We start from the raw sequence: 144,179 nt of genomic DNA, 5'->3' as shown, positions 1-144,179 counted from the left end.
TACCATAGATAGATAATTCCATAAAAATAATGCAGCGCTTTTGTAAGTTATTCCATGATCACTGTAAACTTACTGGATTTTATCTGACTTTAATGTATATGCTTATATATTTATATCTTTCTTATATATATATATATATATATATATGTATAGCTTTATTGTATTTTCATTTTTGTGGATGAATATCATACCATTTGCGTTCGAAACCATTTGTAAATCAGAAAAATTAATGATCAGTAACTTAGGTCTTGTTTTATTGTAAGTAGACACAGCTTTTTGTCTTTGTATTTACTTGTTGATTATACATGAACATTTAACTAATTCTAATAAATTTTAATGCTACCACACTTTACTTGCCATTTTTACTTAAGATTACTGGAATAAGGGTCCAAACAGAAACTGATATACTAAAGAGTTTTCAGTATTTTCAAGCACCAAAGTGAGATTTTCTCACATTTTGTCCCAAAAGTGTACATTATAATCTCCAAAAAATTGTTGCATGATTCAGTCAAGTGTGTGTATGTGTGTGTGTGTGTATGTGTGAGGGTGGACAACATGGACATGCCGCTGACTGGCTACAGGTGCTAAAGGAAAACCCTACGCTGGCCACTTGCGATATTTTAAATATCTGGTATTTTTACATGAATTGTTATGGCTGTATTTATTTTCAAAAAAACAAAAATGCGGTGGGTCCACCAGACCACTGAGTAACAAAAACATCAACACCACACAAGAGTTAATGTCAACGTATTTTAGTTTGTGAATTCAATAATCCTGTTAGTTCCATTTTTTTAAGTGTATCTTTAAGCGTATTTTTTAAGTCACTGTTCACAAAAGCTTTCATAAATACTCAAAATAAATAATGTATCACAATAAAGACAAGATAACATTTAACCCTTATAACCCTAGAATTCTGGGAGATTACAATTGCAATTATGAAGTATTTACATGAGACAGTCACACATGCCGTATGTTGTTATTTTCAGGAGATTGTGGGCTACTCAGCTATGCCATTATTTGACATGTAAATGCTAACATTTGATATCTTAATGAATTTGGGTAGGTTTTAAACAAAAATTTACGTAGCTCCTGCAAAGCTTTGTCATTTTTTGCTTACAGAGATCTCAGTTACCTCAGATAGCTTTTCAGAAATTGTTAGTCTAGAGTGTCTGCGAGCTGAAATTTAATGGTGATTCATTCTATGGGTTATTATGAGTGAAAATAAACAATTAGCATAAGGCGTCCATGTTTTTTATTGATTTTCTGTCCTCTTGGATTCATGCTGAGTGCTAAAACTCAGACTTTTTTTAGATGTATATTTAATATCAAATATGTCAATGTATTTTATCTATCTATCTATCTATCTATCTATCTATCTATCTATCTATCTATCTAATATCAGATATGTTTAATACTCAAAATCAATGTAAACTGAGAGACAGAGCTAAATATTATTAATTTGTTAATAATATTCATCATATTTATTGTTATTTGTCTGTTAAAAAGTGTTTTAGCGCCTGTTTCTGTGATTTTGAGGGAAAGAGGGAAAGTAATAGCAGGCTTTACAGTGATCTGTCTGTGTATTTGTGCTGTATTTCTGGGTTGTGTGATGTTAGAGCTTGTTTCTCTGACTCTGGTTAGTGAGGGAGAGGTGGCCGATGGTGGTGCTATGATGTGCTGCTAGTTAACCGAGCTTAATAGCCACTGTCCAGAGCCACTGCTTTACTCATAGGAGCTGTTTCTGTGCAGCAGGTGCCACTGGTGAGTGCCACTAACCTGAGCGGCAAGTGCCATTCATTACCAGTTATTGATGGCAGGTGCATTCGCTAAGTGGCACATGCCAATATGTGCCATTTCCTGCTGCCAGATGCCAATCAGGGACTGAAACCTTGTTGTAGTGAGAGCAAGGTTTGATGAGTGTTCTGGTGTGTGAATCATGTCACTATTTTAACCCTTTATATTTGTAATATGAAGGCCAACACACAATAATATCAGGGTGTTGGGTGATGTTCCGAGTTGAATTACTCACTGATCCCGACATCATGCTAGTTTAGGTAGTTTGGGTCTGCTGAATGGTCTGGTATGTTTATCATGTCTGTAGATTAAACTGTTTTGAAGTTATGAAGGCTAGAAGTTACCTACATGTTTGTAGTGGGTTCTAAGGGTTAACTTCACATTTTATAACTCTTATAACAACTTCCAAACACCAACACCAACAAATTCTAATGACATTTGAATGTGCTGTTCAATTTTTTTTTCTTTCTCAGCTGTAGAGTTTTTAACAGGAGTGAAAAAGTGACTTAAAACATGTATCATTAGCTTGGCTAGGTGGCCCCTTTTTTATTTCAAGGTTCTTCTAAAATCTCAGCATCTGCAGCTGCCTTTTGCAGTTTCAGTTTGTCTTTCCATGCTGTAAGACAAAAAAACAGCTAAAGTAGGTAGAGCTGAAACAACCAATTAGTGATGGATATTTCATGTCTTTAAGCCAGATCATTAGTCACATGACTGTTGTGATGTAATGCTGGATAGACGGTTTAGACACTCGCAGATACAAAATAGACCAGTAGGTTTATTTACAAAAGGATTGTTACAAAGAACCAGGTTAACACCAGGCCAGATTAAAATCCGACAGAGGATGGATAGAGAGTCGAAACCTAGAGATCTAATGAACATGTAAATAAAGCCAATAGGGGAGAATCCGACAGATGAAAAACAGAAACAAAGCAAAGTCAAACATGGGATAGGTGGCAAACAGGAAAACGGCTCGGCATGCGCTGAACAAACAGGGGCAATACTTCACAAAGAAACAATGAAACATAATGTTTAGAACACATTTTTCAATGAAGCCCATTTTTATGCATTATAGATGCACTTATAACTTTTTGTAACTTGTTAACAATGCTTTCTAAGTATATTTATAAACTCCTTGATAATAATGAACTATAATTCATTCTTTGGTGACCTTTAAACATGTAGTAACACAAGTGTAACTATTCATTACAATGCCTTTAAATGGATAATGACCTGTGCATAATTACAAAGCAACCATAAAACATATTTGCATATTCATATAAAATGCCATCACTGACTACTTTAAGTAAACTGACTGTTATTCTTTGTTAATTATAAGGTACTATAAACTTGTGAAATAAAAACACGTAGTTCTAAACAGATTACAAAAGCACAGACGCATTATTGTGATGCATTAAATGTAGGAACTCTTTTTCAGTGTAATCAAAAGACATATTTGGTTTATGAACTGAGGATTGGTTCATGCAAAATTGGGCAACGTTTTTGCATACTTTTACACACTAGAAACGAGTGAGGAAGTGATTTATGATAGGGAAGGCCCTGCATATTTCAGCAAGACAATGCCAAACCACATTCTGCATGCATTACAACAGCATGGCTCTGTAGCAAAAGGGTCCGAGTGCTAAACTGGACTGCCTGCAGCACAGACCTGTCACCCATTGAAAACATTTGGCACATTATAAAAGGAGAAATATGACAAAAGACCCTGAACTGCTGAGCACCTGAAATCCTATATCAAGCAAGAATTGAAAAACATTTCACTTCAAAAACTGCAATAGTTAGTCTCCTCAGTTCCCAAATACTTACCATGCACCTGTCCCAACTTTTTTGAAACGCATTGCTGGCAACAATTCCAAGTGGGCATATATGTTACAAAAATCATTTGGTATGTTGTCTTTGTACTACTTCCAATTAAACATAGGGTTTAAATGATTTGCACATCATTGCATTCTGGTTTTATTTACATTTTTCACAGCATCCCAGCGTTTTTGGAAACAGGGTCATGTATTCAACCTGCAGTTGACCACAAGGACTGACACATTATCCTCCTTTATTAATATGTAGTCATTCTGGAATACAAATTGTCCACCCACCACAATTGTCCTTCATAAGAATTCATCCACCCCACTGGTGTTCATCCCTCTTTTGCAGACAACTGAACAAGATCAAAGCTCCGTCCAGGTCTGAACAATTTATCTTACATTCATTTAGTTACTTGCTTGGTTAGTTTGTTATTTTAATGAATTTACATGTTAGGGCTTGTGCTGCTGCATATTTTAATATTCAAAACTGTAATGGTGAATTTAATATTCTGGAGTCAGAATAATTCATTCATTTTATCCAAGCATTAAACCTACTTTACCATTATTTCCATTGTTGGTTTAAGTAAGAAGAACAAACCATCTATAGTATACATATCAGGAGAACCACAGACATTTTTATACATAATCCTCACATTTATGAGAAGCAGAATTAGACAGTGGGCTGCACAATTGTTTATTAGACAACTGTGTCTCACTGCATCATTAGTTAATATACCAGAGAGCAGGAAAAACATCTAGAGTTGATTCTAGACTTGTTACTTTTCTACATCATTTGAACATGCCTGCGCTTTATATTGTGTGACAATTTCAGGATGAATGGACCAATAAAAATGCTTCAAAACTGCATGGAATAAAATCTCTTTACATTGACTTACATTGAAAGTAAAGGATGTTTTGCACTCTTCTGTAAATTTACTACATTTGCCTCAAGAACAGAAAGCCTAGGTGACAGTTTGGTAAACACATGAAACAGGTTGTACATTTTAGTCTGAAATTCATAACTTAAAGTTAACATTCTGTATTTACACTCATCATTGTTACATTTTAAATGGAGTATAAAGCTAAAATGCCAAAATAAGCTTTTCTATGGAGATTATAAACTAATTAGTTGGGCTGTCTACAAACTCTTAAGCATGTAGAGTATTTTACACTGCCTACGGACAAAATTCTCAAAATTTCAGTATTTTATGTTAGCGCACATAGAAGAATTTCAGAACAATTGCACTAAAGAGTTATTACAATTGTTTAACTGTAAAAAAAAAGAATATTTACTCAATGAATTTTATATCCTTTTTAAAATTTCCTCCATTTTATCGTCCTTAGCAGTGTGGTGAAACTGATCAGAGAGACAGTTATGAACTCTTCAGTGACTCTCCCAACCAATTATAATGGAACTGACTTTCTGCCCTACAACTCCTTCCTCTACCTCAACATAATACTCCTCATCTTTGGTCTACCACTCAACTCGTATGTTGTGAGGCTGATCACAACTGGTGCAGGAAGTGGAGTAGCGTCAGAGTACTTTGCTCTCAACCTCTCTGTGTGTGAGATCATAGTTTGTTTAGGTGCTGTACCTGCTGCATTGTATGTTTTAATTTATAGAAACAACATAACGGGTCCTTTGCATTATATTGTTGGTGTTTTATCAACATTACTTGGCTTCGGCCGGCCTGTCTTCCAGTGCTGTGTCTGTGTGGAGCGTTATCTGGCAGTCATCCATCCCGTCACCTTCCTGAAGTACAGGCCTCTAAGATACCGAGTGATATTTTCAGCTGTCGCCTGGTTAATAGTGCTTGGAGTCTGTTCATGTTCTCCATTACTACCAGTGAGATTCATGTATTGTTGTATTCTGCTGCCTCACTACTTACTTATGCTTTCTGTTAAAGTTTTCTGTTCTGTAGCAGTGCTTAAGGCTTTGAGGCGGCCTGGGCCTGGAGAGAAATGGAGTGCAAGAGAAGCAGAAGCCAATCGCATGAAGAAAAAAGCTTTCTGGGTGATTATGATCATCCTAGTGTCCATGGTCATTACATACGGCCCAATGGTCATCTTTATATTCATGTATGATTCTTTATCTGACTCCCAGAGGTGGCATGGCATGTCCATGAACTCCTACTTACTAATGTTTTCTGGGCTTGTGCAGCCTTTACTGTATCTTCACAGGGCTGGAAAACTTCCTCTCATCCAGTGCTTTTAACATTGTTCCAGTTACTGTCTATTAAACCCTCTCATCTCATTATGTTAATTTCTTAAGGATTTATCAAAAACATTCAAAGTTAAAATAATGTATAGGGAATATACGTTGCAGGGGACTATTATATGTCATTATATAGAGTATGACTTTTTGAATTTTGGTGAGTCTTAGTTGAAAGCACAAATGCTTTGCTTCCATCACACTTTGCACAGTAAAATTCCCCCAATTATAATCACACAAATGAACACTGGTGATTTCCCACATGATATTGGCAGGTAGGAGATAATGTTTGACTATGCAGATTTCCCACTAGAGAACACAGAGGAGTGCAGTCCAGTTTGATTAAACTTTGCTTATTTTCATTTCAGTGTAAAGGCTCCACAAATAAATGGCTCCATCTACAACTTAATTTTCATGGTTCACTATTCTAGGTAATACAACCCTGATTCCAAAAAAGTTGAGACGCTGTGCAAAATGTAAGTAAAAACAGAATGCAAGCCAGCATCCGAGATCATGTAGGTGTGCTTTAGTGCACATGGCATGAGTGACTTGCACACCTGTGAAGACACCATTAATACTGTATGACATATACATGTTGTATCCAACCAATGTCTTTTTCAGGGAAGGCTTTGCTTATTTCAGCAAGACAAATCAAACCACATTCTGCACATAATATAACAACAAGGCTCTATAGTAAAAGAGTCCAGGTGCTAAATTGGCCTGGCTGCAGTCCAGACCTGTCACCCATATAAAACATTATGAAAAGGAGACATCGAACTGTTGAGCAGCTGAAATTCCTTATTAAGCAAGAATGGGGAAACATTTCACTTTCAGAACTACAGCAACTAGAACTACTGAGAACCGTGAAATTGCACTCCCAGAAAAAGTGCCATTCTGTTAAAAATGGACTGCTCACTTTATATTACACTTTATGAACAAACATTGTTTTCATATGTAAGGACTATTTAAATCAACCTGATATTTAAATCAAATGTTGTACATAGTTGAACATCCCTTCAAGTGTATGTATTTGTGTTTATTGGTTGAGACTTTTTATTGAGCTTCGTTGAATGATGCATTTCTTTCTGATTTTGGCAGAAGTAATCTTTCTCATACATACAGTGCTCTGTTTCACAAACCCCTGTCTATGTCTTATATTTTTGTTTTAAAATGTGAGATGTTGTCTTATTTCTTTTTAACATTTTTTTTTAATTATTATTATTCAACACTTATGAATTACAATGTAAGCCTGTCTGGGGTGCCTTTAAATGGAGTCTGAATGGGGGTTCATTGATCATTGTCTTCAGACTGCTTTATCTAAACTAATGAAATTAAAGTGAATAATATTACTCTTTCACTCAATCTATTGTTCCATTTCAGAGATTCCCTTTTCATAGGTCCACCTTGCTGGTTAGAGACTGAAGCCCATCTTTGTGACAACCAAACTGCTTATGGCTGTTAGTTCACTGTATTGAGAATGGTCCACCACCCAAACAGTGGTCCCATCATCAGAAACTGACCAATTATGAATGGGAAGGAGGGTGGCTGACAAATCATGCATGACATCACATGGCCTCCTATATGTAATTGTACATCGAGCTACGAGTAAACTGATCTCACAAAGTGGCCAGTAAGTGAAAGTAAAATGTGGATGTATATAATAAATGGGGTTGCATGTCCTTTAAAATGGGTTCAATATAAAAATTTCAGAAAGTAATTTCTTTAATTCCTTAATACTTCACTTAAAATTCAGTCTTACACAAAGCCACGTTTTATGTTAGAAGACTGTACAGCTGATGAAAGTGGTTGTCATTTGTTTTACTGTTATAGTGGAAACTAAAACATGTAGCAAAAGATATATACATTGTTCTTCTCCCACTGTTTCTGCAGAGTGACTGTAATAACCTCTATCCTAGTGAAATAAAGTCATTATGGCACCAACCTAAAAAATGTTGCTTAATATTATTAGACTCTGATTGCATATTCATATGCTCTGATTGAGTATGCTTATGCTGTTATTGTGGAAGGCTACTCAGGAATATTCAGGAATGTTCGGTTGAGCAAAAATATGGTAATTGGTGTTTGGTTTACATCACTCAAGGCCCGAATCAAAAATCGTCTCTATATAAGAATGAGGATGATAACTGCTCAGCCAACTCCTCCGAGGAAGTATGCTTTCATTATACTTTGCATGCCTCATGTTCTTAATTTACTTCTGAGTTTTGCTAGTCATCTGTATCTAACCTCCATTACATCCATCTCCCTTTAGGATTCCTACGTCGTTAGATCTGGATTTACCTCGATAAAGAAGAGCATGTAGAACACAGCCATCCGCTTTTCATAATCGTACAATTCATCTATTCGACTTAAAAATGCTCACTGTCTATATGCGTCAAAGCTCAGTTATTTAGAGCAGCCTACAAATCCCTAGCTTCCAGTCTACCAACTTTGCAAGTCAGTCTCTGACTTATCTAAGCTGTTAATTTAGGAACAAATAAAAGATTTGCATAATTACAGTGCTCACATGTGCTTCAGATGTTTCTTAGCTGAGAAAGATTCTGATTATTAAGATTATATCCATTGATAAAAATGTCATTAACAAAAGTGTATGGTGATAAATAAGGATCTGCTTCTCCTTTAGTCAGCTGTGGTAAGCGGAGTAGGTATGTACAGAAAGGCCAAACAGCAGAACAACACCTTCCACAACATGTTGTACATGTTGTGACAATATGCTATGAATATGGCTCCAAAATATGGCTATTATCTTTGTAAACCCTACAACACTGGCATGTGTTTGAATCCACTTTAAAAAGCCTTTGTAACAGCAGCCAGTATAGATACCAGAAGAAGAGACAAAGACAAAATCAATGCAAAAATCTCTAGAATAATAAACCTAATCCTCCAACACACTGGAATGCGTAAAGCTAATTAAGCTGCAAATACAAAGGACTATGAAGTCAAGTAAGCCTTTGTATTTCACACACAACAACCTCATCTGAAGCTCTTCTATATTTAATGCTGACCAAATGTTGCATTTTGTTTACAACTAACACTGCTGGGATCATTGAATTATCTGGCTGTGTTGAGTTTAGACCGGCTCTTTGAGAGTTTTATTGCAATTACTTAATTTACAAACCTCAGTTCCAAGAAAAGTCAAGACAGTATCTGAAATGCAAGAAAAACAGTTTTGTAAATCCACTTTTACCTGTTTTAAACAAAAACAGTACACAAATAAGGTATTTAATGTGTTAAAATATCTTGTTGCAATCATGGTTGGGTATAAGTCCTTTATGAACATGCTTCTGTGTGGATGGGAATACCTTGACAAACTATTGTCATTAACCCTCTGGAGCCGGTGCGTCAAATTAAATGTTTCTTGGTGTTTCTTTTAATATCTTTGAGATGATACAGTGCAGAAACATGGTTTAAACAGTTCCTGGATTATGTAAGATATGAAACGCATGGTTTCCTTTTTTGTGATTTCTTTTGTTCTTTTAGTTAACAATCATATAGTGGTTGAGTTACTCATAATGAACAATACCTAGGTACTATATGAAGTGCATGCTTATATGTCTTTTAATATGTGTGTTGGTTCCCTATAACATGGTGTTCAAACTGTCTGTCATTAAACCTAACTAAATGTTCTGTTTTGTTTTGTTTCCCTTGGTTACGCAAGTTTCAAGAGAATGATTCTAACTGTTATGGCACAGCAATGGACAGATCAATTTACTTTTATCTCATCATTTTCACAGCCAAGGGTCTGAACATTTATAAGTATCTCTAATATTGTCTACACTATTGCCCTAATAACTGTCTGTAATCTAACTTCTTCAAAAAGAATTAAAAGAATCAGAGAATATGAACAAAAATGAAATAAAGGATAAAAAGGAATGAAAAAAGACTTTAGCTGCTGAGTTCTTGTGGAAGGAAGGAAAAGGCCTTTGCTTTATTGAGCATCAAATGGCAAGATGGTTTCCAGACAACCACAATGCAAACATCTTCTTGAAACATCCCTTTTTATCGCCCTCTGGGGGGATGAGGTAATCACCCCACCCCTTTTTACATAATTTCATACCATTTCAGTCCCCATCATATCCAAACTTTACACCTTTTACAGTTTATAGGTAGTGTCATGCCGCCTCAAAATTTGAGCGTACATGGAACCATCGCCCTGTTGAGTCTCAAAAGTCCAGTCTGGTCCAAAGAACTTCGGGACTGCACTTGCCGTGCTGCCACCCAACCAGCTGCTTTGCCCACTCACAAACTAGCTGTCAGTAGTAGGCCCATCACCTGTGAAGTGTTGAAGCCTTCCTCCCTGGGCTGCCATAAAATACAGTCAGCTGATCAGCTGTGGCCACTGCAAACATCTGCCTACCCCGCTGCTGCAGCAAAGCTACTCCTGATGATGCAGAGTGCACCCACAGCTCAAGAGTGTTTGAGGATCCATTCTACACTACCGGGGGAGGTCCAGCTCAGCTTCTTGATTCAAAGTAAGGACATGGTGTTGATGCTGTTTGGTTTAGACCCCTTTTAGCTGAGCTGAGATTGTTCTGAACATTGTGATATATAACATATGGATTTCATGTCGTATGCAAGTGCCTTTAAAGGCACATTTAAACATAAAAATCAAGAAAATGCCCTTAGACCCCAGAGGGTTAAACACCATCCATCGCCGCATCCACTTATGCAAGTTAAGACTGTATCACACACAGAGGAAGCTATATGTCAACTTTACAGAAACACCACCGATTTCTCTGGGCTTGAGCTCATCTGACATGGTCTGATGCACAGTGGAAACATGTACTATGCTCTGACAAATCAACCTTTCAGATTGTTTATTGAAATAATGGATGTTGTGTTCTCCAGGCCAAAGAACAAAAGGACTGTCTAGATTGTTACCAGTGTAAACTTCAAAAGCAAGGGTCTGTCATGGTGGTGTATTAGTGTCCATGGCATGGGTCACGTTTGTGAAGGCACTGTAAGATTACACTGAAAGATTTTGGAAGAACATATGCTGCCTTATAGATGACATCTCTTTCAAGGATGTCCATGCTTATTTCAACATGACATCAAGCAACATTCTGCACTGTTACAACAGCATGGCTACATAATCAGAGCATATGGGTGCTGCATTGGCCTGCCTGAAGTCCAAACCTGTCTCCCATTGAAACGCTAAATGATAAAGTGTTTAAAGGAAAAACATGTAATTCACTTGTAAATCTCCATTTGGTTGCTCCAACCTTCCCACTGTTGCATAATGTTGTGCATGAAGTGCATGAAATGGCCAAAACACACACTGGGAGTTCACAAAGATCCCATTATGCTGTAGTACTATGTGTGACAGGGTCAGTGCACAGAGCCTAAATGAAACACTCTTTAGCAGCAATAGAGAGCTATTTAAACATGTTTTAGAACAACTCAATTTATGATCTTCCTTATACATGTGATATCCAGCCTTCATTTGTGCCTAGGTGAGTTGGAGAAACACACCATCAGGTCTGGCATTTTTCTGGTAAAATGTGCTTTATTCATTTGAATCTCAGCTACCAGTAGAGTTTATATTTATTTGAAATACATTGAAATTCAAGTCACTTAAATTGAATTTAAAATGTCACTGTTGCATTATTGATTTTTCTTGATTGCTCTCCATAGCTATCGAGCAATACAGCTGTTTCTGTTACTCGTTCTCAGAGTATGTGGGACAGGACGAGTAGCTTAAAGACATTGTTATTTACTCAGTGCTGGCAGTAGTTAGCAAATTGTACATTGTAAAGCTGCAGTAAGTTTAAGCTTTAGATTTAAACCCTATATTTAACGTAATTCAGAATTTTTAAATGTTTTATAAAAAATATCTGTCAATTTTGAATTTGATGCCAGCAACATGTCTCAAAAAATTGGAACAGGGCCATGTTTACCACTGTGTTGCATCACCTTTTCTTTAAACAACAATCTGTTAGTGTTTGAGAACTGAGGAGACCAATTACTGTAGTATTGAAAGTGAAATGTTTTTCCATTCTTACTTGCAATTGGATTTCAGCTGCTCAATAGTTCAGGGTTTCCTTTGTTGTATTTTTCATTTCATAATGTTCCAAATGTTTTCAATAGTTAACAGGTTTTGCACATGGACTCTTTTACTATGGAGCCATGCTGTTGTCATATGTGAAGAATGTGGTTTGACATTGTCTTGCTGAAATAAGCAAAGCCTTCCCTGAAAAAGACGTCATCTGGATGGCAGCATATGTTCCTCCAAAATCTGTATATATTGTTCAACATTAATGGTGCCATCACAGATGTAAAAGTCACCCATGCTATGTGCACTAATGCACTTCAATATCATTATGGATGCTGGATGCGTGCTGATAACAAGCCGGAAGTCCTTCAATGCTTTAGCCTGGGGGATGCACCGTCCATGATTTCCAAAAACAATATTAAATTTTAATTCATCAGACCACAGGACACTTTTCCACTTCACCTCAGTCCATTTTAAATGAGCTTGGGCCCAGAGAAGGTTGCACCGTTTCTGGATCCTGTTTGTATTTGGTTTCTTCTTTGCATGTTAGAGTTTTAAGTTGCATTTGTGGAGGCAGTGATGAACTGTGTTCACAGACAGTGGTTTTCAAAAGTGTTCCTGAGCTCATGCAGTGACTTCCACTGCAGAATCGTGATGTAATGCAGTGCTGCCCGAGGACCCGAAGATCACGACCATCCATTACTGGCCTTGTCCCTTACATATAGAGATTTCTTTGGATTCTCTAATCTTTTAATGACTCAGCCTCTCTGGGATGTTCTTTTTATACCCAATCATGTTACTGACCTGTTGCTGATTAACCACCATTTTTTTTTTTTAGCATTACACAACTTTTCCAGTCTTTTGTTGCCCCTGTCCCAATTTTTTTTTAAATATGTTGCTGGCATCAAATTCAAAATGGGCACATATTTAAAAAAAAACAATAAAATGTTTCAACATTTAATATGCTTTCTTTGTAATATTTTCAATGAAATATAGGGTTTAAATGATTTGCACATTATTGCATTTTGTTTTTATTTACATTTTGCACAACGTCCCAACTGAATTTACATTCTGTATTTACAATTTGTCTGCACCTATGGCTATTTTATGTCTATTAAGATGTAAAGTAATGACAAAAACAAGGCAAAATGAAGAGGATGTTTCTCTTTCCGCAAAACAAGACTGTAAACGCGGCAATAACTTTTCATCAAATCCAGATCATAATAATCTCCTCTTCTACTTAAAAACACAAATTAAAGTTTAGTATTTGCACAGAATTTCTGGACTTGTTTCAATGAGATGCGAGTGAGAACAGTTCATATAAAATTACAACTTGATTTTGTTTTCTTAAACGCAAGCAATGTCCTCTATTGATAATATATTAGAATGTTGAATTTTACTTGATCACTTCTTTTGATCTTTTTATATTAGCTTCTCCAATATGGCAGCAGCAACAGTGACCACAGAGACAGCTGTTAATTCTTCTTTTACACCAATGTCCATCCATTTTGAAGATTATACTGTCAGCTTTCAGTCACGTGTTGTGGTCAGTTTCTATATAATCAACATCGTCCTGGGCCTACCGTCCAACTCATACATTGTGTGGCTGATCACAGCGGGTGCAAGAAGTGGAGTCGTATCCGAGTTCTTCTCTCTCTGTGTGTGCGAGATTGTTGTCGGCTTCAGTTCACTGCCTACTGTATTCTGCATTATAAACTATGATGCTTGTATAAACTGTTTCATGCATTATGTTGTTATATTTTTATTCATTTTACTTTGCATGGGTTGCCCCCTCTTTCAGTGCTGTGTCTTCGGCATTATGTGGCAGTGGTCCATCCTGTCCTCTTCTTGAAGTACAAACCTCTAAGATACCGAGTGGCACTCTCAGCTGTCATCTGGTTGATTGTGCTTGGACTCTACATAAGCAATATGTTGTTATTATCAGATAGCTGGACGTATTATATGTTATTGCCATACTATGTACTTTTGTTTTCCATTTAAGCGTTTTGCTCTCTGGCAGTGCTTAGAATCTTAAAGCAGCCCAGTCCAGGATACAGTGCGAGAGAGGTAGAGGTCAACTACATGAAGAAAAAAGCATTTTGGGTCATGGTGGTCTTTTTGATCTCTATGGGTATGCATTTGTGCCCAGCAGTGTTTTTCATATTTGTGTATGGTGTCTTATCTGAAGCTCAGAAATGGAAGGGAGCAACTTTTGTCCTCTCTGCAATGGTACTGACTGGATTTGTGCATCCATTTATGTTCCTTTACAAGTCTGGAAAGCTCCCTTTTATCCATTGCTTATAACTCTGTCCAAGCGATTGAATCTTCCATCCCAAGACTGAACAGTGAGCAGTGACTGGTTCTCAGCTGACCTCAGAACAGCTGTGCCATAGCCATAGACTTAACTACCCACTACATATGTATATCTCTGCATGAGAGGGATAACGCTAACTAGAGTGACTCAGATTTCTTGAGATGTACAGATAGGCAGCATACTATGGGCTAACACATAACTAGGAGAGAAATGTGAGCGTTTATGAGGGTAAATAACAGATTATGCTTGTAAAATGTATGTCATAGTGTGATATTTGTTGATTGTTGAGATTGTGATAACATCAAAACAAATACACTCCTGCCTTCAGAAGCTCTGCCTCCCCCACCCCACTCCCCAAATTCATGGACATGCTTTGCCAAGACAAATGACACTGGGGAAGTAAACTTGTTTTTTTTAGATGTTTGTGGCCATAAAACTCTTCATAAACATTGTTCGCATAAATACCATTATAACGTTAGAGCGGACAACAACACAGCAAGTAAACTGTCGCTACACTTGCTGCTACAAAGCTAATGAGCTGCTATCACAAACAGCAAACGGGACAAAACAATACTGACCTATTGGCTCTGTGAAACAGTACAAACCTGTCAAGCAAAAAAAGAGCAACCTCTTCATCATTTTTCATGCCTTTCAACTCTAGATGAAGCTGGTCGAATTTTCTCATTCCACCTTAAATAATGCAGTTATTACATTCTGATGCCTCAGAATGTGAAAATGCAAATAGGAAACCAACTTTGGCTTTATTGACTCTCTGAGGTCTCTCCACGGTTTAAACACCTCACTGTCAACCTATCAGAGGTCTCTCCACTGCTGAAACACCCCTGCCTGATCTAAGAACTTCTTTCTCAATCTTTGGTCTTCAGATTTTCTTCTCTTTGGCTGTTTCGCAGCTATCTCTCCTTCTTGACAATGTATGGAGTTAAGCATGTAGCCCCTCCCCTTCCCCCTGTCCTGTGCACAAGCATGAACGCCCCCCGTTGCTGATTGGCTGGAATAATGTTGTGTGACTCGGCCCAAGACACTGTGTTTACTTAGAGCCAGGGTTGTGTACAAACACCCAGTTTTTTTCCAGCATGCACACAGAACGGGCAGCTAGCGGACCGTAAGGAGATATTTGCCGAATTTGACAAAAAGTGTATTGGATTAAAATCATATACTGTGCCTTTAATGAGAGTTCAAAGTTTTCGGAGTGTGCGATCTACTCCTAACATACTACAATGAGCATAGAGACTATGTATAATGTACATTTATTTACATACTAAGTGTGTTTAGTGTGTATGTTTCAACATTATTTTCAACTGAAAAGAAATTGGTAAATGAAGAATTAAACAATGAACTACATAAAATTAAACAGGTTAACTGGAATCAAATTTAGTCAAATCAACTGTAATGGTAGTTTATCGAAGAATGGAGGGATGGGAAATGAACAAATAAAAAAAATGTAAATAAACATTATAGACAGTTAAGGGAGTGAAAAATTGGTGACTAAAGATGAATATTTGGCTATTAGTTTATTAACGATGTGATGTAGGTCCCTTTTATGTGAAAAAATTTTAATCCTTGTTATGGACTTATGTAACATTTAGAGCCATTCTTTTTCTTATTGTTTTATTCTGCTTGTTATGCATATAGTTTTTTTAAGATTGAAAATCTGTTTGAATTTGTTGTGTGATTTTTTTGTCTTCTAGGACAAGTAAAAGCATATACTGTGTCCACTCATAGGTAACCTATTAAAATATCATTTTGAACTATGGAATCTTGTAATTTTTTATTTCCACAAGCAGGTTTTCTGAGATATTTACTGCAAGCCAATGTTAAACCATAAGTGGAGCCCCAATTCTGATGCAGCATCCAGAGTCCAAGTTCTTTCAATGGCGATAGAAGACACGGTCATTCTTAGTTTTACTACATATTTTTATGTTAGTTAGTCAGATGGTGGAGCTAGCCAAATAGAGTAATATTTTTTGCTCCTTAATTTGGACACAAGGCTTGAATTTATGTGCAGGAGCAGCTCCACCAACTGTGTTGTGCTGTTATTAATATTGACGGACATACAGCAATTTGATATATTTGAATCTTCATGTGTTGCCATCTAGCAATGGCAACACTACTAAATTCTTCAGATGTTATACATTTTGCGCTGTTTTCTCACTTGTGCTTGAAATAAGGTGAACTACATACTCACATATGTTTTGGTCCTGCCCCATAATTGCCTCTTCTGGAATAGGATCAAATTAAAGCTTGAAAGGATATTCAGTTGCACCATAGAGAGCGACCCCTGGTTTTTTGTACTAGGTATGGGTAAGGATGAGATTAAACTTACATCTTGTCAAATCCAGCTTACTTACAAATTATTGTTCATTGCTTGTAAGTGTATCTTAATTAAGTGGCTAGATGACCGACCACCCACAATTAACCTTTGGCATAATGAAATTATGAAAATTCTTCCCTTTGAGCGCTTATATGCTAGAATTAAAAGTAATGATACAGAATTTGAGCGCACTTGGTCTCCCTTCCATTCCAGTCTTCCACATCATATATGTGAAACTGTTGAATGTGCTCAGGTTTGGCCGAGATGCTGTACTTGACAAGGTTATTAAGGCGGATGGCTAAGTTTATTTGTATGTGTTTGTTTTTTAATGGAATGTCTAGAATGTCCACCATTATATCTAGCAAACTGTCTCTTGTTAGTGGGATGGTGTAGGGGGGGTGGTTCTGTAGTTTCTTACCCTCCTCTGTTTTTGATTTTTATTTTGGGTTTTTTTTTTCCCTCTTTTCTATGATTGAAAGTTAAATAAAAATTTTTATTGTAAGAAAGAAGGTGAACTGGAGGTGAACTTTTTCATGCTTGTGTTATTCATGCTTAGACTAATGTCACTTATTATTTTTACCAGATCACCTAACAAGACAAGCGTAAGCAAGAACTAGAATGGCGATACATTACATGTGGCATATAACCTAAAATCAGGTCAGCTAAAAAAACACCAGAAACTATACTCATGCTTGAAAACTTTACCTTCAGTTTAGGGTGGGTTTCACAAATTAAAATTTAGGGCATTCTGGATGGACCAGCTCACAAGAGGCTGTGCATGAGGGCATAAAACTATGATTTGATTGGGCATGACATCAATTGACAGTTGTCTTTTTGTTTTGCCTGTCATAGTATGATACTTTTGGTGGTGCAAATATTTCCCTCCGTTCCCCTTTCCATGCTCCATTCACACCTCTTGAAGCTCTATGTTTCAATATGTTTCTATGTTTCCACACATTTAAAGCATAAATAAACATGTGTTCTGAGTTTGTCACACAATTTTCAAACACAAATGTGAGTGTTTGAAAATTAGGCGTGTATTAAATTGAAAATCATGGAAACACAAGCCATATTCTCTGCTCTGAAACGCTGGGGGTTTGTCCACTGAAGGCACTGAAACCACGCCCAATTGCAGAAAAGACGCACCTTCTCTTCAGTCTAATGTTTGACAGAATGTAAATGCTGCACCATTTAAACTGGAAGAAGAAGCTGGCGAATAGAAAGCTGACCTGGTACTAACATTAGCATGTCCGCTGTCTCGCTAGGTTGGGCAGCAAAAACTCTGAGCCACCAGAGCCAGAATCCAATCCGGAGTAAGAGGACACTGACCTGAGAATCAACCTCGTTCCTTTCAGTCTGCAACACAATGGTCATTTTTTTTTCTCCCATTTATGCAAGTTAGCAACAGGTATTACTGACTAGCATAACCTAGCCAAGTAAAGTTAAGCTATCAATAAATAACATAAAACAAAACATATTTTGCGACTGATCAGGAAAAGCACTGATGCTATGCTAATTGCTGATGTTTTCAGCAATTATTTTAAAGTGTAACATGTATAAAGTGTTCAAAACAAATCTCTGAATTTACTTTACGCAGACTTTAAGTGAATTCTCTAAGTCAGTAAGGCTACTCTCAAAAATGTATATTAGGTATGCCAGTCAGGTGGTCTGCTCACAACAAGAAGGGCCCGGGTTTGATTCCCCGGCTGGGCAACCAGAGTCCTTTTCGTGTGGAGTTTGCATGTTCTCCCTGCATCTGTGTGGGTTTCCTCCCACTGTCCAGAGACATGCAGCCAGGCCCATTGGAGGTACTAAATTGCTCTTACTTCTGAATATATATGTATTTGTGTCTGCCCTGTGATGGACTGACAACCCGTCCAGTTTCCTGCCTTCCACCCAATGAGCACTGGGATAGGCTCCAGCACTATGCAGCCCAGGAGGATCAGCGGTTTAGATGATGATGAAGTGTGCCAGTCTAATATAAAGTAAAATTATTGGTAATCTATTTATTGTCCATTTAAAACATCATCCAATGACACACAATTTTTATTTTATTTTTTTTTTTACTGAATTTGCAAATGCCCTTTCAAAAGTGTTAACATTTCATGATAAATGGAGCAATAGAAATGCTCCAAAATTCTTGAAAATAAATTTTGTTCCTTTCACCTCCATCCATTTTCCCTTATGCTGTAAAATGAGGATTTTGGAGACATGAGGTTTTGTCATGACAGCAACAACATGTTCATTACTGGCACATCTTACAGTGACCGGGCTAAGAATATAACATGGCGTTTAGAATTCAGGAATGACACAAGGGGCATGTTGATAGTAAATTTCTCACTGCAAGTTAAGTCAAATGTGTAGATTTTGACTATACAATCAACTGTAAAGATTTTGTATAGAATTTCTCAGATGGGCCCCCTAGTGGCTTTGTGCAATGGTTACTTGGTCATAAAACCCATGGGATGGTCTGGGTCTGATATTGTGTAATATAATAGTAATTGAATAGTTGTCTGTCATGTAGCCCAACCCCTACAGATCTACACCCTCAGTCTCTCCCTCTTTGTCTTTCTCTTAGATAGATATGTTCATAATAAAGTATGCAGCAGACATAAAGGGAAACTCATTTATCAACAGACAGGTCAGAATTAATTTCTTTCATTTTTAATAATCATGAATTCCTACCTAATTCTAATACCAGTGATTACACAGAGATATTAAATACTATTTTTTTCTTTGAGATTAGGTATATGAATTTATGTTTGAGCTTAACTCATCTTGTTGTTTGCACAGTAATAACAGATAGCACAGAAAATATAATATCTAATCTAGACATTAGGCCTCATTCACCAACCATTCTTAAGAAGAAATGTCTTCTTAAAACCCACTTCTGACAAGATTGTGACATTCACCAATGTTTTCTTATTTGGGATTTGTCCTTAGATAAGAACAGAATCTACGCACATGCAAGAATGCAAACAATTCTGCAGTTTAAGAAAACGTCATGAATCTGACGTAGACTTTTTCTCAGGACCTTTCTCAAGAACAAATTTAAGAGAAAACTTTGGAAGATATTGGTGAATAAGGCCTATTGTTTTTACTTAGACAGATCAATTTCTTTTCATTACAGTCTCATGATCACTCCCTCTAACATTCATGAGCAATATTAGGGTCTATCACAGTTTCTTTGCCTAGCTTATGTTCCTGAGTGATATAAGCTTGGCATACGGTAGACACTGGAACACAACTCAAAATTTTCAGTCACACTCATGTTTTAAAAGGCATAAACACAGAATTTGATTGGGTTTGCAAAGAGGCACCACTGTTTTGCAAGGTTTAACATTGTTTTCACTGTCATGAAAATGATCAACACCTGATCCCAGGCCCACGCACAGACATTTTGAGTGGCAGGGGCTAAAACATTCAATCTGTACATAAAATAAACTTAATGGCCCTCATTCACTAACTGTTTATGTTTTCACAAAGGTTCTGTCATTTACCAGTGTTTTCTTATTTTGGATTTCTTCTTAAGTAAGAACAGAATGCACATACACTCAAAAGGACAAAGGTATAATTCTGCAGTTTAAAACCACGTCATGATTCTGACATAGACTTTTTCCGAGGACCTTTCTCAAGAACACATTTAAGAAAAAACTTAGATACAAGATTGGTGAATGAGGCCCAATGAGTGTAATTTACACATATTACAGACGTTCTTGCCAAGGAAAACAGTCTAATCATATTTCGAAGGAAAGCAAGCATAGTGTAGTTTTTCCCAAGGTGTTACTGCCTGAGCAAGGCTTTCAACACACAAGGCTGTAAAGTTATCCACTATACTATATACTATGAACCAGTGAGTTAGAACTCAACTGAAGCTCTACAGAGCCTGTTTTTTACACAATATAAACTTACAAGATATTAATGCTCCCTTGTGTGAACATTGTTATTTTACACACACTGTGACATTATCAATTTCATTGGTGGGATCACTTCTAGCACTGTGATGATGCATGACAGGTCGGAGTTACTGAGAGTGGGTATTCACCAGAGGGGGTGCTCAAGAGCAATGAAGCACCCAAGCCAATCTCCATTCTATATTCTATGTCTAATCTCAATTCAGGAGTTAAACAAGCACATAGCCATGCGATTTCCTTAGACAACAATTGGCGGTAGAATAGATTGTACTGAAGAGATTAGTGACTTTAAACGTGGCACTGTCATAGGATACCTAGGATACATAGTCAGTTCATGAAATTTCTGACCTGCTAGATCTTCCCCGGTCAACTGTACACCATGCAAACTCACTTAGAGTTCCAAACTGCCTCTGGAAGCAACATCAGCCCAAGAACTGTACACTGGGAGTTCATAAAATGGGTTTCCAAGGCCGAGCAGCTGCACACAAGCCTAAGATCACTATGTGCAGTGCCAAGCATTGGCTGGAGTGGTGTAAAGCATGCTGCCACTCTGGATTGATGAATCACATTTCACTATCTGGATGAATCTGGGTTTGGCATATGCCAAGAGAACACTTCCTACTGAAATTTATAGTACCAACAGTAAAGTTTGGTGGAGGAGGGATAATGGTCTGGGGCTGTTTTTCAGGCATTAGGATTGGTCCTTTAGTTCCAGTGAAGGGTAATGTTAATACTACAGCGTGCAAACAAGTTTTAAATAATTACATGCTTCCAACTTACTGGCAATAGTTTAAGGAAGGCTCTTTTCTGTGCAAGCATTGCTGCACACCTGTGCATAAAGAGATGTCCAAAAAGACATGGTTTGACGAGTTCGGTGTGGAAGAACTCCAGTGGCCTGGTTCTAATTGCGAGCCAGGTTCCTTTCATCCAACATCAGTGCCTGACCTCACAGATGCCCTTTTGACTGAATGGTCACAAATTCCCACAAACGCACTCAAAAATCTTGTAGAAAGTGTTTTTAGAAGTGTGGGGACTGTTATAGCTATAGAATATAAATGGCCATGGTTTTGGAAGGAGATGTCCAACAGGCTCATATAGGTGTGATGGTCAGGTGTCCACACGTATGTAGGCTTCATTAGATTCCACTGCATTCATTTCAACTGTGAAACAGAAGCAGATCCACTGCTCCACACCATTCTATCTGTCTAAATAAAAGGAGAGCACATGCCAGGAGGACACTAAAGCACTAAACTACACGTATCTTAAGCAGTTAGTGCATCAGACCTCACTGTACAATATGTAATCATATATTAAAATGAAAACCTAGATGATCTGCAGCAAGCATTTTGTGAGCTAACTCAGTTGAAAGGTTTGTCTGATGTATTTCACAGATTTTGTATGTTTTTTTTATCTGTTTCTCAGACCAGAGGTCTGGTCTTTAGTTTATGGGAGGTGCACCTTTAGTTTAGAATGTGTTTCAAAAGTTAATAAAATTCAGGACCTTCCTGATGATTTATAAGCTGTGCATGAGTTTTTGTTTGTTTGTTTGTTTTGATATAAGTGGTCTTGCATGTGGGGTCCTGCCCAGTACAAGTACTTATAATAACAGAAATATGGTGATTTAATTTTTATTAGTAATTTAAAGGTAAGCAATTCTGTCTGTGTCATTTAGCACAACCCCTACAGACCTACAGACTCTCTCTCCCTCTTTTGCGCTCTCTCTCTCTCTCTCTCTCTCTCTCTCTCTCTCTCTCTCTTTCAGATACACCTGTTTATATTATAGTATATGCCATGAATACAAACAAACTACTTAATCAACAGACAAGTCAGAATTACATTTTTTCATTTTCCATAATTTTGTGAATAATATTTGTTTTTTGAGCTTTAATGTATGCCGATATCTAATTTAAAGTTTCTTGTACCAGGATATATAGAGAATACAAAAAATGTAATATGTAATCTATTCATTTCTTTTCATATCACATACTGAACAGTGTCCTTATTTACAGTCCCATTATCACTACATCTAACATTGATTAACAATGTGAGCATCAGTCATAGTTTCTTTATCTGCCTTATATACTTCTATGGTAGAACCTAGGAATATTATGAATTCAACTTAATCATAACATTTTATATCTTAGTGATTCATAATAAAAGAATGACTTTGTTTTCTATTTGTGTTGCCTAATATGGGAATGCAGAATTTGACTGAACCATGCAAAGAGGTACCACTGCTTTGCATGGGTTAACATTGTTTTTACTGTTTTGAACACCGAGTTGGAAAATGGATGGCACCTTGACGCAGTGACAGCACAGCCAAACCTGCTGTCTATATATATATATATATATATATATATATATATATATACATGTATGTATTAATACATATATTACTGTGATGAAGTCAGAGACCAACTTTCATTTATAGAATATCCAGTCAAAATGATCATTAAGTACACAGTATTCATGTTTCAGCATCAAAAAGCAGGAATTTAACAGGAAATCACACAGAAGCCTCAACAACTAAATTAATATGATTTTTTCAGTATTTAGTATATCCAACAGAGAAACTTTGCCTTTATCACAGCTTCCATTCTTTTCAAGAGGTTTGCTTTCAGTTTTTCAAAGAAATCTGCAGGGATATTTTTCCACACCTACAAAGTTCAGTCTTAGAAGTTGGTTGCATTTTCTGCTTTTAATGATCCAAGTCATGCTAAACACATTCAGTGATGTTGAAGTCTTGACTCTGGGGTAGTCAGTCCATTGTTCAGAGAACACCAGCAGCTTCTTTGTTTGATTAGCAAAGGTTTTTCTTTTTTGTCTTTTTCCTGTTCTCAGCAAGGGCTTCTTGACCGCTAAACATCCTTTCAGACCCATAGTGTTGAGTTGAAGCATAAGTGGAGCTTGATTTTCTCCTCTCTCTCAAAGATGATTTTATCTCATGGTGGTCTACCACGTCTTGCGTGGTTGTTAAGTGTCTCCTTCAGCTTCAGCTCCATCTTGGCTTTCCCCTTCGGCAAGTCAATGAATGGACTCTGCCATTTTGTAGTGGCTCATTTGCATTGGAGATATTTCACAAGGCAGAATTTTTCAGTAAGCTTGATAAGCCAAATATTGAGGATTGTCCCCTATTAGACAGACTTGTTTTCCAGCTTACTAAGAAATACTGCTTTGTGAAATGCCCAGCAGCACCACAAATACTATTACAATACCGAACAGATTACAAATATGACAAGGTATTTTTATATTGAAGTCAATTCTAATAGAAAAATTATAACAGATGTGTGCACATTAAGCTTCTTTCACAAATAGCGTCCATTCTGTTGCTTTACCACAATGAGGTCACACTAAACATGCGATCACTCCTTGTCAGAGGATTGCAAAATGTATGAGACTGGTGCTCAAACAAATAAAAGTAACTTTTATTTATCAAATTCTCAAAATATAATTCACATGGCATCAATATCAGCTAGCTCACTGGTTAGCTCCCAGGATGCCACGTTAATATAACATTGACTGCCGTCTTCTACAGCCGTGATTTGGACCGTGACACTTAAACAAACGGGACATCATTAAAGACGTTTCAGCCAAGAAAAGAAGAGGAAACTGATAATGGTAAGCTGTGTTTGTTTATAGTTCCATTGGAACGGTTTTGCAGTGTTTTAATAGGGAAAAGGGATCATTACTCATGTGTTTTACACTGATCAAATGATAGCTTGTTTTAGACCTTGGTTGTTGTGGTGATGTTAATGGTTTCACTGCATAAACTCTACTGTAGACTGGTGGAGAAGCGCTGCAGCATCACATGGCAAATTGGACAGAGCACAGCTAAACTGTGAGATCAACTTTACATTCAGGATAAGTTTATATATTAAATCAAATTGACTGCCTCATCCAGGAAGCTTAATCAGTTGAATCAGTTGAACACTCATTCAAATCAACACAAAAATGGTTCACTGACCACAGAATCAAGGTTTTGCCATTGCCACCCCAGTCCCCTGACCTGAACCTCATAGAAAACCTGTAGGAGGAGCTGAAGAGGAGAGTCCACAGTGTGGACCTCAGAATCTGAAAGATCTGGAGAGGTTCTGTATGGAGAAACAGTCTCAGATCCCTTACCAAGTGTTCTCCAGTCTCATTAGACATGAGAGGAGAAGACTCAGAGCTGTTATCTTTGCAAAGGGAGGCACACAATATTAAATGAAGGGATGCCAACTATATAGTTTTAATGGAATAAAACTTTTTAAAGCATGTACCTCATAAATAACTACAAGACTTGGATATGAAGTTTACAGTTCGTGAGTGCAGTCTTGTGTTTGTGTGTAGGAGCTAAGCAGGACTGGATGTGGGCGCTTTCATAAATGGAATCTCTCTCTCTCTCTCTCTCTCTCTCTCTCTCTCTCTCTCTTTTTCTCTCTCTCTCTCTCTTGTTTTCTCTGTCTCTCCCAGAGACAGATGTTCATAACATATTGTGCACCAGCGATACAAGGAAATCACCTTGACAAGTGACAGGTAAGAATTACACTTTTTCATTTTTCATGATGATGTATTCCTACCTAATTCTATGGTTCACCAGAGATGAGAACCACCGGACAACCATCGTTTTTCATATAGGTGTACATGGATATCAGCTTTTAAAAAACGTTCCTTATACAGTGATCATCAGTACAAGGGCCACTGACTAAACTTTTGTTTTTTATGATTCAAAACCCACAACTTTTTAAAGTTCCCCTTAATGAAATATATTTGAAGTAGAAAATGACTTGAAGCCACCAAGTACAATTTCTAAATTAAAAGTTTTTAAGAAATTGTTTAGGCTTTAAATGAAATGTCTAGGTGGTACTTTCAATTTGTTGTTTTTCCAGCACAGTGGTGTGAAAACAATTGCAAAAAGTGTCTGCTACACGACTTTGCCAAAATGAAGTCTGAGCAACTTGCCATTGTAGTTGCTCTATATGTTTGATAAGTGATTTGACTCCAACAGATATGCCCCCCCTTCAGTCTTACTGTTCACTTAAATTATTTTGTAGAGTATGAAAGTATATTTACAGGAATGTAGCACTGGGTTATATCACTAAAATAATTCATTTTATCATGCATTTTGGACAGCTTCCCATCGATTGTGTTTTTAAATATCTAAACATTACAGTAAAAAATAAAAAAGTTATTTTCACTGTTAAACTGTTAAACTGTTAAATGTTGTGCTTGGTTTGCAATGGTTGAATTCATTGTCTAATGCTTTGAGTGTTAATAACACTCAACTGTCAAGTGGGGTAACTTCACTGCTTTGTCAGTTGGTATAACCAGAAAATCATTTTAGAATAAAACTTCAGACTCTAATGTAATGTAATCACATAGCTTTGTATATTTTCAAAATATTCCTCTCTCTTTAAACAGAAAAGTCCCCACTGGTATTTACAAAACTCACAAAAAACATTTGTGCAGATAAACAAACCAGAATTCACTCAGTGCCATTTGTTCTATCCAAATTATCATGCGTACTTGCAAATACATTCAGTTGAATGAAAAGTATATTATTGTTTGTTTGTTGTTCACTTGACATTTTAAGACTTAAGTCAAAACTGATCTTGAAAATACTTATACAAATATTCAGAAAAAATATGGAAACAACATAAATGGAGTGATTGTGAATTACCTCATGCACTTTAAATCATTTTTTTAAAAAGATTTTTGACCATCTTTACCATCCTTATTTGACCCATATACAGAACATGTGATTGACAGTCCTTCTACTGTGACAGAAGTATTTCTTTTCATTTCATATGTTGATTTGCAATCTTGTTTACTGTTTCATTATCACTTCCACCAGTATTCATAAGTAAAATGAGGGTCTGTCACAGTTTTTACCCAGCTGATCTTCCTGAGTGACTTTTACAGTAGACTTGCTATAGTTGTAAATTATATAGTATCTAGATAACTAATTATATAGTTACCTTATTGTACAGTAGACCTATTATAGTAGTAGTATTACAGTAGTCAATTACATTTTTATATTTTAATGACATATTATATTATATTATATTATATTATACCCCCCAAACAGCAATAATCAGTCACACTGAGGACTGATGTATTTCAAAATAAACACTGTGTGATTGTTGCTTAAATGCAACTGACAAATAAGCCTCATACTCAGCTGAAGGTTCTGCTGTGTTTTCATGTCTGTTTCTCACAGAGACGTCACTGTAAGTGTAACACTGTGTGAGGTCATGAACGACTCTTCGATCTCATCCTGCAGCTCCACAAACTCATCAAGTGGTGAAATCAGGACACCCGACGTCGTTACTGTCATACTCATCATAAATATTGTGCTTGGTCTCCCGACAAACTCCTACGCCATTTGGCTTAGTGTCAAGCAGGGGCTACAAACTGAAATCTTCTTTTTCAACCTAGCACTGATCGAGACAATCTTCTGCCTTGGCTCTGTTTTTTCTGTGCTGAAATTTTATGTTAGGTGTTTAAAGATAATAAAGACATCTCTGTTTTTCGAACGGTTTCTCCATGTAGGTCGATCACTTTTCCTGTGCTGCATCTGCATGGAGCGATATGTGGCTGTGGTCCATCCCCTCATCTTCCTGAAGTACAGAGCACTGAGATTCAGGTCTGCATGTGCAGCATTAGTCTGGATCTTAACCCTTAGCTCTAGCATAGGCTTGGCTCACCTACACGATATACACTTGGATTACTTGGCTTACCATTTACTTCTAGCACAGTACACGGTTATTTTTCCTCTGAAATTATTTAGCTGTTTGATGGTGCTTAAGGTTTTGAAGCAGAATGGGCCAAGTAAGGGAAAGAAGGACAGAAAGGTTATTCAAAAGTCTAAAGTCAAAGCTTTCAGGGTCATTTTCATGGTCCTCGTAGCTTCACTTCTCACTTATCTTCCTACAGTTTCATCTCTGGTATTCTTAAACATTTTAGAATGGGAGAAATTTCTTATAGCCTGGTCCATTTCTACATATATCGTGATAACGGCTGGGATTGCACAGTCTATCATCTATGTGTGTAAGTCTATCTCTCTTCTGTTCTGTAAGGGTTGTAAATAAATATACACTTCGGCACTTAGGTAGACCATACTTCATACTGTTCATGCTTTTAATAGTAGGGCAACATGGGTAGATGCCCCTCCCCTCCTAATTTCTCTCCATATTAAATGATACAGACAGATCTAAGCTCAACACATTAACTAAGACTTATTACTCTGGAAAAAAAAATGTTGTGGTCAGTGATCTATGTGTTTATAATGCATTCATATATAAGAAAATGTTTAGTATGCATATGTTTATGAGGGGATCAGAAAAAAGGGGAACTCCACCAATTTTGCAAAATTACTTAATCATTCAAAGGTTTAGATAGAAATAAAATCATTCAGAGTGGTTTGGTGTGAAATGCGCCTTTCTAGAGAAATTTACACAGTCAGATTTTTTAACCATTGTAGTACCAGGAACCAGACGTTGTTATGTCTACACTACGAATATCGTCATTTAATCTGCTATTCAAAATGATCGATGAACTTACATGTGTCTTATAAGTTTTTATATGTCATGCTGATATTGGTAAAATGCTGCTAAATTTAAAAAATACTTTTTCTTTGAGAACTATTTTTTCCTTACAATGTCCTGCATGTACCTCTCCGCCCTGCATGCCTTTTGTGTTGTTTGGATTGGCAGCATTGTGTCGCATGGTGTCAGCAAAACTCATAGTTTATGTGAGTAACTTTTTCATCAGAGGAGCTGCAACAGATCACAGTTGCACCTTGCTGGTCAATTGCTCAGAATGGTGGTGAACTGCGCTGTACCAGGATGCAAAAATAAATGGAGAAAATACAGTACTGTGTTTTTTTCAGTTGTTGTTACAATTACCAGAAATCCTGCTGTGGCTAATTGTTTTGAAGCTACACACAAAGACCAAAAGTTGGACAAGTTCACCGACGAACTTACTCAAGACCAGTGAAAAAATGCAAAGCGGATTTCATCAAATGCAGGCTGCTAAAGAAAACTGCTGTTCCCTTTGTCGTATTTTCCACCATGCATATGTGTTAGCCGTTAGCTTACAACAGACTGTCTAAAGTAGGCCACAATCTGCCTCACTATCCTACCTCATAAACTGGTAAGCAAAGTAACAAGTCATTTGTTGTTGACGCCACCAATTTCCATTCGCCCTGGGTTGTTCTGCTTCGGCGCCGACGGGTTTGATCTCAGTCTCTCTCAGTCTTTCTCTCTCTCTCTCTCTCAGCTCTCTCTTCTTCAAGCCGCTGCAACTCATTTGTGTGTTCTGGTTCAAATCGATATGGCTCTACGACATTTTGGAAACAGACCTCCTCGAAGTCCTCCGCATACACTGCCATCTTTCAAAATAGGTTAGAAAACCATTAAAATAAACTGTAAACAAAAGCTGCTGCTGCCGTTAGCCGTGTTGAACAGCTGCAGCTACAGGCTAGTAAAAACAAGAGCACATTAGCTCGCACGCATTGATCTTAGTTGAGAATGCAGTTTCGTAATCCTGGGGTAAAAGTTTATACTAAAAATTACGTTTTATGCCAAAACTTTATAACAAAACTATCACAAAACAATGTCTCAGTTATCAAGCAACGCATTCATAACCATTTTGCATAATGACCTTACGGGATGCAACTTTTAGAGCCATTAAATGCTTCATACGTCTGGTTCCTAGTACTATAATGGTGAACAATTCTGACTCTGTAAATTTCTCTAGGAAGGTGCATTTACACCAAACCACTCTGAATGATTTTCTTTACATCTGAACCATTGAATGAGTAATTCTGCAAAATCGGTGGAGTTCCCCTTTAACACACTTGTTTTTTTGAAAAAGGAAATCATATTTTAAAGCGAAAATGCAAAACGTTAAACATTTGGGGAAGAAGCCCCCCCAGACAAGGAATAAAAGGCCCCCTTTAGCATGTAGGGCTTGAGAATCAATGGCTGTGTTTGAATCATGATAAATGCTGCCTACTCAGACAGTATTCTGAGGCAGCAAGACATCCAGTCATGTCTGATTCTAAAGCTTGTTTAAGATGCTGCCTGACTAAAACATTTACTTGTCATGTTTAAAAAGTGAATTAAATTAAATTTGAGTGTATCTTTACCAACTCTGGAGGGATGCCAAACAATATATTGACAACATTAGCTTTTTTTGACCCCATGGGTCCATACAAACTCCCGAATAGAGTGGAGTAGTGATCTAGATAGGCTAATGTTTCCTCCTTTTCCTGACTGTTGTGTAGCTTAAAGGTGCCATGGAATGCATTTATTCAGTATTTTTAAGCGTTCTCTGATGTCTGCATCACAGTATGTGACTTAGGTCGGGGCAAAAAATACCCAGATGCAGTTTTACATGCCCATTTACAAACCTAGAATGAAACAAGCTGGACATGAAGAGAGGGTTCTCCCCCTGTTTTTCCTCATATTATTAGAAACTAGGCATTTTACAACATCATGTTATGTAGCTCATTTTATATTGAGTGTTGCTTTGTGAGAAAATAAGCCTACCATGTTTTTTGACCTTGTGATGATGGTAAGCATCATCACAGACATTAGTATGTACAAAATGTGTGTTTTGTACATAATTTAGTGGACCAGACCAGGTTAACTGACAGAACTCCACGAGAAAAGACGAAATGAATATGGAAATGAAAACAAAAATAAATTAATAAATAATTGTGAAAATGAATAAATAAAATAATAAACCATTTTATTAATAATGAACATATAATACTACTAATATATGTAATGTATAATGTTAAATAAATAATCTTTACACTCCTGTATGCTTCTAATTTTATTTTCACATTATTTGCATTGATTCTCCATTTCCTCATGTACATTGTATGGCCAAATGTATGTGGTGACCCCTCCTAAGTATTGAGTTTAGGTGTTACAGCCACACTCATTGCTAACAGGTGTACAAAATCAAGCACATAACCATGCAGTCTTCTTATACACATACTGGCAGTAGAATGGGTCATACTGAAGAGCTTAGTGACATTAAACATAGCACTGTTATAGGATGCCACCTTTGTGCCACAAGTCAGTTTGTAAAATCTCTTCCCTGCTAGATCTGCCCTTGTCAACTGTAAGTGCTATTATTGTGAAGTGGAAACATCCAGCAGCAAAAATAGTTCAGCCACAAATAAGTAGACTATGAAAACTTACAGAGCAGGACCGCTGTGTAGCATGTGAAAACTATGGCTGGAGTGAAGTACACTGCCACTGGACTCCAGAGCAGCTGAAATGTGTTCTCTGGAGTGAACAATCACACTTTACAATCTGGGAGTCTGATGGACGAGAACACCTACTGGAAGGCATATTACCAATGGTAAAGTTTGGTGGAGGAGGGATAATGGTCTGAGGCTCTTTTTCAGGGTTTGGGCCTCTTACTTCCAGTGAAACGTAATGTTAATGCTACAGCATACAAAGACATTTTAGACAATTATATGCTTTCAACTTTGTGGCAATAGTTTGGGGAAGGCCCTTTCCTGTTCCAGTAAGACTGCGCCCCTGGCCTCAAAGGGTGACCAAATGTTCCCCTTTCCAAGCACAGTCCCAGTTTTTGGTGGCCTGTCCTTGACTGGAGCTGTCCCCCACATTGTCCCCATTTTTATCTATGAACTAAAAACACACTTTTCCTAAGAAAAGTCCTGGTAGCAGAGCAGACAGGCAGACATGCTGCGTTGTGCTTGTTTTGGCCAATAGAGGGGGCTGGCTGCTGCAACCTACGAACAAGTGCTACCAGAAGCTAGCAAGTGCTGAGTCCACAACATCACCACAAATGTCAAGACACGAGGTAACCCAGGGATTAAAAACAGGGGTGGGGTTACGGGACTTGAATTGTACTACCAGGTGATAGGTAGTATCTGATTTGTATAAGTATACAATCTACTTGAATGTTCATCTACCATGCAACCTGCAAATAGTGCATCATTTTTTAAACTGCATCACTTTTTCAGCCATCAATATATGACATATGAAATATTTTGATAGCAGCCATCCCTGTCTCTCCAGAACTTGAGCTAGCCCAGAGGTGTGTCAGAGGTGTTTTTAGGGTCTGGCTATTGGGCTATAGCTACGGGTCTTTTTTTTTTGTAGCCACAGGTCTCTTTTTTATCGCATGGGCTCAGACAACCATTGAATGTTTTGTGGTAAATGTATCCCTGCCACATCCCTGTCTAAGCCACTACACTTAATGACTTCTGAAACCCTTTTCACCAAGCGACTTTCATTACTAAAAAGTGACGAGTGACAAATCTTCTGAGTGGGAAAGCAAGAAATATAAATAGGACTACTGTAATTTATTCCCATGCATGCTGCTCACTGTAACTGTGTAAATGTCAATCTCAGTCAGCAGCTCCTCTGGCAGCAGTGTCTCACTCTCTCTTGTTGCACTGTGCGTATGCGGACAGGAGTGAGTTACAATATTTATGTGCAATAGCAGCAATGATTATGTGTGGGGTGGTACTGAAATCTCATAACATATCCAACATGCTGTTTGTTTAGTAGGTGCCGAGAGCTAATGTGGTGTTTGGGGAATATGACTAGGCAAAACTACAGTGGCCTGCATAGACCCCTGACCTCAACCTTAGTGAACACCTTTGAGATTAATTGGAACATACATTGCAAACCAGGCCTTCTTATCCAACATCAGTGTCTGACCTCACAAATTCCCACAGACGCAATACAAAATCTTGCAGAAAGCCTTGTCTGAGCAGTGGAAGCTGTTATAGCCGCAAAAAGACAGTCAACTCCATATAAATGCCAATGGTTGTGGAACAGGATGTCCAACAAGCTTATGTTGGTGTGATAGTCAGCTGTCCACATACTTTTGGCCATATAGTGTCTTTCCACGTTTGTCCTAAGCGCTATTGTAAATATCACCGGTAGAGGGCGCTCACATGTTTGCTTGAAAGGCCCCCGCAGATGAACGCACTGACGTAGTATTGAAAACTGGCCAGGTAACATTGTTGCTGCAAATAGGCCAAATTTCCTCTATCGCTGGATTCTTTGTTGGAATTATTAAGGAAAACAGTATCGTTATAATGCCTGGTGAGTGAAGTAAAACAAAATCCTCTGCTATTTTGCTTGAGTGCCGCTCTACAAACGCCGTTGTGATTGGGGTCAAACAAAATAACATGCGATGCTAAATAGCCACTTAGCTAACGCTAGTTCAGTTGCAGTGGTGGCTTAGCTGTCTACGCAGTTGTCTCGATAGCTTAGTTGTGAGTTTAGCACAAATGAGCCTGACTTATGGGCTGAGTCGATGTAGCCGCAGTTAGCTTGACTGAAGAAATGTTGTTTTGTTGGTTGAAAAGAGCTTCAGTGAAGGCCTTGACTCCTGCGACGGCCTGCACGCGAGATGTAGAGATATCGCAGATCTTCAAAACATCGCTCACTGCTAACACGCATGCTGTAGTATATGTACATCACGTGTTTTTCTCTACAAAGTCTCCGTTACTTGGACACGGTCCATCATGTTAGTTTATTGATTTTGACTATTTTTGTAGTGTTGTGGTGCTTTTTTAAACGCCTAGTTAACCTCATGGTAATCATGGTAACACTGGTTAAAATGGCGAGAAGAAACGTGCCGACAAAACAACGGAAACGAGCAGAAGCTGTATTCTAACTGCCTTTTGTGCTCAAATAGGCAGCCAACCTTGGGATTATTTAACGTATTCTTTAAATTATAGAGGGGAAAAGCACACCTGCTAACTGAAACAAGCAGTTCATGCTAGCTGTAGTATAACGTTAAAGGGGAATTCCACCGATTTTTCAAATTCTGTGTAATTTTTTTTCAATGGTTTAGAGTCATTCAGAGTGATTTGGTGTGAAATGGTTTATTGTAGAGAAACTTACTGACGCAAATATAGCCATTTTATGTGCTGTTCGAAACCACCAGTGAAACTACACGTGTCTTTTGCGTTTTCCAGGTGTCGTTGTTGATGGTTAAAATAATGGTCCCTCTGAAAAGAGTAAGCTGTCTCTGGGGACTTTTTTGCTTTAGAACACGCTTCAAAACGGTGGAGTTCCCCTTTGTCTCCTAGTTAGCTTAAGTTTCTTCTGAAAGTTTTGTTTGTGGATGTGGATGAAAACCGCGAGATGAGACTATTTACATGACACTTATTACTGACACTACACACAAAAAAAAACTCAGCTAGATTTAACTGGATTTAGCTCTCTTTTATAAAAATAACTATAGGAATACCATGGATTCTTATTGGAATCCTGTAGAAATGTTTAACTTGTTTAACACGTAGTGTGTATTATCATTCAGAGGTATTCACTGTTTCTTCATTCATTGTGCATTTTAAATTAATAAAAATCTTAGGGATGTACCGATAAATAAAGTATGGGCCTGAACTGATATTCAACATTTTTAACATACATGTCTGTGCCGATACATAAAATATTTAGAAAAAATGTAGAATATTTATAAATTGTAGGAAATTGAAACCGTTTAGCATTAAAAAATACATTTATTTCTACAGGTTTCAAATGCAGAATAAAATTAATGATACAGACTTGCTTGTATTTTGCAGTTGTCTAGTGATACGGATATGATTCCGATATCATAGTTTGTCCCTAGTTTTTAGGGTTATCAGATTACATCACTAAAGTCCCTATATTGGAGCCCTTATCCATGGTCCCATTAGAGAGAGCTGTTTGGGTTCTCTTTGCTGGAGAACACAAGTTTTAGTGCCTGTGACTAAAACTCGTCATGAGTTTATAAATATGTCTCCTCTACATGTTTGGACTCCGTTTCCAGAGTTCTGTGCTTCTGAAAGTAAACGGTTTAACAGCAGTAGCATTACTGATATGTGCAGTGTTCACTGCACAACAGCAAATGTAATTTGTGGATAGTGACCTAACGTTACCTCTCAGAATTTTAAGCTGGAGAAGGTAGCCAGTGCTGTTACGCAAAGGGTGCTGAGCCTCCTCATGCATTCTCTTGCATATTTTCAACTAAGATGTGGGCGATATGGCAAAAATACGTATCACGATACTTCGACATTTTCACAGCACCCGATCACATCATGTTCATTTTGATATGTTTGGACAGACAAAGTCCCTGTTAGTGCTCAAAAAAAAAGTTATTTTTTGTTCAAAATTTCACAAACTGCACTACTATCAATGAAATAAAACTTGACTAATTGTACTCTCTTTGTAATACAACCTGCCAAAAACCAGTGTTCATTAACTACTGACAATATCCAAGCTATCCTCAGAAAATCATAGTGTGACATAATTTCGTCAAGATAAAGATAAATATTGCTCTATTTTCAGCCACGCTTTTCAGGTTTTTCCTCCCTCAGTGCTTCTCTGTATTGATATAATGTTGACATAACTGTGTATTTCTTCTTTTTTAAACATTATATTGTTGGCCTGTACAGTGCTTTACCACAGCTGTAGAGGAAGAGGTGATTTTATACACACACATATATACATACCTGAAGAATATTCATTACGCAAAGCCTAGACCAGCATTTTTTTTTTTTCTCTCCATATTATGGGTATTTTGAAATACTGATTCTTTTCTTTACTCTCAGAACCTGCAGATATTAACAGTCCTGAGGTGGCAAAGACACCAGGGGGTGGCAGTGGTTCTGGAAAAGATGACGGTGTGATGAATGGACACAAGGAAGGAGAGCCAAACCCCTTTGCAGAGTACATGTGGATGGAAAATGAGGAGGAGTACAACCGACAGGTAAGTTCGAGACTGTAACGCGGCAGTGATGTCCTTAGAAGGAAATGCCAGATCATTAGTAAGGGACGTTTTCACTCTTGTATGTGTGTGTGATTTTCTGGTTCATTTGCAGGTGGAAGAAGAGCTTTTGGAGCAAGAGTTTCTGGAGCGCTGTTTCCAGGAAATGCTGGAGGAGGAGGATCAGGATTGGTTCATTCCTGCGAGAGACCTCCCCCCTGGGGTCGGACAAATTCAGCAGCAACTCAGCGGGCTGTCGGTCAGTGACGGAAACGCGGAAGACATTGCAGTAAGTCATTTTTCCTGAAACACTGAAAAATAATAGATATTATAGATTTGAATTTGGTCAAAGCTCAGTAAGGTAGTGGAAAAAACAAGATGGCAGGCTGCAGAGTTGTGGATAAAAATAAGGAGCTTTATGATGTTAGATCTCCTCCTTTTGCGAGATCGTTTTGCCATCCAAAGATGAAGCGAAGGCAGGTTGCCTAGGAAGGCTAAATGTTGACAAATCTAAAGTAGATGCATAGCTAAGCTCACTAGTTTATTGGTGCAGTTGGATACAAGGCAGATTTAACAGCGTGTGGTTACAACGCTCAGCGTAGAGCTTCTGCAAAATACTCCTGAACGCAGCCTAATGCTTTGTCCTGACAGCAAGCAAGCAACAACCACAAAACCAACATGCATCCAATACAGCAAATGAGGTGGTGTGCACTAGCCACAAAAATGCAATATGGTTAGTGGACACACTTTTTTCCTATTTTTGTTCCACCTCAACAAAAATACTGTGGTTAAGCCAACTGCCTTTCCTCAGTACGGTTAAGCTAGCCAAAAATACCTGTGTAATGACCCTTCCTCTAATTGTTATGAGGTTATTAACTGAAAAGAGTTAATGAGTGATGGAAGTTTCAGATACTGTTGTGTTTTCTTGCTGCAACCTGCTGATATCACGTTAAAATATATTACACAAATGTAAAAACAAATGTAAAAAGACGTCTGCCGAAGTTCAATGATGTCACAAATTAATAACACACATTTATCATCGTTGTGGACAAGTCAAATGCGTTGCAGCAAGTTATGCAGTGTAGCTCTGCTTTCACAAGGTTCCCACTATACTGTCACGTTAGCCAAGTTTACATGGCTGTCTGATGATCCGTTAATAATCCGACTAATAGCTCAATCAAAATAGAATGCATCCATTTATAAAATGGATAGTTCCTGTCCTAAAATCTGATTGGCTGAGTTGCGTTCGAAGCTGTTGTAAAATCCACGATATACCGCGGCTATGACCACCTCACAACAACTGAACTCTGTATTACTGCACCACAGCATGAAAAACCCTTCTGCTGTTAATAGATTAATCTTTGACTCTAATGCTGATCGCACGGAGCACCGAGTGAACTGATGAAGTAAGAACCTGTTTTTGTTTGAACCGAGGAGCTGAAAACGTTTTTCTTTACTAGAACTAGGCTAGTCAGCTAGCCAACAGGCTGAAAGATAACTTGCTAAACATGCTAAACAACTTCAACATAATATCACAGGCTTGAACTAAAGTACTCACAATGTGACTCACTGAAAAACCGCAATATAAAACACTAAAGAATGTCACCCGAATGGATTACACGCTTCAAATGTCAGTGTTTGTCAGAAGTAGCATCAAATCCAGGCTGAATCCCAAATGGCTCCGTACTCCCTATTGTGCTGTGTAACGTTAGCATTACGTTTAGAAATTGTAGCTCCTGCTGTGAAATGGTGCACTGCTTGTCGAGTATGAATGTGGATGAATCCCAAATGACCATTTTTTTTGTGATATTTTGCGTTGTTGGGTGCATGAGTCAGTATTTAAAGTCCTATACAGTGCAGTATGTAGGAAGCAAGAGCCTTTTGAGATTCAGCCCCAGCGTGAGAAAAGTGCCGTCTTCAGACTGGCAGAAAAAGACTCGCGGTGGTAATTTGATGACCAAAAGTACTTATAAACTTAGTTTTTGCATTAAACAGTACTGTTATCATATGTTCACTGTTATACGGAAAAAGTACGGAAAAAAACACCTCAATCTAAATCTGTAATTGGGATGTATTCAATCAGATTGGCAAAAATCTTTGCATGTAACCACAGCCATTGATTCCATGCTTTATTTGTTGTTCACACACCTGTTTTAGTATTTTATTGGTCTGAACGTTTTCACAGCTAATGAACATGCTTAGGCTTGATGTTTCCGGTGTAGACATTGTGAAGACTTTGAAACGTGATGCAATACATTTGAATGTTTGCTTGCTGTTAGGATTAGATCTAAGTCACAGTCCTGGCTTTTAAAATTACGAGAATGGTAACAACCTAAATGGAGAACTACGCAGACGTTCTCATGCTAAACCAGCAGGAATCAGGTTATATACGGCTGGCTTTGTTTACTGAAGATTGTTTGAGGAACTTGCAAGTAATTGTTGTTTTCTGTTTTGTTCCAACAGCGCAAGAGCAGTTTGAACCCAGAGGCGAAGGAGTTCGTGCCAGGAGTGAAATACTAGGGACCTACTAAATATGGGTTCCCTTATAGAGACTCTATGTGACTGCTGATGGTCAGCAGTCACCCCCACTCAGGCCTCACTTAAAAGTGGGGGGTGTGTGGGGTTGGTGGGGTGGGGCTCGTGGGTGGGGGTGGGGGGTGTTGGATGCTCTTCTATAAGCTTTTTATTTTTGTCTGTCTCCATATGTAACCTGGGCAGGGTGCTGGGGAGGGCCAGGTAATCAGTGTAAAGCTGCCATTGGACCGCTTCAGAGTGTGACTAGCTATCCAGAAAGTTGTCTGTGTTTCAATCTCAGAGAGGCAATGTGATCTCCACTATTGTGATAGTGACTAGCAGTTTGTCCCTGGACATTGTTACTATTTTCTTTCTTTTTTTCCGTTCTTTCTTCTCATTTATTTCCCTTTCTGAAGGGAGTTTAGCGGGAGGAAACGTGTCGAGGGGGAGGGAAGCGGGGTGGGGTTGACGCAGCAGAGCATCGGAAGGTGGACCAGTTCAAGATGTTTGGAGCTGATGGCAGCTGACTACCTGTGAGGGATTTCCACACATTTTTTTTTTCCTCAGTTGAAGTCCTGTCACTGTGCAAGTTGCATTAACAAAAATGAAGAAAAAAAGGATATAATGAAATAAAAAGAGCAGGTTCCCTCTTTGATGTTTTTGTCTTGGTGTTTGACTCCTATAACTCAGTGCCACCTTTACATGATGTTGTAGTTTCTTTAAGTTCTTCAGGGTGGGTTATGGCAGTGTTTCTCAACCCTGGTCCTGGAGGCCCACTGCCCAGTGAACTTTAGTGCTGTTTCTGTTTTAACACACCCACTTTAACTCAAGAATGGGCTGTTGCTGAGCTGATTAGTTGTATCAGGTGTGTTGGGAGCCGGAAAAACACAAGTGCAGGACAGTGGGCCTCCACGACCAGGGTCAGGAAACACTAGTCTATGCTCTGACTGTAATCTTTGGTTAAAACCATGGTGTATTGCCTTCTTGCTGTTGCTAGCTAGATGTTTAGCCTTTGGCTAGCTAGGAAGCTAGCAAAGAAAGATAATGAAGCTTTGTCAGCTGTGGAAGAGTATTTAAAAAGACTAATGTGTCTAGCTGCAATTATTTCTGATCAGGTTCTGCTGCTGAAGATGACAATTGTGTTCAGTCTGTATTTCACCCCCTCCGAGGGCTCATCTAAAGACTTCAGTTGAGCTAAAATAGTGCTGAAACAGGCTGAACGTTGCATATACCATTAGCAAATGTTAAAAGGGGAGTTTCCACCAATTTTTCCAAAATTGTGTATAATTAAATAGATGTAAACAAAGTTATTCACTGAGAATTGTTCACTGTGGTGGTGAACCATACATGTGAAAGTTTAATGCAATCTCATAACAAAACACAGAGAGGTACATCCAGACACTGTCCAAAGAGCTGATTTTTCATATTCAGCACCATTTCACCATTATCAACATTACACATAAAAACTCAGATGTTTGTCTTGATTTATTTCCATTGTTAATATCACACTCCTGGTTCCAATCAGCACCACTATAAAGAAATCAGACTTAATAAGTTTCTCTACAATGAGCAGATTCACATCCAGCCACTCCGAATGACTTTTACATCTCAATGATTCAATTATGCAGAAATTTTGAAAAAAAATGTGGAATTCCTGAAGCTCTGATGAATAATTTGGAAATGTGCTGTAGCAGCTCTTGTAAGGCACACATAATGTTTGAAAACAGAGCTCATGAAGTCTGGTCCATCACTGGAAGTTTGCTCCGGCTGTGACAGTTTTAAAGGTCCTATAAAGGAACTTTTGTGTAAAGAATATGTAACTGTAGAGGGTGTCCAATAAGGTGTAAACTCTCTGTAATCTATATGCTGGGGAAAAGACACTTTTGGCAGAAGATAGATTCAACATGCAAGTTGCTTCCATTTCTGGGAAAATGTGATTAATGTGCAACATGCAATATGGTCATGTGTTGGCATTTTTAAAAGAACGGAATGAAAATATAAGCAATGGTATCAAATATGAATAAAAATGCAAATATTGATATCACAGTAGAGTATAGAGCACTCTATGACAGACATGGGGGTCTATGACACCCTGATTAGTGGTCAGTTGTTTCGGTGTTGTGTCTAGGTAGGGCTGGTCTGGACAGTGTTTAACAGACATGGAGAAGAGAGAAGTGGTGTTATTGTCTTTTTTTCATAATTACTTCTCTTTGACATTTAATTTTTGGGAAGGATTTAGTTATAATTATTTGGACAATGGAAAGGCTGTTTTTCTCCTCAGTACCTTTTGAATGGCTACTTGTACATTAGAGCACTGTAGCTCTATTTCATCACATGTTTTACAGCCCTTTTTTACAGGATAGAATAAAACAAGTAGTGAAATAATAGGTCTCCAGTCTTCTCTTCCTGTACCTTCTGATTGTAATTCCTCTGGTATTCAGGGCTCAGGTTCTTCTGGAATTGGCCATATGGACAGACTCTGGGCTGGGGAGGGGATAGCACCAGTGGCTCCTTTCCCAGTCCACTAGGGGGCTTCCTCTTTCTAGAAATGAAGCACACTGCACCCTTGTATTGGGAAGAGTACTCAGATAGCCTGCAAAAGGCAGAGTTGATCATTAGTTTTATACAGAATTACTTTTTATTACAATGCTTAGATTAATTTCTTAAAAACACTAATTCTCAAAATTCAAAAAGTGCAGGTCCCAAAGCAGTAAAAGCACATAGCACTATATCACCAGTACAAAAGAACCTGAAACACTCAAAACATTAAGCTCATACAGTGGGGTCCAAAGGTCTAAGCCCACTAGAGAAATTGCTTCTATTTTGCATTCTTTTCTAATTTAATACCTCATTTTCATTACAAATAATATCTGCATGAAAGTTTGAGTGAAAGTTAAGGTAATTTAAGGTCATTTTAGCATGAACTTCAGAGTTTTTTAGTGTTTGGTATGTCCTTCTTTTTCTTTAATGACAGCGTGCACTCGAGCTGACTCCACAAGTTTGTGCAAAAGCCTCTGATGAGTAGGTTAAATCCACCTAAGAGTTGTCTGAACACGAGCGTCAATGAAAATAAGGTTGCCTTAACATGGTCAATGGCACAAATTTGCATATAATGACCCATAAATAGAGTAGAATCTTGAATATTTTGTCTTCATTTTAGCTGTCATAAATTTATTTTAAATGTATAAAAATGAAAAAAATATGATTTTTGGACCCACACAGATTGATCAACCACTACACCACTGTTGTCAAATGGAGAAAGGGCTCTTTGACTGTTTAAACAGGGACATAATAAATGCAAAATACTTGCATCAAAACTAGACAGTAAAAAAAGATTGAAAAAAATGTTTATTATAGTATTCAAATAGAACATAGAAGAAAATGATAAACAATATGGCCATAATTACAGTGAAGGAAGAAGCAGAGCTGTAAGTCATTATGCATCCAGTCTCTCCTCTGTATTAAAGGCCATAAAACAGCATCACACTAAGTCATTTCTGAACTTTTGGGGCCTTTTAGTAACGTCCTATGAACCACATCTATCATAATAATTTGCATACAAGAATTAAAAAACGAAGTAATACTTCATTACTTTTAAACAGAATAAAACGTTTAAATAAAATAGAATAAATAATACAAACAAAAACATTACATAAATACAATATGCTCACGGGGCCTCTTGGTGGCTCGGGGGCCCTTACACTGCTTATGGTAAAGACATCCGCTTAAGGGGCTGGTGGTCATAAACCTTTCACCTCAACGCTGAAAATTCCACAGTGAGGTTGAGGGAGGGTAAATAGGGTGATATAAACTCCATCCACATTCAGACAGAACTTCTTCTTATATGGAAAATGGGACTGACAGCATGTGTACATGTTCGCTTTTCAGCTGCTAGAAACCGAAGTGACTCATGCTGGCCTTTTCTTCATTTTTACAAACACAGTGCTGGTTGTATGTAATATTTTGCATGCAATGATTTACACAATGAACAACTGTATCAATGCAAGTGTAATTGTACATAGTTGACAGACGAGAATGCAGTTTGTAATGTCTGACAAAGCGTGGTCAAATGGGGATTGTGTATGTGCATGTGATTACGTATTTGCTTATTTTTTGGTGAAATATGAAAAAAATGTGATGATAACGGGAAATGAAATGTCATGGTCGGTTGCATTACTGTGGTGGCGTTTTGAGAAACTGTTTTGAGAATGGGCTTAGAGTTCTGGGAAGTGGGTTTAGGCAATTGAAAAAAAAATGTATATGTCACAATATGTGACTTGGATGTGCTCTCAGTGTCAAATGTTCTTGATTTGGAACAACATCTATATCTGTGAAATCAGACTGTTTCTTAACAAAAATAGGCAACATTTGGCTCCAGGGTCTCGCTTTGATATGGGTGTGGGCAGGTGATAGAGCTGTCTGGAAAGTGATGGTAGGCTCAGTGTAGTGTCATTTATATGAAAAAAGACACTCTGATTTGTCAGTCCACTACGTGGTTGGTGGAATCAGTCTGATTCAAGATGATGACCATGCTCACATCAATAACATGGGACCAATGAACAGTTACTGAATGTGCAGCGCTCTTGTGGTAATTATTCACAATTGTTACATTTAATTAGCTCCTGTCACTCAAGGAGCAACACAGCAATTAAGTTTATTTGTCCCACTTTACCTGATGTCCCTTTCTTGATGAATTCCTACATTTTGTCATTTAAACTCTATTTCCAATTGTGTCCTGTATTTTTATGCCAATGAATGTTTTCACTCTACTCTGTGGGGCACAATTATCAAATTTCACCCTGTTTTCTTCTAGATTCTTCATTCTTCACCTTCTCTACAGCCAACAGCAGGCAGCCCGATTGCTTTTTGGTTTTTTTGTGCTCTTTGAATCCACTTTGCCTTTCTTTGTTTCCTGTGTGTCTCCTGCTGGGGCCTGTATCCTGGCTTCTCTGCACACTGCTGCAGGATTAGGTGCACATTTTTGAGTGGAGGACTATAAGAATGCAGTTAAGTGTGGTTGACTTTTAAAAGTAGATGTGCTTATCGCAAGAACCACACTCTGGATGATGCTGTCTGGCATGCATCCTTCTCTACTGTGGGTGATGGATAAAAGGAGTTCACTTTCTCACCTTTCAGCTGCCGTGCCTGATTTCCCTCACAGGAGACAAAAAAACGAGTTTCATATTCATGTTATGTTTAGGTTCTTCAAAAACACATTTAACATTGTTTTATTAGCTTGATACTTTTTTCTTAATTTAATAAGCATTGCTCATAAACTTAATAAAATGTTTTTTGTAATGAAATGTAATGTGAACCAAAAAATAATGTAGTATGTACGAATAATGTTTCATGGTTATTTTTGAATTTCAGCACCTTTCTGAAGTGCATGTACCTTCTTTGTGGCAAAAAGAAGGGTTAAAGTTGAGGTCTTTTTCTGTATACTGGTTTTAAATGGGGTCAAAAGAAAGAAAAAAAGAAAGTAAAAAGGAGTCAACTTTGAAATTTTCTTTCTAACAGCACTGGACACCAAGAAGCTCCATGGTGATCAGGCTGGCCCAGAAGGTGGGCAAGCAGGGGCACCTGATCAAGGCAGATAAAGCAACAGCATTACACCGCACAGGATGGGCAGTTGTTCAGCTTCGAAAAGAAACACACAGACAGTTAGTGACTGAGAACAATGTATAGTACTGACAGAGTGCATGCAGTGACTCCAGCAGGCCTAGGTATTACAGCCTAACGTGAGAGAGGAGAGCCAGAAGGTAGAAAAAACGTCAGTGCCCCTCCGCTCCACTGTCAACAGACCTGAGCAAGCGTGTGAGAGCAGCAGAACAACACCGACATTCTCTGTTTACTATAATACTCAGTGCCCATGAACCTCCAGATCTGCACCTTTAATCTGACAGGAAAAAGTAATTACCAAATGGCCTGACTAAACAACTAGGTTTAGTCTAGCCTTAAACACTGAGTCTGTGTCTGAGTCCTGAACACTGACAGGAAGGTTATTCCACAGCTGGGGGGCTTTGTATGAAAAGGCTCTCCCCCATGATGTAACCTTAATTGTAGGTGCTAATAGTGAGCCAGCACCTTGTAACCTAAGTAGGTGTGACGGTTCATAATAAAAGATAAGTTCACTCAGGTACTCAGGAATGAGGCCGTTTAGAGCTTTGTAAAGTTATTAAAACAATATTGGGCCACTTCAGGGCACAAACCTGGTCTACAACTCCTGCTTATGTTTTTGGAACATTCCCAGAGTGACATGCACAATTTACAACCCAAAGAGGCCAACAGTTGGTGCAGGAAATGATTCACTTTGCTCTAAAATGTGTTAACTTTAACAGTGCATGGCTACTGCAGATTTAACATATAACAAAACCTCATGTCTCCAAAATGGTAACTTTACAGGAGAAGGAAAAAACACATTTTAATTTTAATGTAAGTCAATGGAACCAGATGTTTTTCCAAGTAATTCTGAGGCTTTTCTTTTGGTCCATTCTTCATTAAATTTACAAACAATATAAAGGGTAACAGGCATTTTCAAATTATGTCAAAAATGGAGATATGAGGTTTTGTTCCAACAGCAACGATATATAAATACAAAATACAAAGCAAAAATACAAACTCCACCCTACAAAAAGTATCGGTTTTCCTCTGGTGTTCCATTTGCTTTTTCACTCACTTCTCCACATTGCTGTTGTTCAGTGGGGTGTGAGTATGTCTCTTATTCCTTCCGCCTGGACCATCTTTAAATGTTCTTGAGTCAAACTAAACTGCCCCAGGCAATTTTCCTGCTGTGATGTAAACATAGTTTCCAGGGTTATAATTTTTTTGAAATTTAAATTGGTTTCCTTTCACGTAAGTGCTACTGATGCCAGGTAGCTTGAGATGAAAATTTGACAGAATAGCAATGGTAAGGAGGTGGGGTCATCATGTAACAACATGGAAAAGTCCATTACAACCATAACTTGGGGCTTAAAGTAATAATCATTACCGAAAATTATCAAATTTGTATTTTGATGGGGCGCTCCGCTCATGGTGGTCCTAAACAACTGCTTACCCTTGCCTAGTGAAAAGACCACCCCTGCTCCCACCACGAACATTACACTTCTGCTCTTCAAGACAGAAAGTTTGGGCACCCCTCTTCTATAGTATTATACTGTATCTAAAGCAGTCTATTACAAATGTAAAAATAAAATCATATTAAGACTTCCTCTGTAATAGTCTATGAAAGGAAAACATATGAAAACATTCCCATGGATACTTTGAGTCATACAACTCAAAATGTGCACAGTCAAGCCCTCCATATGATGTGATATGATGTCATTTGTGTAATGACGTAATTTCACTAGGCGGAGAGTTCAAATATGAACTGCTGATAGGTTCTGGGTTGGGCAGAAAAAGGCAGTGGTTCAAGAAGCTCAACTTTCAGGTGGAGTCAGCGTTCACATTCACAAGCTTCAGTACTGTAAACAGGACTTTACGTGTTTCTTCAGTAAGACACTGCAGTCGTTTCTAGCCCAGCTCAAATAGGAATGGATACCCTTATGAAGCGAGGAGAAGTTTATTTACAACACCATAAACATTCCGAGGTAAGACCTAACTAAACGTTTTCTGTCTGTTTTTGATTGAGAAAGGTAATAGCTTTCCAGTACAAATAGTTTTGTTGTAAACCAATCAGAAGATGAATAAGTAGAACCACCAACTTCTCATGTAAAATCATAAGAAAGGCAGAGCCTCCTTGCAACAACAAAAAGTGCTCAGACTTATCTGCTTCTAATTGCATGTGCGTATAGCTCTCATGAAGCACATACAGATCTGTTAGCTGGAGTCTGATGTGTACTGATATGGATGTTCACTGTTCATTTCTGCCTAGACAAGACTTTGTGTTCACAGCCCCAGGTATAAAGTTATGCGCTGGTATGTGAAAGATAAAGCAGGTTCTGTTTCTACATGTCGAGGCAGAGCACACATTTCTGTGACTTTCACAATTACGCTGACGCACATTTGCACACACGCATGCTGTGGTACCTTTGCTGGAACACACTTAGACACACACACAGTTGAGAGATTTATTAACTAGTCTTGAAAAGGGAAGCTGCCACTGAAAAGGCTTTTTTGGCTTATTCTACCGAATTAGTTCAAATTTACAGTTCAAAACACATATCAGACTTTTAACTGACTTAGGTTTTAGGCTAAAGTTCTCGTTTTGAGTGACCCTATACCTTAAATATGTTTATTTTATTAAAACAAATGGTTGAACATTCCATTTTATCACTACCTAAATAGTCATAACACTACCTAAACTTTTTCGCTAACGTCTGTTTCGGAAGTGACAATTTTTGCTAATTGTGAACTCAAAAACACTACATGACTGGCAAGCACAGCTTTGAACAGCTGTACACACACAAAATCATAATATTCTTCAGTAAAACACAAAAGAATTTGCTTAAGTGCAGAAAATATGTGTTTCGGTAGTGACAAATCTTAATGTTCCACACTGATTTTCAGACTTCAGGACACATTTACTTCAAAACAATGGAATCGAACTGCTCACCATGTGGCCATGAGGCACAGGGATGCAGTCTCACTTACTGCTCTACAGTGCAGGGGTGTGGCTAAAATAAGGCTTAGCCTACAAACTTTGTGTTTTTGTAGTAATATGAAAACGTGGGACCAGCATTTTTTAAATATATATATTTTTTTATTTAGAAATTAAACTCATGATAAATCTATATCTAAATCTTTCAACATCACTAGAATTTAGAAAGTACCCTATAAATGATAATTTTGTATATATTTTGCTTATTACTATCTCAGTTAATACATTGGGTTTAAATAGATCATAACATAATCCTTGTAAATATATAGGACGTCAATGGGCAAGTATAAATTAATAAAAAATGAAATTAATAACAACTCTAAATTATAATCTTCATATCTTTGATGTCCAGTGCTGTATAATCAATAGATAGATCCTTAGGGTGTATGATCATATGAGGATTATATACAAGTAGCCTTGTCCTGCAAGCCCCCTACTGGCCAGTCTGCAGCAGGAAAGGAAATTGTCTTATTTTTAGCTAAAAAAATCAAATATATTTTTTTACTCTGTTATCAGATTAACTAGGACACAGTTGACTCTTTGTGTGTAATACTGTGACTGTGTTGAGCTGCTAGTGAGCAATGAAGGGCCAAAGGGGAAGGCCCCTAGCTGTGAAAAATGTCCACATCTTTCTACAAAGACGGCCATTAAGATAAACTAAGATAAACAATTGCTGCCTTCTTGATTTTAAAACTTCATGTACATCAGCCACAATAACAAATTAATAAATGTTGACTTGCTTGTTCACACAAAAAGACAAAAATCCAGTTCACTACCAGTTTGTAAATCACACACATTTCCACTGAAATGTATTATTAAAGAAAAAACAGAAGGAAATTGTATTTTATAGCTACTATGAAATTAAGTATGCCTTCATGTGTAAGGATACAATGAACAAAAGGCACTGACCAATTAGCATAATCTAATTTGCATAGTATACTTGTACACGTCTAGCTTTCTTTTGGATGAAGTAGCTCTTCCAATGCATAAGAAGAATCTTAATTAATAATTCAGTCTCAGGGTGGAGGACTGAGACATGCCAGAGCAGAGTGCAGTCTTGCTCCAACTTATGCTTTGGCCAGCAAGAAAAATCAGAATCAGATTAGTATAATTGAGCGCAATGAGTGGGATGAGATTATTATTATTAAGTATTACACACTGCTGCTAGAAGCATTGCGTTCTCAAGCCTGTTCCATCCTGCCTCTCTCCCCCCTCCGTGGCTAGAAGTGGAAGCGGTACTGGCTAAATCTTTACCCGGGTAGCCGGCATGGCGTGGCACGACTGGAGCTGACAGAGACAAGTTCAGATCGGTCGCCAGCAATGGTCAGGAGGCAGCCTGACCGCAAAGTGGTAAGGTTGTCAGACTGCATCAGCGTGGTTAGACTCCCCCCGCACGCAGAGGCCCACCCTGGGGACAACATGGCCGCCTTCTGCGTAGAGACGGACGAGAAGAGGCTGGTGTTCGCAGTAGAGAAAGAGGAATGTGGAGAATGGGTGGAGAAAATCTGTGATATTGCCTTTCAGGTGAGGATTTGCAGCTTATTGATCAAAAAACACCACATGAACATTGATTTAAAACCATGTGTCTTCACAAGTAAACACACAAAATCAAGCAAAAAATGTGTGATTACATGTTTTGTTGATCTTGTCTTCCTTGTTACTCTGTAACAGAAAGGTAGCGTTGATGTTCCAAAGCAGCTTCCACAGATGTCGGAGAATCAGATCTATGGTTCTAGAGAAGAAGGTTTGTCTATTTATTAAATGTCACTGGTCAGCTTACTTCAGCTTAAGACCAGCTCATACTGGCCCTTTATAGCCTGGTTTGAGTTTGCAGCTTTTTTAAGCATACTTACTAAGCAATGCCATAGAAGAACCACAAAATTGTGGACCATCAGAGGTGGAGCAGTTTGAGAACCAGTGTCCTAAAGAACGTTTCAATAGAAGATTTTTGTTTAAAGTAAATATTACCATTTTTTTGTCCTTCTGAACTGAAATATGCCTTTATTTCTTTGTCATAACTCATTAGCTGTGTTGAGCATTTCCACAGCACTTCATATACTCACAGAAATGCCAACTAGTACACTTAACTTCCCCCATTAACTGAACTGCTAGCCACCACAGAATTTGTTGCATAACGGGTCACCAGAATATTGCAACAGTTCAAACCACCTTAAGTTCTTCCTCTTAACCCTGAACCTCAGCTTTCCTTTCCCTGCAGTATTTGAGTTTTGGGTGACTGTGCAGCAGTTGGAGGCATCGGCGCGATGCGGCCTGAAGGGGGCGTACTGGTTGCAGGCAGGGGAAGACGCACTGATACTCAAGGACAAGGAGAGCAGGCAGAGCATAATGGAGTGGCCATACAAGCTACTGCGCCGCTACGGACGAGACAAGGTCAGTTAACAGCAACTGTGGATACTGTCCAAGCAGGGCAGCCAAAGAGGCATGGAGGGCTTTAACTTTAAAATTAGCTAAATGCAGGTTAATAAAGGTGAATGTTTATGCCGGTAATATTTCAATAAGCTCCTTGAAAAGTTTCAAGATGTAATAAAGTGCATAAGCAATGTTTCTATGTGTATCTTGACAATGCATGTACAGAAAACGTACAGCTTGACTTATATGACACAGGTTATTGTACTGCCTACCTGTCCATCACTAACTGAAGTCACCAGGTGGGATCTTGAATAGACTTGGCCACTTTTGCTTTGGTGTGAAAGTTTGATGCAGGTTTGGTTGGTTTTCTACTTAGTGTCTCATGCCTGAAACACTCAATATGCGAGGGTGAAACATCTGTTGATGTGGGGGTTTTCTGAGACACAAGTTTATGACTGATCAGCACTGGTATTTTCAATGAGACACACCCATTTCCATTTAAGTATTTGGTAACTATTGCTAGGATTGCTATGGTCAAAATGACTCATTAACTTTAGATACAGGATTTCATGTTAGTCATGGCAGACTAGCAGGCAGTTCTAGGGCTTGCCTAAGCAATTAAATGACTAAGAAAAAAAAATAGAGAAACAGACCTTAACCTTAACCTGGGGTTAACCTTAAGTTAGTCTCAGCACCTGAGGTGTACTTACACTTGTGTTTATAAACAGGTCAGGAACAGGTTATGGTCAAAGCTTGATCGTTCAGGCACCAACCAAGCTCATCAAACTAAGCCATTTACTAAATGCACATGTATCCCTGTTTCCTAGAATCCAGTGAGCTATAATGTTTCTTATTGACCGTATATGTGTGCTGGTTACCTGTGCTGTGATATGTAATATCACGTTTAATCATGCAAAACGTTCTTTGAGTGTCCTATGTAGAACCCTTAAAGAACGTTTTGCATGATTAAACGGTTCTTTGCATCATGAAAGCATTCTTCAGACTGACAGAGAATGTGCTGTAGATGGTTCTATGTAGAACCCAAAAGGGTTCTTCTATTGTTACGATGTCAGGCTTGTAACAATAGAAGAACCTTAGAAGAACCTGAAAGCCAACTGTAAAATAATCAATATACACACATATGACCTCCCCTCCTCCCCATGTGTCCTTGTATAATACTGCTACAAATGTACTCATAATGATTGCTATGATGCTCAATCCAAACAGGTCCAAAATTGCCTTTTACATACTGTCATGGTGTCCAAAATGGTAACTTTACAGAAGAAGGAAAAAAGTGTCTTAATGTTTAGTCTAAGTTCATGTAGAAATGTTCACAGAAAAATGGAGATTCAAGGTTTTGTTCTGAACGCCACACTATACTGATTCATCAATTAAGTGGACATACGTGCATAATTTGTTGACGAATCACATTTGTGACCAAACATGTCTGAAAACATAGAAAAGCTAATAAATTCACATTGGTTTCTTACCAAAAACTAACCACACATGCAAAAGAGGGTAAAGAATGGCAGTGTTACATCACAAAACACTAAAACAGGCTGGTGATCCACTTATATGAGTAAGAAAATGTGTTACTGCAATATCTCAGTGCTTTTGAACAATCAGGCCTTATATGTTCCAACCCCATATTATGAATATTCTTAGCGTTGATTTCTCTCTCTCTTCTCATTTCCTAGACAATGTTCTCAATCGAGGCAGGCAGACGTTGCTATTCTGGTCCTGGCACCTTTAACTTTGAGACAAAGCAAAGTGATGAGATTCTCCGCCTGGTGGAGCTGGCCATTCACCAGCAGAAAAGCCTGCCCATCTCTGCAGGTAGCTGCTCTCCTCGCTCCCCTTGCTCTCCCTTGCCCAGACGACCCATCAGTGCGTCCCTGCTGGACGTTCAGACCAACAGCAGTTCTGACTTCAGTGTAAACTGCGAGCACGTGCAGTTCAATCCAGCTAGTGCTCTTAGTTCAGGTCCTATTGGCCTGCCTGAGTTCACATCTGTCAAACCTACTACATATAGACTTCCTGGCGAATCCACCAGTTTGCCCGAACCTGTGTATTCAACTCCTGTTGATCTTATTGGTTTACACAAGGGTGATGACATTAGATTCCAGCAGACTGTTAAAAATGGCAGGCCTAGCCATCACCATAGCGATTATTCAGAGCCAGAGTATGCCGACCCTGCTGATGTCATCCGGCCCAACCCAAATGCTCAAACACATTCTAATCCCGCTGACACAGTCAAAATCTCCATCACCACGCCAACATCTCCCCATCACAGTCAGCCTGAACCAGTGTACTCCGAGGTGTGTCATGTCACACCAAACCAAGCACAGGAACAAGGAGCCCTTGATCAGCACAAGGAAGAACCTATCTACAGTTTACCAATCACTGCTTCTGAAACAGAAAGCAAGCAGGACACAGATAAGATGGACAAGAACATGGTCATTTACAGTAAAGTAAATAAAGCAGGAAAATCCACAAAGCCTCAAGACAAGACCACAGCTCACAGAGCGCACAACGTAATCTCTGAAAACCTTGGACTGATTTAAAAAGAACTATAAGACATTCGTATTGATTTTTAAGGACTTTCATAAAGGCTTTGTATTGTTAGTCCCAGTATTCACATAAACATGAAAGACAGTGAAAGTCTGCCAAACAGGGTCCTGACTATGCAAGAACTACCAAATAATTTTAATAACATGGAGCAAGATCAATGAAAAACATCAGTGTAGCATGTACATACACAGCAGTTCGTGATTTGGACTACATTCATTATTATTAGTTTATTATTAGTTTTGGTTATTAAACTTTTTTTTACTGAATGTAGTGTAAAAATGTTTAAATAAAAATTCAACTGTTTCATACAAAAATGTTTTGTGTATCATCTAAAAAAACAACAACAGTATCCTGCTTGCAAGTCTATGAAGACTGAAGGACAAAGCTCTAATGCCACCAAGTGGTGAAAGCTTTTAAGAGCTGCATAGACGTTTAAAGAGCTTTCACTGTCATTTGTCTTGCAAAATACTCAGGTTTTCTTTTTGGGTGTGGCAGTTAAACAGGAATTTTCCTTGATTTTTCAAAATGTCCGCACAGTTCAGTCATTGAGATGTAAATAATCACTCAGAGTGGTTTGATGAGAAATGGTTTACTGTGAGAAACTTACCAATTTCTTTACAGGGATGAAGACACTTTCCTTGAGTTCTTTTAAGGCCTTGAAAGTCTTTAAAACTTTACTTTTTTGACAAAGTATTAATCAAAGTACACGCTTAACCTTCAGAAAATGTTATTTTCCCACTTCAGGCTGTCAAATCAGAGACTATATGACCTAATTTTTTTCTAAATGTACAGCATTTTTGTAACCCTGTCATCAGTTTTTAGGGAGATGTATAAATAGCATTTAAAAGCCTGTCAATTGAAATAATGATTTTGTAGCAAGAAATACAGATATTTATAAAATGCTTTTTTAACTTTTCAAATAAATGATAAAATTCCAATGTTTTCTTGTGTTTTTCATATTTCTTACATACATTACTTCAAACCCTTTAGAGTCTTTTTCTTTCTAGACCAAAATAATGCATTTTTCTCATATTAATAAATGTAACCAATGACTCTTGTTACCAGATGGACACTTCTGGTAAAATAATCTACTAAATTAAATGTTTTTAAAGCAATTTTCACCAAAAATGACTGAATAAGAGGGTGGAAGAGAGTAACTGGGTTGAACTAGAGAGATCATATTCCACCTAAAGCTGAAATTAATGCCATAATAAAAGTATACATTATTGAGCAGAAGGAAAAGTTAACAATTTGTTTTACTCAAAATTTTTTCAATAAAATCCCTTAAAATACTTTTTTTCCCCTTTAAAATAATTTAAGGTTTAAAAAAAAATGAGCAACAGGGTTGTGAACTTAAATGTTAAGTTTAATCATTTTTAAGCTAAAGTACAGATCATTTTGCTTTTCACAGAAATCTGTTTATTGCTTTTAAATATGTAATGGGACAGAAACTGAACTTTATCATGGAAAGTGCCTTTAATAATTTTTAATAATACCATGTCATCATAATACTATACTGCCATGGATGTCAGGAATATGCCACAGTATATTATTTTACATGCACTCTTCTCTCCACTCACAGTATGCAGCACAAGAAACACTGTGGATGATGAGGAACATCCCAGTTCATGCAGAAGTTGTAGCCAGTCCAGACTTCCAATTTGAAATGTTACATCTGTTGCTGTGCGTTTGTTGTGGAATACAACTAAGGAGCCTGACAGATAATGCTGACATCAAAGAGAGCACCAACTCTGTTCCCAAGCCTGAGGCCTTTTCTAACAGACTGAGGCTCACAGATTATTCAAAAGAGGATTGTGAGAAAAGAGATGTTACTGATTTCAAGCTTTTCAGAGATCCTACTGCCAGACAGACTGGAAATGTTAGCCAAGAAGATACTGACACTGACCGGCTACTTATGCCGCCCCCTGCTGCACCAGTCAAGAGATTTAGGAAAAGAGAACGTTCCAGCCATATTTTGCTAATTAGCCTCAATGGTTCAGGCCCAGAAGAGGAAACAAGCGCGATGGACAAATAAAACTGTGACATATTTGACAAGATTACCAGGGTAATGGACTGCAAGGATCTTCTCAGGGACCAGTAGTTTTGCCTCATGTGGCCACTTATGATAAAATTCTCGTCAGCAAAAAAACACTTCTCCGATCTTTAGTGATGAAAATGTTCAGGATGGTCCTCGGACAGATGTTGTGGCACAGATTAGGAATAACAAGACCAAAAAAAACCTGGAGCTATCATATGGCCTACATATTTCTGTCTTAAGAAACACATTTCAGACTTTTCTCCTCTCTCACTCAAACTCAAGCAGGCCTCCTGCTACTGCAGCAAAGAGAACATGAACAATGGAGCTTCTTGGGCCAACACCACCAGCACAGCAGACCCAGGCAGGGAAGCCTTAATGGGTTTACAGCGATCGTGACTCAGAGCCTGAAGAACCTCAGTGCAAAAGAAACAAGCAGTACAGAAGTCACTGTAAGGCCTAGAAGGAAGAACTCACAGCTATGATTTTAAAACCACATTTCATCATCATTCTATGCAGTTCAAGTATCTATATTTTAAGTAAAATATATATGCATAGAAAACTTTGATACTATGCAGAAAATAAAAAATATCTAGATTATTCAATACAAAATCATAAACATAATTAACATCAGACAAAGGCAGACCTATTTAAATGTCTATGAAACCGTTTGCAGCGAATAACTCCTGCACAGACATCACCTCTAGTACTACCTATTAGCAGTACTCAGAATTATTGTTTTTTTTTTTTTTACATGTTAACAGAAATTTAGAAAAATCACCCTCTTTAATGCTAAACCCTCTTATCAGCTATTGAGCAAGTCCCTGGCGAGTAGTGTTGGCTGAGACATCCTACGGCCGTGGCCAGTGAGTATATATATATATATAGCTGTGTAGTGGTTTGCCAGGCCTACTGGCACACCACGTAACGCTTAACGTGACGTCCGCCACGCGCTCCGCGGTTCAGGGCGAGCTCAAGGGGTGTGGCATGAAAAGTAGCGCCGGCAAGCTCCACCCACCCCGCAACGCCCCGCCCACTTTTAAAACGGACACTTGTTGTGGTTGTTTAGTTAGCTGAAATGTGTTGACATGTGCTGGCTGTGTTAATTAGTGCGTTAATTAGTGGTTGGTGCGTTCACCGTCAGTGTGTGGTATCTGGCGTTGGCGACCTCCCCGGCTATTCTCCCAGTTAGTCAGTGGCTTCTTCTGCTTTTCTCAATGAAACAGCTTTGCCTTGAAAAATAATCTGGTTCTTCTTCTGCGCCGACACTCCAATAATATCACGGTTGCACTTTATGTGAAAACAGCAGTTTCAGGGCATAACGTCACATTTGATCACATATTAGTCAAGTAATGTTTCGTGATCACAAATGAGTCACAATATGCCACGTGATCACACATTATTCATGTCCTGTCACATGTTAACATGCGTGTTTGTGTGTTTTTGGACACTTCATATGATCACATGTGAAATACATGTGACCTTTCTGTGAGTTTTCTCAACCTTTTTGTTTTTATATTGCGCTCCACACTTTTTCATTATTATTATTACAAAGCAAGGGCTTACTTTTAAGCACTTTGTACTTATGGGCACAGTACTTACTAATAAAAATTGTTTACAAAAATCATGAAATAAATGCTTTAACAGTTTTTGTGTTAAAGGTGCTGGATTAATTTAATATAATGTTCCATCTCAACAAAAATGTGTCATTTCTAATACCTATCTATCTATCTATCTATCTATCTAGGTCTCTCTCTCTCTCTCTCTCTCTATATATATATATATAGAGAGAGAGAGAGAGAGAGAGAGAGAGAGAGAGAGAGAGAGAGAGAGTGAGAGTGTCTATGTGTGTGTGTATGTGTGTGTATCGCCCTCTACGTCACTACTCCGGGACAACCGGAAGTGCTCATGACATCAACAGCTGACGGCAACAAGACGGCTCTGTTCATTCCTCGCCATTGAATTCATTCCTTCGTCTACTTTTCCCCCCCTTTTTTATTTTATCTTCGCTCCTAAAAAGCACAAAACCTAAAAAAACAGGTCGAAACGCGAAGCTCCAGCCGCCGAGGCCTCATCAGTGAGCGCTATGTCTAACCGTCTCGCCTTCCAGACTCAGCTCGCCTCCATCATGGAGGTGCTGGCGAACGCGGCGGTGGCGGAGATCTGCAAGCTCGTAGACGACGACTACGCGGTGATGAGCCTGCAGATGTCTCAGTGCCAGCGGGAGAACAAGGCGCTGAAGAGGAAGCTGCATTTGCTGGAGCTGCGAATGGCGCGCGGCTACGCGGAGAGGAGGATCCGGGAAAGCTCGCTGAACCGCTCCAGCCGAGTGCAAGTGAGCGCGAGCCTGCCGGACAAATACAGGGAATACAGGGCTCCTGCTGGCGGTATGTATCATATCGGGCTGCCTGGTCGTTTAACCTACAATTCCAAGAAAGATAGTACTTCAGGGGTTCTCTTAGTAAAGGGAATGGATCTATTTAGAACTACGAGTTCTATACAGAACCATTTTATGCTTAAATGGTTCTTTGCATGGTGAAATGGTTCTTCAGATTGATGGAGGAAGTCTTGTATATGGCTCTATATGTTTGAAAATGACTCTATATAGCACCAAAAAGTGTTCTTCCATTGTTATTATTATAAGCTTGACATTGTAACAGCAGCAGAATCCTTATTGGTGTTACATAGAGTCATTTGTCTATATAGAACCATATATAATACGTTCTCTATGAATCTGAAGAACCATTTTAGCATGAAATGGTTCTATATGGAACTAATGAAAATAACCCTTTAAGAGTGAAGTGCTGCTAATCCACATGGATTTCACAGAGAGGTGTTTGATCACCACCTCTCATACATCTCATTGCGTTTGTCCTGTCTCTTCTAGATATTTTTCCAAGTCAGGATGAGCTCTACGGTAGGCAGCTGAATGATGATCTCTGGAGAGAGAGGGAATCGTCTGGTACAGACGTGGCGATCGGTCGTCCAGTCATCAAGGATAGCGAGAATGTGGTAAGTATCAGACTTCTTGGTTATAAGCCAGGGTTTTGTAGTCTTGCTCCTGGAGAACCGTTGCTCTGGGTCCGCAGGCCCCCTAAAAAGTTTATTGGGGCTTTAGATACTGACACAGTTGTGCCTCCATGACAACAGAAGGGTCCGATTTCTTAACAGCGTACCTCACTGGTTAGCTTCAACATCAGACGGACAGGCCTGACGTCTTGTTTACGCATGTCGTCTGTGATACCTGGTCCCTTCATAACCTGCATTATTATATATTCATTAGTTATCATTTTAAAATATTTAACATGTAATCTAATGTAAACATTTAACATTTGATGCTGGTGGGGGGCGTGGCATCCCTTGAGAGCATCAGCTTATTTGAGACATACAGTTGTATGCAAAAGTTTGAACACTCCCTGTCAAATTACATGTTTTCTTGGCGTATAACTTGAATATGGCATTTTTCTGCTAATTTTAGTGCACAGTTTTTGTTTATTTGCTGAGTTAATGATGTTGGGGGGAAAAATATAAAAATATAAAATGTGCTTTTGCACCGGCCACATTTTATTTTTTATTTTCCCTCCAATATAATAAAATAAGCAAATAAACAGTAATTGTACATTAAAATATGCAGAAGTTTGTTCTCTGTGCACTATGTGTTTTACTTATTTTCACTTCAGCAAAACATATTGTTTGACCAGGGGCACGCAAGCTTTTGCATATGAGTGTACCTTTTTTTGTTTTGTTTTTTTAAGATTCTAATTACATCACTGGTCCCAACACTTCTTACCTAGCTCATTAAGTCAGATATGTTGAGGCATAGATGAAACCAAGAACAAGGCTAAAAACCACAGTTATAAACAGTAACAAGGCCTGGGATGTATAAAGGATGGGATTGTATTGCTCTAACGCTGATGTTTAGTGTTATGTCAGTCAGCTGCAGTTAAATTCAACATTCACCTTTATTTTAACCTTATTTGTTTTTGTCCCTGGTTATCTTAAGCATTATTCGTCATACCATACCATTTAAAAGACAAAGTTCTTGTTTTCTCAGAAACTTTGATCTAAGTTTAATGATTTCTTCTTACCTAGATAACGTGCACCAGCGGGAGGGGGGAAATATTAACAAACAATGTCATGTTTCACCTTCCCTTCCCACCACCCCCACTGATCATTGAGTGAAACCATGCAGCTTGCTCCCAGACCATCTCTGTTACTGTCTTTTTCTCAGAAATACGTCACAGTATGGAAGAAAAGTGCATTATGATTTACGATTCCCTTTGACTTGTAGCCACCAGACACAAAATGTTTGTATTCTTTCCCTGAAGGCTGGAGATGCTGGCATGACTGGACCAGACGCTGTGCTTGTGAAGGCTGAGACATCTGATGAGAGCCAAAAGCGACAGGAGCTATTTATCCGAGAAGATGGTGAGTGCATGGATGAAAGTGGGCAGGGTGCTTGAAGAGGGTGTTCTTTTGAAGTCAGAACAGCTTGTCTCAGAAGACCTTATGCTCATTGTGGCCAATTTTATTGCTTAGCTCACACTTATCACCTCTCCTCCTTTTTCTCAGGAGTGGCTGAAGCGGTGTCTGAGAGTGGGGAGGCAGGTTTCAGCGCTGTTCAGGTGGAAAAAGCCGAAGGTCACCACTCCAGGACGCGCCGCCAGGCTTTGGAGGTCAGTGGATCCGAAAAAGTGCTTAAATCTGAGCCACATTGTGAGAACACTGAGGGTTTATCCCAAGAGCCCTTGGGTCAAGATTCAGAGGCAGGATTTGGTGTAAGTGGGGAGTGCGGCCCTTTGGGGGAGCTTTTTGTGCCAGGGGGTGACGATGCGGACCCACAGCATCCACCTTGCTCTTACGTGGTGACTGACGGTGCTGAAAGCCAATCTGAACACCCCCCACAGAAATCAGAGATCATAGAGGTTGAGTCTGCAGAAGAAGGGGACGACCCCTCTGTCTGGGACAGCGATAATCTAACGGGAAGACGGCAGGCTTTGCAGCGGTATCCTACTGACAGTACAGTAGAACATTTTAACAATGTTAATTTGCCTACATCCAGTGACTTTCCAGCAGTGGCATCAACCTCTTCAGCTGTACAGGACATGGACAGCTGGCATCATGCCAAAGGCCTCAGCCTGTACCAGCCACGAGCTGGGCGACCGAGAAATGAAAGAGTCCCTCACGAGAAACTTTTTAGCTGCAACTACTGTGGAAAAGCTTTTAACCGTCCTAAGAAGGTGGAGATCCACCAACGAATCCACACAGGCGAGAAACCATTCAGGTGCATGACCTGTGGGAAGTTCTTTGCAGAGGCCGGAAACCTGAAGAAGCACCAGAAGGTCCATACGGGGGAGCGGCCTTATAGCTGCACCCACTGTGGGAAGACATTTGCCTGGATACGGAACCTCAAAACCCACCAACAGAAGTACCACTCAGATGTATTCATAGCAGAGGAACTGTTGTCGCTTGGGGCAGTTAAAAACTGACCCAGGACTTCTCAAAATGACTGGATGGACGTATAGATGGATCACGCTGCATGTAGAGAAAGATTTTATAGTATGTTGTTACAAACAGAGAAACACCAGATGTGACTTTAGTCTTAGCATTTTTGGGTTCAGTTTGGGGCACCACTTGGATTCAGTGGGGTTCGGTTTTCATGATTCACAAGATCTAACGTGATCTAAGTAGAAAAATGTGGAGAGACATATGGAACCATAATCACTGTCATACCAAAGTAGTTTTTTTTCAGTGGCAGCTGTTTGCGATTGTATGACTCATAAAAATAAACATTGATTAATCAGTGCCTTTGTTTGCTCCTTTGAGAGGAAATTTTCTCTGTTCAGAATATCTGAGTCTTTGGACATTTTGTTCCGAGATTTTTTTCCCCCAACATCATTACCAGTTTCACAAACCTAGAAGTATTTCATGAAGTGGGAGATCTCAGTTGTCCAGTTGTAACCTCAACTGAAAATCAAGACTGTCCAGTAGGAGAAGAGGTAAGGAATGAGTGTTCACTGGCCTTTGTTTTGCTATCCAGCTGAGAAATCCTGCTTTGTGAAATACCTCGTAGTCAAAGTAGAACTACATTTAACCTTAAATTTCAGTTGTTCTCAGCAAAAGTTATCAAGCACACTGGCTTTAGGTGAATTCATTAAAATGTCTATTTGTATCAGAACCTGAGCACTGGAGTTTGTACAAGTTGGTTTCAAACACAAGCACAGAATATGTGCTTTGATAGAGGTGGACCTTTATTAGAGGTGTGTGTCGACTATGATGTAGAATTTCCTTAGAAATATATCAGCTCGGAGTGCCGAGAGAATAAAAAAAAATTGCTTATGTAAAAGTAATGGGAATTATACCTACCTGTATACTTGTACATAATTTCCACGACAAACAAAACCATCTGCATTAAGATAACGAAAGCCAGTAGAATTTTGCAGTAAAACTCTGTCTTCAGAGCCCCTAAACAGTCCCTATTTTTGCTTCAACCCAATTCGCAACATAGAGATTGAGGGGGAAAAAATGTGGAGGGCTCCCTGAGGACCTTTTTGAGCGTCAGTGACTTAAAGTGATTTATTAAAGCTTGTCAGAAAACCGAAATGCTGCAATAACTAACAGACTAGTGTATTAATCAGCTGTGATGGAAATTCAGCTGGAGACTGATTTCTCTTTTACAACAATTGCCAAAAAAATCAAATGCATGTAGTACTACATCACCTTTTTAAATTATGTCATGTAGGAACTCTGTTACCCTTAAGCCCTTTATAAAATGTTGATATACTTGTTGACAAGGAAAATACTCATCTTTTGAAAGCCTGTTCTTTCTGTATGAATTGGACAGAAACCTAAGCAGTACCTTTGCTCGCATACTCTAATAGATGATAATATAGTGTAGTACTACATATGAAACTGTAGGATATGAAATAAAGATCTGGAGTTTTTTCCCCTGACGATTGCTCTGTTGTTAATATTTGCATTTCAGAGACTGCTGCAGGAATTAGGTGTGCATCACCAAACCTCTATGATAATGCTCTCTTGTTTTTCTCTGCCATGCAGCCTCAAACGACAGAAGATGAAGAGCCAGATGTGCTGTTCATTAAGGAGGAGCTTTCAGAACAGGAGGGCAGAGAGAGCCGAACACATGGAGGTACAAGTGAGCAAAATGGTGAGTCAAGGCAAAAGAGAAGGAGGTGGGGAAATATGGCCACTAAAACGGGTTTGGTTTCCTTTTCTTTGGAAATCTAGTTTTCCAGAAAGCACACCTACAAAACGGAGAACCACCTTTCTGCTGCAACTGCAGTTAAATACATTTCTTACAACGAAATTCTGTTTTTATAAATCAGGGAGAAAGGAGAAAAACATGTCTAAGAGAAAAAAGAATAGTATACAGTAAAGATGGAGGTTTTACAGAGTCTTTGCAGATGTGCAGAGACTGTAGCAGAGATTTCCAGAATCTGGGTAAAAAAAACCCTGGTGTAAAGTAGCTTAACTGCCTAGGAGTTATCTTAATAGACTGGATGATTTGGAGCAGTGCTGTTGATGCTAATCCTGCCTTGCTCTAGTTACATTTGTCAGTTGCACATTACGCTTCTATCTCATTGTTGTTCACATGACAAGCCACATAGATGTGACCTGCATATTGAAACCCACCGCTGAAAATTTCTTGTCAACAAATACATAACTTTCATGAGGCTTTACATAATACTCTGTACCTGCCATCATTATACAGTGTGTATATATGCATAAGATTTAATGTACCCCTAAATTTATATTTTAAACAATTAGAAAGTAATCTATGTTGAAAAATACATTGTTCAACATCTTTATCATTATTCTCAAGAAACCACTAAATATAGAAAAGACGCTTCTCTAAACCTTTATACTCATTAAGAGTGTGAAGATGTATGAATATGTGTAAGTATGCAAATTGAAAGCACCCCCATGGCTTCCCTCTTTCCACACCTCACCCCTTCCCCCATTACCCTGCACACGGTACGCTTACCTTTGGGAAACTATGCTAAAATAAAAAGACAAAATTCAATATGGTAGACTACAACTTTATGTTTGAACAGATTGAGCAGATAAGATGTAGCAGAGCAAGTAAAAAATAAGCTGCTACTGCAAGATTATTCACCAGATAATAAACTAGTGAGATTTTCATTTCACCACCCAGTAAGTCTTAAACCATTAATCTAACAACAGTTGGTAAATGTCAGCTAATGCAGTGGAGCTGGATGCCATGCTAGACCTTAGCTAACAGCCTAACAGCTCACAAAGCCTCAGTCTTTATCAAGTCTTTTCTCAGTGGAGCTTCAGTTGCCTCAACTGAATCTGTCTTGTGGTGTGAGAAGCTGTTAGTTGAGAGTGAATGAATAGGTTAAACTTCTTTGGGCTGAATAGGCGAATATATCTATATAATTCTATACAAGTAGGAAAATTTTGTTTTTCCATGATATATGCCCTTTAAAATCCGCATTATAAGGCATTCTCGGTGTGGCACAGTGATGACTGATTCTTACGTGATGATGATTGTTTGGGTAAAGGTAACTTTGCCTTGTCTCCTCTTCAGGATTTGTGGAGTCCAGCACCGATATTTGTGGAAGCAGAGTCTCATCCTCACCTGCGCAAATCACAGTAGCCCTTGGTGCTGAAGAGGTTAGTGTAAATATATTGCACTTTAGTACCAATACACATCACTAGAGAGATTCTGGATAAGGTGAAATCCAGTGATTCACTAGTGTTATGGTTACATGTTTAACTTATGAAATGTCAGCAGGAATTGTATCAGTGATTTTTGTGGTTCCCAGTCTGACGTGTTGGACGCATCCCTTGTGAAAGAAGACAGACCAGAAAAGGAACAGAAGACACTCTCCAGTCAGTCTGCAGGAGTGCAGATTACCATACAGAGTAAGTGAGACAGCAGTAATGATGAGGGACAAAGAGTTTGGCTGAGAGAAAAAGAAACGAGCATTTAGGTGCTAAAGCTGTTTCTTCCAGAATGATTGTGTAGTTGTAAAGTTTTAAGTCTGGATGTATTAGAATTCTTACGTTAAAGCAAAAGTGCACTATGTTGATTTTAGGGAACAGCTCTGAAAGTTAGTTCTTAAAACAACTTGGTGTGTTTCAACTGAGAATAATCAGTCATTTCATTTTGATACACTGCTGATTAAAAAAAAGCTTCCCATCACTATTTTGCATAGTATAAACATTTTGCAGCAGAAACATGTATAAAATTATTCTAATATGATGCTAATGTTAAGAAGCTATGAAGAAGCAAATAGTTATTCATAGTAATTTCCAGATTTATGTGATGAATTACATATTATTATTTATCATTTACTTTTTTTTGTTTTTTTTTTTACCATTTTTCTTGTAGTTCCCAAAATACTTGTGACTAAATCATTATTTTATTTTTTGGAGTCTCGTTTATAAGATTTCCATCCGCACAGTTTGTACTGAATAACAATTATTTATGTGAGGTATTTTTGAACGGTAGTGTGTATGGTTGCTAATTTATTAGGTACACATACTTAGTACCCACTGTTCCTTATCTTGTCATAGAGTTGTGCCTTGTTGGTATCCATTTACGGACCGTAAACTAGCCTCTACCCGTGCTGTTGACACGACAGCCCGGCTAGCTCAGTCGGTAGAGCATGAGACTCTTAATCTCAGGGTCGTGGGTTCGAGCCCCACGTTGGGCGAGGAGAATTTTTTTAAGACCACACAGTCACCAGAAGTCAGTTATAAGGCTGGACCAATGCATTGATAAGGCAGGTGCAGTTACTACTTGAGCCTCTCCAAAGAAAAACACATTTTAACCTTTCTGCACTTTTTTGGATTATCAGTTATTTTATTTAATTTAAGCCTTTTATATTAAAAGGTAAAACTATGCTATATTTACATTTTAGTAAGCCCTTTATTTTAATTACAGAGTATCAAACAATGCCATATTATTCTAATATTAATTTATTTTTTGTTTTTTGTTTTTTTTTAACAAAAAATGTCATATATATTGCTTTTCATTGCAAGAGCTCACTTGACCAGATACTATTTTGGTGGTGCACAGCAGTGAAAGTGACATTCTAGTGGCATTTTATCAGACATATCAAGGTTGCTGGAGTTTTTACACACTTAGTCTGAATGTCCACTTTATTTGACACAGCACTTTTGTTACACCCTGTAGGTATATAGTTAGGGCTCATTACCTGTAATGATCAGTTCACCTTTGCGCTCTTGGGTGTGCATAGAATCTCTTCATCTCTAGGAAGACATTGGTGGATGTCAGAATCTTCATGACAACTGTGTAAAACAGATTTTAAGAAGTAATTTATTCTTAAGAACAGTTGGTGAATGAGGCCTAATGTTTTCAAGATGACCAACATTAACGTTGCATTCTTTCCGATGTCCAGGTGTGGTAGGTTCTCAGCCTACTGGCTCTCTACATTCTCGTGAGCCTGCTCTCCCACACAGAGGAGCAGCAGCACCAATAGGAGTCAAGGTGTGGGATCTGCCCAGCGCTGAGTCTCAACTGCAGGGGGCAGTCGAGAACAGTAACAACCCCCTTTCCAACCAGAGCACCCAACGAAGAAAAATGGCCATGTCGGTTGATGTGCTGGGGACGAATAATACCCTGTATGAGAGACCTGGAGAGGTAGAGAATCTCTTCACACGGTGGACTGCAAATAATTCCTCTGATAGTCAGCCATCCTGTTCTTACATTGTGGAAGCAGACCAAGACCAGGACTGCGTGCTGGTGCAGCCAACAGCTCTGTCTGTCAGGGCGATGCCGGAGGGCCTGGATGGGCTTCAAGATGCCGGAGGGCCTCTCGGAACAGAGCCAGAGTGGACCACAGCTGCCATTTCACACCAAACCCAGTCTCAGCAGTTGAGTCACTACAATAGGACAGAAGGGGTTCGATTAGAGGCAACAAACAGAGCAAATATCACTCCATCCATTCCAAAGATCACCATGAATTCCCAAATGCTGCCGAATTTCACCCAGCCCGGATTTTCTCTCGCTGCGCTACAGCTTCCCAAGCGCATGGAGAAGGGCAAGAGGAAGAGTTACATCTGTAAGTACTGTGGAAAGGCTTTCACTGGGCTGTCCAATGTGGAGGCTCACCAGCGGGTCCACACAGGAGAGAAGCCCTTCAAGTGTGAGACTTGTGGGAAGCTCTTTGCAGAGGCGGGAAACCTGAAGAAGCACCAGAGAGTTCACACAGGAGAGAAACCGTTCACGTGTACCCGCTGTGGCAAACGCTTTGCCTGGATCTGCAACCTCAGGACACATCAGCAGTCGGCTTCCTGTGGAGGAGTTTAAAGCCAAAATTTAATGAAAACTTTGGAGTAGGGCAAACGTTGTTTTATAATCTTAGTCTGAAATTTTTTGTAGTTGGTAAGAGTTGTGATACAAGTAGAGCACGTTTAAATTAGAGTGAATTTGATGATAAAACTGGGTGTGGGAGTGACCAGTCAGGGTGACCTGAGTCTTGCTGTTTTTCAAGTCAAGTGGTGCTTCTCTACGTATGAGTTTGGTGCCTTATAGTATAACTGTCCATACTTTTAATAATGCTATGAACAACCCTTCCACAACTGTACCATATACCTCACTGACCGCTCAACTGGCCGCAAACTTCAACTGTGAACCTGTTCAATCTCAGAAATGACAATTCTGTTCTACCTCCTGACCTCTTTTGTAGACAAAAACAAAGCAATATATTTGAAAGAAATGTCAGAATATTTGGTTGTGGTTAATCACACGAACATTTATATCAGTGTTATAACAGCATGTCCATTGACTGAAGACGACCTCCACACCATTCTGACCTGAATGAGGGCAAGTGTACATTGTCTCAGAGTAAAACAGTGGAATGCAAATCAGTCTAGGATTCTTTTTGGGTGGTGCTTTTGTGTTTTGAAGGGTTGTACTCAATGTTTCAAGTGCATTCTGAGTACACTCTTAAGAAAAGGTGGTTCTTTAGCAAAGGGAATGGTTCTGTTCAGAACCTTGAGATTTATATAGAGCCATTTCATGCTTAATTGGTTCTTTGCGTGGTTCTTTTATTATTACAAGCTTGACATCAAAACAATAGCAGAACCTTTTTGGTGCTATATATACATTTTCAAAAGAATATATATAAAACCATATATAAGACTTTATCAATCTGAAGAACCACTTCACCATGCAAAGAACCATTTAAGCGTGAACTGGTTCATGGTTCTTAATAGAACCTTGCTTATCTTTTTTAAGAGTGGGACATTTGCCAGTTATTTATGTGGGTTAACTGATCTTGGGCTCATGGCAAAGTGAACAATACCAACGATGGCCAGCAGAAGGCGCCCAGGAATCAGTGAAGAGCTAGTCAGTCGCATCCTTTTGAACCATGTGGTGAATTACTCGCATACAGCCCGGCTAGCTCAGTCGGTAGAGCATGAGACTCTTAATCTCAGGGTCGTGGGTTCGAGCCCCACGTTGGGCGCAAATACATTTTTGGAGTCAATACAAGTCTATTTTTAATTTACACGTTGAATGCTGATCAAGGCATTAATACGCCAGGAGCAGTTACGGTGCGACTTTGATAATCTAGGTACCACATAAGATGCATAACTGCTCAATTTCAACTCAGTTTACGGACGAGCATGTATGAAACAGGCAAACAGGACATCTGCATTCTTTGTGGTTTATTGAAAAAACGTTCAGGATGAGTAAAATTAATTGTGACTTCTGATAAGCAATTATCTATTAAAATAATGGTTCTCATATCATGTATTTAACCATTACTTTGTCTTTTTTGTTTGTTTTTAATTTGGCAAATTTGCTTTGAGAGAGTCTCGTGCATCCTCTCCACTGAATCGTACGGTAAGCATATTTGTGAAACACTTGCATTTAACGCAGATGTCCGGTAGGTGTCGTAATACGTGTGTAGAGGACACAACAGGTTTTTGGTATCTTATTTCATTGGACAAAGAAATAAAAGCCTTCCAACTACGTTTATCGTACTTGTTTGTCATTGTGGTATATGGCGGACTGGAATTACCGTGTTTAGGGAAAAGTTAGCAGAGGATGGTTTCGATCCATCGACCTCTGGGTTATGGGCCCAGCACGCTTCCGCTGCGCCACTCTGCTCTGATGGGGGTGAATCCGTATGTATAGATTAAACCTTTGAACAAATTCATAGCAGTTTACCTTTTTCGAAAGATTACATATAGAACCATATACGACACTTTCTCTATTAATCTGAAGAACCACTTTACCATGCAAAGAACCATTTAAGCGTGAACTGGTTCATGGTTCTAAATAGAACCTCACTTATCTTTTTTAAGAGTGGGACATTTGCCAGAGTGATTTGTGTGGGTTAACTGAACAACTTCATAGCAGTTTACCTTTTCAATCCAGTAACGACTTTGTAAATTTACCTACAGTCTTTCCAAACGAAGCTGTGTTTTAGCTGCTTTGTCTGCAGTGTTAAACAGCATTACTAGGTTAGTTAGTATCAGAATGTAACCGCTGCACCATTTAAGGTGGAACGGGACAGTTTGAACAAGACGCTGGCGAAGAGGAAACTGACTTCAGCTTCAACACTGGGGCTGTCACGATTACTCGATTAAAATTAGACGTGAATGGGCTTTTAGTGATGGCTTGTAGTTACAAAGATAAATGGGGAAATGGCCGAAAGTGACCCCTAGCTCCAAAAAAGGACTGTAATGTAATGGTTTCAGGTAAACTTGCGTAATTCACAAGTGATCAGTCACAATAAAAATAACTGGGTGTTATGAATAAAGTTGTGTGCAGTTATTCAGTTATTCAGTTATGTGTGCAAAGGGTTGAAATCTTACAGAATCCCACCCTGATCTCATTCTTCTCAGAGCCCTTACAAGACGAATAACAGCCTGAAAAACAACATTCAGATAACTGTATTATAAATATTACCAGAGAATTTCTAAACTGGCTCTACTAATTCAGGTCAGGGACAGTTTTTTTTTTACATTTTTTAAATTGATACAGTTATTCACTACAATTACAGCACACATCACTACAATACACACCACTGCTACACTAAATGAGCAGATTAACAGTAGCAAAATTATCTAAAATAAAACAAAGTATAATAAAATAAACAAATAAACAAAATAAATAAATAAAAAGTACATCATAATGATAACCGGACACTGAGGGATTCAAAATATGTTGCCAAGCTCCAGATATCCTCTCTTCTTATCATTTATCATTTTGAGGGACGTAATCCAATACTTCATTTCTATTTTAAACACTTTTTTATTTTGCAGATCCAACTTTCTTTTAATAAATTGCTGTTATTTTATTAAACATTTTAAATATTTTATCGCCTGAAAGTCTTACAAAAAATTAACTTACACAGAAATATTAGTGCTTCTCATACAATTTACTGATGACTTGAAAAGCTCCCACTTAAAAAGACTCGAATCATTTCTACACTGAGATAATTACCTGTCAGGGTTTTAGGGAAACCGAACAAGGCAAACTTTTTACTGTTACACTGGTAACTTTTACAGTTTATTACCAAATACTGTTTTCTTTGATTTCACTTCCTCTCCTCTGCCATACTGTCTATAGGTTCTGTTTTTATTTATTATTATTTTTTTATTATTATTATTATTTTTTTAAATTATTTTACACAGTCATATATGGGGTAACTGTACAGCTCCAATTACATCTTGGAAGAATTACACATACAAATGTTACTGAATCTATTCAAATAAAGGCCAATACATACATCCACACATAAACAACTAAGTAACAACCTTTTTGAAAATTACATAAATAAAAATTAAAACTGAAAAAAGATAAATATAAATTTTAAAAATGAATAAAAGTTTGAAGTTATTGTTATTATTATTATTATTATTAAAGTATTAATAATACATTTGAGCAATATATAAGTCATACATGTATCCGTGTTATTTAATGTAGTGTTTTAATAATTTCATTCAACAGAAAGGATGTCTTTAAGCTCTTTTGTTCTGTTGTATTTGTAATAAGGAATAAAAAAAAACAGTAACATGACTCTGGATCTGTGTATATGAAATTTGCTCAGTAAGGTTATTAGTTTCATAACCTCACTTATTCTACTTGAATTAGTATCATATGTTAGAAACAAGACCGTCTTATTTACTGGAGTAAATCTGTGTAGGCGCAGGATTGTCTGTAGGTTCAGGGCTCTTTCCTTTGGCGCTTTCAGTCCAAAATGGCGGTAGCGCTACTGCAGCACCATCTAGCGGCGGTTTTTTTTTGTTTGTTTTGAGGTTAACTGTGCTTAACACTTATTTTATTTATAAAGCATTTCATTTACCAGTTTAATTACCAAAGCAGACTGATTCATACTGAGTATAAATATGTGTTAAAATCTACTCGACTGTAAAGTTGAGTGTTTTCTGGCTAGTTAGTGAATATTAGCAAGAACAGGGCTGTCTAATCTTATCTAATCTAATCACACACATTTGATTCTACTTGTTTATTCAGCTTGTGTATTCAGTCATTCAGACACCACCACGAGTCTTATTTAGCACCAATCCAGCAGCGCCCTCTTTTCGTGGTGGGGCTGAATCTCAAATGGCTCCCTGCTCCCTACATAGTGCACAACGTAGGAATTTAAATACTGGATCCTGCAGCCCAACGGAGCAAAAAACAGCTAAAAAATAGTCATTTGGGACTCAGTCACATCCATTCTCCATAATCGATCTACTGTCTGGCTGTAGAGGCTAGAATTTCTAAACTCCCATAGTTAGCACACTATTTAGGGAGTACAGTGCCGTTTGGGATCCAGCCTGGGTTTGACGCAACTTCAGACTGAAACACGGACAGCTGAAGCGTGTAATCATAGCTGTAATCCATGCTTTAAATTTCCATGTTTAAGCACAGCAGGCCTAAGTAGTTTTAAACCCTAATTAACAGTATCATAGTAGCAGTACTCAGGCTTAATGATGCTCATACAGAATCATTTGAACTGTTTGAGCAAAATGAATCAGTTGCTTTGATCTGATGTATTGAAACCTGGATTTTGCACGTGACCCAACGTTACACAGGCTATGGTATCAGGAATGTTTAAATATTTTGTGCAAACTAACAGCCCTGTTAAAAGCTAAATACACTGAATTACACTCATGGACAATACATATGCGTAGTATCTGTGCACAGAATAGTGCCCCTTCCTAAGTTAGATGTGTGTGGATTTACAAGAGATTTAAAAAATGGTTATTCTGATAAGCTTAGCCTATTTATCCACATAATTCAGTGGCTGTTAAGAATTCTGAAAAAGTGACACCTCAATAAGGTTAAGACTAAAAAAGGGTCGTAAAGCCGGAGCTGAATCCAGTACATGGTGAAGCAGGGAATATGTATTTCCAACCATTTCAACACCCCTGCTTCGAACACAAGAGCTCCAAAAGAACTGAAACTTTCAAGAGTGTCCTACTTATTTCTTACCATCACTACTGAAGCTACAACAAAATTAAGAAGAAGTCAGTTCTGTGGATATGTAGCACAGCGCTCTGCAAGATGTAAAAAATTAAGGCTGCTTCACTCACCAAAACGTATGTTCCCTGACCGGGAATCGAACCCGGGCCGCGGCGGTGAGAGCGCCGAATCCTAACCACTAGACCACCAGGGAGTGTTGCAATAAGCTTTCACACCATCCCTCATCAACGCACACCGCGAAAACGTCCACATTAAAATCATACAGTCATAACAGGACTATGACTAATCCGCTGTGTATTGTTTATCAATAAATTACGTAGGTCACATCACAGAACAGAAATGTCTGAAATCCATCGCCTTCTCCTTACTCATTTAGGTTATCTATCTATGTTTTCTGAAAGCACTAGCTTACGTTAAGTCATCTTAAAGGCGCTGCACAATCAAGTTTAAAGATATTGTGGATAAATCTTATCTGGACATATATACTATTTTTGAAGTATTACAAAGGATATGTTCACGGAGGTTTAAAGCTGTTTAGTGTGGCCTGACAGTAACCTGACAGATCCCAGCAGTGGTGTGGTAGCCAACGGTAACGGACACCTAAACGCTGGGCTCGGCGAGACTTACTTGACGGCTGCAGCAGCTTTCTTTTGGAAACAAAATGCTAGTAGAAAGCGGGAATGCTTTCTTTAAATATTACAGATTTGCGGCTTCTGCGAACGAGTATTTGACTGAAATATCTTTGATTTTAAAACTGTAATGGTTAAAGAAAACTGTTTAGTTGAAATACAGTTTAGTTTCATGCTAAACTGTTTAGTTGCACGCAAAATCATAGGTTTAGGTTTATTTTATTTATTTGCACATATGGACGCCTTACTGTAACGTTACATACTGCACTTTCTGTACCCCCTATCGGGCACCTTGCACATTTGGACACTCCACACCTAGACACTTTATTTTAGACACTTTATTTCAGTACCAATATATGCACATATTTATTTAGTATTGTCATAATATGCCGTAACCTGCGCCTCCTTGTATAGTCATTATTGCAGTGCCATTTTCATCTTAGGTTATAGATCTTATTCCAGATTTTTGTATATTTTTCTTTGTATATATGCCCGTAGATAGGATTTTTTATATTTACCCTTCCTTTTATATTGTTTCAGCCTTATTATTATTATTACTGTCCTGTGTTGTGTGACTGCTACTGGCTGCTCAGTTTCCTTCGGGATCAATAAAGTATCCATCCGTCCGTCCGTCCGTCCGTCCATCTAAATGCAGTGGCTGTAGCCACCAGGGCGGCACTTACTGCCACTGAGTTAGCCAACTAGCTGGCTAGCTAACTTAGCTAGCTGTCTGGTTGAACACCATAGCGTCCATCTGACTGACTGCTAGCTAAAGCCAGCTTCCGCAAAATGCGCAGATATTCGAGTCTGATTTGTTTAGCAAATCTCTCTCTTGTTTGAAACTCCTTTAAACACAAGACTGCATGCGGTAGGGTCAGCACTTAGAGAAATAAGAAAATCAACCTACCTTATATTGGTGCTCTACAGGTCGGTAACGTTAACTAACTAGGTAAAAAACAACGGACCACGAAGACCAAGTTGAAGCTTCAGGTTTGAAACTGGACAAATGCATACCTGAGGTGATGAACCTGAGCACTGACCATGTTCTTTCTTTCTTTCTTTCTACACGCAAACTTAAAAAACTGTGTGAACTGTGTGCATCGTCTTATGCAGAACAAGCACGCCGATAACTATGACGTAACAGTAGATACGTTTGAGGTCAAGACAGCAACAGAGTTTAATGATACCTGTAACAGAATTTAATAATAAAAGGTGAGAGTTTTACAGATTGCTCCAGCTGTGTGACAGTATTGCACTAGTATGCAAATTAACAAATAGTTATTTGAACTTAAATTCTTATGTCAGTTGATATTCATACTGACACTGATTCATATTATGGTTTCTACATCTTGCATTAACTCATGAAAATGGTGGGCATGGTTGGGAGGGTTACTTTAAAAATGTATGATTTTTATTCCAAAATATAATGAATTTTGGTTCTAGTTCTAATTAGCACAATCCATGTTATTACCTATCCATGTTAGCCTACCTTGGATGTGTGATTAGCCAAGCTGTTAGAAATGGCAAGGTTTCTCAGGTGAGTACAAGAATGAAGGACAAATAGTGGTAGACTGAATGGTGACAGAGAGCTAAGATTGCTTAACACGAGGATCTGATACCTGTGCGAATAGCTCAGATATGCTAACTCATTTGTGCAGACACTGACCAAATGTGTCAGTTACGGGAGTCAGGGGAAACCTAGCAGCTTCTTGTTTGACTTTTCCATTGCACATTCAATGGAGGAACAGTTATGTTACTGCTGCTCCATATAAAGTGGAACAGAAAAGGGCCTTTTATTTTCAGTATTCAAAATTGCATTTTTAGGGCCTACTCTGAATGGTGAGATCACCCACTCTGTTCTGATTCATGAAAGCAGTAGCAGCATGCAAGTTCTGCCCCTGTCTTGCAGTCTGCAGACAAACCCTGCTCTTCTGAGCAGTTGTAAACACTGCTCTGGCTATTCTTACACTGGGTCGGTTCTGCTGTTACAGTTTGAGCCCAATTCTGAAAGTCAGGTAGAACAAGTTGGTAGACCTGATCCACCTTCGCAAGCTAGACTGGAGTAGGACGCTTCAGAGTGCTAAGTTTTTACTTTGTAGCTTTCTTATATTTCAGATGTAATTTTATAACTGTGTCATTTCTCTACATCGTGATAATAATTGTTCGTCCACTGACTGACTGAAATGTGCATTTTTTATTTATTATTCAATATTATTTAAGCACACTAAATAATAAACAATTCTGGAATTATTTATTATATTATAATTATAAATCTGGAAACGGTGCTTCAATACCGACTGAAGTGGAAATTTCTGCTGAAAAGAAATTTGAATGGTAGCCTCACTAATATTTCCTACATCATGTAGCTAACTGCCTGGAAACAGCAACAATAGCACAGGCCTAAGGTTATATGCTATGTTGTAAAGCATAACTCATGTAGTGAACTCCAGTAGTTGCTGTGCGTTGTGTGAAGGTGTGCCAAGCTTAGCGGGAGGCAGGCAATAAAGATTGTGTTATGAGACTGCATCATCTTGTAACAAAGGAAAAGGGCTGGAATTTCAATGAGGTGTTTTAGGCAGCAGAGAAAAGTGGTTTCTGTGGGAAAGAGTTATTTCTTCTGGCGTGAACTTTGGATTTTGTAGCTTTGCAAACTGTTAACATGCACAAAAAGCCACATAACACACCAAGGAAAAGGACAAAACCAGAAAAGCATAATAGGTCCATTTTAATAAGAAGAAATTGTAAACTGAGATGTAGCCCTGTAGTTTACATTTGTTGTTTACTTTTATACAGATCTTTCACTTTTGTTTATACTTTTTCTATTTATTTTGTGTCTTATAAGAAAATAACTTGTGCTTAAAAAACTAAAGAAAAAAAGTTTTGAGAATTACCAAAAAATAGCATTTCTTTTCTAATTCTATGTCAAAAATGTATCATATCGTGATGCAAAAATGACAGTACGTATCGTATCTTGAAATTTGCGTATGATTACACACTATGATACATGTATATTTTATGTTCTTCATAGATTTTAATCATGTTAAAATCACTACAGAAATGTCAGTAACAGGGTTAACACACTATACTGTCAAGGAAAAATATTTAGTTTTATTTTAGCAGCTGAGATCTAAAAAATCAATACATCCTTATTCTAACCAGTGTTGAAAAGATGGGAAATTTAAAAATTAATTTTAAAGATATATTATGGGTCTTTTATTAAAGACCCAATACATTGTGTAATATCACAGTGGATTTAAACTGACAAACAGATTAAACATAAACAAAAAATTTAAATCAAACAAATATAAAAACATTTTATTTACATTTTTATTTATACATCTGCTTTATGGTCTCAGGTAGCATGGAAATATATATTCAAAGCTTCGCTAGTCTTCACTTTTTCTGCAATAGTGTAGAAACTGGAGATTAAAAACATGCATTGACAATGATCCATTAAAAGTTCATGGTGCTATGTGATGAAAAAACATACACTACGTTTTCTAGTATTAAAATTTTAATAAGATATAAGACATATTCCATTTTATTCTACTTTATTTTTTGAAAAGCTGACCTCCTCTGAGGCAAACAACAAACACTCAGTGGGAAAGGTTCAAAGTATAAATGGTGTTTTTCTGAGTATTTTTTAAAAGTGTCAAACTTGTGACTTGACACAACAAGTCTCTTCGTTCTCTTCTACTCTCATAATCACAGCCTGTCTTTTCTGTAAATCCTTTCCTTCCTCATCCTGCTCCACACTACACTCCATTTCTGCCTTTATTTCTCGTTCTCTTTGTCGCTTCTTGTGTTCCCTCAATGCGCATGGCAGGCAGTTTACGAGAAACAGGAGGGATGAGAGACAGAGGAGAGAAAGAACTGCTCCAACTCCTACTTCCATCTCTCGACTGGCAGTTTTTCCTTCCGTACCCTCTTTCTCTGCCCCAGGAGAAAAATAGACCGCACTTTCCTCGTGGTTGGGGGTCAGTACCGCCCTCTCCAGGTCATTCCTGGCAACCATGCCATTGCCAGCATTGTCTTCATAGTCTTTAGAGGAGTTCAGTGATGTTTGCTCCTCTTCAGAATTTCCATACACGTCCTTTTCTGACTCTACGAGCATATCAGAAGCATCAGTCATCTCAAAGTCAGCATCTTCACTTTCTAGAGGCCATAGGTCTGTATCTAGATTCACCCTTATCCAACCAGAGCCTTTAGCCAGTCTTCGATTCCCACCACCTTCTCTGACCCCAGCCATCTCAATGTGGTTCGACATGAGCTCACAAGTGGACACCAGAAGCTCCGCTTTCACAAGAGGCCCTCCGCCATCGCCTTGTGCTAAGACACGCTGTGATGGAGCAGGCGTTACGACAACCACAGATTCAGCCAATGAGGTCAGGCGTAGAGAAAATGGGACTCCACTGAATGCAGAGACCAGTGTCGCAGTATCATCAGCAAACTGTAGCCAAACACTGACAGATGCTTCCTGGGAGACAAGGCCGAAGAATAGATGATTAGTAAATTGTAGAGTAACTGAGTGGCAGAAAATATGAACTCTCTACTTCAGAATAGTTTGTAAACACGATAATAATCAGGACTACTATAAGGAGCGCGTACCTGCCCATGGTTATAAAGGGTGTTGTGAGAAGTCACTGTTGCTGTGATGACAGAAGGATGAGAAGGGTTTAAATTGATTGACAGACCAAGCCCACCCACCAACTGCACAGAGAGGTCACCAGGGGCCACTGGTTCAGAGGTCACAAAGACATCAGCACTGCCAAGCACTCCATCCCACTGATTTGATATCACCTAAGAAAGAAGGATAAACAATAACTTCTGTCCATTTAACGTCAGAAAAATGCTTATATATAGCTCAGTCCAATTTCCCATGAAAATAAAATTTCATATCTATGTTTATTAAATATTTCTGCATTTCTGTAATATATCTAGAATTTAATCTCTCCAGATACTAACATGTAGTGAAGTAAAACCAGGTTCCAAGCCGATTAGGTGGTTTTGCTTGTCAAGAGCCGCAACACGTGGGTTGTCTATCCTCAGCCAATCACGAACCAGGTTTGTTACGTCTACAAACCAATCAGGTGATCCAAGCATGTAGGTTGGCTGGCCCCCTGGAACCACTGCTTGGGCACTGAATTGTGCAAGGATCTGTATGGTGGATCTTTGATAGACTGGATTGCATCTGAAGAAGAGAGAGAAGTCAAAGAGAGAGAGAGAGAGAGAGAGAGAGAGAGAGAGAGAGAGAGAGAAAGAGAGAGATAAGCAAAGATGATTTTGAAATCTAGGAATCTCAATGAATCAATGAAGTTCCACAGTGGTGAGGATATTCACAATGAAAGTGAATGATCAAATTAGAAACAGTACAAAACCTGTAAAAACAAGAAGGCAGCAAATCCTTCTAAATGTCACTGATGCCATTCAGCATATAATTTTCTTCCATATGGGACAGCTAGCTTGAAAAACAGTTACCTTACTAATTTTGGCTACATAATAGCCATATAACTAAAGATAAGTGTTTTTAATCAAAGGACTCGGAATCCACTGCAGTAGGATATGAGGATGGATAGTATCTGGTCAATTGCAGTGGGATGATCTGAATAATAGTCCAGGGCTACGGAATGCTTCTGCTCACTCCTATTGGCATTACCAGTACCCTGCCATCCTTGTCACCCTTCTTTTTCAACTCACCAACTACCCTATGGACATAGTCTCATACAATGCAGGGGATGGGCCCTCTACTTCATGAATTTCTTCATTGCCATGCAGTGGTCAATTGGAAATTAGGGCCAAGATATTGTTGTTCTTATCATTCTGTTTAATCCAAGCCAGTGAATCACAGCTTTCAACAAAGTGTCTTTTCTTTTCAGAGGCTGGTGAATTTTCATACCACAGGACAGGGAAAATTCCACATTGCTTACTCTTATACTCCTGCATCAGAGACCTAAAGAGCAGAACATACCCGCTGTCTGTGTAGTAGCTCCAGCCACTGATGGGGCTCAGGACAGCATCAGAGAGAGAGATACGGAGAGGAACCACTGGAGCCCACACAGCCAGGCATAAAGAGGCCTTGAGGGTGCCCAGAGAGAACTCCACTTCCACACATATACTACCTTTCCCAGATTCACTCCCATCAACAAAAAGGGCTGAGCAATCACTTGACACCTGCAACAAGACAACCCGCATATTGAGCATGTGCAGATAATTGAGAAGAAGACAATGCGCATTTTAAGGCCACAGCACACTTACCCAACAAACACCACACTAACAACAGCTCTAATGTTTTAGAACCTTTAAAAACTGATAATCCAAGCAAACCAATGTAAATGGGAAAAACATTCTAGAACAGAGTGAATTGGGAGAGAGTTATAGAACAGTGAAAACAGAGGGGAGAACATTCTGCAACAGTGTGAATTGGGGTGACAGCTGTGGAACATTCTAGAACAGCGCGAATGGAGGGGAAAACATTTTAGAACACTATGAATAAGGGAAAACATTCTAGAACAGAGCGAATAAGGGATAACATTCTAGAACAGAGGGAATAAGGGATAATGTTCTAGAACAGTGTGAATAAGTATAATGTTCTAGAGCCATGTAAATAACAGTATGAATATGGCATAACATTCTAGAACAGTGTGAATAAGGGATAACATTCTAGAACAGTGTTAATGGTGGGATGAAAATTCTAGAACTGTGAATGGAGGGGAGAACCTTGTAGAATAGTGAATGCAAAGGAGAACATTGTAGATCGATGTATATAAGGAATAACATTCTAGAACAGTGTGAGTAATGGATAACATTCTAGAACAGTGTGAATAACATTCTAGAACAGTGTGAATAACAGGGTGAAGAAGAGATAACATTTTAGAACTGTGAATAACAGATAACATTCTAGAACAGTGTGAATACGTGACAACATTCTGGAACAATGTGAATATGGGATAAAATTCTAGAACAATGTGAATAAGGGATAACATTCTAGAACAGTGTTAATGGAGGAATGAAAATTCTAGAACTGTGAATGGAGGGGAGAACCTTGTAGAATAGTGAATGCAAAGGAGAACATTGTAGAACAATGTGAATAAGGAATAACATTCTAGAACATTGTGGATAGATGAGCACGTTCTATAACAGTATGAATGGAAAGGAGAACATTCAAGAACAGTGTGAATGGAGGGGGGAACCTTGTAGAACAGTTTAAATGGGTGACAACTTTCTAAAACAGTGTAGATGGAGAAGTTTCCAGAACAGTGTGAATGAGAGGAAAATATTGTTGGAGTCTTCCAACAATCACACACAGGTGCAGTACACCAGTTCAGGTTAGTAGGTGTTTGTTGGGTTAGTGTGCTCTGGCCTTAAGATAGAAGACAATGTTGTATATAATAATCTAATATAAACAGATCTTGTGGATTAGTAGCCACACATTTCTATCCTCAGAACACACATGTAACAAGCTGAGTGGATCCCTAAATCACAACAGTCAGTTTACCTTGACGATATCTTCATTGGTTGATTGGCACTTTACTGCTGCAGTAATGTCTGATACTTTCCCATCATGCCCCACTCCCAGTACTATAACAGGGAGGGAAACAGGTTGGCTCGTCAAGATGGCCGTGTTTATTATTGTGTTGCTCTGTTAATGGAAGAAAATAAAAGAGTGAGAGTTTTCCAGTCTTTCAAAAGCAAGGTTAGCATAAACTTGAAGGGAAGTGTAACAGCCTTGTTTCACCAATCTGTTGAAAACCTAATCAGGAATTATTTCTCATGAACAGGCTTGAGTGAAACAATTATTTTGTTTTTATGACTAGGTTACATTTTCTGCAGAATTCAGTTGCTGACATGTTCCCTAAACAAAGTCATTCAGAGTGGTCTGATGTGAAATGGTGCATCATAGATACACTTACTGACTCAGAACAATAATCAATAGATCTATGATACACTGGAACTGCACTGTTTCTTCTGAAACAGTGGTAAGTGTGAAAAAAAACATTTCCTTTGGGTACTTAAAAAGATGGTTCTTCAAGGGTTCTTTAGTAAGGGCACTGGTTCTGTTTAGAACCATGAGATCTATATAGAACCATTTCAGGCTTAAATGGTTCCTCAGATTGAAAGAGAGTGTGTTGTATATGGTTCTAAATAGAACCTTTCAGAAAATGGTTCAACATAGCACCAAAAAGGGTTCTGCTATGGTTATATTCCTAAAAAAGATGGTTCCTCTATGGTTCTTTAGTAAAGAAAATGGTTCCATATAAAACCGTGAAAACGCAAAGAACCCTTTGCATGATTAAAGGTTTCTTTGCATCATGAAAGAGTTCTTCAGATTGCTGGAGAATGTGCTGTGGACAGTTCATATAGAACCTTTTTGAAAAGGGTTCTATATAGTACCCAAAAGGTTCTTCTATTGTAACGATGTCAACCTTGTAACATTAGAAGAACCCTTTTTTGGTGCTATACAGAACCATTTTCAAAAAGGTTCTATGTAGAAACATATACAACAAATTCTCAATCAATCTGAAGAACCATTTCACCATGCAAAGGAGCATTTAAGTATGAATTGATTTGAAATAGAACCATTCTCTTTACTAAAGAACCATCTTTTTTAAGTGTGTACTTTGCTGTACAACACCTGTTCACATGTACCTTTCCGACATGAATGTGTTAAAAAAAAAAGTTTTAGGCCAAAACTTTCGCATTGTATTCATAACCATTTTGGTTAATAATTGTCTGAGTGAGAGCTTTAAGAGGAAGACTGGTTCCTATTACCCCCACTGTGAATTATTCAAACTTGGGAAGTTTCTCTAGAACCAAGCATTTCATCAAACTGCTCCAAATGACTGTGTTTACATATCTTTTATCAAACTATGCAGACAATTCAAAAAACTGGTGAAATTCTCCTTCAAGTGCTGCAGGAGTGCAAACTAAGGTGCACAGCATTCACATTTGCTCTGCTCTATTTTTTGCAGACTCTGAGCTGTTGCTGGGGCAGTTGTGCTACTGTTTCAGTTACGGCCTGATTTCACTTTCAGTCTAATTAGGGCTTTGAGGAAATAAGCAGCAGCCAATTTGCACCAGCATGCAACTGAAGTGACTCACCTCTGTGATGGGGGCAATGCCCACTATGTCTCTGTCTGTAAAGGAGAGGAAGCTCATCACTGCACCATGTGGTGATACTAAGCTGTTGTGCATGGAGTCCTCCACCCACCAGCTAGCTGCAACCGTCATTGCAACTCCAAAGCTCCTGCGTAAGCCCTCCACTGAGAGACAGGCCACCTGTCGCAGAGTTTCGGTGCTAAACAAGGGAAGGAAGGAGAGAATGACAAAGGAAGGCATGAATGAGTGAGAGTTGTTTTTTGTCTACTTCAGGTTAATTTAGCTGTTTTTTTCAGCTGTAATTTCAACTATTTTTACTCAATTTAACACAGATTGTACAGAACTGAATATTAGATGGAACACACATTTAGGGGTCCAAAGGTCTGAGACCACCAGTGAAAATGCTTCTATTTTGCATTCTTTTCTCATTTAATACAATAGTTTTCATTACAAATTCTATTATCTGCATAATAATTTGAGTGCAAAGTAGAATCTTTGAAATTTTAGAAATTTCAGAATTGTCTCTATTTATGACGTGATCAGTAGATCAGTTCCACCTGAGATTTGTCTGAACACAAGCTTCAATAGAAAAAAATCCACTGATCGTAATTAAATGGTTAAGATGTAAAGAAAATCATTGAGTTGTTTGTTGTGAAATGCTTCGTACTAGAGAAACTTACAGGGTTAGAATTGATCACAGTGGTGGTAATAAGAATCAGACATCTGAAGCATTTAATGCCTCTAAAAGCTTTCTTATACAAAATGAATATGAAATGGTAACAAATGTGCTACCTAATGCCTGAGACCTTATTTAACAATAGTTTAGCAATAATAGTTTAACCTAAAACGTATTTCTTCTTTTTTCAGTTCACAAAGGGTTGGTACATGCAGAGAGTTATTAGGCAAAATAGTTTTACCATCATCAAAATTTAGACACATGTAGAATCACTAGTGGTTTTCCATGAACAATAAAATGGTTACGTTTGCACTGTAGATATGATAGAGTCAGTCGATTTCTCTACAATTAAACATTTCACATCAGACCACTCTGAATGATTCTGTGTACATCACAGACACAGAATGCAGACATGGTCAGTGTCACAAATTTGTTAATAGTGTCCTAGAAATAGTGCATATTCTTGACTATTTCTCCTTCATTTAACTTGCTGTATCTTTTCTTTGTTTCTTTCAAAATTCTAAAACTTCCTGTTGTTTATTTCCAGTTTTAAAGGGCCCATATCATGGAAAACTAATTTATCTTTACTTTTTTTAAACAAAGGAGTTTGAAGTGATATGTAAACGTCGGTTTCAAAACATACCATTCATTGTACAGTCCGTATGATCCGTAAATAGAAACCATGCTGCAAAAACAGCCTGTTTTCATTTCATTGTTTCTGTGATGTCACAAGAATCTACTCATTAACATCTATCCACCTATTCAGGCTACTCCAGTTTAGCCCCGCCCGTTCATACTGAAGATCTAAGGAGTGTTTCAGCTCTGAGTGTCTTTTGAATGAGGCACTTTACAGGACAGCCTATTAGAACAGAGCTCATTTGCATATATCAGTCTTTATACATTTAAAGTAATTTACATTTAGTCGTTTACGTATACACAGTAACAAAACCAGTCTGTTTATTTCTAAGGGATAAAGAGAGGTTGGAAAGTGGACAGTAAAAAAGAATTATGACCATTTTTGGTACATAAAACCACACTAATGGTTTAAGTGGACCTCACTTTATTTGGATAGTCCACTATAGTTCCAATAGATTATCTACAGCTGTTCAAATTGTTAAAAAACAAATATGATGAAAGGCAGTTGATTCTAAACAGTGGTGGGGTTAGGATTTGGCCAGGGTTAGGGGTAGGACAAGGGTGAGGGTATGGTTTAGAGCCAGGTTTAAACTGAAAGAAAATTCTGGTTAATTTAGAAGATATTTAGTTGAATGTAACTCGAAAGTAAATTATCTACAAAACATCTAAAGTGGACTATCCAAATAATGTGTTACAAAAAGATGTACGATATGGACCCTCTAAATTAAAAAATGCCAGATTCTCAATGTGATCGACGTGGACTTTTGGACTCCACTGTATGTTATAGGAACATTGCCCAGCTACATTATTCTAAAACAAATTTTCATCTCACCCATGTGTGTCCAGAACAGTACCAGTCCTATGACAGATTATAGAAATCGTTTCATGTTTGGAGCCTGATGTCCTCTCCACTTTAACAGTCCACAGGTCAGAGTTCATGGCAGGTTGGGCTTGCAGTGACAGTAATCCTTTCTTCACTTTAAATCTGAGCAAAAGGAAGGAAGACAGTGTCACAGACCTGACTGTGAATTTACAAAGTGTTATTGATACTTAATGGATGGCTGTAAAGAGAGTCTATCATACCTCACAATGACAGATTCACCACTAAAATTCGATCTTAGATATACTGATATTCCTACTGGTTGTCCAGCTCGCACAGGCCCTTTATTATAACACACTAGCACATCTGAATTCAGCCATAGCTCCTCCTCTTTGAGTTCGTCTGAGCAGGAAAAGCCTTGCTTTGTCTTGTTACTTTTCATTGCTTTATCCTCAAGAGTCACAGATCCAATGTAGTAGAGCTTCCTCTGCGGCTGCTGCAACCTGTCCTCCACACATCTAGGTGGCGATAACTTAAGGTTGGTCAGGGTGCCGAAGGAAGAGTAGTAGAGCTGGATCATATCTGTTAAAGTTCCAGGTTTGGCCCTGAGGCCTGCTGAGAAGTTTTGCTGTCGTCGGCTGTGGTTACGAGCTCGGATTCTGTGTGGATGACGTTGTCTGAAGGTTTGGCTGCCCTGGTGATGATGAGTAGTCGGGTCAGATTCAAACCAGTCCTTGGAAAAAGTCATGGTGACCACACACAGTCCGAGAGGAGCCTTCAAGTGGAGATGGACAGAGATCGAAAAGGAGGAAAAGAATTAGAAAAGAGCAAAATGATAGACACATAAAGGAATGCAAAACATATGAGGAGGGATAGGTTAATAAATCCTGGGCCCCTGAGTGCAGCCCCCAGCACACACAAACCGCCACTAGCCACTCCTAACTCACACAAACCATACCATACTTGTATTGTATATACCACTGGTCAAAAACCCTGTTCCTGGAGAGCAACCTTCCTGCAGACTTTAGCTCCAAACTTAATCAACCCCACCTGGTCCATCTAATTTTTGCCATCAGAAGTCCTTGATTAGCTGAAACAGTTGTATACACACACACACACACACACACACACACACATACACACACATAAATCACAGTATTCTGTGATAGCAGAGAGCGACCTGGGGAAGGCACTGCTGCTGCACTAATGCAGCGCTGCCTTTGCTGTGCTACGCTTGGCCAATCAGATCAGACCTCTGATACAAAGAGATCTTGACTAAATAGGAATTTGTGAACATATTTTTTGGCTGTTGCTACTCTAAAAGTTCATGATGAACAGATATTTTGGGAAGGCCATTTAAAAATTGTTAGAAAAAAAAATGTGTGTGTGTGTATATATATATATATATATATATATATATATATATATATATATATACTGTACTATATGTTTTCTAATTCTCTAATACAGGATTTACCAAAGTGTGGCATAACACTTTGACCCCCCAGATAAAAAAATCTGGGCACTCCTGACTGTCTGACATAGCTCCTGTCACAAAAGTTTCGGCCTTAATCAAATGGATCAAATTCTGTGACTTTACTATCATTGGCTCATGTTAGATTAACTTGCTGATGTCTAAATAGGTTGTGAGGGTTGCCTGTGACTTCTAGTGTGCTGGCCCACCTATTATAAATCTATACTGGTCGATGGCCCACTAGTGGGCCCCAATACGCCCATTCCTTCATGTTAAAACAACATGAAAGCAAACAGAAGGTTTTTGACAAATTAGTCCCTTAGGCTGATTACTTACAAATGCAGTATCACTAATATGATTCCACAGTCCATATATACTCTGGCTGTCTACTGTATGTCTTGGAATGCTGTGAAACTAGTTCTGTGGACCTAAATCCTGGACCTTTGGCAGTACCTGAGTGATGCAGGATGCTTTCTGTTCCTCAGTCTGTTTAAAAGCATGAAGAGTCACACATGTTCCTCTGTTTGCATCGCCCCTCATGTGGAACAGCACTCTGACCTTTAATCTCTCCACTCCTTCAGCTTCCCATTCTCGCACAACCGTTTTGGAAAGGAGATATGCAACAAGAGGTGTGGAGAGAGGAGCAATAGGTTCAGAAACAAGCTGAAGGAAGAGAAAAAAGGGGTAAAGTATTGTAAGACTGTAAGACTATAAGAGTCTTATGCTCAAATTGTTTTTCATGTTTCATTATCTTCAAATTTACATTTTCATTGTTTCAAGATTAAATATAGGAACATTGGATCACATAGAAAAAGGAAATAAATTATTTTTTTAAAATACAAATTCAATTCCAAAAATGTTAGGGACAGTGCAAATAAAAACAGAAAGCGATGATTTGTAAATCCACTTTAAAGTGTATTTAAACAAAAAAGGGCAAAGAAAGTATGTGAATAATAATAATAAATTATTTTTCCTATCAACTTCATCCAAATGGGCTTTGATAAATTACTTTGATAAATTGTTGTCACTTAACACCGCTCATCACTGCATCCACAAATGCAAGATATGCACAGTGGAAGTCACATTTTAACAACATTTAGAAACGCCTCTGACTTCTCTGGGCTCAAGCTCATCTAAAATAGACTGATCCACAGTGGAAACATGAACTGTGGAACTTTCAGATTGTTTATGGAAATAATAGACATTGTGTTTTTCAGGCTAAAGAAGAAAAAGGTCATACAGATTGCAACCAGTGTAAAGTTCAAAATTTCATGATGTGGGGGTGTATTAATGCCTATTGCATAGGTAACTTGCACATTTGTAAAGGCACCAGTAATGCTGAAAGATATGCACACATTTTGGAGCAACACATGCTGCCTTCTAGGTGATGTCTTTTTCAGGGACGTCCATGCTTATTTCAACATGACAACACCAAGCCACATTCTCTACATGTTACAACAGCATGGCTGCCATTAGACTGGCCTACCTCCCACTAAAAATGGCAAGAATGGCAAAAAATATCTTTGGCCCCAAAATGATTACTAAGTGCTGTTGAGAAATTTTAAAAGAAAATGTGATGTAACATGGTGGTAAACATGCTGCTGTCCCAACATCTTCGGAACGTGTTGCAGGCATCAAATTTGAAGTGGGCATATATTAAAAAAATAATAAAAAAAACAAATAAAACAAGAAATTTCACAAGGTACAACATTAAATATTGTGTTTTGTGTGGTTTTTAATTTAATACAGGTCAAACAGAATTTCTGTTTTTATCTGTATTTCATCATTTCATTCTCTTTTTTTTTTACATTAGTGGACGTGACAACTACTAAATAACTGATGTACCTGAGTGACAGAGTAAGGCCCAAATGCAGCCCGTAGGCCTGGCTTGGAGGCAGCTCCTAGAGGAGGCATGAGCAGCAGGGACTGTGTAAAGGAGAAGGGGCTGGAGTTGGTGAAAAGCAGGCCCAGGTCACCCTGAGAGAGAGGGAGAGAGTGCCATGGAGGGGAGACAGTGATTCGGGCTGGGAGAGAGAGAGAGGGCGGAGCCTGGGCGTGGGCTTCAGTTTAAGGAAATGAAGAACCAGATGAAGTATTCAGGTAAGTTAAAGACACTGTAGAATGATTTTTCTGCTAAACCAAAACTCCAATTCGAATTTTGGCTATTGCTACAATTGACATTTCAATAGAACAAGAAACCCCTTAAAATGTACAATGTAAACACTCTAGATTCTCTAGATCTTACTGATTACCGATTTAACTGATGCTTACTGAGACCATTCAAACAAAGTGTTATGCAAAGAGTAAATTCATACCAAATGACAGTATTACAGGATGAAAATGTGGGTGGGAATTGCACGAGATTAAAATGGTTCAAACTTACAGAGCATCACAGACCAGCAGAGGATTATCAGGTTTCATAGTGAAAGAGCTACATCCTGCTCCAAAGAGACTGATCACACCCATAACTTCATCCCTGAAAATGCAAAACAACACAAAAATCATCACTAAAAGCCACTAAAACTACTGCTATCCTCTTTCTAAAGAAGTATTTCATTTGTGCCTATGGACATTATAAGGCTATGTTTACAGTAAAAATGTCACAACATTAAAGGGGAATTTCACCAATAAAAAAAAAATCTGCATAATTCAATCACTGAGATGTAAACAAAGTCATTGAGAGTGCTTTGAAGTGAAATGCTTTATTGTGGAGTAACTTTTGAAACTCAGATGTCTTTACAATGGTGGTGATATGAACAAGGGGTCTCGACGTCTACAACACAATATAGCTCATGTATTTATTACGCAAAACCACCAGTTAATGCAATCTTTGTGATGGTAAAATAGTGTCAAATTCCAAAAAAATAAGTTTTCTTATGGGACTAATTTGCCTTATATCACCCTGCATGTACCCCTCCGCCATCAATGTAATTAAAAATACATTTTATGCCAAAAGCTTATTACAAAACTTCTGTTAAACAATGTTTCAGGCACCAGGCAGAATATTCATACTTTAAAAGCATCACACACTTTAGAAGTCTGGTTCCCTTCACCACCACTGTGAACAATCCTTTTTCTAAAATGGATCATTTCATATAAAACCACTCTGAATGACTTTACTTACATCTTAATGACTGCATAATGTAGAAAATGATAGAAAATGTGAAAACTGCTGGAATTCCCCTTTAACCTTTCTATGGGTTATAGAGTTTATATAAGAATTTCTAAGAATGTCTGCTTACCTTCTTTGTCTGGCTTCCCATAAAAGTCAAAGTGAAAGTAGAATGTCTTTTCCTCCCTCAGGCATCCGGATTCGTTTTATAGCATTTTCTCAGTGACATTCTCATCATTTAATCATTTAGTCTGTCTTCAGTCATTGTGAGTGAGGATTTCTGTGCTGGTTTAGGAGGAAGAACAGAGTTTGCGAATGATTTTGAAATTAGCCCTTTTCACCTCATTTCTACCAGTGCTTAAAGTTTTCATCTTTTTCATTCCCTTTGATCTGTAGCTCTTGTGGCTTGTTTGGCTGCCTCATAACACTCTCTCTCTCTCTGTCTCCCCCTCTCTCTCCCCCTCTCTCACCCTTTTTAGCCGCTGTGCCACATTCGCACAATACGGATTTATTCATTTAAAATGGTAAATAATCCTCTCTCTCTTTCCCCCACTCCCATTCGCTGGCATCCGTCCCCTCCTCTTTTCATCTCCTTTTTGTGTTTTTTGCAATCTAGCCAAGAAAATGGTGCCTCTCCAGATGGATGATACACCTAGTAAACTAGGGCTGAACCATTTACCTGCCTATGGCTCCAATATAGAGCTCTGAATCAGTATTAAGCTCACAAAATCAACAGTTAAGCTGTTAACACTTCATTTGAGTTTAGTGTATTTAGTAATGATTAGTAATGGGGGAAATGCAGAAGGCATTAGAGGCAAAATCCTGTTAGTGTTCAGTGTGAGTGCAAATGCATTTCAGATTGTCTTTATTCCTCAAAACACACATTTGAACATGTTTACTAAACTGGAAACAAAACCGAAACAGCAGCCAAGAAAAAGAGAAAGAAGAAGAAAAAGAAGAAGAAGAAGAAGAAGAGAAGAAGACCCTCTAGAGAAATCATGCGTTATCATTTGATTTAGATATAGAATATATAATTTATGTCAAATCCTTTTTTATCTTTGCTATAAGGTCTTCATCAATTTATGTGTAAGTTATGAAATAAAGACAAATTGAAGTACAACATTTGTTTTGTAAATAGAAAATATTACTTATGCTTGTTACTTTAAAAAGTTGACATGTAAATTCAATAATAATAACAAAATTATTTTTTAATAATATTATTATTATTATTATTAATAATAACAATAATAATAACAATAATACAAAGAAGAAGAAGATGTACCAGTACACTGTTAGAAATAAAGGTTCTGTGCAGGTACGTTTTTCGTTCATCAAGGTACGAACAATGTAAATGTTCCCTCAGAGGTACAACAGTGTACCTAGAATAAGTTTTTCCAGGTGAAAAGTACATATTTGTACTTTTCATAACCTAATATTTTAAAACAGAATGATAAAATAAAAAGCCTGGAGTCGAGATGGGGTGTGTGGAGTCAATACAACTTAGAATATATAATTTCAATGGATTATGGTACAGTTATGTGCCCTTGAGGATACCACCCCAGTGACAAGAGGGGTACTGTCCCAGTGACAGTTTACTACTATTTTATTCTGAAAGAGTACAAGGCAACAAAATGCAGTTTAGCACCTACCTGAAAGTACAGAGTCAGTAGTGCAAGATAACAATAAGGTGCAGATATGAAAAATAAGAATATTCATTTACGCAGCATAAGTAATGTACATAATATATGTCATGCTAATCATGCTGTACTTACTCGTGCTACACTAATTTGCACGAAAATGAAAATGCAGTCATCTTCTGATTAACTATAAAAATATGTCCTTCTTCGCTGGAAGGCAGTATCACTACATCACTGTTGTAATTCATTTTAAGAAAACATTGCATTTTGTTTTTTAAATGAATAGTTCCTGATTGACCGGAGATGATTTCAGCGTGAGAGCATAAAGAGCAGGAAGAGAATTATACAGTGCAAAGAAGCAAAAGAACGATGAGAAGTGTGTGTGTGTGTGTGTGTGTGTGTGTGTGTGTGTGTGCTCATCTTACTATCATTGTGAGGACTACATGTCCTCCTAGTGACAGGGCAACATGACAATTTGCTTGTCCCCACTTGTCCTCACGCGTGTTGTTTTCATCACAAATTACATGTTTTTTGGAAAAAATGATTTATGGATACTGAGGATAAGGTAAGGGTTTGGTTTAGGAGGAGGTGTAGTATTACTTAGCTAAGTCCTCACTAGAAATGTAAGACAAATGTGTTTTTTGTGTGTGTATGTGTGTCTGTGTGTGTTACAGAGGAAAGTCAGAATATTTCATTAAATCTGTGTTTTATCAGACATGCTCTGACACACTTCAGCACACTGATAGTTGTAATAGCAGAAGGAGCTTAGAGACAATGCCTCTGCCACAAAGAGCTTAGCATAAACCTATAGCATTAAATTGCACAAAGCATCCCAACACTAATATTACAATCACCCCCCCCACACACACACCCCTAATACAGATGCCTCCGCCTTATTTCTTTCCTCTTGTGTTCCTTTGTGTCCTTAAGATGCATATTGTCACTGTCCACAGAAAACAGGTACCTCCAAAGTTGTAATTTTACAGAAGAAGGCAAAAATTTTCATAACTTTCAGTGTAAATTAATGTAAGAAGAATTTATTCAAATTCATGTTATGGCATTTCTGTGAGTCTATTCATCATGAAATTTTCACGCAATGTAAAGGAGAGCTGTCTTGGTCAAATGATGAAAAATAAAATTGACAAAAATGTAAAATGTTTTTTGCACAGTGAAGATATGCTACATAAAAAAAACATTCTTCGATTCATCCTCTGTCACTTTATGCAGGTGGCCCTTTTGAAGTTGTGGAAGAAAAAAAATGCACTGATCTGCATTCATTCAGATTAATTACATAAGAAACTCAAGTGTAAATAGTGTATTGCTTATTTAAGTTTTAATTTGTTTTTTTGTTTTGTTTTTTAATTTTTTTTTTGTTTTCTCATACTTGCAAATGAAGTTAAGTTTAAGAAGTTATCATTATTACAACATAGCAATATTGTTAGCTGCTGAAGCTTAATAATGTGTGAATATACAAACCCCATGTCTGGAAAATTGGGACATTTTGTTAAATGCAGTATAAACTAGAATCTATAATTTATTAATGTGACAGGCAAAATAAGGTGAAAGGTTTACAGAATATTCAAGTTACACCTTTTTGAAACATTCCACAATAAGCAGGTGAATTGGTAACAGGTGAGGGTATCCTGGGTGTATATGGAGCACCCACCAAAGGCTCAGTTTTGCAAGTAAAGATGGGTTGTGGTGCATCACTTTGTGCCAAACTTTGTGAGAGAATTGTTGAACAGTTCAAAAAGAACATTTCTCAACACAAGATTGCACCATACATAATATTGGCAAGGCCAGAAACCACTGTTCAATGTGCACAACTTTCAAGCCCTCAGACAGCATTGTATGAGAAACTGTGATGTTGCTGTGTTAAATATAGCCACATGGGCTCAGGAACACTTCAGAAAAGTGTTGCCACTTAACACAGTCCGCCGCTGCATAAAGAAATGAAACTTAAACTCTGTTATGCAAGGAGAAAGCCATACATCAACACAGATATATACAGAATCTATATCTATACAGAAACGTCGCCAAGCTCTCTGGGCCCGAGCTCATCTCAGGTGGTCTGAAAGACAGAGGAAATGTATGCTGTGATCAGATGAGTCCATGTTTCAGCTTGTTTTTGGGAATAACGCACATAACATGCAACATCTATCATCGTATGGGTGACTTGCATTTGTATGAGGGTGCCATTGGCATGGAGGTGTATATTGGGATTTCAGAGAGATATTTGCTTTGCCTTCAAGATGACGTCTTTTCTTGGGAGGTCCATGGTGATTTCAGCAATGCCAGGCCTCATTCTGCACATGCTACAACAGCATGCCAGAGTGCATGAGCTTGACTGGCCTATCTGCAGTCTAGATCTGTCTCCTATTGAAAATGTGTGGCTGTTAAGCAGCTGAATGGGCAAAAATTCCAACAGTGAGTATCCTCTGTTAGTATACTCTCATTAAAAAGTGTAATTAAAAGGAAAGGTGATGTTACACAGCGGTAAACATACCTCTGTGCCAGCTTTTTTGATTGTGTTGCAGGCATCAAATTCTGAACTTGTTTATATTTACAAAATACAATTACGTTGGTCAGTGAAAAGATTAGAAAAAATCTCTCCTTTTTTTGTCAGTGAAATATATGTACAAGTGAATTAACAAATCACAGATTCTTGCTTTTATTTAATTTTGCAAAAATGTTCTAACTTTTCCGGAAGTGGGGTTTGCATTTGCCGTGTGCACGTTTACTTCATGTTTTGTAACAGTAATATCAGACCCAAATAAAGTATCAGTCTTGCAGTGGGAGACTGACAGGGCCGGATGATGGAGGGATGTGGAGGAATTTTCTCTCTCTCGCTGTGCTAATCTGTACATGTAATCTGTTGTCAGCTGTCATTGTTCTCTGCTGGAACCTCATTCAAACTACAGAGTTAATCCCTCTCTCTGACCTGAGGATGAGAACGACACTGCACTTATCCCACCACCCCCTCACTAACACATGCACACACAAAATTAATGTCATATAAGCATGTGTGGATGTCTGTGATATGCAATAATAAATTCCAAAAATGTTGAAATAGTAGGAAAAATATACATAAAAACTGGCAGCAATGGTTTGCAAATCCAATTCAACTGAAAACACAACAAAGACAAGATATTTAATGAACTAATTAACTAAGTAATATATATACTTAATATACAGGGTGTCCCAAAAAATTGACATCATTTGAGATGTGAGTATCTGAGTAACTACATGTCCTGGGCAAAAGAAATTAAATAGGCTTCATTTTGAACAATACAAGATTTATTTATCAAAATTTGAACAAGAAATTCAGAGGGATGTAGATTTTATAACCGATTTCACAGCTTCACAAATGTAATATCTTCTGATACTGGTGGTCGTCCAGATCCCTTTGCCCTGCACAGACATCCTTCCTCTTTGAATTTTTACATTTTACATTTAATGTCCAAATCTGCTTTCCAGTTTTTTTTCTCGTTTGACTGTGTTCGAGCATATTCTAGCACACAAAATGCCTTTTCATTTCTAGTGAACGCCATTCTTCAACCTGAAAAAAAAAGTTGTTTGTTATTGTTTGTTATTGAAACCACATAACATGTGGAGAGTGTGGCTTGGCACTGTCTCGCTGAAACATGCAGGGATGTCCCTAAAAAAGTCGTCTAGATGGCAGCATATGTTGCACCAAAATGTGTATGTGCCCCTCAGCATTAATGGTGTCTTCACAGATTTTCAAACTATCCAAGCCTTTGGTATTACCACACCACAACAACCACTCAACAACACATCAGTGAAGTGGCAGTAGTAAGTAGATATTGAAGTAAATATCTTGAGGATGTACTGCTGACACATTACTTGCATTACTTGTGACTTCCATTATGCATAACATAACTTTATCCAACCTTACTCAAAACCTAATCCTAACCCTGGCCCTAATCCTAACCCTAACCTTAACCTCAACCCAAAAACTAATCCTAACCCTCATATGTTTTTCACGTGTTACTGAGAGTCCATTGAGTATGTGTTTCATCTAAAAGGACCACTCAAAATAAAGTGTCTCCCAATTAAATAGTGGACAGACCACAGCACACCTTTCCACTGTTAGTCATGAGGGCACCTTTTATACCCAATCATGATGTCATGAACCTATTCACCTGTTTGCCTGTGGAAAGTTCTAAAAACGTGTTTTTGGTTGTTCTGCAAACTGACCGAATACACATACACACGCGCGCATGCTCACCCAAACCCACAAAGACATGCACGCACACACACCCACTCACATACATACACCCACTCACTCGCACACACACCCACAGACATGCATGCATGCACACGCACACCCACACCCACACATACACACAAACACACACACACATATATATATATATATATATATATATATATATATATAAACATATATAATGCTTTGTATTTTTATCTCTTGGCCATCACTCTATTCACCTCAAATCTGAAAGATGTGAGCAGAAACCTGTTGATATTATATCAACAGTAAAAAATAATAATTCATTGATTATCACTAATCAGACAAAACGAGAGAGAGAGAATGGAACAGGAACAGGAAGAAAATCTGCATAAGGAAAGGAAGGAACAGAAAGTAAGAATGAAAGGATGAATGACATTTCTGCAGGGGGGAAAGGGGCTGATGGGGATGTAGGGGCGCTGTGAACCTGCAGTATTTTTAGGGCAGGAGAGAGCATGAACGACAAAAATAACAAGCAGGAAGTGAGTCCAAACGCGACAGGAAACCACGGTGCTGCAAAGCAGTGCATTCATATCACATTCGTACCGTATTCACATCGTGCCCCCCCCCAACCCCCCACCCCCCGCCAGACTCCCACCGTCACCTGCTCTCTCACTCCCACTCTGCATCTCCCAATACAGCATTCAGTAGCAATCAGGCTCCAACACTGGAGATATTCATCAAAATTTATTTTTGTTTTTAAGAAAAGTTATTTAACACATTTCATCTACAAACTACTCTGCATATGAATTATTAAGAACAGGACAAAAAAAAAAAAAGCGTTCTCACATTATAAACAACATAAGCAACAATAAAACAGGGTTTGTAGGAATCCAGACATTTGAATTTGGGAAAAAGTTTAGAAAAGTTTAGAAACTTGTGACCTGGGGCTGTGACTGTCCAATAGGAACATCTCTGACTTCTCCTCAGATTAAACAGGCATGACTTTCTACTGAAATTATCAGGGCATCTGTGGTTACTACGTTATCGTAGTAAACTACATCGTAGGATGCTTATCTGATTATGTCATGGATATCATCGGTACTTCTAGAACACCAAACACCAGCATGGATCATAAACAAGATTTAGACTAATTAGGCTATAGAGAGCCGGTAAACAATAACATGCAGTGTATGTTAATTGTATAAACTGCATGGTAACAAATAGCTGAGCTGGATATCAACCCATTATGACATCTTATTTTAATTTTTATTTATTCACGATTAGCCTGATCTTCTGAAACCGTTTATTTTTACAAATGTTGAATAAATACATTTCAAACAAAAAAATATTATACAAATTCATCCTTTTCATAGTCTTTTTAAAATATGGTACAAGTTTTGTTGGTGCATTTTGTCTATTCTGACTTCACAAATAAGGCTAAATATCATGATTCGTATTGCATATTATGGAAATATCTTTGAGCATCATGATCTATTATTTTGCCTTATCACCCTCTTGTATGGCCTTGTATGAGACATTCTGTTTTGTGAAATATTCTCAGGTATATTCTCAGGTGAAATATTCTTATTAAACAAACAAACAAATAAATAAACAACATAGTTTACCTTGCTCACTGAGGCCTGTTTACCACTTTACATCAGCCGTCCTCATAGTACATCTGCAGAATCAAACTGCCTTAGCAAATTCTTTCAAGTCAAAAATATGACTGAACATATGAGCGTAAAGCAAAATCATAGGTATTATTTGTCAGTTCACACAAATCATATATTTTAGATTGCTTAGTTCTGTGTTGATTGCTCCTGTCTGGCTTCCACTGAACACAGTAGCATAGAGCCAAAGGTCACAAGCGGAGAGGGAAAAAACCCTTCAAATCATCATATACACAAAGTTCAGCCTACGGCGACTCCTGCACGGTGATGCCTCACGCACGGAGGTGTTCAGTTGTAGGCATAAGAGTCGTAGTCACTGTTCCTGTTTGACGAAGGCTCTCTACTGGGATTTACCGAAAGCCTCTCCAAACCTGGTGAGGAACGAAAATCAAACTGCATTAAACCTTTAAAATCCCAGGCTTATTACATACTAAGGCTTATTATTCAGTAACTACAGGGACTTTAAAGCAAAATGGCTGAGCTATTCTGAGGTTATAGAAGCGTGTAGTAAAACTTTGCGGACCCTGTCCAGGGGTTAAACTGTGTACCATCTGTGTGTGAGTGAGAAGAATGTAAGCCAAAGTGAATGAGTATATAGTGTGAGCACACTCACCAGGGTAGGACTGCCCCTTGACTGTATTGTTCTTTAGCTGACCAGCCTGGCCTCTGTGATAGGACACTAAAACAGCACAAATAGTTGAAAAGGCTGCACCATCTTCTACAAATGTCTGCAAGAATGTGCACGTGTATATGTGTGTGTGTGTGTGTGTGTGCGTGTGTGTGTGTATGTGTGTTTGTGTGTGTGTGTGTGTGTGGCAAAAGAGAGAGAGAGAAATGACTCACCGCTCTGACTCTGCGTCGGGCCGATCCAACGATTCTGCTGCTTCTGTGAAACTGCAGTAAATGAAACAGAGCCGTCAATAGCGTTAACGGCCACACATATTAATGCCGCCACAATACCAAAGCTTTTGTTAATTAGGAGAACAATAATAAAAGCGTTTTTTAGTACAAAAATGCTACATGGTATGTGCTGTTTTTCAAAATTCGTATTGTCGCTGTCCAAAAACAAAACACATGAAAAAATGCATCTCCAAAATGGTAATTTTACAGGAGAAGGCAAAAATGTGCTTAACTTAAATTAAGGAAAAGACATTTTTTGGAGCATTTCTGTTCGTCCATTCATAATGAAATATTCACAGTGTGAAAAGCAGCTGCTGTGTTCAAATCAAGTAGAATTTTAGGCACCTGAGAAAATTCGAAATAAATTTAAATATCTATTTATCTTGTCAGTGAGCAATTATTTGCTCAAAAAACACTGATTTTACAATAAATGCAAATAATATTAATACACTAAGTAGTTAACTTTACGCATAGCAGTGTGTTCATTTATCTATTTAACTTCTACTCAAGAGGTTCATTATTAGTTGTAGTTATCATCCAATTAGTTAGCTAATCAGCTCTTCATTACATTAAATCAAGCGTACTTTTGCTGAAATTTAACACATGCAATAGTGGGGGCTTCCAGGAGACACCTGGAACCAAACTTCAAACAAGCTCACAAAATATTAATTACCTTTTGAAAACAAGATATTCTTGTTACTATTTACTGTAGTCATGTTTATTCACATCCTAATGATACATGCTGTCTTTATAAGCATCTTATTGCAAAGATAAATGGATTTAAACAAGGTGCAGAGGTGTCTCAGACTAAGACCGTACTGTATTAATGATATGAATTTTGACTTTTACTGCTCTAAATGTTTAAATACCTTCGCCCCTTTAACCCCAGGCTTATTATTCAGATATTAATCTTAAAACTTTAAGACTATTCAGTAACATGTACTATGAATACTCTGAATTACTATGCATTATGAATTATTCAGTTACTACTATCAAACTAATATGTAAGTCATGTAGTTATGAGTGTGAAAAACAGAGGATCAGGGTTTAAAGCAAGTATGATGAGTATGATGTCAGTATTTATAGGATCTACGTCTGTATAATTTTATTAAAAAAAAAACGTCTTCAAACTCACATCTATTGCGGACGGCTATGTATGTCGGCCATGCAAATCGAAAGAGAATGGCAGTCAGGACCAGCACCAGCAGCAAGCCAGTGGCCACTTTATAGGCCAACAGCTCGTTGTTGTCTGCAAAAGAGAAAAAGAAGATCAGTGCTTGCAGTAAATATGCACTGCACTAAATAAGATTCTGCATTATTTCTTTGCACGATGCTCTCTTAAACATGCACGTACCACTGCAGGCGATGGACATGGTTGAGCAATGGTCAGACATCACAGATAGATTCTTAGAGATGATGTAACCGTCCTCAGCTTTGTTGAACTTGAATTCTTGGAACTTTCCGCATCTCCTCTCCTCACACAGCTCATTGCCTAAATTACTTATTTTAACACTTTGGGTACAAACAGGCTTTGGTTTTGTGAAATCGATTGAGAAGAAAATCCTGCCCTGACATGGACTTGTTTTGCCCCATTCCACCTTCACCCTGCCCAGTACATGTTGGACCTGGATTATGGTGGGCTTAGCGGTGCTAACACATGGAGTGGTTGTTGGACTAGAAGTTGTAGTAGGATCAAATAAAGTGATGTTCGGAGTTGTAGAATGAAACTCTGGAGAAGACAGCAAAAAGACGTTGGTTATTAAATATGGCAAAGAAGTTTAATAGTTAGGCACTGATCACCACATAGAGCATTAATTATGTTGTATTATTAATATAGAGAGCAATGAAGTTTGACATGGTTTTGATAAAACTTGCTTTAAAGTGCTGTAAAAAGTTAGATCTGTCATTGAAACGCATGTGAGAACTCAGAGTAAAGTCCAATCTAACTGTCTCAGTCCAGCACATACAGGAACTCTTCATGCTGAATGAATCTAAAGCACTTGTAAGAAATTAATCATTTGTCTCAGTGTTTATAACTGATGGTAGAACTTTAAATACAATCAAAATGACACAAGAATGCTTAGCTCGGCCTCCATAAAATACAGTGGCAGATCCGTTACAGTATATATAGTGGTTAACTTTTTAATTACATCAGGTTCTGTGGGAGAGAACACTTTATAGCCTTCATCAAGCCTTTGTAACGCTGTGTCACTGAGAACAAAAGACAAAAGTGATATCTGCGGCTTTTTTTCAGATGCTCCTGCGAGCTCTTGTTCTTTGTGCAGTGTACGCATAAGCACAGTCTTCTTTTCTTCTTTATTGTTTTTTTTTTCTTTTCTTTCTTTATTTATTTACTTTGCAGCACTGGGTTTTTTTAGGGTGTGGTTAAATTCTAGAGTGAACTGCAGCCATTAGCAAGCTGAAATGCCGAACTATTACACAACATATTTAGGTTTTAATAGTGAAAGTGACTAAATGCGACATAATTTCATTCTCATTTTCAAAGAAATCTGCTGAAAGTCTCTGAAAATTCCCAATTTAATAAGCAGTCGTGCTAATAAACACTGAGTTGAATTAATGCGCTTTGACACAACACTGTAAAGCGCATTTCTCTAACACATGTACCCACATTTACACTACAAGAAGCAGATTTTAACCGCTGGTAGAAAAGAAGCAAGCAAAAAAATTAATTGCGATAAATTATAATAAGATAAAGCAAGACTAGCGCATATTCACCCATTCTTGTTTGATTTTAGTGTTATAGGGAAAAACGCCACATAAGATGTTCCAAATGTTGTGAAGTGATTAACTGATTAATTAATTAATTAATTTGTCATTTTCATTCTTTCATTCACAATCAAATTAGGATTTTTTGTTATTTTGTTAAATAAGATAGGAACATCTGTATTGTTAACTTACATTCTTTTTTGATGAATCCTTTAATGCAGTGATATAATTCGCAAAACCTATGTTATGTCTGGTACTTTTATTCAGAGAGACTATGAGCTGATAAATCATCTCATCATTTCCTCTGAAATGTATCGAGAGAGCTATAACAGACGATCTCTTAGCGTAAGAATGAATCCAACACTGCAGTGAATCAGCAATTTCTGCAAAGACATGAGTGAGATCTTAAAGCACTGAAATAAAAGGCCAATTTGTCCAAAAGGCAAACAGTTTCGATTACAGCAGGAAGAGGCATTCTGCTAAAATGTGGACTGAGCACATAAACATATCTCTTAAATAAATGTCTGTAATAACTAAAATCTATTAATGCAATGCGATATAATAAGTCATTAAATAGCTAAGAATTATGCTTAAAGATAAAATACTTTAGCTTGTGTTTCATCATGTTGGGTTAGGAGTTATTAGGAGGTTAGGAGTGTTATTGCAATCACCGTCTGTCTGTTTATAACAGCACTTACCAGCGTTTTTACAAATGCAACAAAAGACAATCAGCTTATTTTAAAATAACAGCAACCACAGTGACAAATACTGGTCAATAATTACGCATGCCACTCTTCTACAGTATTTTGTGGCTTAACACCTTAAAATCCCAGGCTTACTGCATACTAAGGCTTATTATTTAGTAACTACAGGGACTTCAGTGCAAACTGGTTGAGCTATTCTCAGGTTATAGAAGTGTGTAATAAAACGTTTGGCCATTGGCAGGCCCTGGCCATTTAAGAGGGTTAATTCATGGTAGACTTGGCTCAATCCAGTTACGAAGAAACAGAGCATCATGCCTTTGAGTATAGCATTCACTGGAATATTGTAGAGCGGGACTCTTTCCAGCTGAAGGCTAATACAGGCCCACACTCTTCAAAACAGGTTCCTAAAAGGTTCTCGGCTTGGACGTACGGTTCTAGGAGCAGCCTTTATTTGATACAGAACACAATGTGGAGCTTCGTTACATTTTAAAGAAGCTGTTCACACTCGCACATCTCATTTACAAAAACAGTTCCTCAAACAACTATCCATATGGAAAGTTCTTTCAGGAACCAAAACAGCTTCTTATATGCAGTTACATAACTATTGGGTGGGGGGGCAGAAGAGCACTGGCACTGAATTTAGGCGACTGGGTCCCCTAAAATGTTTGTTGCGCCCCTCCTAAATTCTGTCACCACTGTACGCCCATGACTCACAGAAAGATCCAGCTGCTTAACAATGTACCTCACCATTTAGCTTCCATCAACAGTACACAGACAAAACTGACCACTATTTATCTCTGTCTTATTGATAATGCAGCTCATCCATGGTAACTATTTTCAAACAGATCCTTCACAACTTGCTAAATGACATTATTTATCATTTTAAAATCTTAGGTAGTCTAATGTAAACATTTAGCTTAATGTTACATGCTAGTGGGTGGAGTGGCATGCCTCGAGACAAACAACTTGTTTGAGACATAACAATAGCAAGTAAACAAGCAAATTACATGGTAATTTTTTTTTCTCTTTAAAAATAATTCTGATATTGGGGCCCATTTTTTTTTGCACTGGGGCCCATAAAACTCTAGTTAAGCCACTGCTTCTGCGCGCCCTTTTTGTCACCTTTATTTTTGAGAATGCACACCGGTTCAATGCGGAAACACACGATTAGATTTAGCTTTTTATCATAAAAAACAATTTAACATTTGTATAACATTCGTATAACAGCTAACAAGGAGCGAAACTGTGGATTCAGGCCTTCATGTGTGAAAGCCTGGGGCTGCTCAGCGTGATCCACTGAAGGATGGAGTATCTAAAGGTAACTGTTGCAGTGAAATCTGGTGGTTCATGGCGTTGCAGCCTTGTATGGATTTAATCGATTGTTTTTCTTTTAGAGCAGAGTCCATAAGGACCAGAGCAAGCATTAAAACATAGACCATGCTACAGATTTGATCAATAAAAGTTCTACTCACCAGCGAGTAGGACAACGGGCATGACCGCCAGCAGCAGAATGCGTTCCATCAGTAACTATCAGATGATAGAAAAATGTTTTTCTATCAAACTGATGTTTATTCCAGTCGAAACACTGTTTACTGTACTGTGTAAAAGTTTTAGGCATCTAAAAAAACAATTATCTCCAAAATGGTTTACAGGAGGGGGCAAAAACATTCTTTATGTTCAGTGTAAGTTCAAGTAAAGAGATTTTATTCCAAGCAGTTTTGGATTATTTCTGTTGGTCCATTCATCATGAAAATTTCACACAATGTAAAGAATATCTGCCGTGCTAAAATGATGCAGAAAAGTAAAAATCTGTTAATCTGTTTTTTTTTTTGGAGAGCAACGATGTATAAAGCCATTTGTCTGGGCGGTGACCACGAATTTGTTTAACATTAGAACAAATAGGCCTACAAATAAGCAATACATTGTGATTTGACGCATGTTAGCCATTAACCATTTCCAAATCTCTCCTTGTGGAAGCCCAGTATTTACAGTTACCATCCACAATCTAGTTTATCTAATCAATCCTTCATTACATTAACGTAAACAAATCCTTGCAGTAACTGGAGTCAGGAACCAAACCTGTGTTCTTCTAATTAAGATATCAACAACATGTTTAAAAACAAGGAACAAGATGTATTTATGCTTTGTATTTATTCTAATGTTTTAATGGTGGATTTACATGCAAAAGTACACTTACTACTGATGAAATATACAGTTTCAAACAATTTTCACGGCTACCTAAAACATTCGCACACCTGTATGTTGCACACAGAATGTATAAAGAAAGAACACAAGAGCTACCTAGAGTTAAAACATCTTAACTTACAAAGCTTGTGACCTTTGGGCCTTTTTATGTCAGCTTTGCTTTTAAAGAAGAAACCTTTCAAGAGCCTTTCGTGTATACATGCTTACAGATATAATCTTCAAACATACAGTGGTGTGATCTCCGCATAGAACGCTTCTAACCTTTTGATACAGTTTGTAACGCATCGTAGGCCCTGAGAGAGACTAGTAAAGCTAATAGTAACAGTTTTAAGTGACAACTGAAGGGTCAATCGAGGTCATGATATGGCTTAAGTTTGGCCTAAGTACAACTGCTGTGATTAAGCTATTTGTCACTTGAAAATTTGGCTGTTCCTGGTCTTTGAAGTGCATTAAAACTTTTCAGCAACATTACAGAAGAAAAACCGTCAAGTGGAAAGATTAAAAGGAAACAAATCTTCATCCTGGACTGTATAAAATTTTCCCCGCTGAAAATCCACCATTAAAAGCCGCTGATAGAGTAGCTGAGACCAGGCCCCAGGCTCAAATTGTGCCTGGCCCCAAGAGATTTTCACAAATACATCAGATCCACTTACCTTCTGTGAAAAATGCATGGAGGAGTGTGTAGAGCAAACAACAGACACGAATGAAGTGAAAGGAAACAGGCAGAGGAGTTAAAACTATCCTTTCTTCATTTCTCCTCCCCCATCTTCTCTCTCCCTCCATACAGTGCATCTCCACGGCTCTAATGCTGCTGTCTGCACACTGCACAGCTTCCTCACTTCAAAGAAACACTGAGAGAAAAAAAATCTTAAACTTCAACAAAAAACTGCAACAAGCCTGTAACAAGAGTGGGTGTTAGCACAAAGCAGGGCAGCGTAATCAGAGAGGCAGAGAGACGCTGATAAAAGTAAACTAGTGAGTAATTGTGAGTTGATTTTTAAACTTGTTCCAGCGTGAGGAGTAATTCACTCTTTACGTGATCATTACACTATCATGTTATAGGGAATCTATGTGCTGGCCTTATTTACAGAACTCGCTTTAGCGAAAAATTCTGCTAGGACATCAGATTAAGAAATGGAGCACCATCACCTCTGTGGGTAATTTTCTCTTAATGGGGGGCCGGTTGTCCCCTTTTCATTTGACCCATTTTTTGTGAATATAATGCGAGTGCAGAAAATTAACACATTTCTAATTCACACTGACTGAACAGAAAATCCTCTAGAAATGCTACATGTATGTATAATAGAATATATATATATATATATATATATATATATATATATATATAATGTCAGGACAACTGATTGTCATAACAGATGTTATAATATGTCATAACAGCTAATTAGGGTACATAGCAAAAATAGCACATAACAAACTTATGACATCAAACATCATAACGTCTATATATATATACATATACATATATATATATATATATGTATATATATATATATATATATATATATATATATATATATATGTCGGATCAAAACCATCTTTCCAATATTCAAAGAAAACTTTGAATGGAAGTCAATGGAACGACATTTCTATTGGTCCATTCATCATGAAATTTTAGCACACTGTAAAGGGCAGCAGGCATTTTCCATAAAATTCTGTAAAAAAGTACAAAATGGCAAAAATGGAGATACATTTGCTTCGACAGCTGTGACATACAGTGGTGTCCAAAAGTCTGAGACGACTGGTAAAAACGCTTCTATTTTGCATTCCTTTCTGATTTAGTAGAAAGATTTTCATTACAAATTCTAACATCAGCATAACAATTTAAATGAAAAGTACAATGTCTGAAATTTTACCATGAATTTTAGAGCTTCTTAGTTTTTGGTATGTGCTGATTTTGCTTTATTCACAGTGTGCGCTTGAGCTGACTCCACAAGTCGTGCAGAAGTCTGATCAGTAGATTAAGTCCCCCTGTAAGTCGCCTTCAGTGGAAAAGACAGGACTAAAAAGAATCTGACCTCTTCATACACAGGCCTCAACATGGTCAATTTCACAAATGTGCTTAAATTTAAATAGTGACGAAGAAGCAATGCAGAATCTTGAATACTTCTTTGTTACTTGTCACAAGTTTTTGTTAACAATTATATATATATATATATATATATATATATATATATATATATATATATATATATATCCGGGAGTTTTTATTTACTCAGGAAAACAATAATATTAGAATAAATACAAATGACATTAATACAATAAGTAGCAATTCTATGGCTAATCATGTGCTTAATCATTTTCAAAGCTCTCCTTATAACCGTCCAGTTTTGACTGATTACCCAACTCCTGGTTTGGCTGATCAGTGCTTCTTAAAATGAAGTCAGAAATCAGGTGTGCTGATGGATTTGAACAAATCCTTGTGATAGTGAGGGGCATCAAAGAGAAATGTGAAACCAAACCCCTGCTCTTTTATCATGGTGTTTGTAGGTGCCCACTTGCATAGTACTCTCTCTCTCTCATATATATATATATATATATATATATATATATATATATATATATATATACATACATACACACACACAAACGTAAACACATTTTTCCACACATTTTAGTGTACATCTCTATTTATTTTAGCAGAGTTTAACATACTAGAAAAAAATAAAACTTTTTTTCTTTATTCATTTATTTATTTTTATTTTATCAATATGTTTAACTGAGCAACTAAACAGTAATCATGTACTAAATTGTGCAGAAGTGAGTTCTCTGTAGAGGATGTCTTAATCTATTTTCTCTTAGAAAATCAACAAAACATAATTTGACGACTGTATTTGTGCCCAGACTCGTCTTGGTCTCGGCCATCGGTTTCAAATTTAGTCTCTGGCCTGAACTGAGAACTACCTTTTTAAAATGATCTACTTGTGTTTTCTTTAAGCTGTCACTAATGCATACTAAATCATACTCAGGCATCTCAAAACTCAGTCATTGCACCTGCTTTTGTTTAAACATTGACACTGGCTGGATTTATTCAGAGCGACACTGAACAGTGACGAACTCAGGACGCTGATACACAGTCGACCTCTTAAAAAAACTGAGAAAACTTCCCAACATCTGACTAAATTTAGGACTGTTATACTAAACTTTCAATTTGCACCACATTTGTGTTTGTGAGTAGGAGATATTTTATTGATATTTTATTGATATATAATTGTAGTCATGTTTTGCAGAAAGAAAACTAAACTACATTTTTGCCTCTGTTCCTTGTGACACAAACATAAATCAGGAGCGCAGACTCAAATTGATGATACAGAATACAAATGGGATGTAATTCCACCTTTTCAAAACTAATTTGTTGCATAAAAATGAAAGTAAAAACTCAACAATACTAAGCGTAAATTCTAAATCTGTAGGAGTATAACTCACTTTTACATCACTCTAAACTGACAAATCTGTGACTAAAGCAGTTAAAAACTATTCAAGGCTTGGTCTCAAACAGGACTCGATTTGGACTAGTGATCGTCTTAGACTCAAAAGGGGTGGATCACTCTCTTATTCTGTTTAAAAGCATTTATCCAAAACAATTGAGTCAGTAAAAAGTAACAAGAACATACAGTTTTCAAAAAGATATTTGATATCAGTTAGAAGATCATAGGTTTGGCTCCAGATTTCTCTTTGATGCCCCCAGTCATCTACTCGATTTGTTAAATTCCATCCGTAGAAACCTCATTTAAGCACTGATTAGCCAAACCAGGCACTCGATAATAACTAATATTACTTATTACTGAGCTGCCATTAGGAGCTCTCATATATACACGTTATGTATTAAATATTTCATTAAACACACAAAAATTTTTTAGACATATTGCTCCACTGTCCAAGTAAAAATACTAAACAGCAGAAATGACACGACTCACATTAGTAACTAATCGCAATGGATGTTCATGATGCATCTTGCCTGTGACTCTTTCTCTCAGGCACTAATACCTGTTCGCTTCTTTCGTTTCTTTCATCTCACTATTGCTAATTTGTTCTTTGCGCTTAGACTCTTTCCCTGCCGCCTCTCTCCCTCCTTCACTCTCTCAGTCTTTGTCAAGCGCCGCTGTGTTGGTTTACCATGCCGTACATGTGTTGAAAGCCCCATAAACGCTGGTTTGCCAAACAAAAAAAATCCCCACAACGCCCTCTCGAATCTCGTTTATGATTCAAGCTTTACTGAATTTGAATATTTTTGGAAAGTGAGTCAAACTACCTGTTTTGCTGCCTAATTAAAGTCCTGAAACAAAACCTTCACACCGTAAATGTACAAGCAAGCGAATAAATAAACAAACAAACAAAAAATGTATGAGACGAGCAAAGCTAGATAAACACTAAACACTGTATAACACAGTCCACACAGTTTTCATAGATCAACTTCAGTGTTTAATATTCACACCAAAAAAAGAAAAGCAATAAAAATAAAAATAATACACTTTTAACAGGCTACAGTCATCACCACCAACCCAACAGAATGTCTTTCCTCTAATGCTGCACATCACAGTGTGCGACTAAAGTATCATCCCATTTCCCCTCCTTTATTTCATGTCAGCTTTCTCCCTCGCTTCGGGTCCTGAGGACGGGCCGTAGACGACGGGGTTTTTGCTCCAAACCTGAGTCTTAATTACTGAGTTCATTAATTCATTAAAGCCACCTGAGGCTTGATTGGGGACGCCTCTGGTTTTTGGATTGCTTTTAAGTTAAAAACAATAATGACTGATAATAAAATAAAACTAAGGAGGAAAAAAAAACTGACCCCGAGCATCTGATCTAAAGCTGACGGTTCTCAGGCTCCGCCGCCAGGCCCTTCTGCCGTAGGGACAGAAGCTGTTATTGTGGAGTGCAAATGTGATTCAAAATGGTCATCCTATGAGTCAACACATAGCAGGTAAACACTCCAAAAGGTGGGGCTGTTGTATGGGACTACATAACACCTTCGTAGAGGACGCATCAAGCTTTCATCTACCCTCATATCAGGCAAACTAAGGGCATAAATACACTCACAAAAGTCCTTTCTAATGGGCATTAAAAAATGCCTTCTTTCATGCCAACTTCCTACAGCTAATATCCATGTTAATGGTCTGCATAAAGCTGACCGCTAAAACATTTTCAGTGTCTAAATGGGTACTGAATGCTGTATGAACACTCATACGGATGTTATGCAGCCCAAATTCCCTTGCATATGCGCTGTGCTGTGTTTTGTTTCCCTTGCCTCGAACGCCACGCCACAAACTGTGCTATAGCAGATAAAGATATGTCTATATTAATATCCCTTGTTTTTCTTATTTGTCATTATTATTAGTATCTGTTTATACAAATCACACAGTCTCCACTAGAGAACTTGGAAATAACTGTTCCTTCTGTTAATTGTCATTGTTCTCAGTCAATAAGCTATACATGGAGCAAGGAGGTGTGAACAGAACAAAAAAAGGAAGGAAAGAGTAAGAAACAGGATAAAAGGTTAAGAAAGTGTGAGGGGGAAGGGAGGAACGAGGAGTCAATTCAGACAAAGAAGGGGGGGGGACAAAGCGTTTGCACTCTTGCATTCACAACAGAACTGATTGCACTCTGAGACAAGTTACGGACAATATGGTCCAGGGTCAAACCCATCCAAATGAAGATGCCCTAAAAACGCAGTGAAAAACGTGGTGAAGCAGTCTGTGCCTTCAGTAAATGGTAGAGGTGTAATGCTACAATATAAAAAAGGATGCCACAGATAAGTGGCTACACAAACGTAGGAGTAGCCTGATTCTCAGAGATGCACTCGCACGTAGTGTGACACATTTTTCTTTAGCAGTTAAACAAACAAAAAAAAAAGAAGACAACATGACTTATGAACCATAGTCAAACAAGGCCAAACAGCAACACGATTCTGTTGAATGAAATTAAAAGATAACGTCAAATACAACCAACACATTATCAATGACTTGCGATCTCAGAAAACATGCTAGAATAGCCAGGAACTGAGCTGAACTAAGTCCAGAGTCAAGTGTGACGTCCGTTTTGGTCTCTGACAGGTTTTGGTGCCAGTCTTTCATTGAGTGTCGATGGGGGGAACAGGGACATGGTGAACCAAAGTCAAGTGTTCTGTGTAAGCCTTCAACAGGAAGAGAATGTGTCAGGGGTACGCAAACCACAAATCTTGGTGTCAGGAGGAGGAAGAGGAGGTAGAGGGAGGAAAAAGACAAGACAGCTGAGGGTTTGAGAGAGAGAGAGAGAGAGAGAGAGAGAAAGAGAGAGAGAGAAACAGAGAGAGAGAGACACAGAGAGAGAGAGAGACACAGAGAGAGACACACAGAGAGAGAGAGACACACTAGGGTTCAGGAGTATGGCTGCGGTACCCCAAACCCAGGCCTATAAAGCGGCCTACCTGTAGGTGATTGGGAAGGGGCCATATGGGGGCCCATGGGGTAACTATAACCCCCATAAGGGTATGGATTGGGGTATTGAGCATTAGCAGGGCCATACTGCCCAAATGGTGGACCCTGGGCAGCAGGAAATGCGGGTTGAGTGGGGTATGGGCATGTGGAGGGGCCAAAGCCAGGCCGAGGAGCAGGGTAGCCGGTGGATGGGGTAAAGGCTGTGACCTGGTTGGGGTACGGCTGAAATGCAGCAGAAGGGTTGGAGGGGCCCGCTGCAGAGGCCGAGGAGGGCTGGTTGGGAGGAGAAACAGGGTATGGGGAGTAAGGCAGGGCAGAGTTGGAGGGGTTGGTGGACACACTGGGTTTCTGTTGCGGCTGTTGCTGGGGTTGCTGCTGTTGCCACGGTGATAGTGATCCAGCGTCCGGATTGGAGCAAGATTGTGATGTCATGCCAGAGTCTCCAACTCCTTGGCTCTTCTGGCGGAGGATCTCCTGCAGCTTCTCGACGCACACTCGTCTTTTGTGAGCAAGAGAGCGGAGAGAGTGGAAGCGCTCAAGGAAGGAGTCAAGTGACAAGGAACCTTCCAGAAACTCATCAGCTAGAGCCTGAGAGTCAGAGAGAACGAGAGACAAAAAGTCAGAGAGAGAAAGAGCGAGAGAGGCTTGAAACTACACTTGGACCATGAATCTAAATGAATTTATGAGACCATGAGAACATGAATCCAGACAGACAATACACAGAACCTAGGCAACACTTAAGTTATAAGTGTTAAGCTGCAGGGTGGCAGAAAATAAAGGCTTGTGTCCTTGAGGAGCCCCTTACCTCAGACTCTGCCTCTGTGCTGGCGCCCTCTGCCTGCAGACGAGAGAATAATCCCTCAGGGGACACCTGTCCCATAATGCCATCTGGAAAAAAAGAGGGATGACGAAGAGACGTAAAGAGACAGAAAGACAGAGTGAATGAAACCACAAGAAGGTTGGGTGGAGGGGGAAGAAAGCGGAAAAGAAAGTAAAACAAAAAAACAAAAAAGTCATTAATACATAAAAGGTTTCACAGGTCATTACTTTCATAGGTAACAATAACTCACTGCATCTGGTTTGGACGATTGAACTGATGACATATGCCTTCGTCTGGACTGTTACAGCAATTACATTAAATTAAAAAAACATTAAGCACCTTTGGAATGGACTTTCAAGTGCAGTGTACACCAACACAGCCCAACAAGTCAACAGAGCAGATCGCAGTCCTAGGCACCTGCTCCAAAACATGTGCCTCAACCCAAAGGCCAGTTATCAAGTCAGGTAGAACAAGAAAAACAAAAATTACCAATATAATCTCACAGAAACAGCGAGCTGGGGGCATTGCTATGGTATGCATCTTGGTTTATAATAATTGGGAGTACTTGGTAAAATTAGCTTGAATCAATAATCTTTAGCGTAGCATTAATAATGCTGCACAAACTGGCATTACAATACTCTATAAATATCAATGAGATGAACGTGGGTAATACCAGTATAATAATATATTAATTAATCTTGAGCAATTTTGTGAAATGAGAGATTTCATGAATTTGTTAACACTGTCCACTTCAAGCATATTCACATTAGAAAGACCAGACTGAAATAAAGCATATCATATTCATACGCAGGGACTGTATACAACCATCCATTGATTAAAACAACCAGAATCAGCATGCAGTATTGGTAGATGCTGTATGTTTCATACTCCGAATCGGCTGTGTACTGCATGGTCCAAATCAACTGCAAATATTGCATGGTCCAACAACAACTGCTAGAGCAGTTATTCCAAAAAAAAGTGATTCATTACTTAAATGAGGATGCTTTACATAAGAAAAAAACATAAACTCACTATACTTCTAAGTTACTTTCTAAAACTCTTCCAAATCTGTAACAATCGGATAGTCCAAGGGAAAATATACTTTACTTAGATTCAATTTAATTAGAAAAAAAGAGCAAATAAAAAGAGTAAATATCACTGGGGACGCATGTCACCCTTCCTGCCTAGGCTCTGAACAAGACAGCCAGCTATGCTAAGTGCCTTCTTGTACTCTGAGCCAATGAAAGTAAATGGAGGAAAAAGTAAACGGAAATAAAACAGAAACGATGTGCTGATGTGCATTTTACTCAGGAAAGTAACACTGGATCTCACCTGATCACACTGAGGGTGCATTTTAGTGCAAAATGTAAATAGAATTCAGACATCCAGACATGATAACACCTGCTAATACGAGGTGTAAACAGTCTCATGCACTCTGATTAGATGCTTCGACAGACTGCTTGTGGAGTGTACAGCATGTTCACTTTCATTAGTTAGCTGTCATCCATATGTACGCATCTGAAAACTACTTACAAGTATAAGCACATAAAATACCAAAGTTAGGGATACACTAAAATTTTGGCCACCAAAATTTTCAGCTGACATGGTCTGTTTTTTCAGTCCAAAGACAAAAAAAAGGACAAAAAGACAAAAAAAACAGACTTTCCAAACAGTTTGAATGGCAATGAAAATTAAGAACAGTGATTAAAAACCCAACTTTTTTTCTCTGCTCTCTTGTGCTGCTCGAACAGTTCAAACTGTGGGAGCAGCAGCGGCTCAACAGTGAAAACGCTGACCGCATGGAACTATTTCAAGGTTTCTTCAAGTGACATTAGACTAGTAATCTATATTTACTGTTTAAGCTGAATATCAAGCGGGGGGTACAACACCCAAGAACTTGTCCATTAAAAACTTAATTTCGATACATCACCAGACAAATTGTGTGCAATTACTATAATTTGCTTAGAAACATATGAGTAGTGCAAGAAACAACTAATTAATTCTTAACTAGTTATTATTATTATTATTATTATTACTACTAATGTTATTACAAGAATTTCAACTGTAATGTTACATTACTTTATTACTGAAAAAATAATTACAGTACCATAATGTGTTGCTTTTATACTGCATTACTCTCAACACTGCCTACAACAACCAACAGGTTTTTCTTCTAACAGTAAAAAAAAAAGCATGAAGACAAAGAAGACAGCAGAACAATAAGGAAAAAGGGGAAACAGAAAGAGAAAAAGGTATCACATATTCCACACTGAACATGATGACGTAGTGTCATCTGAGAAACAAGAAAAACGAGTTTCAGGAAAGTAAAGCTCACAGAACAGAAGGCCTACTTGGATGACGTAGGAGAACAAACAGGACAGACTCGCTGAGCAACATATTCCTAGTGACTTATTAATAGCACCAACTTCCATAACATTAGTTCATACAAACTGGATTCCGAATACTACAAACTACTTGACAAAGTAAACAGCAGGTGAACTGCTCGGGACTGGTGGAAAAAGAAAGTTTCTGTAAGAACAACAAAGACAGGGAAAACATCATACATAATGCAAGAGAGAGAGTTTGTGAACATTGGTTTTGATCTTTTCACTAGCTTTCACTTCGGTTTGTCCACAAATGCAGTTCATCAACCAAAAGCAGAAACTACCCATTTGATAAATGATGACATAAGATGAGCATTTATCTTTACTAATGGAATACTTTTTGAGACAGATGTAGACAAACATATACGGAAAATTCTTTATAATATGGCAACTTAGTTTAACCAGGGATCTGACTGGGTTTTCATTCAATTATATTCAAAGTCACAGTACAACAAAGGTCTCTGAGATACCTAATTAAACCATCATCTGCCAGCACAACCTACTTCTAGTATGAAATAAAATTGTAAAGGCGTTCTCTGTTATTCAGGACAGAAGTGTAACAATAATTAACAGTAATTGCCATTTGCCATAATGTTATAAAAATAGATTTGTAAGAATAGAATCTGTTCCACTGTCTCTCCTTTGACCGCATGATTCTTTACATTTTTCAGTTCTTCTTTCACTTTCCTTTCTTTACTAATAATGATATGTTAAGGTCAGGTGCCTCTTGCATAAGACTCCAGAGAATGCAGTGTATACAGTAAGTCAAATTCACTTTGTCCATTTGCTATGTGACAGGTTCTCTGGTAACACCCATGAGTTGGATATCCATTTCTGGAGCCCTAGATGGCGGCAGGTGCCAATGGACTGACTGACGAAGAAAGTCAACGTGTCTTTACCTTACAAAAGAAAATTAGTGACAATAGATGGCAAACAGACTGTCAGCTGATCTTGAGCCATTATATCTGCTAGTGTGTTTTGTCATTGTGCTCTACTGTTGTAAAGCTATAAAATTAAACACAACAGCAGTGAAAAGCTGCTCAACATTAAAGATGTCTCTGTAAACTCGTACCATACTTTCAGAAATCCTGATGTACAGTTGTATTCACTGGCACAGAGCTGATAAACTCACAAAATTCATAGAATTTTAGTGACATTTCAGTTTTGCTTGAGTTCAAGTCAACAGCTACATGGAAACCTGGCTCTGTTAAACATTTCTTCACTGTTCCATTGTGTCAGAGGCAGTAACGTGAACATTTATTTTCTTCTGCCATTGTATTTCATAGTGGCGTATTTTGAAATTTTAAACTCTGTGAAGCTTGGCCTTCAAAATCCTTAACATTCCACATTTCCATGACATGCTGCAACCCTGTCTGTCACTGCTCATGCTTACTTTTCATTTTCATAAGTTGCGTCCCTTAAACCTACATAAATGACCTTGCTATCACCTAATAATGGCCCCCCCTGACTGTGAATCATTGTTGGCAGTGTTACACTTTTGACTGAGGCCATCTTTAATCCTCCCTCTTTTTTTTCAACTTTTACTTTCCACATGTCTCAGTACTTCTCTTTCCTTGAATGCTCAAGTAGTCTTTCAATTTGAGTTTAGTTCCTTTACCTCTGAGGGCGCAATGCTGTTTGTATCGCTCCCTCACTTCCTCCAGCTCAGCGTATTTCTCCACCAGGCGTTCTCTCTCTCGCTCTAGCCGGGGTTTCATGTCAAGGTTCTGCTCTGCCAGGCTGCGGTTGGAAGCCAGAGCCATTTCCCTTTCCAGCTGAATGTTCTGGATCTACAAGGAGAAACAGAGTCAAAGGTTACACTTGATTTCTAAGACTGAAGAGACAATATTTAGCAAGTCATGTCAAAGCTACATACAGAAAGGCCCTCACTGTCACCTCCATTTAGAGCAGGCATGTCAAACTGGGGACCTTCCGGGCCAAGGTGCTGAAGATATCAGCGTTTACCCTCTTCTAATACTCTGAATTCAGTTCATAAAGGCCTTGCTAATTAGCTGATGAGCTAAATCAGGTGTGTTTAATGAGGCAGGGTGCTGAATTCTGCAGTGTTTCGGCCTGCAAGGACTGGAGCTTGACACGTGATGTAGTGTGTGGGCAACATGACAGACCATTTTATACCATTTATTATACCAAATCCTAGAATTTATTCAACAATTCACAAACTGTACTGCACTAAACCAATTAACAGGACTAACTATGCTCTCTTTTTATTCTTTTTTGGATTCCCCCCCAATTTTCTTTGAGTCAAGTTTGTCAAAGAACACAGCTATTGATGCTTGTATTGACTGAATAATTGCAATTTTGAAATTAAATCTTCAGTGTTTTACATAAAATTATGATGCCTTAATCTATTTATATAACTGAAATGAAGTTTATATTAGTTTCCAAAAAAATATCAGTGTGAAGCCCATGTAGGTCTTGGGTATGTTCATGAGTATGTGAACCAAACTATGTAACCAAAATGTCTAGTGTTGAGTACACCATCCTGGTTATCAAAATCAGCTGGCCACTCAAACATTTAGCATGCAAATCTGACACTGACATTGATGTTTCCCAAAAGCGTTCCCAAAATACTTAATAATTGGAACCATGCAGTTGCAATGCAAGTGTTTTCCAAAACCATAGTTTGAACTATGACAGTAACTACACTGGTAACTTAAATAGTACGAACCATGTCTAGGTGACACAGTTGTTTCCCAAAACCATAGTTCGCAAACACGGTCATTGATTCATGAAGTTTGAACTGAACGAGTGAAACACACTGTAATGCTTGGGCGTTTTGTTCCTGCATTTTAGTTATATATGCAGTGCACACAGATAGCTGTTTAAATGAAATTTAGTAACAGCTATATTTCCCACCTAGTCCTACTAATTAAATAACATGGATAGGCAGGATATAATTTAGTTATAACTGCCTTTCTTTAACTGTAATACACAGAAATATGCTCATAATAATAGACTACAAGGACACCTGTGTCTGCCTTAACTTCCACCACCTTACAAGAACTGAACTGGGCTGAGCACAGTAGCTTTCAGACATGCCATTACTGGTCCTTTAAAAAAAAAAAAGCTGAACATCATTATTAGCATCAATACAAAACCAGCAAATTATCTGGCTTTACAGAGACATTAAAAACCACAAGAGGTTGGGACTGTGCCTCTACATGCTTTGCATCCTCATCTGAGGTTCTGTAACAGGTACACTTAACTGATGTTGAAACTGTTTGCCCTGGACAACTGGTGTCGCTGTCCAAAGTAATGTAGCTAACATTAAAAAAAAAGCCTGGTTTGTGAAAAACTTTCTCCCCTCAGCCATTTCAGCTCTTAACAAAGTCCTGGCTGAAACAGGTGTACCGGAATTCTTGTAAAGAAACACTACTAGTCTTCTCTGCTCTGTGTATGGGTTGTTTATACGGATGTATGTCATTTCTTATGTCCGATGGCTTTTTTTTGTATGTCTTGACAAACCTGTACATATGGCACTGACCTCAGAGATTCTCAGTGGAAAATAAAGTAACTATCTGCCAATCTATTATCAGCCAACTATCAGCAGAGAAAACAGGAACTCTGAATATTCAGGCATGCAACAGTGAGATCACACACTGACTGCATCCAACATGACACTGACAAATTAGCAAATTCAGTGAATCCCAAAACAGAGAAATCTCACCTCATCAGACTCCAGTGCCATCGACTCCACCCGCTCCGAGTTATCGAGCAAATCCTGTAACTCGGATTGGCTGAGATCCTGAAGCTTCTCCATTGATTTGCCAGGACAGCTGTCAATTACAGAGGATTTAGTGTTTTATGGATTAATCTAGTTTGACATTCAATGAGCAGAGTCTAACCCAAACATTACATACCTACAACTCACTAATTTAAACTAAAATGTATTTCACATATATTATATATTCACACACATGAATATAAGGCACATTGAGTTTCTTTTTCCCTACAGATCACAAGGCACTGAACGTGTCTTGTCAAGCCATGTAAGCTTATTTGAGCCAACCATGTTTAATCTTTAAACGACTTGTTGCTGCTTTATGAGCTAGTAAACCCTGCTGAAAAAAAATAATCAGAACCATTAGGATTAAGATCTGATGGATTTGCCTTCTAATGGAAATTGGCTTAATGGTCATCAATTGAGACCACTAGTTTACTGTAGGACACCTTTAGATGACACTAGGAAACCATCAAAATAACCGGGAATCAGTCCCAGAGCACCTGTTAAATTATTATAATCCCTTACACTGTGATATCAACTCATCAGGAAGACTCAAAATACCATTACTGACTATTGGACGCCTCCAGGAACCAACAGAAACTTTTAATAGTGTCTGATTTTATTCAGTAGGAAAAGCATCCTGGCTGAAATCACTACTGCTTCACCTTAGGCAGCACTGTTACTAGGCTAATGTTTATTGACATGTACATAAGAGCTAATATGCACTGAGAACAGGTGAGCAGCAACGATAAACGTGTTTAATGTTAGCTGGCTAACCAGTCAACAACAGTAGGCGTCACTTTTACCAGTTAATTGTGAACATAACGTTAAATACTTACACGGTGCTAGCAAATCAAATGTCTTGAGGTCGGCAGCACATCGAAAAACATCCAACTTAATTGGAGGCCAGGGACGTACAAAAATAAGCACAGAAGCGCCGTCCTCGGTTGGAAATAACCACCACACGCCTTTAACTGTCTCGGACCTGATAAACGAGCCAAAAGCGTGATGAATCTGAGAGGCCTGATCACCTAAACAGGGTAAACACGGGACTGAAAGGCACTTTCGCCGCCGCACCGTAAGCTAACTTAGACTGGAGCTCCTGTTCTCCAGTGAGCTAGCTAGCGAAAACATTAAAAGATAAAAACCCTCGAAAGAAGGAGCTCCTCGGAAAGCACACGAAAGGACGCTAACGATACGGCAAACAGGAATGTCAGAGCGACGACAACGAGCAGAAAAGAGGGCGTTTGACAAGATATAATCACTCTCTTGAGCCAAAGTTTCACTTCTTGCTGACAGATGCCGCCGCCATATTTGGGTTAATTCCACTGCCGGACTCTGCTAAGGGGAATGGAGGAAATGTTCAACGGTCTTATTTCGAAGCAAAAAAGAAAATAGCGAGCTGCTTTGTGAAACAAAAGACACAGTTCGGGTAAAATCTCGATTTTTTTAGTTCGTGATATATTTCTAATACATGTATAAAGATGGAACAGTATCAATGTGAAATTGTAAACAGCTGCTAATCGCCATGGTATCGTCTGAGGCTGAGCGGACCGATGGGAAACCCCAAAGTGACAGGAATGTTCCATTCGCTGCAGGCCAGCAGGGAGGACGCCCGGCTGAACAGGGTGATTTTTCCATTAAAACTTTAGAGCCACAAATCCTTCATTGTGTAAGAAAAACTGCACGCAGCACATTTAGACAGACATCAGAGTTTTAATATATTTTTAATTTTTAAAGCGCATTGTGTCTCTTTGTAAAAAGAAACTGCACAGAATTTTTTTCACATGTTCAGCATAATGCTACGGAGCCCCTAAGGTGACATAGTGATTTTTTTTTAAATAAGGCGAGGCCACAAATTAAGTTTCTCATAACTTGTGGTCTCAATCTGTGGCCTCTATTTAGTATTTTGTGGCCTCAATATAGTAATTTGTGGCCTCAGTATAGTAAATAATGGCCTCAATAAATTACTTTTTAGCCTCTGTTTAGTTATTCACGGCCTAAATAGTGTAATTTGTGGCCTTATTATATTTTTTGTGATCATTTTTTTTAATTTTCTGTTAATCAAGCATCTCTTTATCACAATAATCCAAAAAAACAACCCCCTTTGTCTCCCTATCCCTCCCCATCCCACTGGTCCACCCATCCCCTTTTTCTGCATATACATTTCTAACAATTCACTAAACAAGATTTAATGAAAAGAATGAGACTTAAAAAAAAAGGATGTTTATAGAATGCACATCATAACATTTGTTTCAATCTTTTCATCACATAAAAATAAACTTGTCTCCATGTCTTAAGAGTAGACGTTTTAACTAGTGCCCTCACTATATTTATTTGTGGCCACAATATATTAATTCATGGCCTCAGTATAGTAACTCACACACACACATCATCTGAACCGCTTATTGTTCTGGGTCGCGGGGGGAGCTGGAGCCTATCCCAGCTGTCATTGGGCGGAAGGCAGGATACACCCTGGACGGGTCGCCAGTCCATCGCAGGGCAGACAGAAAGACACATACATTCACACCTAGGGGCAATTTAGCATGTCCAGTTGGCCTGACTGCATGTCTTTGGACTGTGGGAGGGAACCGGAGCAGTATAGTAACTTGTAGCATCAATATATTATTTCATGGCCTCAATATAGTAACTCGTGGCCTCAGTATATAAATTTGTGGCCACACCTTATTAAAAATAATCACCATGTCGCCATATAATTCACTCTTTGAGATAAAGGAAGTAAACAAAGTCAATCAGAGTGGTTTTATGTGAACTGCCTCATTGTAGAGAATCTTACTGACTTGGATTTCTTTTGCCTTTTTACTATTTACTATCCAAAATGACCAGTGAACCTACATGTGTCTTCGGAGGCTTTAGTGTTGATAACGGAAAATCTGGGAGAAAAAAATGTTTTCTTTGGGTATTGTTTTCCCTTATAATGCCCTTCATGTATATCTCTTCTGAGTCAGTATGTTTCTCTAGAATGGTTCATTTCACATCAAACCACTCTGAATGACTTCATCATCTACGTCATCTACATGATTTAATTATGCTGAAATTTTTACAAAATATGTGAAATTCACAGTTAAGCAAGCATTTACAATAGTATTCTATACCATTCAAAAGTTTCACTGTTTTCAATTATATAAAAGCATTTCTGTTGTAGATACATGTATAAAAGCATTTCAAATTCACAGGTACCAAATAATTAGTATGAAAAGATTAAGAAATATTAGATGTGTCCACAATGACCAACAGAGCTGTAGATGATTCTAAAAAAAAATGAAAATAGCTGTTTAACATTCAGAATGAAGTTAGAACAGCCAGAAGGCTTCTATATTCTGTATTTGAAAAGTGGGGGATACATTTTGAGGCTGATAATTTGACAAGAAATTACTATAAATGGATACACATACTATTAATAACCACTTGATGTCCTCAAAAAAGAAGAAAATATTGAATAAAAAATGTAAAAAATGCTGTCTGAGGTCTAGTTTATAATACTTCAGTCTACACTGTTGAAGTTATTATTGAATAAAATGAATAACACTAATATGACAAGCGATTTCAACCTTTTGAATGGTGGTGCATATATAAACAGCACTTTTCCACTGTGAGGTTGTAATAGGGTTCTTAATGGCTTGTATATATATATAGATAGGACAGAAAAGTTATCTTCAGTTGTTTTTTCCAGCTTATAGATTACTGATTTATGTATATGTGGGTGTGTCTAACAAAGTCACAATGTAGCCACTCTGTACAGAGTATAGCTACTAGCCTACATTCATATGCTTTTTTTGAAATGAAAACTAATGAAGTCCATTGTTACAATTTGTTGCTTGTAAATATTTGATTATATGTCCTATATGCAATATAAACATGTTTATTTCAGTTTGTTTTCAGACCTTTCAAGGCTGAAAATGAAATGAAGCATTGAGGGATGAGAGCTGCAACGTCGTAGATTGAGAGCAATGCTGTAAATACCCTGAAGAAGTCCTGTAGAAAAAAAAGCCATTTATAATCATGTTAAACATTATAGTCATTAATATTCCAACATTATATTCCTAATGTAATATACTGATTGATCAAGAATAGCAGTGACTCACAACAAAGTCATCTCGTGCACAATGGCTTCTGAATGTGGAATGTTGGTCTTGGTCACAGGGTTCGAGAGACAAAATGTTGTTGAATGCATAGCTGTATACAGCAGTCGCACTCAAGCCCACAAACAGGCCACCGAGAGCAGAATACAAGCAGTTTTTCAACTGGAAAAAGAGGAAGCAATGAAACAAATTACAGCAGACATCATTTGACTGTATGTTACTTGTTTTCTCCTTTTACATCAGTCATTAGCTAAGTGACCTTGATCTGTCCAGTGTAACTTTCCACTAAATTGAACTCAGAAGTAGTCAAAGTTCATTGCTCTTCAGCTACAAGCCAAACAAATGTAAGATAAGAGATGGAACAGCTGTATGCAGATCAGGAACACAATAAAACACAGCCACAGCCCTGTGCTTTTCTAGAACGGTACAGGAAAAGATTACAAAGATGGAGATATAAGTGCAATAATAAACAGTCAATTACATTTGACCACTGATTGCTTCTTTATATTTGCATTATTTCAGATTAAAACCTCTTTTAGAGTAAACACAATATTGGCTATCTGCAAGGGAGGACATTTTTTGGGAAATCAAACTATAAGGTGTTATCTTTGAGAATCGGTATGAATGGTTAGTATACATTTGATATAAAAAAAAACGGCTTCACAAATTCTTACTTTTGGTTTTAAACATAAAATATTGCAAATAAAAAAATTAATCCTTACCAGCTGCCTGCTGGGAGATCTTTCACATACAAATGCAAATGATCCTCCAATTACATGCTGGGCAGAGACAACATCACAGAATTGTTATAGCCAGTTGACACATGAGATTATAATACGTAGTGTAATTATGTTTCGCTAATAAGACTGTCTAACTTAATTTCTACTTTTTTTAAAGTATAAATAGTGTCATAAACGTATGTCTATACAATAAGTAACATACCACTGCTCCAACAAAGACTGGGCACATATAAAGCTCACGCATGTTGACACCCAAAAAGAAAGTCGGAATTCCCAGAAGCATTTGGAACAGCCCAAATAATATTGCCAGAATCTAGAAGAGAGAGGCAGCATCACAGATTTTAATGTAGTTTGCTTGACAAAGTCATTGCTATGAAATCCTAGGTGTTTGCTAAGGTGTTGCTAAGCCATTGCTACGGTTTCCCAGGTGGTTGCTAAGGCGTTGCTAGGCAGCTGCTATGGAAAACCAAGTGGTTGCTTAGGTGTTGCTAGGCTATTGTTATGGCATCCTAAGTGGTTGCTAAAGTGTTGCCCCAGGTGGGTGCTAAGTTATTGCTAGGGCCTTACTATAGTATCCCCGCTGGGTGCAAGGTGTTACTAGGCTGTTGCTATGGTGTCCTAGGTGGTTGATAAGGAGTTAATAGACCATTGCTGTTATACCCCAGGTGGTTGCTAAGGTGTTGCGTGGCCATTGCTGTGTAATCCCAGGTGGTTACTAATATATGTGTATGTATGTGTGCCAGTATGTATGTAAGGTGTATTTGGTGTCTGGTGTAAGAGCAACAGTATGATTTGAATTCCTATGGGAAAACAATTGTGTTTGAACGGATGCGGTAAAAATGCGTGATTGGCCCCAAAAGCACAAGTGCACTATTCCTGTACAGAATTTCCTATCCTGTAAAATTTTGTGGTTCTAGCTCAAAAACTGTGACACATGAAAACAGTACAAAGAAAAGTATAAAAAATACAAATAAAAGCATAGAATATTGTCAAGCCAACTTAATAACATTTTGTCAGCAGGACACTACAGCTCAATACACATAATTAGGAGTAGCATGTTACTAAAACAACATGCTTGAGGACTTTGGAATATGACAAACAGAAATAAGGAAAAGACTGTAATTTTGTAAATGGTGTTTTGATGACCAGGTTGAAGAATTAACTCCAAAAACTAAAACCAAACCAACATAATTGTCGCATTTCTGCAAATCTAAGGGATTGAGTATAGTTCAATGACTTACCGCCACCACTTCAGGATCGTAATATCTGAAAGGCCGATGCAGCCTGGGGGGACCGATCCCTGCAGACTCTGACTGGGAGGCAGGCATCATCAGACAGTTTTTGTACACTGGAGAGAAAATGAATTAATGAGACACAATTCTTATGTAACAATAATACTTTTAGTATTTTGTGAAAATTTCCAGGAGGCTATGGTTGTGTTTAGGTAGCCAGTTTTGAATTCATGTGTTTGTTATGTCACAAAACATGTGCATTTTGCATAAACCCAGCTATTCAGCATACAGCAGTTCAGCTCCACCCAGTCACACTAAAGTTATAAGGAGTGTTTCAGCTCTGACTGCTTTTTGAACGAGGCACAATACAGGGCAGCCAATCAGAATAGAGATAATTTACAAATATCAGTTTCAAAAGACCTGTAAAAAAACAGCCTGTTTAATATTAAGGGATAAAGAGTTTGGAAAATGGCTCTCTGAAAATGGATTATGACAGCTTTTGGTGCCTAAGCTGACACAAATGTCAAATAACGTAGAAATAAAATAATATATTGTAAAATAGATAGAGGATATAGGCCCTTTAAAGCCAGGGAGGGTGTCAATACTAGCTGTGCACTTTTTAATAAAAGATGGAGGTGGCCGGATGGGGGGGGCATGATGTTATTGGTCAATATTATTTGCACAGTGACATAATCAAAATTCAAAAGACATTTTAGAGGTGGGTAAAATGGAACATTGTGAAAAAAAATGTCATTTGTCTTTTTAATTCTGTGATATAATGGCCGATGCTTAATATGACCTGGTACGTGAACCAACAAAGTAAAAAGATCACATGCTGATGTGTTTGAACAAATAATTTTAGCGGTTTTCACCTTCCACATCATCTGCTTTTTTGCTTATAAAATATATGACTAGCATGATATTAGAAATACACTAAAATACATATTTATACTATAAATTTAAAATGTATGTAGATGTAGACACAAACATCAGTAGTAAAAATTGTACAAGTTTGATAGAACCTCATTCTATGCAGTTCAATAATATATTCAGTCATCAGTTTATCTAATATCAGTCAGTCTGTTAATTTCCATATCATTCATAATTAATTATTAATTTAGTCAATTAGTTGAGTTATGGAAAACAAGTATGGAATGTAAGAGTTATAATTATTGAATACCCACTGTAGGCTTTGCTATTTGTGAAGTACAATCATATGGAAAAGTTTGAACAATACAGATGAATAACAAGTTTTGTTGATTTTCTAAGTGAAAATATGCTAACACCTTCTCTATATACATCAGGGGTGCACAACTCCAGTACTGGAGGGTGGGTGTACAGCACAGTTTGGTGATTTTCCTGCTCAATCACACCCATTAACTCATCTGTTAATTGCTGTGGTATCCCAGGTGGTTGCTAATTTGTGTGTAGGTATGTGTACTAGTATGCATGTGAGTCTGTATGTAATGTCTGTGAGGGTCAGTGTAACAGATTCCTCTGTGACACCATTTATGGCAGTTAGATTTGAAATAATTTCCACTGGGAAAAAATAGTGTTTAAATGAACGCTGTACAAAGACATGTGATCAGTCCCAAAAGCACAAGCACACTATTATCGTATAGCATCTACCATCCTGTAAAGTTTTATGGTGTTAGCTAGAAAACTGCAACCCATGAAAACAGTACAAAGGAAAGTGTAGAAGAGCAAAACGAAGAACAGTGGTTTAGTGGGTGTGTTTGAGCAGGGAAACTACCAAACTGAGCTGGACACCAGCCTTCCAAGGACTGGAGGTGTGCGCACCTGCACAGGTTCAGGTTCAGGTTACTGTATTTATACCCGTAGCTAAATTTGGTTTGCAGCAGATGAGTCAGCATCCTTCTTCACACACATTTTAGTCCTCTTCACAATATTACTACAACTCCTTCATCTGGGTAATGGCTGTTGGAACAAAGCTATTTTTATACCACTTTGTTCTGCACTTTGTCACTATAAACCTACGTCCAGTAGGAAAAAGCTATAATTCAGAATTCAGAGGGTGGGAGTCGTCATTTAAAACTGAATCAGTTATCTGCTTTATCTGTCTAGTGTACAAGGCCTCTAGGTTAAGTTGTGACTCATTTATTAGCCACTAGACCATTTGATTCTGGGAATTCCTGTTCCTTAAGTATAGACTTTCAAACCACAACAACAAAGAGGAGGTTAAAATCGATTCAATGAGAGCACGATAGAATATGGTTTTGCTAATGTTAAAATAGGACAGTCTCCTCAGACAATACAAATGCTGGTGCCCCTTTTTGCACACAACTTTACGGTTTGCTTCACTTTTGTTCACTTATTGTCCCTAGATATTCATAAGACTGTACACATTCCACTGTCTGACCCTTAATAGATGTCATTTCATATGTGTGGGCATGTCTTCTGAAATGAATTATCATATCTTCAGCCTTAGTTATGTTTATCTACATGGAACAGACTTACGTACTTTTGCACAGGCCACATTTTGTTTTATTTTTTCATCAATATGTTAAAATCAGCAAAAAAATAGTAATTATGCATCAAATTTAGACGATGTGTTAACTCATTTTCACTTAGAAGATCAACAAAACATGGCATTTTACCAGGGCCACCCATACTTTGCACATTGATATTGGAATCACACAAGTATCATAAACATAAAAAAAATAGCCAGATGATTAAATTTGACTGATATTTCAAACCAATATTTGATAATGTATTTATTGCACTCTAGAAGAGCAGAATGTTTATGTGCTGCTGGGCTGTGTTTTATTCCTTTTACCACTTTTGTAACCCTACAGCAGGGGTGCCCAATCCTGGTCCTGGTGGTCTACCCTGCAGAGTTTAGCTCCAACGCTAATCATATATACTTGATCCAAGCAACAAAGGCCTTCAGGAGTGTCTGAATATTGCAGCCAGGTGTGTTGGATCTGAACTCTCCAGGATGGTAGCTCACCAAGACCAGAATGTGGCACCACTGCCTTACAGAAATAACTGTTATATTTATTCATATTGCTAATCTAGATCGATGTAGTCCCAATTTCATAAATATTTATGTATCAGCATTGACCCAGAAACCCCCTATCAGTGCAACCCAACAGAAAATGAATATTGAATAAATGAATATATACGAATATGTTCCCTGATGCTTGAGACATTGCTTTACCATACTTTTGAGATACAGTTTTGGCCTGAAAAATATTTTTAAAAGCCATTCATGGTGGAGGGGTACATGCAGGGCATTATGTGGCAAAATATTCCCTAATGAAATTTTTTTTCAGATTTATTACTATTTTATCATAATCAGCACTACATATAAAAACTACTGAGACAGGTGTAGGTTATATTTGTGTTGTAGACATTGCAACCCCTGGTTCATATGGACCAGCGCTGTAAATAAATTTCTTTGTAATTAACTATTTCACATCAAACCACTCTGAATGACGTTATTTACATTTCAACTACCAGATTTTGCAGAAATTAAAAACTGGGTGGAATTCCCCTTTAACCACTTTGATCTGCTTAAATACTATTTATCTCATGCCCAGATATTCATACACGTTTGACTGTATCTGATGAATGAGACTGCTCTCTGTGAGAAACTGTTATTCACTAGCACCACCTTCTGGACAAGATCTCTGATGATTACTTTAAAAAAGAAGCACAGTAAAAACAATGCAAATCAGAATCATTACAGTCTCATATCCTGTCCATTATTTCTGTTCCTCTTCATCACAGCTTCAGTCATGCTGACCTCCACATAGAGTTTCAGACTCAGAACAGTTTAATCTGGACACCTGGAGTTTAGACTGCATCACGTTAACTGGCATTGAATATGAATGCTGGGGGGAAAATTACCTACTGTCAAAAATCAGCCTCTATAAAGATGGTTCTTTCAGGGTTCTTTAGTGAAAGGAATGGTTCTATGTAAAATAATGAGTTCTGTATAGAATCATTTCATGCTTAAATGTTTCATGCATGATCATATGGTTCTTCAGATTAATGAGAATGCGTTGTATGTGGTTCTTTTTAGAGACTTTTTGAAAATGGTTCTATTTAGCACCAAAAAGGGTTCTTCTATGGTTCTATATAGCACCAAAAGGGTTTTTCTATTGTTACAAACTTGACATCGTAACAGTAGCAGAACCGTCTTTGGCGCTATATAGAATCATATACAAATCATTCTCCATCAATCTGAAGAACCATTTCACCATGCAAAGAACCATGTAAGCATGAAATGGTTCTATACACAACTTATGGTTCTAACCATTGCCTTTACTAAAGAACCCTTGAATAACCATCTTTCTTAAAACGATGAGACTGTTGAGTTATCTTCCTCTCTCAAATATTAATGATAATAATATGATAATAGCAGGCCTTTCTATCTTGTATAGGAACCTTCATGTCGCTGCTGTTGGAACAAAACCTTATATCTCCAAAATTATAACTTTACAGGAGAAGGAAAAACATACTGTACTTTTTTGTATTTTGAGCCATTGCTTTTGGTCCATTCATCATGAACTTTGCACACAATGTAAAAGGCAACAGGCATTTTCAAATTATGTCAAAAACTGAAAAATGGCAAAAACAGAAATACGACTTTTTGTTCTGTCAGCAGCGAAATGCTCATATGGTACTTGCAGTGCAGAAGTTGTTAGAAATCAAGGCTAAAGAAAAGTTTTGGGTTCAATTAACAGTATTTCTGTTCTATAAAATCCTAAGGCTGATACAACATCAGCATGTTCTAGCAAGATTCCAGGAAAAACGGCCTCCGTTCTGGGTATATGTTGGTCTGGTTAGGGGAGGAAGTGGGGGAGTGAAATAATGAGAGAATGAGAGATAGTGGTCCTATTCAAGCTAAAAAAAAAATCATGCTGGGGGCCCCAGCGGACAAACAAAGCAGCTTCCATAGTGCCTTTCACTCTACAAGTACTGTTCCTCATGGGTTTCTCCAAGAATGAACAATGGAGAGACCATAACACACTGCTACGGTAAACAGCTGATGTTCATTTATCCCTCCACTGGAGAGCTGCAGAGTGGAAGTTAGTAGAGATTGGAACGAGCCCAGAGAGTGAGAGTGGTTTGATGGAAACCACATGCTCTGCTCTGCTTTCTATTCACACTGCACAAAGACTGGGCAGACTGGCCAGAGGCAAAGCAACATCACTTCCTATTATCTTCATATTATCAGCCACGCAGAGTAAACAGCCTCGCCATCAAGAGGCTCTGCTGGGAGGTGGTGGTGGGTGAGGGTGAGGAGGTGGGTTCGGAGGCTCAGCTACCAAAGGCACGACAAACCAGGGTTAAGAGTGTGTAGTGAACTCCAGTCCACACAGGAGTGGGACGGACTCCCCCCAGAGCCCCCTCCCCCTCACCACCATGCAGAAAAACAGAATTTGACAAAGTAGACTGGGTTAAAAGTTAAAATTCGACTTTAGAAAGTATTCTCTCAGCGGGTTTACTCACTTAAACGCTCAGCATCCGAGAATATAATCTAAGAAGAGCACGAGGTGATTTTCATAATAATCGACGACGCTGACCTACCTCGGGAGCGGTGAACCTCTCTGGACTCAGTGGTCGTTTTCAAGCGCGCTGCAGCAGAAGGCTGAGCGCTGTACTGGTGAAATGAAGCAACAAAGCGAGTAAAGCAGTGCGCAAGCACAGGACAGGAGGAGGGGGCAGGAGGGACTTTCTGTCTGAGATTTCTGTTAAAGGGAGAACTAACGGGTGGGACGTGCTCTGCATGCACTTATCGAGACTTTCTCGGGTTCGCGGTGCTGCAGTTGGGCTTCGGAGGTGTTTGAAGATCGGAAACGTTCACTTTTTACACGACTTTCAGGTAAGTTAGTGCCGGAGTGGTGGAGGGGGGCTGATAGGAGATCGTACAGAACATAAATAATGTTCGCCTAATCGTGGTAAGTGAAGGCGACTGGACGTGCAGAGAGAATCCTCCTCAAGATTAAGTCCATTCGCCTCACTTACCGCTACACGACAGCCCCAGTGCTCTGGATAACGGAGAACATTCACAGGCTGAGCAGGTTGTGAAGCGCACTCGCTTTACGCACAGCTGTGTCCTCGGTGGTTTTGTGCGTCCTGGCAGGCAGTGCTCGCTTTCGAAATGTGGAGTCCACATCGCTCCTGTTTGACTTTTCACAAAAGGTAGAAAGTCTCGGAGTCGTGCTTTCTAACGTGTTGTTTGGTTAACGCGAGTAATTCCACTTTGCTAAACTTGCCCCTGATGAAAAAACCTTTTTCAGCACGGACACCACAGACTGAAGTGCCAAGCCTTAATTATTTATATAAAAAAAATTCACGTTAGTTTTAGAGCCCCTGAGGTGACATGGTGAGTATTTTTTAACAAAGCGAGGTAACTAATTATATTGAGGCAACGAATTCATATATTGAGGACACAAATTAAGTTTTTCTTGGCCTCTATATATCAATTTGTGGCCTCCAAAGTAATTTGAAAATGTTACCAGCATTAAAGGAATAATGAGGATGTTTATAATAGTCTAAATCAGCTTATCGGCAAATAGTAATATTAAGCTGAGCCTGTACTGAATTAAAAAGTTATTACTTTGTACTAATGATGTGCGCATGCTCGGTAGGACCGCTCAAAGGGACAAGTTGTTAGAACACCGGTACTGTCAAGCAAACATCACGATTAGCCTACGTTTCACATTATGGTAGGCGAGAGATGTAGGCTAAACTGTTGATAAGCTTGATAGTAGATTTATTAATGTAGTGGCAGTTCTGGCAAGTAAAAAAAAAACAACGGTCAAATCTTTTCTCTATAGCTCGTCACTTCTAAAAATTCTCCAGCATCATCGCTTAAAATGCTGTTTATTGATACATTAGGTTACCCACAAAGCTAGCTAATGCTATGTATGTATCAGTGGGACATAACTAACATAAATGAGCAATTAAAGAAACAGTATGTACGATTGTACGTAAGAACCTGTCGAATTCCTATTCCACACTCCAAACAAATAGGGGGCAGCATATCACTGGGAATGTCCACCCCTATCGTAAGAAACAGGGGAATAGAACAGGGCACAGTCCTTCCTCTAACTTATCAAACGGATCATTCAAACATATTCAGTAACTTGAAAAACTAAGGTACGCTAATAAGCCATAGCTAAATAGTCTATGTTAGCATTAACAGCTGTTTACTTACCAGTCTAGAAGAAACGTTCAGTGTCAAACTTCATCCCGCTACTCTTTGAGAGATGTCTCCAGTGGTGGAAAGCAATGTTAACTCTTGCTTTGCTTCAGCAGTGGTGATAAAGTTTGCTTGCCTTGTTCCTTTAATTGGCTACCTGTCCTTAAATGGTCTATAATAAGTTACTTTAATTGACAAGAGGTTAGAATACGCCTTTGGGGCAGTGCTACTTTCTCATCCTCACATGTTGGAGTGACGGCTGATCTGACAGTGGCTCATTATCGCGTCTTGAGGTACAAAGTGGTAGTACGAGACAGTACGGGCTGGGTCTAGCTGGTCTGCATGCTAACTTCAGTAGATATCTGCAACATCACACATTGATGCTTTTGACATAAAGTCAAAACTGTTACTTCTTTACATTCTGTTGATAATTTTAGTTCATTTTGCAATGTTTTCAACTAAAAATGTTATCAATTGCACCTTTAAACCATAGTGTTTAACTTATTCTGCCTAAATGAAAAAAAAAATAACATTGACAGATATATCGGATTTTTCAGTCCTCAAATATCGAAATCAGAATTGGTCTTAAAATTTCTATATCGGTTGGGCTCTACTCAGTATAGTAATTTGTAGCCTCGATATAGTAACTCACTGCCTCAATCTATTAATTTATGGCCACGCCTTATTAAAAAAATTAATTAATAAAAAAAATCACCAGATCACCTTAAGGGCTCTGTGGTTTTACACTCTGTGCGTAGTAATACATTTCTGTATTTATCTGTGCTGCACATACTATTAACAGTCACAATTTATAGTTTGGGTTAGCTACCACAGAATAAAACAGTCCATTTGTATGAATCATGACATGAATAAGCAGTTGGGAATGGGGGGCATGTCCACCCCTTTTGTTACAGTATCATCCTCTGCTCTTCTGGGAAGGCTTCACATTGGGGGCTGATTTCTCAGACATGAGACGTATTTTTGGACTTAATTCCAGTGAAAATGGAATTAATGGAATACAATCAGGAATTCTGTGCTTAGGCTGGGTTTGGAAAACTGGCCCAATATGTTGGAACATGGCTGTTGGGATTTGATTGCATTCAGACACAAGAGCATTAGCGAGGTCAGGTACCTTTGGATGATTAGTTCTGGATTACAAACTACAATCCAACTCATACCAAAGGTATTGGATGGAGCTCCATCACTCCAGAGAACGAAGCTCCACTGCTTCACAGCCTAATACCATCTTTCATCTCACCAGCGCATGGCACTGGGCATGGTGACCTTAGGGTCATGTGCAGCAGCTCCTGAGCTTCTTATTCTATTGGCAGTGTTTTTCTGTGGAGATTATACAAGCTTAGTGTGCACAATAAAGCACCTATGTCAGTAACAAAGGTAAGTAGAGTAGTCATCCAAATAAAAGTATTGATACTTGAGTAAAATAATGGCAGAAGTAAAAGTACAAGTACCTCCTCAAAAAAAAAACTCGGGTAGAAGTACAAAAGTATCAGGTCAAAAAACTACTTCTAAGTTCTGAGTATCTCACAGAACTGCAGTGGGGCATCTTAGTACACAAAGCATCTGTTGCTGAATTTACTAATTAGAAGTCCTATCTGTTTGGATATAGCTGTGTGAGTGTTTGTGTTCTATTTAATTCCTACTGACTTCCAGAGGCAGTGTGAGTCACAGTAAATACCTCAAGATTGCATATCGAGATGTAATTTCTCTGCATTGTGAGAATAGATCTCTTCCTCTCACAGTAACACAGGGTAACAGCTTGGATTGCTGTTGTACTGCTGACATAACCATTACTGGTTGCTACCATTAGTTACCCCAGACTAGCACCCTTGACCACAAAATGACTCCTAGCTTGGGCTACTATCTCTCAGCTTCAGCGAAAGCTACAACAGCTTGCACAGCTTAGCAGAGCTACGATTGGTATCTCACGCTATAACTCAGCCAGTAGGCACTGTGCCTGATTCCCCGTGAGAGCCATGACCTCTGCCCTCCGTGTAAAATGATCATCTGAAGCCGTTTCTGACTGACGAATGCATGAATAAAGTTAAAGCATGATATCAGTGTTCCAGAAGGAAGAGTGCTTTAGGCCCAAGCTTGCACACTGCTTGTAATAGTTACCACCTCAGCAGGACAAAACCTTAGCATGGAACTTAGCACCAAGGCTCATCTTTAGCAGGCTGCCACAATTATCTGTACCTCATGGAGCTACAGCTGGTAGCCTAGAAGATAATCGCCATGATTGTATTTGGCTGTAACTTTGTCTTGCAGGGCTACCACTGGTTTTCCCTCAGATAAATAGCACTGAAATCGCAATGTATAACAAGATGGGAAACTATGACAACAAACCATGTTGTTTGGTACACAATGGTACCACCATGTGCTTATAATGTCAGCCAACATGGCTATAGTTTTCCCCGTCAAATGTGTCTGGCCCTTGGGATTGGATGCACTGGGGTACACATGGACAGACCTACTGCTTTATGTCTTCCCTCTGAACTCCATCATCTTGGAACACTTATTCAGTATGGCAACCACTGTGTTTTACAACCCATAATGGGCTGCCAGACCACCATAATGGTTCACCAGAACACCACCATGTAACTGTAGTGCCTGGAATGACATATGTTAGAAGTAAACCTTGATGCTCTGGGCCTTAAGGTTGCTTAAGATTGGTTATGACCACAACCGCCATATCAATGGATGGTGTCATTTCATTTGCTCTGAGCACTTGAACATCTGGAGAAGAAAATGTCTAAATGTGGTTTGTTGACCACAATTTTGCTTTCAATACCATTGTTCTACCCAAGCTGGTGTTAAAGCATAGCTTTGATCTGTGTAACTTAAGATTTATAAATGGATATTTAACTTTTTTGTCTAACAGACCGCAGACCATAAATAAGAAACAGGGGAATGAAAACAAAATTGAAAATAAACAACACAGAAAGTAATGGAAAACAGGGACAATGTCACTTTCAACTTCTAGAGTAAAACTTTTGTTTTATTTCGCAGTAAACCTGATTGAAAACAATTCAACAGTGACTGACTTAGTCTTATTGTTATTTTAATAGGCCTAATATATCATCAGTGTCCTAACAAATCCATGTATCTCCAAAATGGAAACTTTCTAAATGTTGCTAACTTTCAATTTAAGTTAATATAAAAAGATTTAATTATAAGTAATTTGCACAGTTCCTATTGGTCCATTCATCATGGTCACAGACTATAAAGGGCAGCTACTGGGCTTAAATGGCATACAAAGATAAAAATGTATAAATATAAAGAGACATGGTTCTGTTATGCCCATTATATGCTGTACACACTACCCAATTATCAACCAGAGAAGGGGGTGTAGAGTGCTGGAGCAGAAGTGAAAGTACAATTTAGAAAATGTTTGAAAAATGTTAATTTCCTTGATTTAATGAAAGTTAACTGAAAAAAATAACAACATTATAAACTATTTAAACACATTTTAAAATAGCTTAACTTTTCACTAAGTTTTCACCAGACGTTTTTCTGTTTTTGATTATGCTTTGTGAGTAGTTTTCATTTTCATGCTTGTACTGTTTCTAATCCCTGCAACAGAGTCTAATCTACTTTGATTCTGAACACTGGGTCTCCACAGTGCTGCAGCCTCAGCTCCTGCTATGCAAACTTTGCATGCATGACTGTGTAGCCAAGCACAGAAATAATTGCATCATTAAGTTTGCAGTTGACAGCACTATGATGTGTCTCATAAACAACAATGACGAGAGTGCCAGCAGGAGTGAGGCACATGATCTGTCTTGTGTCTCAGGAACTGATTGTTGACTTCAGGAAGAACAGAGGTGATCCAAAAAACATCGATGGTTCTCCTATGGAAATTGTCTGTACCTTCAGAAGTCATTCTCTTACGGTCCCTCAACACCAGAGGCATTCTCAAAAGAGACTGCACTTTCTGAGGAGACTCGAGCTTTGGGATTAGCCTAGTAATCTTGGTAAACCTTTACTCCTGCATCAGTGAGTGTGTTTACATGCACATAATAATCCAATAACCACAGAAAAATGCACATTTTGTGTGATTACATGCCATGAGCTCAATGTTCAAAAAAAGCCACAGCATGAAGTTTGAGTTTTTATGGCACCTCTTCTTCTGTGAGTTTATTGGTTGGTTGCAAAGCAGAAATCTGTTTGTCTGACTCATGTAGACCTGGTGTTTTCCCATTATCTGATTACCCAAGTGCATGTAAATGTGTTGATTGCTTTAGTCTTTAGTCTCCAGCTGCTTTATAGTGTGGTTTGGTAACATGACAGCACAGGGCCTCAAACCTCAAAAAAATCATCGCCTGGTGTAGGAAGAAGATATAGTCCATTATCATGCATGCTTCACATCTAGCCCATGCCCAAGTCATCCCCACACCCTCTCTTCAACACTTCTACAACATCATAGCACACAGCTAGTTCCCAACATCTGTTGGTGCATGTTGGAGAAAGTTGGGTGTTATGCAAGCAGTAGGCCTTTCAGAGCAAGATAAAGTCACTGATTTGAAAAAAACTCTTTACATTAAAACTTGTATTTGAAGTATGGTTAGTATTGGTTAGCATTGGTTAGTTATTGGTTAGTAAATGAGATATACTTCTGTTTTTGCAGACACATACCATGCATATCACGTGGTTGTAGTACCGCGTTGAATGGCTTTCTTTAAGGATGAGCATGATACTTGACATTCACTCCAGGCTTGGGGGCATTATGTGGTCTTGAGTGCTGACATTCATCCATCAGATGATTTATTTGTCCCAACAAGTTCTTCTGGTTGTATAGCATCATTCTCACGCAGAGTATTCAGTGATGCATTTTTTGTGGCTTTGTTGGTATTCAGCATCCACAGTGATTCACATCACCCCTAGCAGTCAGTAGAAATTAAATAGAATGTTAGTCACCAATATACAACCCCATTTCCAAAAAAGTTGGGACACTGTGCAGAACGTAAATAAAAACAGAATGCAACAATATGCAGAATGTAACAAAATGCTACGAAGACAACATATCAAATGTTGAAACTGAGAAATTTTATTGTTTTATGCCCATTTTGAATTTGATGCCAACAACAAGTTCCAAAAAAGTTGGGGGATGGCGGCATGTTTACCACTGTGTTTCATCACCTCTTCATTTAACAACACTCTGTTCTCAGTGTTTGGGAACTGAGGAGACCAGTTGCTGTAGTTTTAAAAGTGAAATGTTTTCCCTTTCTTGTTTGATATAGGATTTCAGCTGCTCAACAGTTCGGGGTCTCCTTTGTCATATTTTTCATTTCATAATGTGCCAAATGTTATCAGTGGGTGACAGGTCTGGACTGCAGGCCAGTTTAAAACGGAGCAATGCTGTTGTAATACATGCAGAATGTGGTTTGGCATTGTCTGGCTGAAATAAATAAGGCGTTCCCTGAAAAAGACGTCATCTGGACATTAATGGGGCCTTCACAGATGTGCACGTCACCCATGCCATGTGCACTAATGCACCCCTATACCATTATGAATACTGGCTTTTGAACTGTGCACAGTTCCATGATTTCCAACGAAAGTTTCAAATGTTGATTTGTTGGACCACAGGACACTTTTCCACTTTCCCCCAGTCCATTTAAATAAGCTTGGGCCTAGAGAAGGCAGCGGCATTTCTGAATTCTGTTTATATATGTTTTTTTCTTTGCGTTTTAGAGTTTTAACTTGGATTTGTGGATGCAACGACTAACTGTTTTCCACAGGTTTTCAGAGGTGTTTCTGAGCCCATGCAGTGATTTCCAGTACAGAATCATGTCTGTTTTTAATGCAGTGCCGTCTGAGGGCAAAGATCATGGCCAGCAAATACTGTTTTTTGGCCTTGTCCCTTACGTACAGAGATTTCTCCAGATTCTCGGAATCTTTTAATGTTCTTATGTACCGTAGATGATGAAAAGCAAAAGTGCTATTTTATGTTGAGAATTGTTAGTCTTTCACAGAGTGGTGAACCCTCCCCATCTTTACTTCTGAAAGACTCAGCCTCTCTGGGATGCTTTCTTATACCCAATCATGTTACTGACCTGTCAACCACCAGGTGTTTTTTTAGCATTACACAACTTCACCAGCCTTTTGTTGCCCCCATTTTTGGAATGTGCTGTTGCCATCAAATTCTAAATGGGCATATATTTTTCAAAAAACAATAAAATTTTTCAGTTTCAACATTTGATATGTTGTCTTTGAAGCATTTTCAAATAAATATAGGCTTTAAATCATTTGCACATCATTGCATTTTGTTTTTATTAACATTTTGTCCCAACTTTTTTAGAAATGGGGTTGTAAGTGTTTTACATAATAAATATAAATATTCATATTCATAAATGTCTATTCTGACACAAATCCTACTTTTGTAATTTAGCTAGGGAAATGGCAGTAATGGCAAAATAGCTACAATAAAATGAGAACACTGCAATCACCATGGCCTGGAGATAGATCAGCACAAGATCTCTTTCACTGAAAGATGACCTACTGCTATAAAACAGTCTCAGCTGCAGCAAACTTTAGTGCAGAGGTGCCAAAAAAAAAAGCCACCTCCCTCTTCCTGTCTGTTTATACGAACTCGCATCTGCAAACGCACTTTCTCTGGACTGTATATTGGAAGTGTTCCAGTTCAAGTAAAATGTACTTAATCCACTTTCCTGCTTCCTTGCAGTTTCTCATGATGTTAGAAACTAGAATGTCAACATACCTTTGGGGAAGAGCAACATTGTAATTTAATTCTGAATGGTGCTTCAAGTACAAGCATACAAGATAGCCTGAGCTTTTAAATGAATGGCAACTATGTATGAACAGACCTGTCAGACAAGTTTTGTTTGGGAATCTTTTTTTTTTTCCATTCTTAGCCTTAAAAACTGTTGGGCAGAAAATACATTCATCTTTACTACTTTTTAACACAAGACAATTTTTCTCCCAGTCACTACTATGCTGCACTATTATGCTGCTTTTTCAATTAGAAACTTGCCTAACAAAGCTGGCTATGATTCTGCCCCTCTCTCTGTTGAATGTCTCTAGGCATTGAAAGAGAATGGCAGTGACGGTGTCCAGTGACTTGTCTATCAGCGTAAGCGAAGACCACATTGTGAAAAAGTTAACGGACAAACAGGAGATCTTGAGAGAGAGCATACAGAAAGGGGAACCCAAGGCAATGGGGGTAAGTGATTGTGTCAAGAGGAGATCAAATACCATTTGAGCCTCGTCTTGGTTTTTATTCACATTTCCAAAGAATCCTCTAACAATCACTGGGTCGTTCCACAGTAACTTGCCTTGGGGCTGTCAGTTGATCACCTTTTCATGAAAAGTTTAAGCAAAACTTTAATTCATGCAAGCATGCAAAATTTCAGAACTGTGCTCTGCTTAGTTTTTAACCTATGAATTTAAAGGTTATCACATTGTCAGTATTGAGTATAACTGCTTAAACCGAACTGAACTGAAATATTATATTTATGTCAGATTTTGCAGCATTTCATCCCTGAAAGTTGTCCGTTTTTAAAATAATTCTTGCAAAAATAATTTTATATATCAGGTTTTACGCAGTGTTTCTACATTTCTAGCAAATCTTGTAATTCTAAATGTAACATATGAAGCTGTACCATAAGTTTAAATTGGTTTCACAAGTAAAAATTAATTTCCTTCCATTTGTTTCTAAATAAAAAAAGTGATTTTATGTTGACATAAAATTTACTCCTTCATTATTTAAAGTTTTGTACATAATGTATTTTACTATTGTGCATCTCAGTAAAATAAATCATGTACAAAACATTAAATAGTAAATGAGTTATTGTATATCTGTACATTTTACATAATGATAACGTTACTTTTTATTTAGAAAAAAATGTTTACTTGTGAAATCATTTTGAACTGATGGTGTTGCTTCATACGTTACATTTACAATTACAAGGTTTGCTAAAAAAGTAGGAACACTGCATAAAACCTGATATATTATGCATGGTGACTCTTGCTGAGGCACCCAACATGCGTCCTGTTTTACTGGCCATGAAAACTATTTTCTTACTTTCCAGCTGCAGCAAGCATCTTCTCAAAGTATGAGAATATCATCTCCTAGGTCTTAAAAATGTCATTGACATGTAACAGGATATGGGAAATAGCTTGAGGGTGTAATTAGCTTGAGGAAGTTTATTCTGAGGAAGCAGTATGAGTTTTAATTTTTTTTCATTGTTTGAGCAATAAGGTACAATAGAGAAAGCAGAATGTGACCAAAACTGTTCTGAAACAAAAGAATTTGCAGGGAAAGTGAGCCCAGAAAGGGCTTGTATAAAGTACTTTCTCTCAGAGAAAGAAAAAAAAATATATAATTAATCTAAATTAAATAAAAACACATTAAACCAATTGCAACAATTGCAGAATGTGTTCGGTATTTTACATTTGGGCTTATAAGAATAAAAGTAGATGAATTTTAACCTGTTTTTTGAAGCTTATATGACTTTATTAGATGAGGTGGTGTTTTGGAAAAGTGGATGAGACTTTACATAATAATGAGCTGGAGTGACCATTCTAACAATAATTTCTGATAGATGTGTAGACAACTGATGTTACTTTTGAAAGTGCTGGCCCTGGTAATATTGCAATAAGAGATAAATCTAGGTGTAATACAAGTTAAGAAGTATTTTTTGTGGCAGTATGAATTTGATTCTTCTGCCGACACCGATATTTTTTGCTAATTTGCTATTTTGCTATTTGTTTGAAATTAAGAAAAAATACTCTTGCTGGCACAATTTGTCATCAGTGAGTACTGACAAGAAATTTAGTACAGTGGACCCGAGTTAATGTGTGACTAGACAAACACACTGTTGGAACACTGTCAATGCCTTTTTTTGTTTTTAGGGCTGCAAAGTATATATGAACTTTTTTTAATGTTGAGGAATAATTTATTAGCTTTAAACCAGTGAATGATACCTGATACCAGATGGGAATAGATGAGATTAATTTATAACCATCTTTCTCAGACAGAAAAATATTGGTGTCATCAGCAAACAAAATAAAGAATACATTCTTTGCGTCCAAATAAAGATCATTAACATATATTAAAAACAATAGGGGCTCCAATATTGAGCCTTGAGGAATTCCACATCTATGTGAACAAGAGATCTGCCATGAAACACACTGTTTTCTATGTGATAAATAGCTTTTTAACCATTCTAACTCCAAATTCTGAATGCCTTAATATGGTAACTTCTGTAGCAAGATACAATGACTGTTATTAGCTATTAGACTCCTATGGGTTTTTCATTATCAAGTGCACTAGAAATTTTCTCAGTTAGCTCGACCAGGGCCATGGAGGGAGAATGTTTTTCCCGGAAACCATACTGGTGGCGGTATAATAGTTTGTATTTATCAAGATGACAAATGATTTGGTTGTAAACATGTTTTTCATAATATTAGAGAAAGCTGTGGGGTCGTCTGATTTATATAATGGGATAACTTTTGCCCATTTAGGGAAATGCACCACCCATTTAATTGGGCTATATCCTTGCATTTATTCTGACCCAGCATATGGCTAGGTCCTCGGCCCAGATCTGGGCTCACACTGTAAAGTAAGTAGAACTAATGGATGTGGCCCAAATCTGGCCCAACAACATTGTTGGTCAATAACATTCATGCCAGCATTGGTCCACAAATATAGACACAAGGCAAAACTGTATGAAGTTGTCCAGGATCTGGCCCTGAATTTGGTCCACATGCCTAACATCTGGCCAGTAGTCAAGCAACACTTGTGTAGGAAAGCCAGAATTGGCCCAGAATTGTTTGCTATCTGAGCAGTAATTAGGGACTGGTTGATAAGGTGAAGTAATAGTTTTGATAATGATGGGAGACATTTCTTTTAATAACATTGGCTTGAAATCATTCATACTAGCAGCAGTGTTCTTGAGTTTGTTCATAACATTATTCAGTTCCATTAAGGTTACAGGCCAAAATTTAAGAGCATTAAGTGCTGGTGAAGAGTATGGTTTTGACAGCCACGTATGAGGTATTTGTTGGCTACAGGAATGAAAAATGGCTCCATTACGATTTAGGAACCATTCTACCACTCTATGTTTTTGTGGTTTGTTTGCATCTTTATGGTCAGTAAATTTATATAGGACAGAATATGTATTGGGTTCTAGGTTTGGGTGGTATCCCCCTTTTTTTAATACCTTCCTTTATTTGGTTACTAAATAAGTGAACATATTGCATGGTTTTCAAGGCATCATTCAATAAATGTCAAACCATCTGTCTAAGAATTGCTAAATGTTAAGGAGTGCTGCAAACTAGGAGAGAGGAGTTGGTTAGCATTAGCTTAGCTATCATGATAACAGCTCTGCTCACCAAAGAACATTTTTGATTCTGGCTAACTAACACTGACAGGAGATGATAATGATCCAGATCTGAGGGAATGACTATGAGCAACTGGTGTTCAAGTGACAGAAAGGCAAAACTAAACCTGTTCTGTGGTTCTTAGGATTTGTTAAAGTTAAAGTTAGCTTAGTCACAGAGTGCCACACATCACAGTACAGGTTCAAGTCTTACTGATGCTCTGTTGAAAAAAAGTGTAGATGATACAATGTCTGAGTGAACACAAGTTGAGTGACTGGTGTTGGAGTGACAGGAAGACAAAATTGAACCTGTTATGTGGTGTTTGGGACCGTCACTGTTATTACATGATCACCTTATCGCAATCATTTTAGAGGATCGCAACTGTTTGAGATGAAAGCAGTCATGTTCCACAGTCACATTATGCCGCAGCAAGCAAAGTGTGAATTGGATGAGCTGGGTTGAGGCAAATAAATGTAAAATATAAGAAATCAGCAAAGCAAAAACTTTTAACTTGGTGCTCTAACAAATTTATAGGGCAGTGTAAGAAATGTTTCTTTTTTGGCATGTGTGCTAGCAGGATGAGTGTTTTTTGCTTGTATTTTCACTTGTAAGAAAGTATGTGTTAGCTACTAAGTGTTAGTGTTTGCTACTAAGGAAACATAGCAAGGAAACAAGATGGCTGATCTGCTAATTTGGCCATTTTAGGCTTGTACTTTAATAGTTTCAGACAGTGAGCAAAAAATAATTAAATCACTAATCACAGTCATTTATATGACAATTAATCGTCAGCTGAACTTCATAACCGTGACAGCCTTATTTGGTACTGGAGCATTTGACTAAGCTAGCACTTAGTAAGCAGGCCAAACATGCCACCCCACAGCACAGGCTCAGTTCCAGCTAACTGATGCTAAAATGACACCTGTTTAAAGGATATCTGAGAGACTAGTGTCAGAGTGAAACCTACCACACCACCAATCACTGAGCCCTTCTATAATATAAATGGTGGAATTGTAGCTTTTCACAAGAACATTACCTCTCAAAAAAGGATACAGATTTTGTGTGACCTTATAAAGATTATTTTAGAAGTGTTTTTATTTCTTTAGTGATCTAGTATGTTTATATTCTTCTTATACAAATACATAATGTTTAGAAAATAATGAACACTGAAGGATTAATAGCTCATAACCAAACAGAAAGGTTTGAAGGAAATAGTATTATTCTCTTGTGAGAAAACATAGGCAATTAGGACAATTTGGTGTAGCTTTAAATATTACCTGTGAAAATTCAGAATTTATAGAAATGTAGGAAAACTACATACAACCTACATTTTGCAAACATTATTTTGAAAAACTGAAGAAAGATTAACTATGTGGAGCACAGATTACAATTTTTGCATGGTTTGATGCATGAAACTGATGTTTTAGCTTATTGTTGAAGGTTAAACTGGTGCTCTGTCTCTTAGGTTTCTCAGGTGATGCTGGGATATCTAGTCATCACTTATTCTATTCCACTGCTCTCCGGTGAGTTCACAGAAATTGTCAGGTTTGGTGTGCCATGGTGGAGCGGCATATCGGTAAGACACATTGATTTCAATCTGATCACTTGTGCTATTTAATTGAAAGCTAGTATACTGGCCCAGAGAAATCTTGATATCAGTTGCAATGAACTTAGTGGTACTTAAAAGCACTATCACGATCCTCTCTTTCCAGTTTGTTATTGCAGGTGCTTTTGCCTTAGTAATGGAAAAACGCAACAGCATAAAACTGGTGAGTTAAAATAATCATTATTTCAGGTAAAACAGCCAGAGAAGCATTGCTCAGCTGATTAATTTATACATATATATATATATATATATATATATATATATATACATATATATATATATATATATATATATATATATATATATATATATACACACCAAACAGGCATAACATTATGACCACCTCCTTGTTTCTACACTCATTGTCCATTTTATCAGCTCCACTTACTATATAGTGCACTTTGTAGTTCTACAATTACAGACTGTAGTCCATCTGTTTCTCTGCATACTTTGTTAGCCGCCTTTTACTCTGTTCTTCAGTGGTCAGGACCCCCATGGACCCTCACATAGCAGGTACTATTTGGGTGGTGGATCATTCTCAGCACTGCAGTCACACTGACGTGGTGGTGGTGTGTTAGTGTGTGTTGCACTGGTCTGAGTGGATCAGACACAGCAGTGCTGCTGGAGTTTTTAAACACCACGGTGTCACTGCTGGACTGAGAATAGTCAATTAACCAAAAATATCCAGCCAACAGCATCCTGTGGGCAGCGTCCTGTGACCACTAATGAAGGACTAGAGGATGATTAGCTCATACTGTACAGCAAGAGATGAGCTCTCGTCTCTGGCTTTACATCTACAGGGTGGACTAACAACGCAGGTGCATCTAATAGAGTGGACAGTGAGTGGACACAGTGTTTAAAAACTCCAGCAGCACAGCTGTGTCTGATCCACTCGTACCAGCACAGCACACACTAACACACCACCACCACATCAGTGTTACTGCAGTGCTGAGAACGATCCACTACCCAAATAGTACCTGCTCTGTGAGGGGGCCATGGGGGTCCTGACCCCCAGGTTTTTCTCTCCGAATTACCATTGAACAAAGTCTCAGACATCAGGCAGCACATTCATTACCACACATTTTCTGTGAGGGAGCTTTCAGAGGCATTAAAATCATCAGACATCTGGTTCCTATCAAGACCAGTGTGAACAATTCTGACTCAGGAAGTTTCTCTAAAATTCTGAATTTTAAAATATAATATACTTAAAAATTAGACCTCTCTGAATGACTTTGTTTACATCTTAACCATTTAATTACGCAGAAATGGAAAAAAATATGTGACATTTCCCAATGGGTGTCCAACACAATAGTGGAGAAAAGGGAAAGTAAATAGGTTGCGGAAGGACACCTGTATGATTTCTCGTTACTTTGCTGGTCATCATGTTTGCTCTGTTCCTTTGCAGCAGATGTTAAACTTCATCAGTTCATTTCCACTCACTGTTTCCACAACAGTCAAATTTTAACACTGTTGTCAGCATGTTGACAAGTGAAATGGAGAAAGTGAGTTAGCGATTGTAAGCTTTTGTCTGTCTGTCTTCTGTCTCTAGGTTCTTACGTGCTTGGCAGTCACAGTGCTGGCTGCTTTCATCTCAGTCATCGCACTTATCTTCTACGTTGTTGACATTTTTAAGAACTCAGAAACAGAATGCCATTCCAACATGGACCACTTATGCGACGAACTGCATTATGCTAATGTATGTTTAAGAGCAATGAATATAACCTTTCAGTTCGGTTACCTTTACATATTTAAGCCTGTGCAATATGGTGAAAATATCATGACAATTCAAGACATTTTCATGATTCACAACATCTAAGATTTGATAAGTTGAAGCAGAAAAAAAACAATACTGCCACAGTTTACAATACTTTACTAAACCTATGAATACAATCAACTTTTTGAAGATTTCACAAACTGTGCTGTACAAAATCTAATTAAACAGTCCTAATAATTTTATAAGGAAACATACAGTTTGTCAGTTTTCTTTAACCCTCTGGGGTCTAAGGACATTTTTTGCATATCTTCTTAAATTCACGTTTAAAGTCACTTGCATATAACATGAAACCCTTATCGTCACTGTCCAAAGAAAACCATGTATCTCCATTTTTGTCAATGTTTATTTTTCTACATGATATCAATACACCAGCTCTCCTTCAGGTTGTGTGAAAATTTTATTATAAATGAACCAATAGAAATGCTCTAAATCACTTGGAATAAAATTTCTTTACATTAACTTACATTAAAAGGTAACAGTGTTTTGCCTTTTCCTGTAAAGTTAGTATTTTGGAGATACTTGTTTTTCTTTGGACAGCATCGATATGCTTCATATTAAAATGCTCCACCACTGTTTTCCAAAACAATAAGTCTCAAATTCTTTGCGTGCCATTTCATGTGTGTCCTATGGCAACTGAATGAAGAATGAAGGGTTTCCGATGTGATTTCCTGAGGGTCTATTGGTCAGTTTGTCACAAAATGCCCACAAAATGTAGACAGAATCCACCAATTATACATGGTGAGAGGTAAATGACGTGTATCTCAGCCCCTCTTCATAGCCTCATAACTCCGGATGTGAGTCACAAACGATCTGGAGATACGATGGAATGGAAAGGGCGACTCTACAGATTCAGGAAATGTTTGAACCAAATTTCTGCACTGTATTATCGCAAAGATAGAGTAACATATATTGAAACATCAAATTTGACGTAAGTTAGTGGACCCCTGAGGGTTAAATACTGATGCTAACCCTGATATGTGTCATGAAAATGTTTTCTATTGTTGGTACCTTTTTAAACAATGTACACTAATCAGCAAGGACACACTGATATTTTGAGAGTTACTCTTTTTATCGTCCTCAGATGTTCAGCAAAGAAATGAAGTCAATTCTCACCTGCCTCAACGTGGTACAGACTGTCATCTCCTCTGCTTTCTCATACATACTCTACAATGAAAGGAAACGGTTTATAAGCTACAGGGTAAGAGCAGTACATCAAAAATTCACAGCTTCTCTCCACTCCTTTCTGTTATGAATGCATTTCTCCATTGTAGTTAATAAAGGGTTAAAAACAAAGTTCTGCTTGAAACCCAATATTGCCGCAACTCTCAGATGTTCAGTTTGTTCAAAGGTTCATGCAGTGCTCATACAGTCTGGTGTTGGTCAATCTGTAACCTAATCTGACTCCAGCGATGGGCAAATTCCAGAATCCAAATGCGTTCTCCATTTCCCAAAACATCTGCAATGTTCAGTACTTTTTTCGCTTCCTTCAATGAATTCTCAAATGACGGGCCTTTGTCTTCTGTCTCTTAACAGACGTCTAAAACTGGAAAACCCAGAATGTAGTCTTAATGGGTTAAATGTTGTCAGCGCTGGGAGTGAAAAACAAACGTTTAGTAATGATTGGTTTTGTTTACAAAAGTGCTCAGACTCCATTCGATCCCCGAGTGTGAGAGAGAGCACGGCTGCCTTGATTCTTTCCAGCTGTTCTTTATCGAATATTACAACCGCAGAGTGTTGGCTACAGCTGTGCATGCCTAATTTGGAACAGCTGAAGAATAAAGCCCAAAGTATTGGGCTTTGTAATGTATTTGAACAAATGAAAATAGGTATAGATAGAAACTTGCTTTATAAAGCAATGCATTATTTAGTCTCTTTTTATACACATATGATGCTGTCTAATCCATATGTTGGAGGTCAGAACTCACAACCCTTTTCTTTCTCTTTTAAAGCTGGTGAATTGAAGATCTCCTGTTCATCAAAAAACTGGACTTCAACCAACAGATGCCACACATCTACATTTCAAGTTTATTATACTTATTCTTAAATATGTTACTTTATGGTATGTTTTGACATATATTTTTGATTATTTCAGCATTTTATAAAAAACATGCATTCAACATTTGAAACTGCAGTACAGTTACATTAAACAGTATTGTTAAAGAGTTAAATTTCAGCTGTAAAGAGAGTGCTGGTTCTGAGAGGCCTGTTGTTTTTCATGTTTCCTTAAATGGACAGTGAGAGCTGTGTTGTGCTGGATCTTGCAGCTGGTGGCCTTTAACCTTCTGAAATTCTTCCAATTGTCCCTACAGTATTTCTGTTTCGTGGCAACAGGAGCACTGGGTTTTTCTGCCTCTGTAAGAGAAAACAAGCCATTCGTTTCTGTTGTATTTCTTTTTCTGTGTGCCCCACATTCAGGGGCAATAAGAAGCACTGTGCAGCTTAATGTTTACCACATATTACACAATCTTCATTTGTTAAAGCCTACCTAGACGAATTGCTTCCAAGAACATTTTGTGGAGGTTTTTAAGAATTGTACTGAATAAACATTTGCATGGGGGAAAAATAACATTATAGGACATGTATTTTATGTTTCTAAAATGTTGTATGAATGTTGCATGCATTTATAAATTTACTGGATGTCACTGAATGGACATTTACTGCAGGATGTCAGTTTGTTGCTTAAATGTTTTGTATAAAAATACATTTATTTGTTTATAAAGTCATTTAAATCTTAATTTGTAGGCATTTGTTTTCATTTTTACATTTATCATATTTCGAGAGTTCCAAGCAATACGAATACCTAGAATAAAAGGTATTCTGCATTTCAGAGTTACAACAAAGACCCTTCCCCTTAATGGGTTAATATGGAGCATTTGAGCAAAATCATAGTTTGTAAATGCTGAAACATTTTTATAAAGGATAATGCATTAATTTCCTTAACACTGAACAGCATAAAACATGCTAACACACACTTAAATATATATAGCTATATTTTTGAGCGCTTCTGAACTCTAGATATAGGTACGTATGTACGTGTGTATTTATTTATGTATTTATTTAATAGGAATTTATAATGACACATGTACGTTCATGACGTCAGTGAGCGCAAAAAGCTTCACTCAGCCAATGAGCTGCTTTGCTTGCCAGCCAATCAGCACTCAGTAGCAGTAGCTAGAATCCACAATCCTACTATCTAAAACCTGCTTGCTATAGAAAAAAGGAAAAAGTTAAGTTTTCAGTGCTTCTTAGTAAAATACATTCTTCTAATTTCTAGAATTAAAGGAAGGTCCTCGACAAATAGAAAACATTTTATGGTGTCGTCTTTAGCCGTTGGGCTCCATTCACCCTCATTTGGGCAAAAACTAGAATAATGCTTTTCGGAATAGTCATAAGTACTGAAGGTTACAGTTGTATGTTTGTTAGTAGCTGCTTGAAATTGGTACCAACAGGATTGGTAGCCTACTCCAGGGTATTCTCTTCTGTTTTGGTCACATTTTCAGCTGATGCCAACGACAATTTAGCCAATTAATTAATCTTCATGGTTAAGACAAAGACACCAAGCACTATTAGGTGAGCCAGGTGCACCAGAATGTAAGCTAAGATTGTAAGTTGACATGCTGAAAGGTATTTTTAGA

The 144,179-nt window shown here is 38.1% G+C and overlaps 7 protein-coding genes and 4 non-coding genes across 11 annotated transcripts; 6 read left to right on the top strand and 5 right to left on the bottom strand.

Moving 5' to 3' along the window:
• Positions 1 to 32,329: 32,329 nt before the first annotated feature.
• paip2b (poly(A) binding protein interacting protein 2B) lies at positions 32,330 to 38,301 on the top strand. Its single transcript, XM_036575036.1, has 4 exons — positions 32,330 to 32,479; positions 34,978 to 35,135; positions 35,248 to 35,421; positions 37,596 to 38,301. Exons 1-4 carry the CDS (start codon positions 32,473 to 32,475, stop codon positions 37,650 to 37,652), a joined length of 396 nt encoding a protein of 131 aa, XP_036430929.1. The 5' UTR covers positions 32,330 to 32,472; the 3' UTR covers positions 37,653 to 38,301.
• Positions 38,302 to 45,038: 6,737 nt separating this feature from the next.
• On the top strand, positions 45,039 to 52,121 carry dok1a (docking protein 1a). Its single transcript, XM_036575035.1, has 5 exons — positions 45,039 to 45,232; positions 47,467 to 47,766; positions 47,914 to 47,986; positions 48,461 to 48,633; positions 50,310 to 52,121. Exons 1-5 carry the CDS (start codon positions 45,176 to 45,178, stop codon positions 51,174 to 51,176), a joined length of 1,470 nt encoding a protein of 489 aa, XP_036430928.1. The 5' UTR covers positions 45,039 to 45,175; the 3' UTR covers positions 51,177 to 52,121.
• Positions 52,122 to 55,118: 2,997 nt separating this feature from the next.
• Positions 55,119 to 65,101, top strand: si:ch211-89o9.6. The gene is made up of 8 exons (XM_036575034.1): positions 55,119 to 55,605; positions 56,106 to 56,230; positions 57,547 to 57,646; positions 57,791 to 57,894; positions 60,278 to 60,386; positions 61,791 to 61,876; positions 62,029 to 62,128; positions 63,631 to 65,101. The coding sequence occupies exons 1-8, from the start codon at positions 55,305 to 55,307 to the stop codon at positions 64,539 to 64,541; spliced, it is 1,836 nt and encodes a 611-aa protein (XP_036430927.1). The 5' UTR covers positions 55,119 to 55,304; the 3' UTR covers positions 64,542 to 65,101.
• On the top strand, positions 62,850 to 62,922 carry trnak-cuu. Its single transcript has one exon. It is a non-coding gene; the product is annotated as a tRNA-Lys (tRNA).
• Positions 65,102 to 65,627: 526 nt separating the features above from the next.
• On the top strand, positions 65,628 to 65,700 carry trnak-cuu. Its single transcript has one exon. It is a non-coding gene; the product is annotated as a tRNA-Lys (tRNA).
• Positions 65,701 to 66,275: 575 nt separating this feature from the next.
• Positions 66,276 to 66,347, bottom strand: trnam-cau. The gene has a single exon. It is a non-coding gene; the product is annotated as a tRNA-Met (tRNA).
• Positions 66,348 to 69,795: 3,448 nt separating this feature from the next.
• On the bottom strand, positions 69,796 to 69,867 carry trnae-cuc. The gene has a single exon. It is a non-coding gene; the product is annotated as a tRNA-Glu (tRNA).
• A 4,088-nt stretch (positions 69,868 to 73,955) lies between these two features.
• tmem132a (transmembrane protein 132A) lies at positions 73,956 to 86,268 on the bottom strand. The gene is given in 12 exon segments (XM_036575304.1): positions 73,956 to 74,780; positions 74,912 to 75,103; positions 75,269 to 75,494; positions 76,272 to 76,474; positions 77,799 to 77,942; positions 79,403 to 79,598; positions 81,544 to 81,696; positions 81,795 to 82,306; positions 83,459 to 83,668; positions 84,851 to 85,065; positions 85,389 to 85,443; positions 86,248 to 86,268. Coding segments are annotated over 12 exon segments (2,952 nt in total).
• A 6,554-nt stretch (positions 86,269 to 92,822) lies between these two features.
• Positions 92,823 to 101,034, bottom strand: LOC118810894 (T-cell surface glycoprotein CD5). The gene is made up of 7 exons (XM_036575032.1): positions 100,827 to 101,034; positions 99,441 to 99,495; positions 95,892 to 96,266; positions 95,673 to 95,786; positions 94,481 to 94,531; positions 94,251 to 94,316; positions 92,823 to 94,008 (listed from the first exon to the last, which is right to left on the bottom strand). Exons 1-7 carry the CDS (start codon positions 100,842 to 100,844, stop codon positions 93,926 to 93,928), a joined length of 762 nt encoding a protein of 253 aa, XP_036430925.1. The 5' UTR covers positions 100,845 to 101,034; the 3' UTR covers positions 92,823 to 93,925.
• Positions 101,035 to 104,590: 3,556 nt separating this feature from the next.
• Positions 104,591 to 125,298, bottom strand: vps37c (VPS37C subunit of ESCRT-I). The gene is made up of 10 exons (XM_036575031.1): positions 125,191 to 125,298; positions 119,641 to 119,747; positions 118,602 to 118,712; positions 118,382 to 118,438; positions 117,663 to 117,821; positions 114,396 to 117,552; positions 113,500 to 113,608; positions 111,430 to 111,601; positions 107,413 to 107,495; positions 104,591 to 107,195 (listed from the first exon to the last, which is right to left on the bottom strand). Exons 7-10 carry the CDS (start codon positions 113,590 to 113,592, stop codon positions 106,548 to 106,550), a joined length of 996 nt encoding a protein of 331 aa, XP_036430924.1. The 5' UTR covers positions 113,593 to 113,608; positions 114,396 to 117,552; positions 117,663 to 117,821; positions 118,382 to 118,438; positions 118,602 to 118,712; positions 119,641 to 119,747; positions 125,191 to 125,298; the 3' UTR covers positions 104,591 to 106,547.
• On the top strand, positions 125,231 to 142,729 carry tmem176 (transmembrane protein 176). Its single transcript, XM_036575033.1, has 7 exons — positions 125,231 to 125,485; positions 133,868 to 134,006; positions 138,630 to 138,740; positions 138,877 to 138,933; positions 140,320 to 140,466; positions 141,626 to 141,742; positions 142,494 to 142,729. The coding sequence occupies exons 2-7, from the start codon at positions 133,881 to 133,883 to the stop codon at positions 142,503 to 142,505; spliced, it is 570 nt and encodes a 189-aa protein (XP_036430926.1). The 5' UTR covers positions 125,231 to 125,485; positions 133,868 to 133,880; the 3' UTR covers positions 142,506 to 142,729.
• Positions 142,730 to 144,179: the final 1,450 nt, after the last annotated feature.

The sequence above is a fragment of the Colossoma macropomum genome, unplaced genomic scaffold (genome assembly GCF_904425465.1).
Source record: "Colossoma macropomum unplaced genomic scaffold, Colossoma_macropomum, whole genome shotgun sequence".
In the NCBI taxonomy this organism is placed as follows: domain Eukaryota; kingdom Metazoa; phylum Chordata; class Actinopteri; order Characiformes; family Serrasalmidae; genus Colossoma; species Colossoma macropomum.
This window is presented reverse-complemented; position numbering and strand designations above follow the sequence as displayed.

What these genes read in the sequence shown, in the direction of transcription:
- LOC118810894 (XM_036575032.1), bottom strand. An exon ending in CATAGCCGTCCGCAATAGAT is followed by an intron (nt 94,532 to 95,672) that starts GTGAGTTTGAAG and finishes CATTTACTGCAG; the next exon opens with TTTCACAGAAGCAGCAGAAT. An exon ending in CAAGGGGCAGTCCTACCCTG is followed by an intron (nt 94,009 to 94,250) that starts GTGAGTGTGCTC and finishes GTTCCTCACCAG; the next exon opens with GTTTGGAGAGGCTTTCGGTA.
- si:ch211-89o9.6 (XM_036575034.1), top strand. Translation starts at nt 55,305, where the DNA reads ATGTCTAACCGTCTCGCCTTCCAGACTCAGCTCGCCTCCATCATGGAG. An exon ending in TCAAGGATAGCGAGAATGTG is followed by an intron (nt 56,231 to 57,546) that starts GTAAGTATCAGA and finishes CTTTCCCTGAAG; the next exon opens with GCTGGAGATGCTGGCATGAC. An exon ending in CGCGCCGCCAGGCTTTGGAG is followed by an intron (nt 57,895 to 60,277) that starts GTCAGTGGATCC and finishes TCTGCCATGCAG; the next exon opens with CCTCAAACGACAGAAGATGA.
- dok1a (XM_036575035.1), top strand. Translation starts at nt 45,176, where the DNA reads ATGGATACCCTTATGAAGCGAGGAGAAGTTTATTTACAACACCATAAA. An exon ending in AACACCATAAACATTCCGAG is followed by an intron (nt 45,233 to 47,466) that starts GTAAGACCTAAC and finishes CTCCGTGGCTAG; the next exon opens with AAGTGGAAGCGGTACTGGCT. An exon ending in GCCGCTACGGACGAGACAAG is followed by an intron (nt 48,634 to 50,309) that starts GTCAGTTAACAG and finishes CTCATTTCCTAG; the next exon opens with ACAATGTTCTCAATCGAGGC.
- vps37c (XM_036575031.1), bottom strand. Translation starts at nt 113,592, where the DNA reads ATGGAGAAGCTTCAGGATCTCAGCCAATCCGAGTTACAGGATTTGCTC. An exon ending in ACAGCATTGCGCCCTCAGAG is followed by an intron (nt 107,496 to 111,429) that starts GTAAAGGAACTA and finishes CTTTTTTTCCAG; the next exon opens with ATGGCATTATGGGACAGGTG. An exon ending in GCACAGAGGCAGAGTCTGAG is followed by an intron (nt 107,196 to 107,412) that starts GTAAGGGGCTCC and finishes TCTGACTCTCAG; the next exon opens with GCTCTAGCTGATGAGTTTCT.
- paip2b (XM_036575036.1), top strand. An exon ending in AGGAGGAGTACAACCGACAG is followed by an intron (nt 35,136 to 35,247) that starts GTAAGTTCGAGA and finishes GTTCATTTGCAG; the next exon opens with GTGGAAGAAGAGCTTTTGGA. An exon ending in GAAACGCGGAAGACATTGCA is followed by an intron (nt 35,422 to 37,595) that starts GTAAGTCATTTT and finishes TTGTTCCAACAG; the next exon opens with CGCAAGAGCAGTTTGAACCC.
- tmem176 (XM_036575033.1), top strand. Translation starts at nt 133,881, where the DNA reads ATGGCAGTGACGGTGTCCAGTGACTTGTCTATCAGCGTAAGCGAAGAC. An exon ending in GGGAACCCAAGGCAATGGGG is followed by an intron (nt 134,007 to 138,629) that starts GTAAGTGATTGT and finishes TCTGTCTCTTAG; the next exon opens with GTTTCTCAGGTGATGCTGGG. An exon ending in AACGCAACAGCATAAAACTG is followed by an intron (nt 138,934 to 140,319) that starts GTGAGTTAAAAT and finishes TTCTGTCTCTAG; the next exon opens with GTTCTTACGTGCTTGGCAGT.